We start from the raw sequence: 132,704 nt of genomic DNA, 5'->3' as shown, positions 1-132,704 counted from the left end.
CTGAAGCACAGTCCTTTGAAATTAGTGAAAATGACACAAAACGTTAGAAAGAGCGGGGAAGGAGTTTAACCAACTTCGTCCAGAGCCTTGAAGAACGTCAAAACCACAGCGAGCTCATCGTCTTATTCAGCCTGGAGACAATCATGCAGGAGATTCATGCAGGTGTATAGGATGATGAGAGGCATTGGTCGTGTGGATCGCCAGAGGCTTTTTCCAGGACTGAAACGGCTAACACGGGGGGGGGGGGGGGGCATATATTTAAGCTGCTTGAAAGTAGGCACAGAGGAGATGTCAGAGCTAAGTTTTTTTTTTAAATAAGGAGTAGTGTGTGTGTGGAATGCACTGCCATCGACGGTGGTAGAGGCGGATACAACAGGGTTTTTTAAGAGACTCTTAGATAGGTACATGGAGATTAGGAAAATAGAGGGCTATGCAGTAGGGTAATTCTAGACAGTTTCTAAAGTAAGTTACATGGTCGACACGAGGCTGTGGGCCAAAGGGTCTGTAATGTGCTGTAGATTTCTATGATTCTATGAAATTCAAGGGAAATCTCTTCTCCCACCGAGTGGTGACTAGTTACAACCTGTCATCACAGGGAGAGTGAGAGGAGAACGGCAGAGATAGATATTGATATACTGATATGGAACGGAAATATGGGCAGGGACCAGATGGGCCGAGTGGCCTCCCTAGTTTACATTGTGAGTGTGGCAGAGACAGTAAGTACCTGAGACACGGGATTTGATACAGAACTGATTTATCTTTCACAGATCCAGAATATTAAACACTCGTCTAGTTTAAGGCTAACAGCGACAGAACGGACTCCTCCAATGCTCAGTGACCAGGGTTCAGTCCTGGGTGCGATGAGCAGCCGCAAGAACTGCAGAATCTGACAGTAACAGTCCCTCATGAACCTGCAGCTGCCTTCAGTCACCGTGATGGTTAAACATTTGACACAGAGCTGATTTGAACTTCCTCCCTGATGTGAAGTTGCTGGTGTTGCAGCAGCTGGGATGATTCAGTAAAACTCTTTGCTCACTCCGGACAGAAATGTGGTCTCTGCTTATAGTGAACTCACCGGAGCATCACAAGGTAGGTTAACTGAATGAGTCTCTTCGTTCACACGGATCAGGTGAATGGCCGCTTCCCAGTGCGAAGCTGTTGGTGTATCTGCAAACATGAAGAAATCTGAAGATGCTGGAATTTCAAGCAACACACATGAAAGTTGCTGGTGAACGCAGCAGGCCAGGTAACATCTCTGGGAAGAGGTACAGTCGACGTTTCAGGCCAAGACCCTTCATCATGACTAACTGAAAGAAAAGCTAATAAGAGATTTGGAAGTGGGAGGGGGAGGGGGAGATCACAAATGTTAGGAGAAGATAGGAGGGGGAGGGATGGAGCCAAGAGCTGGACAGGTGATTGGCAAAAGGGATATGAGAGGATCATGGTACAGGAGGCCCAGGGAGAAAGAAAGGGGGACGGGTGGGGGGGGGCGGGGAACCAGGAGGATGGGGAAGGAGTGTAGTTAGAGGAACAGAGGGAGAAAAAGGAGAGAGAGAAAAAGAATGTGAGTATTTAAATAAATAAATAACGGATGGGGTGCAGGGAGGGGAGGTGGGGTATTAGCGGAAGTTAGAGAAGTCAATGATCATGCCATCAGGTTGGAGGCTACCCAGACGGAATGAAAGGTGTTGTTCCTCCAACCTGAGTGTGGCTTCTTCTTGACAGTAGAGGAGATTGTGGATAGACAAATCAGAATGGGAATGGGACATGGAATTAAAATGTGTGGCCATTGGGAGATCCTGCTTTCTCTGGGGGACAGTGGGTAGGTGTTCATTGAAATGGTGTTCCAGTCTGCGTCGGGTCTCGCCAATATATAGAAGGCTGTATCGGGAGCACTGGACGCAGTATATCACCCCAGCCGACTCACAGGTGAAGTGTCGCCTCACCTGGAAGGAATGTCTGGGGCCCTGAATGGTAGTGAGGGAGGAAGTGTAAGGGCATGTGTAACACTTGTTCCGCTTACAAGGATAAGTGCCAGGAGGGAGATCGGTGGGGAGGGATGTGGGGACGAATGGAGAAGGAAGTCGCGTAGGGAGCGATCCCTGCGGAAAGCAGAGAGAGGGGGAAGGGGAGGATGTGTTTAGTGGAGGGATCCCGTTGGAGGTGGCGGAACTTAAGGAGAATTATATTTTGGACCCGGAGGCTGGTGGGGTGGTAAGTAAGGACAAGGGGAATCCTATTCCTAGTGGGGTGGCGGGAGGATGGATCTGCGATGTCCGACTGAATCCCTTCCAAAGTGAGTCAGTGAATGACATCACACTGCTATCAACGTCATGGCAATGTATCCAATCAGATCACGGACATGGACACGTGATCGGGGTCTCCTTGTAGCGAGTGGGGCGCTGTCTTCTCCAGCATCTCCGCGTCCACATTCAAGGATCGGCGGCATTCAAGCGCTGGTGAACTGACAGATACAGCGGAACTAACGGGCTGTTGTGTTTGTGATTCCCATGCACAAATCCTTTGACCCTTCTACACTGTTAAATGTTTACAAAACACGTCAGTGAGTTAAGGACAACATTTCAACTCAGATAATTTTAGTCTCCATGGTTTCTTGTGATAAAAACACTGTCACAGCTCAAAACAATTTTGAGGAACAAGACTTCATCTTCTAACTGGCTTCTGTTCTGGCATCGGCACAATATCAAACTCTCTGCTTCCCTCTCTATATCAAAATGGGTCATTCCTCCCCTTCATCAATCTGTTACTTGGCTCAGTTTGTCTGTCTCCTTCGCATTCTGAGCATACGCCACACACCAACTAAGATCACATTTTATTTACACGGCTGCGACTAGAGACTTTCTGATTATTATGTCCCTCCTGGCATTTGACGGTAGTGACGGGTTCCATTGCTGGAATCAGCATACCGTCACTGTGGTCTGTGAGGATTTTGTGAATAAAGCGCCATTCTCCAATTTAGAATCTCAAGCCGTGGCGAAAGCCTATCGTCTGCATATTTAAATTGTATTTATGGCATTGTGATAACCAGATTCTATCGCCCTCCACGACCTCTCTATCTAGTCCTTTCAATATTCGACTTCTAAGAAACGTTGCCAACACAGACCCCTAAGCAGCAGCCGGGATGTGGATTACAAATTTGGCAAGAGATAGAAAAGGCGTGTCAGAAAAGTAATGTCATGATAATCTTTGGGGATTTTAACAAGAAAGTGGATTGGGAAAACCAGGTCAGTTCTGGACCTGAAGAGAGAGGATTTCTTGACTGTCTAAAGGATGGTTTTTTAGCATTGCCTGCTGTTGAACCCACCAGGAGATCGGCTCTGTTGGATTGGGTGTTGTACAATGATCTGGAGGTGATGAGAGCGTAAGGTCAACGAACACTTGGGGAACAGTGATCACAATATGATCGAGTTCACATTGAAATTTAGAAAAATAAAATCCAATGTGTCGGTATTTCAGTGGAATAAAGGAAATTACAATGGCATGAGAGGGGAACTGGACGAAGTTGACTGGAAAGGGACATTTGCAGGAAGAACAACAGTGCAGCAATGGCTGGAGATTCTGCAAAAAATGAGTGAAGTGCAAGTCAGATTTTTTTTCCAAATAAGAAGAAATTTTCAAAGCGAAGAAGGACACTACCGTGGCTGACAAGTGAAGTCAGAGCCAAAGTAAAAGCAAAAGAGATGGCATACAAGGAAGCCAGAGCTAGTGGGAAGATAGAGGATTGGAGAGCTTTTAAAAACTTGCAGAAGAAATCTAGGAAGGTCATTTGGAAGGAAAAGAAGAATTGTGAGAGGTAACAAAGAATAATATCAAAGAAGATACTGAAATCTTTTTTAAGTATAGAAAGGGTAAAAAAAAATAGTCAAGGTTAGATATAGGACCAATACAAAATGACGCTGGAGATATTGTAATGAGAGATGCAGAGATGGCAGTGGAACTGAATGAGTTGTTTGCATCAGTCTTCACAGTGGAAGACATCTGCAGTATATCAGTCATTCAAGAGTGTCAGGGAAGTGAAGTTTGTGCAGTGAAAATTACGACTTAGAGGATGCTCAGGAAGCTTAATGGTCTGAGTGTGTATCAATCTCCTGGACCTGATGGAATGCACCCTCGGGTTCTGAAGGAAGTAACTGGGGAGATTGTGGAGGCATTAGTGATGATCTTTCAAGACACGATAGACTCCGGCATTGTACCGGATGACTGGTAAATTGCAAATGTTATCCGCAATTTAAGGAGGGTGGGAGGCAGAAGAAAGGAAGCTATAGCCCTGTTAGCTTGGCGTCAGTGGTTGGGAAGTTGTTGGAATCGATTGCTCGGGATGAGATTATGGAGTACCTGAGACACATGACAAGATATGTCAAAGCCAGCATGGATTCCTGAAAGGGAAGTCCTGCCTGAGAAATCTACTGCAATTTTTCGAGAAAATTACAAGCCGAGTAGACAAAAAGATGCAGTAGATATAATGTACTTAGATTTTCAGAAATCCTTTGACAAGGTGCCGCACATGAGGCTGCTTAGCAGGATAAGAGGCCGTGGAATTACAGGGAAGCTACTAGCGTGGGTGGAGCATTGCTAGTCGGCAGAAAACAGAGAGTGGGAATAAAGGGATCCTTTTCTGGCTGGCTGCCAGTTACCAGTGAAGTTCTATAGGCGGGACCGCTGCTTTTTACGATGCATGTCAATGATTTGGACTATGGAATTAATAGATTTGTGGCTAAATTTGCCGATGATACAAAGATAGCTGGAGGAGCGGGTAGTGTTAAGGAAACAGAGAGCCTGCAGAGAGACTTAGATAGTTTAGGAGAATGGACAAAGAAGTGGCGAATGAAATACAAAGTTGGAAAGTGTATGGTCATGCATTTTGATGGAAGAAATTAATGGGCAGACTACCATTTATATGAGGAGAAAATTCAAAATGCAGAGATGCAAATGGACTTGGGATTCCTTGTGCAGGATACCCTAAAGGTTAACTTCCAGGTTGAGTTGGTGGTGAAAAAGGCATATTTATTTCTAGAGGTATAGAATATAAGAGCAGGGATGTGATGGTGAGGCTCTATAAGGGACTCGTGAGATCACACAGACGATTGTGTGAAGTATTGGAATCCTTATTTTAGAAAAGTGTAAGGGGTTTCTTCTTTCATGTTATTTGCTAAGACTAATAAAATGGCCTTTCTGTAGTGTTATAATAAAATGGCTCCTCTGTCATGTTAACTGCTGAGGTAAGGGGTTCTCTGTAGCAGCATGTTTGGGTTATAATTAGTGATATCGGGACTTGTATTCATTTGCTATCCAATGGGAGAGATATTATTCTTTTTTGTGTATCTGAAGCTGTTGTTTGCGTGGGATTTGGCCAGAACACGCCATGGGAAAGAAGAGAGAAGACGCACCCGAAGAGATGTTGTGACCTGGCAATTGAAGCGAACCCTGAGCGGGGACTCAGCACCTGGCAGAGTTCAGAGGAGATCGAATGGTGGACCAAGGATACTGCATGAGCTCCAACGAGGTGCACGAACTGTATAAAGATATAGTGGCACCTTTTTATTTTATATTTTGGTTCTCTGCTAACCCCATAGTTCAAGTCAGAGTTATAAAGTCTTAATTGTTTAACCGCATACTGTGTACTGCTTGTTATTACGGGGTACTGATATGAAACAGGGGACACATCGCACAGCATCCACCCAAACGAGAGTTCTAAGGCTTGGCTGGACACGAGATATCACCCCTCGATCATACCACTAGGCTAAGCGCCCCTCTGACGGTGGTGTCTGAAAAGAGGATGCTGTCCAAGTTGCATGGCATCTTGGACAATGTCTCCCATCCACTACATAATGTACTGGGTGGGCACAGGAGTACATTCAGCCAGAGACTCATTCTACCGAGATGCAGCACAGAGCGTCATAGGAAGTCATTCCTGCCTGTGGCCACCAAACTTTACAACTCCTCCCTTGGAGGGTCAGAAACCCTGAGACAATAGGCTGGTCCTGGACTTATTTCCTGGCATAATTTACATATTACTATTTAATTATTTATGGTGCAACTGTAACGAAAACCAATTTCCTTCAGGATCAATACAGTATGACTATGACTATAACTATTACTATGACTAAGCGAGGTTATAAATAATATACTGACATTGGAGAGGGTTCAGAGAAGGTTCATGAGAATGATTCCAGGAATGAAAGGGTGACCATATGAGGGAAGTCTGGCAGTTCTTGGACTGTATTCCCTGAAATTTAGGAGAATGAGGAGGGATTTCATAGAAACATTCTGAATATTAAGAGGCCTGAACAGATTAGATATGGCAAAGTTATTTCCCGTTGTATAGGATTCTAGGACCAGAGGGCACGACTTCAGGATTTAAGGACGTCTATTTAGAACAGCGATGCGGAGAAATTACTTTTGGCAAAGGGTGGTATATTTGTGGGATTTGTTGCCATGAGCGGCTGTGGAGGCCAAGTCATTAGGTGTATTTAAGACAAAGATAGATAGGTTCTTGATTAGCCAGCACATCAAAGAGTATGGGGTGAAGGCAGGGGAGTGGGGATGACAGGAAGAATTGGATCAGCCCATGATTGAATGGTGGAGCAGACTTGATGGACCGAATGGCCTACTTCTGCTCCAATATTTTATGGTCTTATAGTCTATTCCACTGTCTTGACCTGTCAAAGTGCAGCCAATATTTTTGGGTATATGACCTATTCACATGAGAATTTAGCGTTTTCTATTTTTCTGAGCTTTTCATAAATGTGTACAGCTTAGTTAAGCTTTGCTCCAGAATTTCCACACAATTAAAAGAGTTTATTAGATTTTTTTGCACCACTTATATAATTGAACTACTTAATATGTATATTATTGTAATTCACAATTGTTAAAATCCTTATTATGAATTAGGTTCTACTGCTGCCGCAGAAACAACGAATTTCATGACATATGCCGGTGCTATCAAACCAGGTTCTGATCATTAGTATGGGAGACCCACCACGGGTCACCTGATCCCAGTTACCGCAGATCGTAATGTGAGATTGAAACCTTTTCCATTATTTGTGTTCCTCAGTTCAGTTAAGTTTCCCACTGACGTTGCAAAGAAGAAGCTCAGTCTGTCTAATATTTCCACACAATTAAAATGGGGAATTTGTTTCTTCTAATCACGTACTGAGCTACAATGAAAATCTTGCCTGATGTACCATCCACACAGATCAATACATTACAACAGTACATTGATCTGATATATGACAAAACAATAACTGTAACAAAGCATTATGGCTGCAGAGAAAGTGCAGTGCAGATAGACATATGGTGCAGGGTCACGTCGAGTTACATTGCGAGGTTGAGTCCATTTTATTGAACTGGAGACCATTCATTTGGCTTATAACCGCAGACAGGAAGCCGTCCTTGAGCCTGGTGGTACGCGCTTTAAGGCTTTTGTATCTCTTCCCCGATGGGGGAGCGGGTTTGCAGCAAGAATGTCCGGGTTGTGAGGATCTTTGAGTACACGGCCTGCTTTTCCGAGGCAGGGGAAGTGTAGGAAGAGTCCATGGAGGGGAGGCTTGTTTCTCTGATGTTCTCTGCTCTCCAAAGTTTTCTGCAGTTCCTGGCAGTCATGGGCAGAGCAGTAGCCATACGAGGGCGTGAAGTTTCGACAAGAAGCTCAGAGACCTCGGCCTTCACCCTGCCTTGTGTAGCTGGATCCTGGACATCCTGTCAGATCGCCGGCAGGTGGTAAGAGTGGGCTCCCTCACCTCTGTCTCTCTGACCCTCAGCAGTCATACCCCACAGGGTTGTCTCCTTGCCCCCTCCTCTACTCTCTGTATTCCCATGACTTGTGTCCCCACCCACAGCTCCAATCTGATGATTACATTTGCTGACGACACCACATTGATTGGCCTAATCTCAAATAATAATGAGGCAGCCAACGGAGAAGAAGTCATCACTCCGACACAATTGTGTCAAGAAAACAATCTCTCCCTCTTTGCGACAAAAACAGAGGAGCTGGTTGTGGACTGCAGGAGGAATGGAGACAAGGACCAAATTCAACATTTTCAAATCTGTTATTGACACAAAATGCACATTTCAATATTGATCATGACACAACAAATTTACAGGCTGTTACCGACAGAGAATCGTATAATCTGTGTTCCGTGTGTTATCTGAATGTACTTGCCTGTGATGTTGCCACAAGTCAGTGTTTCTCTGTACCTGCACTTGCCCGTACTTGTGCACTTGGCAATAAATTCAACAGGACCTGAGAAATCTCAGTGAGATTTGATTAGTGATGATCATCTTGGCAGCTCGGTAGGTCGAATGTAGAGAGACAGTGCACTGTGAAATGTAAAGAGACAGTATACTGTTAAATGCAAGACCCTGAACAGTGTCGATGAGCAGAGGGATATTGGATCCAAGTTCACAGCTCCCTGAAAGAGACTGCACAGATTGATCGGGTGGTTAAGAGAGCTATAACGAGAGGTTGGACAAACTTGTGTTGTTTTCTCCAGAGCGGCGCAGGCTGGGGTGAGACTGGATAGACCTTTATAAGATTATGAGAGGAATAGATAGAGCGGAGAGACGATGTATTTTTCCTGGGGGTTGAAATGTCTAATACATTTAAGGTGAGAGGAGATGTGAGCGGTAAGTGTTACGTGATGACAGGTTTCATTTTGCTGTGGGTGTTACATTAAGAGAGCCTGCAGGAGGCGGGAGTATGACGTCACTACACCGACTGCTGGAGCAGAGAGAGAGAGAGAGAGAGAGAGAGAGAGAGAGACTTTAAGTACTTGTTCCTAAACTTGACAGTGGGGGAGGCACAAACGCATAACAGTGTTAACTGTTTCGAAGAGTAGTTTGCTTAATTTTCTATATACTAATAAAGACAGTAGTTTACATTAAAACTGAGTTTGTGGTCTATTGCTGCTGGTACATAACACAAGTTTGTTTCTTTCCACAGAGTGGCGGGTAGCTGGAGTCTCTGCCCCCCACAGGTCACGTGATCCCGTTCGCCCCTCCCATTGAACCGCAGACGGGCAGCAGCTACGCGTCTGTTCCCGAAGCCCCGCCCTCCGGATGACGCAACAATCACTCCGCGCCTGCTCACAGTCTCCAGATGGAAGGTGTTTGCCTTTCCGCTCGGTGCTGAAGTGATTTTAAAATACTGATATGGAACATTGTGAGTGTGGTAGAGACAGTATGTACCTGAAACACGAGATTAATACAGAACTGATCTATCTTTCTCAGATCCACAATATTAAACATCAGTCTAGTTTAACGACTAGACTGCAGAACGGACTCCCCCAATGCTCAGTGACAAGGGTTCAGTCCTGGGTGCGATAAGCAGCCGCAAGAACTGCAGAATCTGACAGTAACAGTCCCTCATGAACCTGCAGCTGCCTTCAGTCACCGTGATGGTTAAACATTTAACACAGAGCTGATTTGATCTTCCTCCCTGATGTGAAGTTGCTGGTGTTGCAGCAGTTGGGCTGATTGAGTAAAACTCTTTGCTCACTCCGGACAGAAATGTGGCCTCTATTTATTGTGAACTCACCGGAGCATCACAAGGTGGGTTGACTGAATGAGACTCTTCGCACACACGGAGCAGGTGAACGGCCGCTTCCCAGTGCGAAGCTGTTGGTGTATCTGCGATGGCCGACTGAATCCCTTCCAAAATGAGAGCCAGTGCATGACGTCACACTGCTATCAACGTCATGGTAATGTATCCAATCAGATCACGGACATGGGCACGTGATCGGGCTCTCCTGGTAGCGAGTGGGGCGCTGTCTTCTCCAGCATCTCCGCCTGCACATTCAAGGATCGGCGGCATTCAAGCGCTGGTGAACTGACAGATACAGCGGAACTAACGGACTTGAGATTCGCGTACACAAATCCTTCACCTTTCCAGCCTGTTAAAAGTTTGCAAAGCATAGCCAGTTGGTCAAGGACAACACTTCAGCTGAGATAATTTTGGACTCCATGGTGATGTCTGATACAAACTCTGTCACAACTTCAAATAACTTGGAGGAACAACACCTCATCTTCTAACTGGCCATAGTTCAGGCATTCGGGCACAATATCAAACTCTCTGCAAAGCAAAGAAAAAAAGACAATCATACACCAAATTTGCAGAGAGAAAAATATCGTGCAAACAGCTACAGTGTACGAGCGTCCACAGCCACAAGGCAGTCATCACTGTTGTCTTAGTTCAGCGCAGAAACGAGGAAACTGGAGAGGGGTTCAGGGGAGCGAGAGAGTGATGAACGCACGAAGGCGTGCCAGGAGGGGAGGAGATGACGGAGAGTGGGAACTGTTTAGGGGAAGGAGAGAGTTCTCGGAGACGGTGTGGCGTAGGGGAGGATGAGGGTGACCGAGATGGGGAGGTTTGTGGAGGCGGGTAGAGGATATGGGAAGTCGAGTAGGGGTGGTAGAAATGGTGAGGACCGACGAAGGAATGCCCATCTCTCACCGACTCTCCTTCCCTCTCTGCTCCAGAGGTCGATATCACACACTGACACAAGTACTTCCAACTTGAAATGTTTGTTCCGCTTTGTGGAGACCCGCTGTTGATCGCATTGAAAGGAAACTACATGGGGAACGATTGTCTGGTTCCCCTCGTCTGGAGAGAGTGAGGACTCACCACACACTCCCCAACACTTCCGCCTCGCTCTGCTTCCACCCACCCAGTTCCCAACGAACCTTTGAACCTTTTTTGAACATTTGAACCGGTTTCCCAGGTACCTCGATTATTTAAAGGGGTCTCTGCATTGATTAATTGCGCTGCAGCGGGATCCTTGTATTTGGGAGAATTCCTTTCCTCGCGCTGCCGCTTAGTCCTGCCTCCGCTGTCTGCTTTTATTCCCTTGTCTGACCTCTGGTTTCTGTCTCTACAGAGGAATCTGCCATTACCCCGCTCCTGCGTTGAGTCGTTGTCCCCGCTCGCCGTGACAAAGTCTGTCATTTCTCCAATGTCCTGCCAGCGGCCACAGTGACGTTACCTGCCTTTCACCCTGAAGTCTTCAATTCCCCGCTATGCAGAAATCTGCCCGTGTCTAAAATACACACAGCCTTTGGTACACCTGTATACCTGTTCATTAATGCAAATATCGAATCAGTCAATCATCCGGCAGCACCTTAACACATTACAGTTATGCAGACATGATCAAGATGTTCCTGTTGGGACCAAACGTCAGACAAGGGAAGAAATGTGATTGAACTGACGTTGAGCATGGGATAGTTATTGCTGCCAGACGGAATGATTTGAGAATTTCTCAAGCGACTAATCTTCTGGGATTTTCACTCACATCAGTGAATCAAATAAACGCACGTTGCCACAGCGGCGTGCGGAAGAGCATCTCTGAACGCACAGCACGTCCAACCTTGTAGTGGCTGGGCTGCAGCGGCAAAAGGCCGCACGGGCTTCCACTCCTGTACCTGACCACCCGGCCACTGACTGCGTATTTACTGAAGTAGCCTCAACTACAGAGGAGTCAACAGGTTCATTTGTTACATTTCCGACCGATCCCCTCTCTTTCTTCTGGATTGCAGTCAGTTTACTCCCAGGAGATTCATAGGGTTAACCCCGTCATCTCCACAATCAATTCCTCGGCACTATCTCCAGAGCCAGTCCATTTCCCGTGACGTAACGCTGCAGGTCTACACAACAATTGTGAGAGAGCACACTTAGAGTACTGTGCTCAGTCCTGAACGTAGCACATTGAACATAAAACAATGCAGCAAAGCAACCGGCCACTCCAGTGGGGGCGAATTCACAGAGAATAATGATTATTAGGAATTTGATAGCAATCTCTATCCTCATTATTATAAAATGAATTCTTAAAAAGCACATTTTAGTGACGACGTTCAATGAATCGTAGAATTAGAGAATAAGACATATCGTGTTGCAACTGCGGGCGTTAATGTTACCAGCATGAAAAACTCTTATTCATAACCAACCCCGTGACTAATGTTGTTGGGGTGGCAAAGTTACAACAATGAAACAATTTATTCCATTTGCTTAGAGTGTTTTTTTTCCTTCAATACTGCGAATCCTCTCAATATACATTACTAGATTTATGGAATGCTGACGAAATTAATGAAGTCTTTGGGATATTTATTTGCAATTTCCACCATGTTCTAGTCGGATATTATTTCTGTTATTTACATAGCAACCCATTTAATGTCAACACATATTTCACTCCATTGCTCAGCTCCTCTCTGAACTTCCTCTGCGTCAGCCCATAGATGCAAGTGTTGGTGCAGGTACTGAGAGACGTTAGCATAATAGCACATGTTTCAAAGATGAAAATCGGAGTATTCAGATATTTGTCTGTGAAGGAATAATTCACCGCTTGCCAATTCATAGACTGTATTATGTGGGGCATCCACAGTAAAATGAAATTACCTGACAGAGCAAACAACAGGATAATAGACTTTCTCCGGTTCTCCACTTCTAGATCTTTTTGATTTTCACTGTTACTCCGGAGTCCCTTGCGGTCTCTATTTGCCGCTATAATGTGTCTCGCTGTTAAACCGTTACACAGAAGGATTCAACAAATTGGTAGTATCGGTGTGGTGATGCTGTCAAGCAATTCGTAGGCCTTCCACACTGCAGAAGTGAAGTATTCAGGTATGAAGATGCAACGCCACGGTACTTTATTAATTATTACATGAGGCTCCACTACAAAGTAAAACGGGATGCACCTCGCAAGGCCCACAAACGCTACTATTACTGTGACGATGGTCGCTACTCTCTCTGTACAGTATCTTTTCCGAAAACTTTGACAGCAGATCGCAACGAAACGATCGAATGTGAAAGCCACTGTGAGCCAAACGGAGAAATCCAAGCTTGCAACTGTAAGCACAAGCGTCAGAGCGCAAACCGGAGTGACCAGCAAGAATCTGGCGTACATGTAGAGATTATTGATATCCTGCCCAATAACTACAATGACAACGACAGTGAGATCTGCCGCAGCCATTCCCACCAGGTAGCGAGTGACACACCTAGAGAGTCCACATTTTCCACGGGACAGGATCACAATCGCAATTAAATTCACTGCAATATAAAGAGAAAGCAGAGGGTAACTTTAGAGAAGTTCAGACGAATCATTTCCCCCTCATTAATAAGTGAGAAAGATGCTGACTGAACTGAGCACACACCAATCATCTGCTTTATCGGCGTACTTGCGCTTAAGAATTCAGGATGCGAATATCAGACTTGACTAATGCTTCGTAAGGTGGAGGTGTAATGCACGTGGAGGAATATGCTGGGGTGCATCGGACTCTCGAAAATGTTGCAGATGTTCCAAAAGAAATATTGAAAAAAGAAGCAAAATGCTTAACTGGTCACGCGAAAGATGTGGAAATAAACGGTTGATGATGCAAGTCGATAAATCCTTCAGTAAAATTAGAAATGAAGGAAAACGCGCTGTTGTTGTGTTGTAACGGGAATGGGGTGAGAGAAAAAGAGGAAATGGGCCGTTTTCGACACTGCGACTCCTACGGTGCAGTAGCGATAAACAGCTTTGTCTGGGGGATTCAATGGACTGTCAATTGAATCCTAAAACATGTTGCTTTTATCCCAATGTGTTAAAATGCTGTGAATACAAGATTTTGACATGCAGACTGCCAGAGCTTCACGGCGTAGAGCTGACAAATCACCTGTTGCCGACTTTGTGCTGATAGATAAAGAAAAGAGAAACGGTTTCACTGTCGTAGTACGGGGTGGTGAGGTACAGTCGGAAGAGCGGAATACCGGAAATTGGAGACTGGATATTCATGATTGAAGTCTGCAGTGTGTCTCGTGCGGAGGAGTTGGTGTGGTTCAGGTTTGCGCTGAGCTTCGCTCAGAAGGGCCATGGCACCACAGACGGAGATTTTCAAAAATGGAATGAGACTGAACACAATACCGAAAAGGTTATGACTATCCAGCTTCTTCTCGAAACGCTCATCCAATTTTCTTTGGTTACTACTCTGCAGCGAGTTGTCTGATTCTCCATCTGATCGCACTGACAAGTCATCCATCTGTGACCCTGACCCAGTCCTCCGCTCCGGTCTGACAGGGGCATATGATGCAGCTCTGCATCTCACAATCTTTACATTCATCTAACAGTGCTCTCGCTCTCGAACTGTACAATGTGCTTGATGTTGTGTAATTAAATCAAAGTTACCCGCTCTCTCGAAGATTCGGTGAACACAGTCTCACTTACAGTCGCCCCGGTGTCTTTCTAGAGCGGATATACAGTTTGATATATCTTCATCTCCGGGAAACAAGTTTCTCGTTTGACCAGTGCCCATGACGAGTTTACGATCCCAAACGCTATGTCTGCTTTTGTTTTCACTGAATTCGTGAACTCTGCTTTCTCCTTCCTAAATCATTTGTTTCCTCAATTGCTCTCGTTCTTCATTGTGTTTGCATTCGCACTGTTCTGACTGTCATTTATAAAGCAACGGAGTGACTCTCATCGCTCTGATCACCCAAAATGAGAACCAAGTCAGATTGGTCGCATTGGTCACCTTCAGGCTTGTGGAAGACTGACACTTCGTGCAGGTGCAATCAATCTTTTACTGCGGCTTTTCAGGGAAGAGGAACATCCTGTTTTGTGTCCAGAGCAGTCCACATCTCAGTTGTTTCATCACGAACAGAGCGGAGAGCTCGGAATGTGTCAGATGGATGGGCACATGGACCATGGACCATTCTGAACCCACAATGGGGTAGCTTGGAATAAAAGTGCCAACCTAACAGAAATGTAATTCGCTCTTGCGTAGTTTTGTGATGGCGATGAAATTCGTTGTGTTGTGCATGATATATCCAGACCTCCGCAGTTCACGGCAAATCAGTTTGGAAGAGCTGCTGCGGCTCCAAATGAAGGATTTGTCCCGTTAAAAGAATTGTTTCGAAGTAAATATACGGACTTGGGCAGAAGGAATGCATTCCAAAAAATCTCCGATTTTCAAGCAGTGTTAGCAGTCGGAAAATAAACAGCATTACCACCAACTAAAATGGCGAAATTGGTGACTGGACAGCAGCCAGCTCAGTTTGCTGTAATTGCCACAAACAATAGGAAGACGAAGCCACTCAAATAACAACCGATGTGTGTCCTACCCGGAATTCCGGCCGCTGCAAGGATCGGATAACAGATGCGGGCTACGTGGTAAATAGTTACATATACCATCTTCAGTAACGCGCTGCGAGCAGTTGTTCAAAGTTGTTCCAAATGTCAGCGGGCTGGCAAAATTCTTATTCAGCTTCTATATAGTTGAAGGGAGATCCACTGGGAAAATCCCGGGAGCGACTCGTCACTCCAATCAGACACAACCCACTGAACAAACACAATTAACTTTGTTTTTGCTCGTTGAGTCATTGTTAAATACATATTATTCCTCAATGAGTATGGACACTTCTTTGTGAAACTTGTTCAATTTCGGGTTGCAAGGTTTGTCCTAGTCATGAGGTTTCTGTTGCTGGAATAAAGTTCTTCTGTTCATCAATGTTACTTGGAATTTGCCCCATGTGACCATAATCATTATAGCAGAGCAACACGTGGAATGGTAAAATGAGGGAACGGCTTTAATTTCGAATCCGGTCGATTCACGCCACGGACTCGCTTCACGGGTTATTTCAGTCCTGGATGTCATCACTGAGAATCTTGTTTTACATGGAAAAATTCTTAGGAACTTACCTGTCTCTTCTGGCATAAATCCACCAAAGTCATTAATTTGAATGACTTGCAAAGACACACACATGTGGAGTCATGTGTACATTTTGTTCAGATAAAATGCATTATATCCCAACGCACAAATAAATCACTCCCTCGGAACGAACGGAGATCTAACATTGAAATGACAGCTCGTCCGAGACTATTGTTGATGTTTCATATATTGGCTTGCTTTTTTAATTTACAAAATGTATCTGCATTGACGTTGTAGCAGTTACTCCTCTGGTGTCCCTGCAATACCTGACTGGTTCCTTCCTAAAATAACATCATCCCGTTCCCCTAAATCACGAAGTGTTTACCACATAGTACTGATATCATTATGTCTTGTTTTCCTATTGTCAAGTCATGTTTTCTTTAAAGGTACACAGCAATAATCGTTCAGAAACCTGACATTTAACAGATGCTTCCCAGACAATTACTACAACAGAACAACGCAACGGATGTGTGGATTGGTACAAAAACGATCACAGTGTACAAAAGGATCAGAGAAAAGTGATCGAAAGGGTCCGGGACAGGGCCAACGAATTGAATTGTTTTCTCAACAGGTTTGATGGGGAGGCTTCTGTTCACCCTCTACAACCAAACTAAATCCGCAGCTCATCCCTTTCCCTCCGTCTCTCTCCAAGGACACCGTAGAACCAATGATCACAGACGCGTGGACTGTCACTTCTAACAGGTAAAGAGAGAGAACAGCAGGCTTCATCCAATCCAGGCTGTTGGCCCGGATGATATCAGCCCAAGGGCACGCAATGTGTGTGCTACTCAGCTGGGTGCAGTCATTCGATACATCTCTGATCTGAGCCTCAGTTTGCAGAGGATTCCTTTGCTGTGGAAAACACTCTGACTAGTTCAAGAACTCGAAGAAGACATATCACACCACGCCCAGGGACTGCAGGCCACTGGCACTGATCTCACATGTTATAAAATCATTAGAATGGCTGCCTCTGACACACATCCAGACCATCGTAAATCCATCACTGGACGTCCCCAGCAGTTTGCTTACTAATCACATATTGGAGTCGAGTACACCATTTTTTCCTGCTTCAACGGGCATACACCGATCTAGGCGAGCCAGGCCACGCTGAGAATCACGCTTCTTGATTTCTCCAGTGTTTAAATACCACACGGCCTGCTTTACTAGGGTGTGAGTTTACGGAGATGCAGGTGGATGCTTCATGACTGTCCTGGATTACAGACTAGCTGTCCAGATGGCCACAGTATGCGAGACTGCAGAACTGTGTATCAGTTACTGTGGTTAGAGGCACAGGGGCACCTCAGCGGACTGTCCAGTCCTCCTTCCTGTTCACGGTCTGCCTCGGACATCCCGATACAACTCGGAGTCCTGCAACCTGCAGATTCTGCCATTGTGGGCTGTAACAGACGGGGTTAAGAGGCTGAATACAGATGAGAGGTGGACAACTTTGTCGAGTGCCGTGGGCTGAATCACCTGCTGCGCAACATCACTAAGACAAAGGAGTTGGTGTTGGACTTCAGGAAGGTGAAAACACCCGCATTCCCATCCCCATCAAGGGAACAGATGTGGAAATCGTTCGGGACTACTAGTACCAGAGAGCTCACATCGGCAATTAACGGGACTAAAAAGACAGAGCCTCTGTACCAGAACGGGTAGGGGCAGAGCCGGCTGTGCTTCCTGAGGAGGCTCCGGTCATTCACTGTCCGCGATACTATGCTGCAGATGTTCTGCGACTCAGTGGTGGCCAGCATTATATTGCACGCCGTCGTCTGCTGGGGCGACAGGGTGAGAACAGCTAACGCCAAGAAGATTAATAAGCTCGTAAGGAAGATACTTTCTGATAAGGGTATGGAATTGGATTCCCTGGTGGTTGTGTCTGAGCCGAGGATTCTGCAGAAGCTACGGAGCAATATGAACAATTATTCTCACCGCCTCCCTGACATGCTGGACCAACAGAGAAGCATAGTTGGTAGCGGACTGTTTCCACCGAGCTGCACCACTGAACGCCACACGAGATCCTTTTTCCTTGTGGCTATGCAAATCTACAATCCACCCCCCCCCCCACCCTTAAGTATATACTTCCTGGTTTCATTGCGCATCGGTAGTTTGCACTATTACTTTTTAATGTACATATTTTAAATTATATATCTCCGACTAAGCAACTTTGCAACAATATTTTCCATCGGGATAAATAAAGTGTAATAGTTATCTTGTCTTATTTAATCTTATGCTCATATTTTTTTGTATACTAACTAAGTGCTGAATAGAAATGTATTCGTGTCACTGCTGTCATCCTGACAGCATGTATTAGATAATCCTGGACACTCTATTGAAGAGATGGTCATGTATATTTTCAATCATCAGTCGATGTTTGAAAACTTTGGGAAAAATATGTATCGACGGTTTTACATATTCTACTGATATATACAAAATAAAATTACCCTTTATGCCTTTTTGTTCTCCTATTATTTCTCTCCGTTAGTAAACTAACCTGCATCAGAAAAGTGAAGTTCTTTCTACAGATGCTGCTGAATTGGGAACAATTTTTGGTTTAATCCGAGAGAGGATATTCTCTGAAAGTGTGTGGTTGAACAATTTTATTGAAGAGCGAGGATCATCAGGAGTGATCTCCAGCCAAGACAAAGTGGTAAACCACCACTGAACCGAGGCTCACCAGTCTATGACTTCCGGGATGTTGGGGCATGTGTGACCTGTACAAAAAGGATGAGTTGCATTTCCTTCTCGGGATCAATAAAGTATGACTATGACTATGACTAACCCAGGGGGACCAATATCCTAGCGGGGAGGTCTGCTAAGTCTACTGGGGAGTGTTGAATCCAGAATTGTTGGGGGGTGGGTACCGAACTGTAGAGACTGGGGAAGAGGAGGTTGGCTCACAAATACAGAAGCTTGGAAACAGTGTGTGAGGGAGGATAGGCAGGCGATAGAGAAGGAACATAATAAGACGGACAGTTTGCGATGTGTCTATTTTAACTCAAGGAGTATTGTGAACAAACCGGATGAGCTTCGAGCGTGGATCACTACTTGGAGCTATGATGTGGTGGCCATTGGAGAGACTTGGCTGGGTCAGGGACTGAAATAGTTACTTCAGGTGCCGGGTTTTAGATGTTTTAGAAAGAACAGTGAGGGAGACAAAGGAGGTGGGGGCGTGGCACTGTTGATCAGAGATAATGTCACGGCTGCAGAAAAGATGGACGTCATGGAGGGATTATCCACGGAGTCTTGTGGGTGGAGGTTAGGAACAGGAAGAGGTCAATAACTCTACCGGGTCTTTTATAGGCCAGCCAACAGTAACAGGGATCTCGAGGAGCAGATAGGAAATAGATCCCGGAAATGTGTAATAATAACAGAGTTGTCGTGATGGGAGTTTTTAATTTCCCAAATATCGATTGGCATCTCCCTAGGGCAAGGGGTTTAGATAGGGTGGAGTTTGTTAGGCGTATTCAGGAAGGTTTCTTTACACAATACGTAGATAAGCCTAGAGCAGGAGAGACTGTACTTGATTTGGTACTGGGAAATGAACCTGGTCAGGTGTCAGATTCCTTTGAGGAATCCATGCTGAGTTCTGCCTATCTTGTCTCATATGCCTCCAGGTACTCTGTAACCTCAGCCTTGACAATCGACTCCAACAACTTCCCAACCACCAATGTCAAGCTAACAGGTCTATAATTTCCTTTTTGCTTCCTTTCCCCCTTCTTAAATAGCAGAGTGACATTTGCAATCTTCCAGTCCTCTGGAACCATGCCAGAATCTATCGACCTTTGAAAGATCATCGCTAATGCTTCCGCAATCTCCACAGCTACTTCCTTCAGAACACGAGGGTGCATTCCATCTGGACCGGGAGATTTATCTACCTTTGGACTATTCAGCTTCCTGAGTACTTTCTCTGTCGTAATTGTGACTGCGCACACTTTTCTTCCCTCCCACCCTGGAGTGTCCGGTATACTGCTGATGTCTTCCTCAGTGAAAATACTCGTTCAGTTTCTCCGCCATCTCCTTATCTCCCATTACAATTTCTCCAGCATCATTTTCTATCGGTCCTATATCTACTCGCGCCTGTCTTTTATTCTTTATATACTTGAAAAACCCTTTAGTATTCTCTTTCATATTGTTTGCTAGCTTCCTTTCATAGTTAATCTCTTTCCCTCAATGACTTTCTTAGTTTCCTTTTGTAAGCTTTTAAAAACTTCCCAATCCTCTGTCTTCCCACTAATTTTTGCTTCCTTGTATGCTCTCTCCTTTGTTGTAACTTTGGCTTTGACTTCTCTTGTCAGCCACGGTTGCATCCTTTTTCCACTCGAACATTTCTTCTTTTTTGGGATATACCTGTCTTGCACCTTCCTCACTTCTCGCATAAACTCCAGCCACTGCTGCTCTGCTGTCTTTCCCGCCAGTGTCCCTTTCCAGTCAACTTATTTGACGTCTGACCATATCTGCCATAATACCCAAAATTTTATTTTGGATATCGTGATGGGTGTTTTCTTTTTTTTGCATTTCCAGGATTATTCTCTATTTTCTTTAGCTACAGTCTTATCAAACTGCCACATTGCACTGAGAAACACAACAAAGTTTTCCCTATTGCCACATCCATCATCCTCCCGGTGTCCTCGCTGGGCAATGCCTTGAAATGCAGTATAGCGTAGAGATTCAACTACTGCTCTCATATACTCACGATTTTCTCGGACAATCTTTGCATGTCCTTTATCAAGCATATTTCCCAATCTTGAACTGTCTAGTTTCCTCAATCTGAATTCGGCCCGCGCCTCCATAGCAAACTTATCAGCTGCAATTACATGGTGGGTTTTGAAAGCTGTTGTAGCTTTCCGCCAGTTGCGGTAACCAGTGACAGTGAAGGTGGACTCAGAATGGAACCCATGTCCTCCACACAGGAAATGCCTGCATGCAAAGCAGAACGTAGTGTCTTTCGTGATCAAATATTCCAGCCAGGAGTACTGGTCAAACCAGCCACGAATTAAACTCCTTTGCTAATTGCAAAACTGTTGTGAAGGGTAGTTTTTTTAATGCTGGCCGACGGGGTCCTTCCACAGGCTGCTGGCTAACATCACTAACAGTATCCCCAATAGCACTAACAGCAGCTTCATCCACGTTCTCTTCCGAATCCCGCTCTATTTCTTGTTCCTCTACTTCGCCCTCACACTCTTTCCATGAACTGCTGTTGTCCTCATTCCCACTTACCTCTTTCTGCATGTCGCTTTCAATTAAGACAGACTCAGGCTGAGACACCATTGATCACCACTGATTCATCTGGATGAAGTTGTTTTCTCACTAAAAATCGATCCATTTTGCACGCCGGCCAAAATAATGCACGTGCCAGGCCGACGCTAGATTGTAAAAGCACAATGTGTGTGTGTATACTATCAATCTCTCGCCTGAGTGAGAGTGAATGACATCACTACCTTAAGTGATCTTAGATCAGCTTAACTGATCTGAGGATGGCAACGGCAAGACATTGACAACGAACGAATACGCAGAAGTGCAGAATGGATCTGCCCTTAGCCCAGCACAGAGGCAGAGCTTGTAACTTTATTGCTACATGGGTGCTGTGGTAATTGGGGGCGCTATTTCACGAGATCAACTGGAGAAACAAGCAGTATTCAAAACTATACAAAGAAAGCAAAGCAGCAGCAACTTTTATGTCAAATTTCAATTAATTTCTTGGTGGTGCTATTGTAATTTCTTCTGGTGCTATAGCACCAGCTAGCACCACCTCAGCGCCGCCCCTTTGTGTGGACCATAGAACTCTGAACAGTAGACCGACACAGGATCGAAGATGCGCTGGCCTGTCTGAGTGGTTCGAAGTGGTTCAGTGTGCTGGACTTGAGGGGTGGGTATTACCAGATATCCATTAGACGGCATTTATATGTCCACTGGCATTCTTCCAGTTCGAAAGAATGCCATATGGCATACCGGGAGCCCCTGCCACTTCCCAGCCTGTCATGTAGAAAACGATGGGGGATATGATCTCATAGTGTTCGGGTCCACCTTGGAAGAACATGAAGCCAGGCTGCTAAAGTTGCTGGGCCGCCTGAAAGCTGAAAGGATAAAACCTTCCCTGGACAAGCTCCAAGACATCTGTTAAATATATTGGGAACATAGTCTCATGGAATAGAGTATATACGAATACGTCTAAGTTAGAGGTGGTGACATATGGCAAGGCATCTGACTGCGAGCGCTTTGCGCTCATTCCTTGGGTTCTGTGGATACTACAGGAATTTCGTGAAGGACTGCACGAAAGTGAGTCATCCTTTAAATCAGCTTCTGTCCGGTTACCCTCCCTGAAGGAAGAACAGGAGGAGGATAGAAGAAGAGGAGGATAAAGATTATCTTAGCACTTCGGAGCCTTTTGCAGCGAGATGGGATGCGAAATGTGAAGAAACCTTTCAATTGCTGAAGGAGTTGTTGACGCAAGCACCTGTGCTGGCTTTTGCAGACTCCCGATTGCTGTATGTACGGCATACGGATACCAGCAGAGAGGGCTTAAGGGCGTCCTGTATCAGGATCAGGGCACAGGGTTGAACCTGTTGTGTTCGTCAGCCGGAGTCTATCACCCACGCACAAGTTGGAGTTCCTGGCATTGAAATGGATTATGGTGGATAAGTAAAGCGACTACCTCTACGGTGCCAAGTTTGAGATGAGGACGGACAACAATCCTATAACTTATATCCTGGTCTCGGCGAACTTGAATACCACAGGCCATCGGTGGTTAGTGGCGTTGTCTGCCAATGATTTCAGCCTGACATACGGCCGGGAAGTAGAAACAGGGATGCCGATGTTTTGTCCCGACGTGCGCATGAAGGGCTGGACGGGGACGAAGAGTGGAAGAATGCTCCTGCCCCGGATGTGAAAGCCATGTGCCAGTTTGCCATCACGGTGAAGGCAGAGCAAAGGCAAGAGCAAATTCGAGCAGTAGATCAATTGGGAGCTTCTGACGGTTCTTTCCACAAGCTTACTGCTACCTGACTGCTCCGAAGAGAAAACAGTGGCCGGAATTGAGTCCTGAGGAAGTGGCAGCTGCTCAGCGAGATGACCCGGGCTCCGGTATCATTTGGTCAGCGGTTGAAAAAGGAGGCATTGCCCAAGCGGAGAGGACAAAACACGCTTCAGTGTCTCAATTACTGATTGGAGTTGAGGAACCAGATCCTATACTGGGTCACATAGCCTCCCGAGCGGCCTCGGCGTTCCGTACTGGGTGTGCCTGAGAAGTATCGGTGGATTCTATTGAAGGCACTTCATGATGATTCTGGCCATTTCGGGGCTGACAAGACCTATGGATTGCTCAGAGATCAGATCTACTGTCTCCGATTGAAGCTAAAGGATGAAGAGTACTGAAAATCCTGCGTTCGCTGTATGCGGAAGAGGACACTGCCGACGAGGTCCGCTCCATTGTCCCGCTTGTAGTGCGCGATCCGCTGACGTGGTGTGCCTAGATTTCCTCTCAATAGAGCCAGATGATAGCAACATGGCGAAAGTCTCGGTCATTACGGATCACTACAGCAGAGTGCGCAAGACTTCCCCACCAAGGATCAGAGGGCGTCCGATGTGGCTAAAGTGTTGTGGGAGCAGTATTTCATTTATTATGGCCTCCCCAGGCGGATACATAGTGATCAGGGACGGGATTTTCGAGAGTAGGCTCATACATGAGCTACTGAACATGCTTGGAGTCGAGAAGACGGGGACTACGCCTTATCACCAGCAGGGTGATCCCCAGCCCGAGAGGTTTAATCTGAACCTGTCAGATATTCAGCAAAAAGAACAAGTAATGTCAACATATTGCACATCTGGTCCACTACTACAACTATACACGATATGAAGCTACCAGGTACTTGTCATGTTATCCAATGTTTGGGTGCGAGGCGGGGTTGCCCATCGATCTCTGGTCTTGGACTGGAGAGGAAGATCCACCACGCAAGACGTTCGATATGAGAAGGGAGCTGAAAAAGAATGATGAATTAGCTAAGGTTGCAGCTGTTAAGCAGAATCAAGTAAATAAGAGGATGTATGATTAAAAGGTTAGGTTCTCTCAATTCATGCCTGGAGACCGAGTTCTCATAAAGAATTTGAGGCTACCTGGGAAGTATAAGTTGGCTGACGCAGGGCGGCTACGCTTTATGTAGTGGAGAGTCAGAAGCCAACTAACTGTACCAGTTTTCCTGGTGAGACTGTAGGATGGGAATGATCCTGTCAAGATTCTATATTGGAACCACCTTCTTTCTTTGGGACAAGAGGTACGTGTTGACCCAAAGCCTGATCTGGACCCTACACAGAGTAAGAGGACTCTGCGGCGACGTGGAGAGACTGAAGGACCAGCGGCAGGAAATATTACACCATCCCACGCCCCTGACTGGGATACGGACTCGCAGGATGAGGAGAAGGGGCTGTGGTATATGTTGCCTTTTGCGAACTCCCCACCAATTGAGGAGGAGATTCCCAGCCCTTTAGAAGCTGAGGCAGATGAAACTGGGGGGACTATCTGTGGACAGGCAGGTTTGCAGCTGGACCACGAAGAGGGGTTGGGCAGTAAAGTAACCGGGAATGAAGCTGAGCTCAGTCAAGTGGCAAGGGACCTGTATTGCCGGAAGGCACAAGAGATAAACAGATTAAGGCCTCGCCATGTAGACCAGAAGTATCCCAAAGGGTGTCTGAAACTGAAGGCGCAGATGATGGGATAACTAGGTCTTAAAAGGACAGAAGACCCCCAGATAGGCTCCCCTATATAGCACCGGGGGAACAGAGGGTTGTGACTATCTCCCTAGTGAGATATGTCATTACCATTTAGAAATGAATTGGAGGTTCTGACATCGCGAAATTCATTTGAAAACGTTGTTATTCATGAGGAGATGACAAATTATTTCTAGGTCATGAGGATATGACTATTTGTGGTGGGGGGAGAGTGTAATGCCCAGATTCATATTTTTACTGTTATGCAGCAGGTAATTTATTTAGCAGCTCTGTAAGAGCAGCCTGCTGTGTTTCCAGCCTTTTGGGGTTATTGTTGAAGAGATGATGTGGAATGTATGCCACCCAATCAGCAGGAGGTTTTCTGTGGTGACGGACAATAGCTTGGTCCTGGGCTTTTCTTGCGCGGGAGATGAAGAGAGAAGACGCTGGGAAGGACCGGTCGTAGCATACGATCCGGTGGGAGACCCCTTTGTTCGAGACGGATTCCGAGCGACGTTCGGAAGGCGGTGTAGGTGTTCACACTGATCGACAGCCCAGTTCCTGATTGACAGAGAGTTCAAGATGATCTCCAACCTGTACACATTTGATTGTTTAATTAGAATGGGCACTTTTCTTTTTGTTGTCATTTACTAACCCTTTAGTTAAGTTAAGATTCATAAATACAATTAATTTCATCGTATGCAATGTACCGTCTGTTATTTCATGGCACCAATTTGTAACAGGGTAGCAAATTACTTAGCATCCTTACAAACTGGGGATTGTGGTGGGAGAGCACCTCAATCTCACTAATTTGCCGGAGCTGAGGTTTGCCTTCCCCAGACGTACGTCGGCAAGGAAACCAGGGTGTTTCAATAATAATAAAAATATGAAAGTTGATATCGGGACCAGGAGTCGTGGAGTCCTGGAATGTGAGTTCCTTGTAGGAATGAGTGAAATTATCCCCTGTACTTAAGCAGCCTGATCATTTACTAGCAAAAGCTATTTCTAAACCTGGTGCTCTGGGACCTGATGCTCCTGTAACTCCTTCGTAATGGCAGCATTGAAAAGCGAACATCTCCTTGATGCTGGTGGTCCTTGGTGATGAATGCTGCTTTCCTGTGACAGCTCTCCTTGTAGATGTTCTCACTGGTGGGGATGGCTTTACCTGTGATGGGCTGGCTGCATCCACATTATTTCATTGGCTATTCCATTCATGGACATTAGTGTCACCACCCCAGACCATGATGCAACCAGTCAAGATATTCTCCTCTGTACGTCTGTACCAGTTTGTTTCAGATTGTTGCTAAATTAAACGTACAAGGTATATGCTGCAAATGCTTGTTACTCTTTTCAGAATGCCAACGATTACTGCTCCTGTAAGGTTCTACACTAAGAATCTCAGTCAATATTGGAGGAATTAGTCACACACTGATCTGTTGCTTTAACAATGTTCCACAACCTGCCTACATCTCAGCTACTCTTTCTGCTGGTGACATTTCAAGAACCTTTGGAAACTGAAGAGCCCAACATATCAAGGTTCTCCTATATCAGCAACCTGAAAGAAGCCCAGTGGGGGGGGGGGGGGGGCGGGGGGAGGCGTGGAGGTTATTGATAGTGTGAATTGCAGTCCATTGTCAGGGTTGTACAAATCTCTGGCTTTGAAGTGCTGGGGTTTACTGGTTTTTAATGTGGAGTACTGTGCTGGGTGTGCACTGGTCTGTGTGCTCACTACAGAGTTTTATAGTTCTGTGTCCTCGTAGTGAAGGTCTAGATATTGTAAAGATCATTGCCCCTGGGGCCATCTGCTGACTGTCCTTCTACTATATCAAATGCAGATCATGCTTATACCAGAGATGCACCCTCCACTGTCTCAGCATCAATGTGTGTCCCTGTAGTGCTCTGTTGAGTTTCCTGTTGTCTACCTCCCTGCTGTGCAGTCCTGGAGCTCTGCTGAACTGTGTGTAGTCTACGGCACTGCGTACACACAGTCCAGAGCTGTCTTTTACATGTCTCTGCTCTTCCAGTTTTGCTGATGGCTCGTATACTCTGCGGGCCGAGTATGGTCTGTGTTGGCATGTGTCCTCAGAACACAATGTGAGGTTGTTCATTACTTTCTCTGTAATGACTGGGGCTGGAAATCTGTGGCACCACAGAGCTGTCCTGCTTTGGCTGGGATTTGTATTCCTCCATTTTGTTGCAGTGTTAATTCAGTTCTGTGGGCTTGTCATGGTGTGCAGAATAGAGTGATGTTTGTATTACTGTTAAGTTTCCCCTCGTCGCAGACATCATACAGGTCTCTGTTCACACTGTGCAAAGTGTCTGTGTGTAATAAGAATCTCCGCTCTTCCGGTACTGTTCCATGGTTGTGCAGGTGTTTCTAAGACCAGCTGTTGAAGAGGCCTGTCTCCTTACAGTATGCTGCCAATAGTTGTGAAGATCACTGACCTTTGTCTGGAGGCAACTGCTGTAATAGTCTGCATCCACAGAGTACTGCATTCGGTGTTGTAAAGGCCGCTACCCTTTCAATGCAGTGCTAATGATGTTTAAAAGTCAGCATTACGATGCAGAACTGGGATGGTCCAGCACTGGTCATCAGTGCGATGTTTTGCTAAATCTCTGTCATGTATTAGAATCTTGTACTGGTCAGCGCCTTCACCGGCCAGTATTGTGCTCTGCCAGCTCAGTGTGGGTAAAATGCAGTTCCAGCATTTTTATGGAAGTGTGCCCATGTTACAGATTGGACCGAAGCTTCCTGAACACCATTTTTAGTTTTTGCTATTATTAACGGCCACGGGATTATTGTGGGGTAGACGATTCAAACCATCGTATCTAATCTAGCTCCTAGAATAAGATTCTCACTGTCCCGTTTTCTACTCTTTTCCCACAGCTCGGAAGATTAATTCTCCTGAATGACATGTCCATTTCCTCTTTGAACACTCTGACTGGTTGTTCACACCACCCCTGCAGGCAGCGTGTCTCAGATGAGAACCACAGTCAGTGTGCAGATAAGGAAATCGTCATGTGCCCCTGTGATCCTTTGCCCACTGGGCCTCAAATCACCGACCAGCAAACAGTGCAGAGCACAGCAGAGGAACAGCCCCCTCTCCTGTGTGTGTGTGTGTGTTGACCTTTAAGACAGTTTAGATTGCATGTTTGCCTGCATGTGGACTGTGTCTCCCAATCGACAAAATCCACCGACAGATTTACCCACCTTAATGCTCTTTGACTCCACACCATCTCCTCCTTAGTATTAACACAACTGTGAGTATCATCATACCCCCTTCCTGATCTCGCTGTACTCCATGACCTTCTCCTTAGTGAACACAACGAAAACAAAGTATTCATTTTGTACATCGTATGCTAACTCTGGCTCCAGGCATACATTCCCTTCTTTCTCCCTGAATTGTCCTGTGCTCTCCCCAGTATACTGTTCTTTTCAGTGTTTGCATCAAATTCTTTTGGATTCTCTCTCACTGAGGACACTTCCTGGTCACTCTGCTGATTCGCACTATGACTTGGCTCTTTATTTCTAAATGATCCTCCAAGACCCGGTGACATTTCAGCTCCCTGAACCTCACATTTGACTCTTCTTACTTTTTTAGAAAAAAATACGCTCTCTCTCATCATTGAAAGTCTATGAATGTTCTCAACCTTCTCCACCTTCCTCACAGGGACAGTGAAGCCCTGATTTATGACCAGCTGAATGTTAAGTGACACTCAGATGCCAGACATTGATTTAATCTGTACCATCGGCACCATGACTGCTATTTAAGATTTCTTGTCCAGTTTTACTGTAGTTAGCCTTCACCGAATTTACATTTATCCCCCTGCAGCTCCAGTCTTATCCTTATCAAAAACTGTTTGCGAAGCTCCAGAATTATACTACTGATACTACTAAGTCAAGCACGTCTCCCTCCCTGGTCGTCCATCTAAATACTCTTTCAGGAAGCATCCCAGGACCCATCTGAACCACAAAGCCCCATCCATCCTCAAGGTATAAGGGAATGCCAGTAATGTTGGAGTGATTATTTACCCGCAATAACTGCATGATTGCTTTTACATCAGCCCATAACCTCCCGACCTGTCTGTTGCTCTCTCTTACAGGCTGCAGGTAGAACACCATCAGAGCGATTGCACATTCCTTATTATTGAGCTCTACCTGCATCGTGTTACTGATGAAGCCTATGGGATGATCTCGGACCTGGGATATTCTGCCTGATCAGCAGTGCAGCTCCCCAACCTCTTTGACCCCCTCTGGAGGGATTGCCTGAATCATCTGAATTCTGGAATGGTTAGCGACCAGCTCTGACCTTCTCTCAACCAGAGCTCTGTAATAGCTGGCTCACTGCGTCACGTACTAATCCAGGTTCTAAACGCGTCTGTCTTAAGTGTTACACACTTTTACTGACATTACCTCACCTCAGCCCCTCGGAGACACCGGACTCATTAACGGGGTCAAGTCTGGGCTTATTTTGGCATTCCTTGACCTCGTCTCTACCTTTTACTCAATGCTGTTTGCATACCTGTAGTTCTAGTCCCCACTCTCTCGCCTACCCCTCAACACCCGGCTTGCAGATGCCACATTTTAATGTCAGGGCAGCTGCAGCACACTTCCCAGTTAGAACATGAACACCCCTTCAGCACAGGTGTAAAACCCATGCTTCTTACACCAGTTGCACCAAACCTGGAAGAGAGCCCGATAATATGTGTATACGATGCCCTTCCTCCTGCACAAATTGTTAGCCACACATTTACCTGTTCTTCCTTAGCATCTCTTCCCTCGTAAGCCCGTGACACTGGAAGTGATCGTGAGATCACTTTTCCGGAGTCGCCAGTTCTTGAGCCATAATTCTTCTTAACTATTCAATTAACTTGTTTGAACATTCTAAGGGATCTATAGACTTGCATAGCACGACTCCCCTGATCCTCCACACTGCGATAAAATCTGCCATTTGTACTCTGTAATCCAGTTTAAATTTTTATTGTGTATCAGCTCGTACTGTTACTCATGGAAGTCCATCTGCTATATCGTAGCCCAGCTCTACACCGTGTCGATGTCCCATTGTAACCTATGATGAAATTCTACGCTATCCACAGCTACAGCACATAGGTGGCCTTGATTCATTTAGAGATGAAGCGAAGAACAATGAGCCGCCGCGCCCAGCAACCTCAATGTTGCCCGAGCCTAATCACTAAGTTTTGCTTCCTTTTTTAACTTGGCAGAAAACCCATAAAAAACACGGGGATTTTGTACGAACTCCTTCCAGAAAAACACCGGCATTGAACTCCGATTTCCAGTGCCCCGAGCTGGAATAGTCGGATTCTAAGCGCTACGCTACGTGGAGGTTCAAACTGCAAGTTACTAACCTACATATCCACTTCCTCTTTCAAGTCATTTACAAATATGAGAAAAATCAGATCTCCTGGAAATTCCCCATCTACTGCCAGTCCCATACTCACTGGGCAAGATAAGTCGAAACCCAGGCAGCCGAGTTTCCATCAGTCCCATGCCTCCCGACGTTCTGGGTGAATCTATTGCAGGGGCTCTTGTCAAGCGCCTCACTCAATTCCATACACACAGCGTCCACCACTCTAGCCTTTGTTTTGTCAACCCCTCAGAAAGTCATTCAGGTGCGTAAGGCATGATCTTCCCCTCACAAAACCATTTGACTGTCTCTAATTATGCTTCTACAAATATTTGTCAAACCTATTGTGAAGAATTCCCTTCAAAGATTTAGCCTCCATTAATGCCAGGAGTCATGGTTATACAATTAACAGGATTATCCTCACTACCTATTACCCGTCTTAACCAAGCTTACATTTAGAGTTTATATTTAGATATCACCCCCTCACAATGAACATTAATTGACATCACGGACCAACCATTGAATGATTCAGATTGATTCCTCAATTCAGTTTCATCTGGAGTATGTAATATCTAAATACAAACTGCTGCTATTTTCACCACCTTTCTAATTGTATAAACAATAATATCCCCGATCGCGTTTGTTTAGAGAGATCCTCCAATTTTCCAGTTGCATGAGTTCAAAATTAACTGAGGCTTTGTTCCATTAATTATCAAGTGTCTGTTTCTGCAACGCTGTCCTTTTCAACCATTATACACCTGTTCTTTGTCCAGGGTCGGGTCTGTGTTGGCACAGCCAAACATCTCATTGACACTGACTAGGATTAGACCAAACATAAACAAAAGACATTCTGCGGATTCTACAAATCCAAAATGCCTGCAGAGTTCTGCAGACCAGGTAGCATCTATGGAAAAGAGTAAATTGTAGACTCTTCAGCAGAATTGGATTCTCTCTCTCTCTCTCTCCCTCTCCCTCTCCCTCTTCCTCTCCCCTCTCCCTCTCTCCCTCTCCCTCTCCCTCTCCCTCTCCCTTTCTCTCTCTCTCTCTCTCTCTCTCTCTCTCTCTCTCTCTCTCTCTCTCTCTCTCTCTCTCTCTCTCTCTCTCTCTCTCTCTCTCCAGTCCCGCTGCCTGAGCTTGCTGAAGCTTTTCTCCAGCACTTTGTGTAGGATTAGACCACATCAGTTCCCATTTCTCTTCACTGTGTCTTTTGTTCTTAGGTTCACAGCATCTCCTCTTCCACCCAACCACCACCTCCGCCCCCCCCATCCACCCCCCCCCCCCCCCGGCAACTCTTTCTCTGAAAGCTAAAATTCTGTTACTGGAAATTAGTTCAAACGGGAAAACAAAAGGAAAACTACACGTAGAGACAGAGGCGAAAAGGAGCGTGAAGGAAAGGAAAGGTAATGATGGGAACAGGAGAATTGATACTGACGAAATTATACTCCAAAAACAGACAGTTTTGTCCGAATTGGGAAGAAGGAGTGACAGGTTCGCCTCAACATTCAATTTCAGCATGGCGAGGGTGAGATGCAAAGGGGATTTTTCTGGGATGCTGAGGCTAGGGTACCGTCGGGATCGGCTGTAAATAGCCGTTTTGTATCTGTAAGGCAACACACACAAAATGCTGGAACAACTGAGCAGATAGGGAGCAACTTTGGAAAAGAGTGAACATCTAACTATTCAGGCAGACAACCTTCAGTAACTGTGTTCATCATACTGTTTCCGTTTGCTCACAAGTGGGAGTACAGAATAGGGACATGAAAGCAGCTGAATTGTACCACTGCACAGCATTTATTTATATCGTTTAATGAGTTTCAAAATCCAGTTCAGTGGGTATATCACCGCATTCTTGAGGTCCTCTCGGAATTTGCTCTGAGTCAGGGCGTAAATACACGTGTTGGTGCAGGAACTGAGAATTTCCAGCATTCCCGATGTCTCTTCTACAATGTAAACAGGATTCATGACAGAATAATAAACAAAACTCATTGAAATCCGTTGATAGATATAAAATACCAAACGTGTTCCCCACAACAGTATGAAACTACCGGTTATGCTGAAGAGCAAAACGATGGATTTGCGTCGGTTCTCCATCTCCCGGTCCTTGTCATTCTCTCCACTCTTTTGTCCCCGGAGTCCCCTGCGGGCTCGACTGGCCGCAAGAATCCGCCTGGCTGTCAGAATATTGAACAACAAAATCAGAAAGAATGGGACACAAGGGGTAAAAATGCGGTGAAACAACTCAAATACCGCCCAAGAAGGAGAGTATTTGTAGCTCGATGTAAGAACACAATACCAGGGAACACCATCAATTATTACAAGAGGTTCAGAAGTAAAGTCCCAGGGGATACTCCCCAAACAGGCCAACACACTCACTGACCCGATAACCACAGCCGCCGTTCTCTCGGTGCAGTATTTTGTTTTTAGCTTCTCACAGCAAATAGCCATAAATCGATCGACGGTGAAAGCGACCGTTAGCCAGACAGAGTTCGCAGCGCTCGCAAAAATCAACCATCTGGCGAGACTGCACACAGGAGTAATGAACAGGAATGATTGTGGAAAATAAATCCAAGCAGTCCACATCAGCAGCGGTTGCGAGATAACGACCAGGAGATCGGCCGCTGCCATTCCCACCAGGTAGCGAGTGACACATTTGGAGAGACCGCACTTTCCCCGGGACAGGATCGCAATCGCCACCAGGTTCGCTGGAAGAGAGACAGGAAACAGCAAATTGAGAAAAAACTGAGCAGAACCCAATGCAGCAGTTTTCGGGGATCATGTAATATTTGGACTTTAATGCTGCATTTAGCGGTAGAAGGGTGAAGAAATGTCGAAGAGCTGACTGAGTTTATGCATAAAAATAAAGCCAAATGATTTGAATTCAGATTCCTTTCTGATGACCAAAATGTGAAGAGGCAGCGGAAAGATAAAGCAAGGTAACCTCAGAGTCAGTACTGGTTGAAACATTTTCTATCGGCGTCATCCGCGTCTGATATGAATGAAATTAATAAATCTGGACGCTGATGGCGGGATTCTGGCATTAGACAATCATCAACTTCCATGCAACTCCCTGTCAGCGACAGAATAGCCGAAGGACGAAACAGAAACAGGAAATCCCGGAACCACTCATCCAGGCAAAATTGAATATGTGGGAAAGCAGTTAGCGTGTATTTTGTTTGAACTGTTTACAGAGAGCCCTTATGACACGACTTTCTCTTTCTATAGATGCTACTTTGTGCCTCCAGCATGCCCCGTGTTTGTTCCCTATTCCAGCATTTCTCACCTCGCTGATTTTACAACAGAACATTGTCCGAGGCAGCAGTCACAGCGTAGACTGATACAGTCTCACAGATATACTCGAAGCCTCCGACTGAATCCATCACAGGGAAGCCGGGGAGAGGGATTCAACGTCCAGTAGCAGACTCGGTGACGCAGTGCAATGTCTGTAGAGGGGTCAGATGTGGATATGATAGAATACACTTCACAGTATTGATCAGCAGCGACGTCATTGTGTTGTCCATCAACTGTTTTATTTTCTGTCACACCGCACACATTTACTAAAAATCCTCAAGTTCCATGCTGCAGCATAGAACTCATCACATTTCCTAAATCGTTATCACTAATCGATGGTTTGATCATTACACGTACCTCACACGACCGCTGACATACCAATGCAGACAATCAATTGTTATCATCTCCACAGCAGTATAAACACAATATTGGCAAATGCAGTGTAGCTGCTTCGAGACCAAAAGCACAGAGACCCGAGCATTACATCATTGAAACACAAACCGCTGGAAGAAATCCGCCTGCCCCACTGAGGTCCACCGATGATTTCTACAGCGTTTTATTTTTAGATCCAGACATCAGAATCCACAGTGGCTGGTTTCGATTCCATTCCGAGAATGCCGAACACTAGGACTGAACATGTGACCGTGGAAACCAGCGACAGAAACGATTACTACGTTGGCATTTAACTTCAATTCCCACCAACGGCAGCCGATTCTGCGGCTTACCGGGAATTCCAAAGGCTGAAATAAATGGATAGTAAACTTCTCCTATCCGTAAAAGGACTGGATACCCCATTTCAGTAATAATCTGCCAATTGTCTTGCTTCTGAACTCACAGCTCCTTCAGCAACTCTGAGCTAATGCATTCAAACCGGCTCTGATTTATACAAAGGATCAGTCTCCAGAGATACGGTTATGCCGCTGACGAACTGACAACAGTCACTTGAATAAACATGGTAATTCAACACCATTCATTGTCTCTGATGTCAATATTCAGCCGACTGAAGACAAGCACTTCTAAATTCCTAGGCATTACCTCAGCGGTACTCACCTCGGGAAAGGAAATCTGCGTGACCCACTGAGGTCTATCGATGAATCCGACAGCAGTTTATTTTTAGATCCAGATTTCAGAATCCACAGAGGCTGGTTTCGATTCCATTCCGAGAATGCTGAATACCAGGACTGGACATGTGGCAGTGGAAACAACCCTGCTGACTCTCACAGCTATCTGGACTATTCCTCTTCTCACCCTGTCTCTTCTCGCAATTCCTCCGTCTCCGCCGCATCTGCTCTCAGGATGAGGCTTTTCATTCCAGGATGAAGGAGATGTCCTCCTTTTTTAAAGAAAGGGGGTTCCCTTCCTCCACCATCAACTCTGCTCTCAAACGCATCTCCCCCATTTCACACACATCTGCTCTCACTCCATCTTCCCGCCACCCAACTAGGAATAGGGTTCCCCTCGTCCTCACCTACCACCCCACCAGCCTCCGGATCCAACATATAATTCTCCGTAACTTCCGCCACCTCCGACGGGATTCCACCACTAAGCACATCTTTCCCGCTCCCCCCGCCCTCCACTCTCTGCTTTCTGCAGGGATCGCTCCCTACACGACTCCCTTGTCCATTCGTCCCCCCCCCCCGGCCCCCATCCGTCCCCACGATCTCCCTCCTGGTACTTATCCTTGTAAGCAGAACAAGTGCTACACATGCTCTTACACTTCCTCCCTCACTACCATTCAGGACCCCAGACAGTCCTTCCAGGTGAGGCGACACTTCACCTGTCAGTCGGCTGGGGTGATATACTGCGTCCGGTGCTCCCGATGCGGCCATCTATATGTTGGTGAGACCCGACGCAGACTGGGAGATTATTTCGCTGAACACCTACGCTCTGTCCGCCAGAGAAAGCAGGAGCTCCCAGTGGCCACACATTTTAATTCCACGTCCCATTCCCATTCTGATTTGTCTATCCCCGGCCTCCTCTACTGTAAAGATGAAGCCACACTCAGGTTGGAGGAACAACACCTTATATTTCGTCTGGGTAGCCTCCAACCTGATGGCATGAACATTGACTTCTCAAACTTCCGCTAATCCCCTAGCTCTCCCTCGTACCCCGTCCGTTATTTATCTATTTATATACACACATTATTTTTCCCTCTCTACTTTTTCCCCCTCAGTCCCTCTCACTATACCCCTTGTCCATCCTCTGGGCTTCCCCCTCCCGCACTTCTTTCTCCCTAGGCCTCCTGTCCCATGATCCTCTCATATCCCCTTTGCCAATCACCTGTCCAGCTCTTGGCGCCATCCCTCCCCCTCCTGTCTTCTCCTATCATTTTGGATCTCCCCCTCCCCCTCCCACTTTCAAATCTCTTATTAGCTCTTCATTTAGTTAGTCATGACGAAGGGTCTCGGCCTGAAACATCGACTGTACCTCTTCCTAGAGATGCTGCCTGGCCAGCTGCATTCAACAGCAACATTTATGTGTGTTCTATTGAAAAGAATGTCGGAGTTCTATTGACAAAGACCCGAAGCAGCCACATTTACAGATTTCAATTTTGTCTTCGCTAATTATCCATTTGTAAACAGAGGTCAATGACACGTCCAACTCCCAACTTCTGTCCCTGCGGTTTTGCACTTTCAACATCATCCTGGCCAAACACACACACCACACACACACACACACACACACACAAGATGGCGGCGATCAGATGACCACAATGCTGATGTACAAAACATGAGATAATCTGCAGATGCTGGAAATTCAAGGCAACACATGCAAAGTGCTGGCAAAGCTCAAGAATGTTGACATGTTACTGATGTAATAGGCGTTTAAGAGCATCAAATGAAAATTACGAAGAAATGCTTCGATCGGCAAAGGAATGAGAAGACCACTTAAATATTAAAAACAGGACTCCAAATTCTGATTTGATGGAGACGGACGTGAAAGCACAGGGGAACATCTGGAGAAATTTCAGAAGCGCTCGCTCGCTGCTGTTGTTACGGCGCGGTCGGGAATCTTCCGGAGGGAAGACCTCAAAATCCCCGGCTTTGCCTGCTGTTGGCGACCGAGATTGAGGTCGAATCGTTCGTACAGAGATGGCGCTCAGTACTTGGTGTCGGAGAGCTGATTCGGAGGCTCGAAGCTTTCGGATGACTCAGAGACGGATTGTGATCGGGCATGGCAGGGAGAGTTTTTCTTCCTTCTCCCGTCTGCGTGAGATGAGGTACATTTGAGAGACGTTGAACTTTTACTGTGCACATGGGCTTCTTCATCAAGTTACAGTATTGTTGCACTGCTGTAACTATATGTTATAATTCTGCAGTTTTGTCAGTTTTTTCCAGTCTTGGCTTGTCCTGTGTTTTGTGATATCACACCGGAGGAAATATTGTATCCTTTCTTAATGCATGCATTACTAAATGACAGTAAAAGAGGACTGCATGTCTTCATAATCTAATAAATTGGGAGGTGAATCGACGCAGGATGGCTGAAAGTGAATGAAAGAAAGACAAGCATCAGATGCAATGTTATATATGTGTGAAAGAGAGAGAGAGAGTCAGACCGACAGACTGACAATGGCACAGGCTGCAATGGCCGCTTCACAGAACCACATGACATTTACCTCTCCCTCACTGACCGAGTTTCTTTCTCGTACCCACAGGAAAAAACAAACTGCAATCAACTATGATATTCCCTCCTGTCGAGGCACCAGATCAGCCGCTCTTGTCTGACACAGAAGGTACGTTACAGAGCACAGAGACACCAACAGCTCATCAGTTCCACAGTTTCAGACAGCAGAGATATTCAGATTCAGTCCCACACTGAACCCAAGACCCCGACACAGGTCACCAATACAACGGTTACACTGAACCACAGATGGGTAATATTCCCATTGTATTCTATACCAGTATCTTACAGGTAGAGACACAGACCAAATCCCCAAATACTCACTGGGGCTGGCAGAGTCAGTGTGGACTCAGGATTGGACAAACAGACGTTTAATTGAGAGCTGATGAATGTGGTATTAGAAGAACCTAAGAAAGGATCGGATAAGCACATGGGGTTCGGGACACTATGCCTGTGTGAGAATTAGTTAGCAGGTGAAGGTCAGATAGAGGAAGTAAATGGAACACGTTCAACATTTAGGTGACTCAGGGTTTGTGGCTGAGACCCCAGCTGTTCATAGTCTACATTGGCGATTTGGATGTGAGGACCAACTTTATTATATCCATGTTGGCTGTTGTACAGAGCTGAAAGGCAAGGTTTGAGAAGGACGCAGCGAGAGTTTGGGGATGCAGACAGAAGTGACGGAGTGAAGATGTGGCAGACAGACAGAATATGGGGGAATGCGAGGCCATTCATTCCCAGAGGAACAAACTAGAAAATCCACATTTACATGGGGACAGAGTGACCGGTTCATAGGGACCTGACAGTCCTTGTCAACAAATCACTAATAGTTAACGTTCACGTATCACAAATAATTAGGGAGCCAAATGATATTCTGTGCCGTGATACAGGAGGATTGGAGAAGAGGTATAGAGATGTCTGACTGGGAGGGGTCCTACAGGGTGTGGTGAGAATGTACGTTGAATATTAGTTCCAGGTTTTGTCACATTTCCTTGGGAAAGTTATCCCTATTGAAGAGAGGGTGTGGAGACTATTCCTCACGCTGACAGGTCTCGTTTCTGGGAGGACACACTTGCTGCGTGCGGGGAGACTGAGTCTGTATTCTCCGGAATTGTGAGCAGAATTGCTGGCTTATTTCAGATCATTCAGACCAATTGCAGGGAGAATGTTTCCCCTGAATGATAATTTTAATACCATGTGTCACAGTCCCAGAATGAAGGAACGGATATTCAGGAAGGAGTGGAAAGCAAATGTCCTTAATCAGTGATTCTTTCTCCAGTTAAAACATACAACAGTGCAGGAAAGGAGAAGGCTATTTGGTCTGTGATGTTGGGCTGATGTAATTAAGCCTCATTAAACTAATCCCTCTGCCTGAATGCACATTGAATATTATTTCCAGGACTAGTCACAGTTCCTCACACTGACTTGACTGCTTCAAGAGATAGCAAGCTGTCTGTGTGAGGGGAGAGTGAATGAGCTAGGCCTGTATTTTCTGGAATTTTGAGGAGAATTGATGGATTCTTCCAGATAATTCAGACCGATGGCTGGGAGGATGTTTCCCCTGAATGAGAATTCTATTACCATCGGTCACAGACTCAGAATGAAGGAACTGATATTCAACATGAAGTGGAAAATAAATTTCCCTCATCAGTGATTATTTCTCCAGTTAGACATTGTAGGACAGGAAGAGACAATTCAGTCTGTGATGTTGGGTTGATATGATTTAGCCGATGATGCCTAATTATACTAATCACCCTGCTTGCGTGTTGTCTATATCTGTCCTTTCTCTGTGTGTTTGTTTGTCTATCACAGAATCTGAAACACACCACTGCCTTCACTACCAAGCTAGAAATACATTCCAGAAACCGCAACTCTCGGCTTTGTTTTATATTAAACATTTCTCCGCAGACCTCCTTTGAACATTTTCCTCTCTCACCTTAACTGCGTGTCCTCTGTTATACGGTATTTTGATATTGTGAGAAAGATCACAGTTGCCTACCGCATTTATGACTCTTATAGGCCTCTCTATCTCCCCTTGGTAGCTGCCATTCTGGAAAGAATAACACAAGTTCTTGCAAATCCTCCTTATAGATCTCCTCCCTATAAACCTCTTCTTTCCCCTCTCCAAAGCCTTGGCCTCCTTCTTGTAATGGGGCGACTGCAAACTCCAGACGCAACCTAACCAGAGATTGATAAAGCTGTAACATCACTTCCTTTTATGACAATAATGATCCTCTCAGTTCTCCCCTTGGCTCCCACCACTCCGGAAAGAACAATCCAACTTTGTGCAACTCCACCTTCTAAATCCCCTCCTAAAGGTCCTCCTTACAACCTCTTCTATGCCTTTTCCAAATCCTCGGCATTCATCTGATATGGAGCGACCGAAACTAAATGCAATACCCCACGTGCAATCTGACCAGAGTTATATAGAAAACCAGAGTTTTCCAGTCAAGAGGAACCTACGGGTGGGCTGAGTCTGCGATGTCCCGACAAGCAATAGGTGGGAGAACTGCTGGAGGATGTTTGTTCTGCACCGGGACAGGTGGATACAGTGATCAGCCGAAGTGAACGGCCACAGCACTTCCTCCCTCGAACACAAGGAGCTGGACTCCCGTCGTGGACTGAGAGGTTCCCTCCCTAATTCATACACAGAGCCAGACGTAAGATCACCCACCTCTCCACCACAGGCCGTGGAGACATCTGTGGGACCACATCGCAATTTCCTCCCCCTATCCAGACAGGTAAATGTGGCAGCCCACGCCCCTGTAGCCACATCCACCTTGACCTTGGCGGAAAGCATCCTGATATCATGGCTTGGTACAGCAAAATACTCCTCCTGTGACTGTGAGAAACTGCAGAGGGTTACGAACACATCTCAGCATGTCACGGAAACCAACCTCCCCTCCGTGGACTCTGTCTTCACTTCCCACTGCCTTGTAGAGCAACTAGTATAATCACTCACCCCAGACATCCTGTCTCCCCTCTAACTGGACAGAAGATACTAAAGCCTGAAAGCTGACACTGCCAGGCTCATGGACAGTCTGTTATAAGGACAATGATTACGTTTTATAATATTCTTATGCGATAAGAATATCCCTACTATAACTAGATGGACTCGACCTCAATGTACTGGATTAGCATCTTGCACCTTATTGTCCATCTGGCCAGTGATGTAGTGGCATCCGCACTGGACTTCGGGGGAGGAATGATCTTGGATTAGAATCCAACCATCTTCTTCCAAAACAGACACAAATGCTGGAGAAACGCTCTCTCGGTCGACATCTCTCTAATAGGACACGAATATATATATTTTTTTTACTTCTTTTACGTCTGTTTTTTTATCTTTAATGTGTTTCTGGGTCAGGTAAAGGCTGCGATTTACAGCCTGGAGATGGTTTGAGTGATCCAGTGCTTTGCTGGCTCCGAGAAGATTCTGTGACAGGAGCGCACACTTGGACGACCTCGATGAGAAGAAACTTTGAGTCGTGGCGGGAACCGCTGTTCGACTCCGTATTGCCGTTTAACAAGTTGTCGTCCGGTGCGCCACAATATCGTTATTGTTTAACTGCACTGCACTTTATCTCTTTATCTGAGGCAGTTATACTCGATTCTGCGTTCTGTTATTGATTTACCTTGTTCTACCGCAGTGCACAGTGTAGTGTTCTGATTGTTGTGTACGGTATTCAAGACAAGACTGTCACTGTCCCTCGGTACAGGTGTCAACAATAAACCAATCTTGCAAGGTACATCAAGGCGCATTGATCTTCTTGTCTGCCATTGCTGGTTTATTCCAGATTATTTAGAAGCTCGGGATTAATAGACTGTTATCCGCTACCCTCCCAGGTGCTTAAGCACATGTATCCCACTGCCTCACTGCCAGGACTGTGAGTGGTGACAGGAGTGGCTGACGAAACAAAGATCCTTCCTACAACACCTGAGCCTGAACCCCTAAACTTGAACCCCACAAGGGTAGTACACACGCTTCTTCCTGATGTACTCCTTCCCTTCTCTCGTCTGCAGGTCACCCTTGGACAACGAGTAGCAGATGCTTAACCTACCCCACCCCTTCCACCATGGGAGCATATCCCCAAAAAAGGGAGACAGCATGGTCTCCGTCGTCCATCCATCCTGATTGGTTCATCCTCATTCAATCAGTTTTCTGGTGCCCCACCTTATTTACAATCAAATTCCAGACTTACTACCCCATTAAACATTTAATGACCATGCAGGAAGAGTTCAGATTGATTTTAGAATAGGTTAAAAGTGAACAAAGGTATGCAAGTCAACAAAATGGTGAAGGCCTGTTTTTATTGACACGCCTGTCATTATTGGTTGGAGAAGGTCAACAGCAGCTCCATGAAACATTCCGGTTTCCATTTGGAATACAGTTGTGCAATTCCGATCTTCCTAAGGTGACTTTCAAAATGTACAGGTAAGATTTACCAGGATGTTGCCTGTCCCAAGGTTTATAAACAGAGTTTAGAGTTTCAACAATCATGGGCTTTTATTGGAATGCTCGGGGCTGAGAGGAATCTTGATAGAACTTGATAAAATTATGGAGAAATTATCATGTAGACCGGGGTTGCCAACTTTTTTTTTTCTTAACAGCCAAAACCATTAACCAAGGAGTCCGTGATCATGCAGGGGATGGGAGGGAGAGTTCAAGAAGAGTGGGGCAAGTTTTTCTGTCGATTTTCCCCAGTAATCAATATCATCCTGTAACCCAAGACTATCCTACCGATGGACATGGCCACCATTTTTATGTTATCTGCAATCTGTTTAGATTGGTTCCCATTGTCATAAAGTTATCTGGAAACATTTGTGCATTGTGTCTTTAGTACATTGACTTTCACAACGTAGATAAATGAGCCTAATGTCACACTGAAGTAAAATGGGAACATATGCCTTGTATCAACAGATGCAGAAACAATTACTGAAACAGATAAGAATGTCATGAATGCATCTGTCCTTGCATTCCATCATTGACAACTTACTGGCCTTTGCAGAATGGAAGCACCTATGTACCTGAACAAAAAATCCTACAAAAAGTAAAGGATGCAGCCTAATCAGTCAGTGATAAAGGCCTCCCAGCTATTCTGCACATCTACATGAAGTGCTATGGCAGGAAAGCTGCCGCTGTCAACAGGAACACCTAACATCAAGGACAGGTTCAGAAACAGTTACCACCCTTCAACCATCAGGCTCTTGCACCAAAGGGGATAACTTTACTCAACTTCACCTCCTCCATCAGTGAAATGTTTCCTGAACCAATTGATACATTTTCAAGAGCTCTTCATCTCATGTTTTCAATATTCAGCACATTTTTATTTATTATGATCATCTCTTCATTTTGTATTTACACAGTTTGTTGTCTTCTGCACTCTGGTGAACACCTTAGTTGGGCTGTCTTTCATTGATTTGGTTATGATTGTTATTCTATTGATATGCAAGAAAGTAAATCTCAGGATTGTTTATGGTAACATATATGTGGTTTAATAATAGAATTTACTTTAAAATTGGAAAAAAAAATAACTTGTTTATCAAAAAGATGTAGGAAATGCAGAAGAAAGACTGCATGGATAATTATGCATTTTTTACTTAGATTACCCCACTGTCCCAGATTTCCCACCACCATCCCTACCCCATCAATACATTGAATGGAATAATACATTCATGACCATAATCCAGTATCTTCTGTATCAACTCTTTTCCATCTTCCTACTTTCTCTGTTCCGTTTATCTTCTGCACTTAGACAGGACGTACTTACAGGGTGTCTGCTCTATCAGCATCTCACGTATCTGTCTGTGGATCAGGGCAATTGATGATGAGAAATGGGTGAAGAAACATGGTTAATTTGTACTCATAGGCTCATGACCCCCAGCCAGACAGCAGAGAGCTTTCCTCCACTCACCATCATCCACAGAAATCCATCACTTAACACCAAGAGAATCCCCTTCCTTCACACCAAGACCCACATCCCCAAAACACTGCGAGACTTAATTGCTTCCAAATCAGATTATTCATGTTCCTCATTAATCACCAACCAACTTTTCCCTCACCAGAGCAAATCACCTTCCAAAACACTAGAGAACACTCCTCCCTCACGGTTCATGGAAATCTCCCTGTGTGTACACCAGGGGAATCAACTTCCACATCACACCAAGGAATCCTGTTTTCCAAACCTGTGAAGATCCCTCACTCTGCATACAAGACTATCTTTTCCTCTGTAATCAGACACAAATCTTTGTTGGAACAAACCAACTCACACAAATAGTACCTAAAATAATTCACTAAATTAATCACAATCTGTCAGTGCAGGGATTACACTCGTGTGACGTAATGGCTTGTTCAAAATCTTTATTTTTAAATCTGTTGAAATCTGTCACTTTGGAGTGGCTAAGTGGTATTTCAAATCACAGACTTAATATTTTGTTCATAGAGATCGTCTGTGGTGTCTGGGGTCAAATCACTGGATGGACAAAATGTCTGAAATGTGGGTTAGGTACGGCACTGTGCAGAAAATATTGTACACGGTCATTGCCGTCACTGGAGTTCCTGGTGAGTGAGCAGAGCAAGTCATGTTTGGGGTGTCCGTGTGTTAGATGGAGCAAACCTGTTTATAATAATTTTAAAAACTAGATGTAATTTAACTCCTTCTTACGGAATATGTATTCCAATTTCCCTTGACTCGGGAGAAAACAGATCTCCATCTCAAACCAATTATTCAGAAAAAAAAAACAAGTGAGTATTTCCTACTCCCTCAATATAGCATATTCCATAAACCCCCTCCCCAGAAAAAAAGGGAGTATTTCCTACTCCCTTAATATAGGATATTCCATAAGCCCCTCCAGACAGGTAAATTAATTTTCCTACATCAGACTGCCTTTCTCATTGCAATGTATTCTTGTCTCTCAAATAGAGCCACACTTGTCTTCCCCATACCTTCCTGCTTCCTTTATACTTCCAACAAAGGTTCTTTGAGATAAAGCATTAAGTCTGGTTGTCCTTCCCAGTGCTGCCTGTTCTGAAGGGTGTTTCCAGTTTTTTTTTTGTGTGCATTCTCACCCATCTTTCTACACCACAGGAAATCCAAAATTCAAAAGAGTTGGATTCCCATCAATAGCCCACCCATAACTGCATATTGCATTTGCAAATCCAGTAGAACTGTAATTTCCTTTACACAAATTGGGAGATAATTGTCCCTCCAAAATTGAAGGAAACACTTCAACAGGTACATGGATAACCTCCTACTCTGCAAATCAGAGGAACCTAATCTGCTCAAAGTGAAGGGAAAACCATGCCATCACAGATACACTAACAACGGGAAGCGGCCATTCACCTGCTCCATGTGTGTGAAGAGGCTCATTCAGTTAACCCACCTTGTGATGCTCCGGTGAATTCACAATAAATAGAGGCCACATTTCTGTTGGGAGTGAACAAAGAGTTTTACTCAATCATCCCAGCTGCTGCAACACCAGCAACTTCACATCAGGGAGGAAGTTCAGATCAGCTCTGTGTTAAATGTTTAACCATCATGGTGACTGAAGGCAGCTGCAGGTTCATGAGGGACTGTTACTGTCAGAATCTGCAGTTCTTGCAGCTGCTCATCACACCCAGGACTGAACCCTGGTCACTGAGCATTGAAGGAGTCTGTTCTGCTGATGTTAGCCTTAAACTAGACTGATGTTTAATATTGTGGATCTGTGAAAGATAAATCAGTTCTGTATCAAATCCCATGTTTCAGGTACTTACTCTCTCTACCACACTCACAATGTACACTAGAGAGGCCACTCGGCCCATCTGGTCCCTGCCCATGTTTCATGTTCCATATCAGTATATCAATATCTATCCCTGTCGTTCCCCTCTCACTCTCCCTGTGATGACAGGTTACAACTAGTCACCACCCCGTGGGATAGGAAATTTCCCTTGAATATTATGGAATCATGGAAATTTACAGCACATTACAGACCCTTTGGGTCCGTTATGCCGACCATGTAACTTACTCTAGAAACTGCCTGGAATTACCCTACCGCATAGGCCTCTATTTTCCTAATCTCCATGTACCTATCTAAGAGTCTCTTAAAAGACCCTATTGTATCCGCCTCGACCACCGTCACTGGCAGTGCATTCCACACACACACTACTCTTTGTTTAAAAAACTTAGCTCTGAAATCTCATCTGCACCTACTTCCAAGCAGCTTAAAACCATGTCCCTCGTGTTAGCCATTTCAGCACTGGGAAAAGCCTCTGGCTATCTACCTGACCAATGCTTCTCATCATCTTATACACCTGCATGAATTTCCTGCATGATTTTCTCCAGACTGAATAAGACAATGAGCTCACTGTGGTTTTGCCGTTCCCCAGGGCTCTGGACTAAGGTGGTTAAACTCCTTCTTTCCTGCTCTTTTTAACTTTTTGGGCCGTTTTCACTAATTTCAAACGACTGTGCCATCGACAGCTGGGTTGTTGCAATGCACTGCTGAAGTCTGACAGCAGACTAGAGAGTGAATCTTCGATGGACCAGAGTCAGACCCCAAGGGTTGCCAGCCTGAGTCAGGGGTTTGGGATTCCAGAAAGAGATGGGACCGAGAGTTTACAAGGAGGGGGATGAAGAGGAATCAGATCAGCTGGATGTGGCTACAAATGAAAGATCAAAAACATTTGGAAGCTGGTTGATCAAAAAAAAAGTGGTTAATTTCTGCAAAATACTGGTGGAAATCAACAGATCAGGCAGCCAATGTGGAGAGGAACAAATAAACAACGGTTAGGCCGAACCCCTTCAGCATGCATTGGCTGTGTACACCTCTGCTTAGTTGCTGCCTGAACTGCAGAGTTCCTCCAGCATTTTGTGTGAATGTGTCCACATCTCCTGTAACAGCAGAATCTCTTGTGTTTCATATCTGCAGTTGTAAGAACGTTCTACGTTGGCATTAAACATGCGGAACGTTTGCTGATGTTAAGTGTAATGTTTTATGGGAGCTGCATTCTGTGTTAAACGAGCTGCTGAGTTTTCTACACACAAAAACTGAGGTATGTACTTGAACTGGTGCTTGCAGAAACTTTCAATGGCTCTGTGATTAACTTGAAAGCTCTGCGCAACACTTTTCGCCGTCGCTGAAGCACCGATCGAATGCGCAGGCGTCAGGGTTGCAGCTGGTCCCGAATATCACGCATGCGCAGTACACAAAAGGCCTCGGATATCGCTGCCGGTAAGTGTTTCTCTGGGCGACCGTTTTCACTACCGACTGAGGGGCAATTGCTGTGACTGTGACATCCGGAAACTGTGCCCCGCAATCTCGGGACAGTCCTGCTCTCTTCTCTCTCTCTCATCCCCACGATTCCTGCACGGACCCCGGGGAGCTTCCGGCTGATGAGGGAATGGGAACCGATGGATCTCTCAGACAGAGCCGAGCTCCAGCTATCTAAATGCAAGGACTGGGAACTCGGAGAAAGGGAACAAAATCTTTTACATCAGCTGTTGAGAAAATCACCTTTGTTCTGCCTCCAGTCACAAACGAGAGGAAATCTGCAGAGAGGGCACAGTTTAAAGGTGCTTGGAAGCAGGTACGAAGGAGATGTCAGGGGTGTTGTGTTCTTTATACGTACCGTGGGTTACTAATAACAAACATATTCTGGCAGAATTGAACTTTTATTTGACAGCAACAAAACCACGTTTTACACTGCCATGGTTCTCGATCATTCTCTCATTTCTGCTCATGTTAGGAACTCTGTCCAGTCACGTCCTGACACGTGATATCACCTCAAGAGGTAAGTTTTTTACGCAGAGTGGTGAGTGCGTGGAGTGGGCTGCCGGCCACTGTGATGAAGCCGGATACAATAGGGTCTTTTAAGAGGCTCCTGGATAGGTACATGGCACATAGAAAAATAGAGGGCTATGGGGAACTCTTGGTAATTTCTAAAGTAAGTAATGTTCGGCACAACATTGTGGGCTGAAGGGCCTGTATTGTGCTGTATTGTATTGTGTTGTATAAATGGGGAAGTCACTTACCCATGACCTCTGGTTGTCGTCCCACCCAACATCAGTGGAAAAAACTGCTTGCATTTATCCTATCTATACCCTCCTATTTCTGTATACTTACAACAAATCCTCAAAGCAATGTATAATTTCCTTGTTTATGCTTAGAGCCTTTTTCAGGTGTGTAAGATGATGAGGGACATTGATCGTGTGGATAGCCAGAGGCTTTTTCCAGGGCTGAAATGGCTAACATGAGGGGCATAGTTTTGAGCTGCTTGGAAATAGGTACCGAAGGGATGGCAGGGGTAAGTTTTTTACACAGAGAGTGATGGGTGTGTGGAATGCACTGCCAGCAGTGGTGGTCGAGGCAGATACAATAGGGTCGTTTAACAGCCTGTTAGGTAGGTACATGGAGCTTAGAAAAATAGAGGTCTGTGTGCTAGGGAAATTCTAGGCAGTTTCTAGAGTAAGTTTCATGGTTGGCAAAACATTGGGCTGAATGGCCTGGAATATGCTGTAGATTTCTATGTTCTATGTTGAACAGCGAAATAACTGGCTATCCTACAATCCTCTGATAACTCTCCCGACACAAAGGATGATTTAATTATCTCTGCTAGGGCCCTGATGATTTCTGCACTTGCCTCCTGTAGGGTCCGAGGGAGCACCTTGTCATGCCCTGGAGATTTATCCACCCTAATCTGCCTCAGGATAGCAAACATCTCCTCTTCATTAATCTGTACAGGGTCCATGATTTTAATGCTGCTTTTCCACACTCTCATTGACACTGTGTCCATCTCCTGAGTAAATAAGATGAAAAAAATATTTAAGATCTCCCCCATCTGCTTTGGTTCCACACGTGGATTGCCATTCCAGTCTTCCAGAGGACCAACTTTGTGCCTTGCAATCCTTTTGCTCTCAATCTATCTCTAGAATCCCTGAGGCTTATCCTTCGTCTTTTCTGTGAGGGCAATCTCATGCTTTCTTTTAGCCATCCTGATTTATTTCTTCCTTGTTCTCTTGCATTTCTTATACTCCATAAGAATCTACCTGCCTATCCCTGTTATGCAACTCCATTTTGTGCTTCACCAGGTTCTCAATATCTCTTGAAAACCAAGAGATACAGTTTCTAACTTTACCTTTTATTCTGACAAGCACATAACCACCTTGTACTTTCAAAATTTTGCTTTGAAGGCCTCCCATTTACCAAGCACACCTTTGCCATAAAGCAGCCTGTCACAATCCACAGTTGCCAGATCCTAGTGTCATAATTCCAGTGTTGTTCCATGCCGTGAACACATCTGCCTTTCCTACGCTGCTCCCTGTATTGAAATATACAGGGCTCAGCATATTCACTGCGCCATGCTCAACGTTTTTCATTCCTGACTTTGTCTGAGGACTGAACAACATCTGTCTCCACAACCCCTCTACTATCTGTTCTGTTATTCAGGCTCCCATTCCCTTTGCAACTTTAATTTAAATAACCCCTTCCCCTAGCTCCCACCATGCAACTCCATCACCCCTTTGTGCTTCTTCTCCCAGGTCAATAAAAAGGAGGTGCACACCAGGTACAGGCAGATAGGAACAAATGGGGTACTTATGAAATACAGGAAATTCAAGTTAAAATAAAAGGAGGCATGAGGTTGCCCCAGCAGACAAGATTTAGGAGGCTCCTCAGGGATTCTGCAGACATGTTAAGAGCAAAATGATTGCAAGGGGAAAGTTAATCCACTGCAAGATCAGAATGATAATCCATATGAGGAGACCAAGTAGATGGGGGAGATATTTTTTTTGCATCCGTATTTGCACAGGAGTTGGACACAGTCTATAGAAGTGAGGCAAAGCAGCATCGACTTCATGGACCCTGTACAGATTACACAGGTGGAGGTGTTTCCTGTCTTAAGGCAAGTTACCGTGGATAAATCCCCAGGGCCTGACAGGTTGTTCCCTGGGACCGTGTGGAAGATAGGTGCAGAAATTGTCGGGGTCCAAGCACAGGTATATAAATCATCCTTAGTGACAGGTGAGGTACTGGAGGACTGGAGGACAGCCAATGTTGTTCCGCTGTTCAAGAAAGGCTCTAAAAATAAACCAAGAAATTGTACTTTGGTGAGCTTGACATCAGTAGGGGAAAGGTTATTGAAATGTATGTGCAGGAACCAGATATATAAGTATTTGGAGAGATGTGGACTGATTAAGGATAGACAGCATGGCGTTGTGCACGGTAGGTCATGTCTAACCAATCTTATAGAGTCTCTCGAGGAAGTTATCTGGAAAGTGGACGAAGGCAAGGCAGTGGATGTTGTCTACATGGACTTCAGCAAGGCACTTGACAGAGTCTCATATGGAAGGTTGGTCAAGAAGGTTCAGTCATTCAGCATTCAAGATGAGATGGTAAATTGAATGAGACACTGTCTTTGGGAGAAGCCAGACTGTGGTAGCAGATGGTTGCCTCTCTGACCGGAGGCCTGTGACTAGTGGTGTGCCTCAGGGATCAGTGCTGGATCTGTTGTTTGTCATCTATATCAGTAATCTGGATGATAACATGGTTAGCTGGATCAGCAAAGTTGTGGCTGACTCCGAGATTGGTGGTGCAGTGGACAGTGAGGAAGACTATCATGGCTTGCAGTGCGATCTGGACCAGCAGTGGACAGTGAGGAAGACTATCATGGCTTGCAGTGCGATCTGGACCAGCTGGGAAAATGGTTTGAGAAATGGAAAATGGAATTGAATGGAGACAAGTGTGAGGTGTTGCACTTTGGTTGGACCTACCAAGGGAGGACTTTCACAGTGACTGTTCAGGCATGGAGGAGTGTTGTAGAAGAAAGGGATCTGGGAATACACGTCCTTAATTCACTGAAAGTGGTGTCACAGTTAGATACGGACAGAAAGAAAGATTTCAGCCCATTGGCCTTCATGAACCAAAGTAGTGACAATGATAGATCTTTGTACTTTATACTTTATCCTTCATTGTTGCCAAACAATTGGAACTAGAACGTACAATCATCACAGCGATATTTGATTCTGCGCTTCACACTCCCTGGATTACACATATTAAATATTAAAAATAGTTAAAATTAGTAAATATTAAAAATTTAAATTATAAATCATAAATAGAAAATAGAAAAATGGGAAGTAAGGTAGTGCAAAAAAAACGAGAGACAGGTCCGGATATTTGGAGGGTACGGCCCAGATTCGGGTCAGGATCCGTTCAGCAGTCGTATCACAGTTGGAAAAGAGCTGTTCCCAAATCTGGCCGTACGAGTCTTCAAGCTCCTGAACCTTCTCCCGGAGGGAAGAGGGACGAAAAGTGTGTTGGCTGGGTGGGTCGTGTCCTTGATTATCCTGGCAGCACTGCTCCGGCAGTGTGCGGTGTAAAGTGAGTCCAAGGACGGAAGATTGGTTTGTGTGATGCGCTGCGCCGTGTTCACGATCTTCTGCAGCTTCTTTCGGTCTTATGGATGTTGACTTGTAGAAGATATTGGTGAGGCCTAATGTGGAGTCTTGTTTGCACTTGAGGTCACCTACCTACAGGAAAGATGTAAAAGAGGTTGAAAGAGTTCTGAGAAAATTCACAAGGATGCTGCCAGGTCTGGAGGACTTGGGTTATTGGGAAGGATTGAACAGATCAGGACTTTATTGCTTGGAATGTGGAAGATTGAGGGGAGATTTGATTGTGACAGAGGTGCACAGATAGGGTAAATGCAAGCTGGCTTTCTCCACTGGGATTGGGTGGGCTACAACCAGAAGCCATGGGTCAAGTGTGAAAGTTGAGATGGTAAGGGGAACATGAGGGGAAACTTCTTCACACAGACCGTCATCCAGGTGTGGAATGAGCAGCCAGCACACCTGGTGCCTGCAAGCTCAAGTTGAACATTTCAGAGGTTTGTACAGGTACCCGGATGGTAGGGGTATGGCAGTAGAAAGTTTAAGTAGCTCGGCACCAACCAGATGGGCCAAAGGGCCTGTTTCTGTATTGTATTATTCTATGACTGTGACAAGAACCTGAAATAATACAAAAACTCACTTTAAGTCCTTTTACCAGCTGTGCGGACCAACCATTCATCTCAGCAGGAATTGTTTATATGGTGTTAAAACTGTGGCACTTTAAGTTAGTAATACATGAAAGAAAATTCCAGCTGCACGTTAACAAAGGCTATTCGTGTGAGAGTGTTTCGGTTACTGTGGGGCCAGGCACCCATGTAGCTCAGTGGGAACAGGGAATAATACCAATGGAGAGAGTCAAACTGAGCCAGGTCACAGATTGGGGAGGGTAGAAACATAGAAAAAAAACTACCCCATAACACGGGCTCCCTGGCCCACAAAGCTGTGCCGAATATGGCCATACCTGAGAAATTACCTCTAATTTTCTGAGCTCCATATACCTGTCCAGGGGTCTCTTAAAAGGCCCTATTGTATCCACCTCTGCCACCGTTGCCGGCAGCCCATTCCACACACTCAGCACTCTCTGCGTAAAAAAACATACCCCTCACATCTCCTCTGAACCCATTCTCATAGAGACAGAAAGAACATCAGAGAATTTGATGATCATTCCAGATACCAGCACTGTGCCCAGTTAGAAGATGATTTCTCTCTCCAACTTGGGTTGAACCTCACTGTAACAGTGTGATGTCAGATCACACCTTGACAACCCAAGTGATCTCATCTGAACTGTTGTCCTACACCCACTGATAGATTTTGTAAATCTTTTTACAGGTTAAAAGTGACAAGGAATTTGTCTATGGGAATCTCGAACATAACACGCCTGATTTGCTGTCTTGGTCCAGATATTTAACAAGTGGAGCAAGGGATTCACTCAATCATCCTTCCTGCTCAGACTGTGGGGAGGGATTCACTCGATCATCTGACCGACTGGCACGCCCGTCATTTCACAGGGGGGAACCCGTTCATCTGCTCAGACAGTGGGAATGGATTCAGTTGGTCATTTCAACTGAAGGTACATCAGCAAGTTCACACTGGGACAAGGACATTCACCTGTTCTGTGTGTGAGAAGGGATTCAGTCGGTCTTCCCACCTGTGGACACACCAGTCAGTTCATACTGGGCAGAGGCTGGTCATCTGCTGAATTTGTGGGGAAAGATTCACTCGGTCATCTGACCTAATGGCTCACCAGCGAGTTCACACTGGAGAGCAGCTGTTCACCTGCTCAGACTGTGGGAAGGGATTCACTCGGTCATCCGCCCTACTGAGACACCAGTCAGTTCACACCGGGGAGCGGCCATTCACCTGCTCAGACTGTGGGAAGGGATTCACTTGCTCATCTAAACTGAAGGTACATCAGAGAGTTCACACTGGAGAGAGGCCATTCACCTGCTCAGACTGTGGGAAGGGATTCAGTTTGTCATCTCAACTGAAGATACATCAGCGATTTCACACTGGGGAGCGACCGTTCACCTGCTCGGACTGTGGGAAGGGATTCACTTCGTCATCTGAACTGAAGGGACATCAGCGATTTCACACCGGTGAGAAGCCGTTCACCTGCTCAGACTGTGGGAAGGGATTCACTCGATCATCTGACCTACTGGTACACACGTCAGTTCATACTGGGGAGAGGCCGTTCAAATGCTCAGACTGTGGGAAGGGATTCACTCAGTCATCTAAACTGAAGGTACATCAGAGAGTTCACACTGGGGAGAGGCCATTCACCTGCTCAGTGTGTGGGAAGGGATTTGCTCGGTCATGTCAACTGAAGGCACATCAGAGAGTTCACACCGGGGAGTGGCCGTTCACCTGCTCAGACTGTGGGAAGGGATTCACTTACTCATCTCATCTGAAGGAACATCAGCGAGTTCACACTGGGGAGAGGCCGTTCACCTGCTCATACTGTGGGAAGGGATTCAGTCGGTCATCCCACCTACTTGTACACAAGTCAGTTCACACTGGGGAGAGGCCGTTCACCTGCTCAGTGTGTGGGAAGGGATTCACTCAGTCATCTCAACTGAAGGGACACCAGTCAGTTCACACTGGGGAGAGGCCGTTTACCTGCTCAGACTGTGGGAAAGGATTCACTCGGTCATTCCACCTACTGAGACACCAGCGACTTCACACTGGGGAGAGGCTGTTCACCTGCTCAGACTTTGGGAAGAGATTCTCTCAGCCAAATCAACCAAATGTGCATGACTGCGTTCACACTGGGGAGAGGCCGTTCCCCTGCTGTGAATGTGGGAAAGGATTCACTCAGTCATCTAACTTTATGTAACTCTCCCTTCAGCTAGCAGCTTAATATAGGGGGTGATAGCCCCCCAGCCCAGCCAAACTTAAGAAATCTCGTTTGGGTGGATGCTGCGTGATGTCTCCTCTGTTACAAATCGGTACCATGAAATAACAAATGGTAAACAATATCTGATTAAATGATTGAACTTTATAATTCTTACTTTGACTGAGGCTGAGGAACTGGTGTAGGGGACAGGGTTTCAGATTTCAGGATCATTGGGATCTCTTCTGGGGCAGGTGGGACCTGTACAAGAGAGACGGGTTACACCTGAACTACAAGGGGACCGGTATCCTTGTGGGGAGGTTTGTTAGTGCTATTGGGGAGGGTTTAAGCTCGATTTGCAGGGGGATGGGAACCAGAGTGCCAGAGCAGATAGTGGAGCGGGGGTGAAAATAAATGATGTTAAAAGCTCATGCAAAGCCACAATTAGAAGGGTTGTGAATAGTGGAAATAATCTCCTGAGGTGTGTCTATTTCAATGCAAGGAGTATTGTGTGGAAGGCAGACAAGCTGAGGGCGTGGATTGACACATGGAATGACGACATTATAACCATTAGTGAAACTTGGCTGCAGGAGGGATAGGACTGGCAGCTTAATGTTCCAGGGTTCTGATGTTTCAGACGTGATAGAGGCAGAGGAATGAAAGGTGGTGGGAGGTGCAGGTGGTAGCATTGCTAGTCAGGAAAATGTTACAGCAGTGGTCAGGCAGGACAGATTAGAGGGCTTGTCTATTGAGGCCATATGGGTGGAGCTGGGAAACAAGAAAGGTATGGCCACATAAATGGGGTTGTATTATAGACCACCCAATAGTCAACGAGAATTGGAGGAGCATATCTGCAGAGAGATAGACAACTGCAGGAAGCAAAAATTAGTGATAGTAGGGGATTTTAATTTTCCACATACTGATTGGGTCTCCCATACTGTTAAAGGTCTAGACAGGTTAGAGCTTGTAATATGTGTTCTGGAAAGTTTTCTAAATCAATATATGGAGGTACCAACTAGAGAGGATGCAATATTAGATCTCCCATTCGGAAATGAGTTAGGACTGGTGACGGAAGTGTGTAGGGGAGCACTTTGGTTCCAGTGATCATAACACCATTAGTTTCAACTTGATCATTGATAAAGATAGATCTGGTACTCGGTTTGAGGTTCTAAACTGGAAAAAGGCGAAATTTGAAGAAATGAGAAAGGATCCAAAAAGCATGGATTGGGACAGTTTGTTCTCTGGCAAGGGTGTGATTGGTAAGTGGGAAGCCTTCAAAGGAGAAAGTTTTGAGAGTGCAGAGTTTGTATGATCCTGTCAGGATTAAAGTCAAAGTGAATAGGAATAAGGAACCTTGGTTCTCAAGGGATATTGGAGCTCTGATAAAGAAGAAGAGAGAGTTGTATGACATGTATAGGAAACAGGGAGCAAATAAGGTGCTAGAGGAGTATAAAAAGTGCGAAAAAAAACTTAAGAAAGAAATCAGGAGGGCTAAAAGAAGACATGAGGTTGCCTTGGCAGTCAAGGTGAAGGATAATCCAAAGAGCTTTTACAGGTATATTAAGAGTGAAAGGATTGTAAGGGATAAAATTGGTCCTCTTGAAGATCAGAGTGGTCGGCTATGTGTGAAGCCAAAAGAAATGGGGGAGATCTTAAATGGGTTTTTTGCGTCTGTATTTACTAAGGAAACTGGCATGAAGTCTATGGAATTAAGGGAACCAGGTAGTGAGATCATGGAAACTGTACAGATTGAAAAGGAGGGGGTGCTTGCTATCTTGAGGCAAATTAGAGTGGATAAATCCCCAGAACCTGACAGGGTATTCCCTCGGATCTTGAAGGAGACTAGTGTTGAAATTACAGGGGCCCTGGCAGATATATTTAAAATGTCGGTATCTACGGGTGAGGTGCTGGAGGATTGGAGGATGGCTCATGTTGTTCCGTTGTTTAAAAAAGGATCTAAAAGTAATCTGGAAAGTTATAGGCCGGTAAGTTTGACGTCGGTAGTAGGTAAGTTATTGGAAGGAGTACTAAAAGATAGGATCTACAAGTATTTGGATACACAGGGACATAATATGGAGAGTCAACATGGCTTTGTGCATGGTAGGTCATGTTTAACCAATCTGTTTTTCGAGGAGGTTACCAGGAAAGTGGATGAAGGGAAGGCAGTGGATATTGTCTACATGGACTTCAGTAAGGCCTTTGACGAGGTCCCACATGGGAGGTTAGTTAGGAAAATTCAGTCGCTAGGTATACATGGACAGGTGGTAAATTAGATTAAACATTGGCTCAATGGAAGAAGCCAGAGTGTGGTAGTAGAGGATTGCTTCTCTGAGTGGTGGCCTGTGACTAGTGGTGTGCCACAGGGATCAGTGCTGGGTCCATTGTTATTTGTCATCTATATCAATGATCTGGATGATAATGTGGTAAATTGGTCCGGGTGCAGGTCAGTGGGACTAGGCAGAAAAATGGTTCAGCAGAGCCAAGAAGGGCATTCTGTGTGGTAGTGTTCTATGGTTCTATATGGTTAGTGAAGTAAACAAAAAAAAAAGGGCCCACTCTCTCCATTCGCATCTTCTCATTTCTCCCCAACAAAAGAACACGAAAATCCCTCTTCCAGACTCACAAGAAAGAACATTTCTCTCACTGGATGACCCCGCACTCCAAAACCCTGTTATCTCCAGTCATAACCTAAACATTGCTGCTACAGAGAAACCATTACCTCAGCAGTGAAACACTGCACAGAGGCCGTTACATTAGCAGTGAAACCTGACAGCGTGTTACACTTGTGACACACTACCGTGTTCACACTGGGGAGAAAGTTTGATTAAGCTGCTTGCTGGATATTTGTCCATCCCCGTTGCTGAATGCAATTTCGAGAGTGACTGTCGGTGCTGAACTCTGCAATTATTGCTGGTGCTCACCACACCCAGTTCTGCACCCTGGTCACTGGGCACGGGAGGAGTTTCTTCTGCTGCATATTCACCTTTAATGGGGCTGGAGTTTAATATTCTGGATCTGAGACAAATAAATCAGTTCTATTTTAAACTCTGTCTCCAGTACTTAGTGAATTTATAACACACCTAGTGTACAGTAGAGAGTCAACTCAGGCCAGCTGGACCCTGCCAGTGATTCAGTTCCACAACAGTCCTTTGAAATCCTGCTCTGTTGTTCATCTCTCACTCTCCCTGTGGTGATGGGTTCCAAACAGTCACCACTCTGTGGGTGAAGAGGTTTTGCTTGAATTCTCTGCAGACTGAAGTCGTCGAGCTGACTGCAGTTCTGTCTGAGATGTTCTTTGCCCCTCTAATCTCTGGGCTGAGGAAGAATGACATTGGTAGTTAACCTCCTTATTCAGGGCTCATTTCCACATTATGGGTCACTTTCCCTGCTTGTATAGTGTTGTTAGAAAACACCACTGTCCTCTAAAGACTGAAAGCAGAATGGGAAACTGTCAGTTGGATGTTCAACGGAGCAGAGTCGGAAACCAGAGGCGGGTCTGCACAGGGCAGAGTTCGGGGCTCTGGACGATGGTCGGGGTAAGAACGTATGATGAGGAGAAGGGAATCAGCAGCGGGGCGTGGCAACGAATGACAGAGTAGCAACATTTGGAAGCTGATTGACAGGGAATATAATTCGGTTAATACCCGTGGTGAGGGTGTGTTGGGAATGGTTTTATCTATTGAGAGAGTTGTTCCTGCTTGTTTATCCTGTGATATTATATCCAGATGGTTATTTGAGATTGTCCTGTCTGTAATAATTTATTGATTATCATATGAAATGTGAGATTCTGTCCCGAACTGGATCAGGTTTGAATTTATGGTGCCTTAATGAAGTTATGGTGGTCATTCATGAGTTTGTATTTTAAAGCAAGATTTTGGTGACTGATATTTGCCATTTCATTGTGCCTTCATAAGTAATCAGATTGATTCAAACTGCTGGATCCTGGAATGTGTTGGATTGTGTCTGGTTTCTCGGCATTTGCTGGATTTATTGCCTTGTTTGTTTGTATTGTATGTATTTTTGATTTTTTTTTTCCTTTGTTTAAACACCTTGTCCTGTATTTCTGCAAGGAACCCCTCTGTTTCTGGGAAGAGGTCTCCAACTCTCAGTCAGGTGCTCGATGCTTCCTTGTCACCATCTCATCTGCTCAGATCATTGGGATGTCTCCCATGGAGGGTCATACTCATTCCACTGGTTAATGTTTTCTTCCATAGTGATGATTCATTTCTCTGAGTTGGCCTCTCATTGAAGTTTTCTGGCCTGTACTTCTTATCATGATTGCAGAAACACACATGGAGTGCTGAATCCTCTTCATTTTTGATGAAAATATATACTTAGATGTTTTATCTGACTGTTGTGTGATTTTTTTTCATGTGTGTTACTCCTCTTCCTCCTTCTGTCCAAGGTAGTGTTAATCTAAGTGGGTTTGAGTGTAAATAGTCTTTTCTAAAGTTCTCATTTCAGTTCTTATTGATCTTTGTAAATTTTACTGATTGAAGTGAGAGCAAGATATTTTCATTAAAAAAGTCAATGTTGGTACTGATGAAAGTATTTACTGCCTTTGTTGTATTTGTTAACTATTGAACTGTTTGGCAGGTTTTTTAAGCATGAACTAAATTTTGTCAAAGGTTTTCCCTATTTCACACTACTTTCTATTTTCTTTGCTTGTTGATATTCCAGATACGTGGCTATTAAGAGTCCCGATGAAGGGTCTTGGCCCAAAATGTTGATTCCCATCCGTAGATGCTGCCTGACATGCTGAGCTCCTCCTGCACTGTGTATAGTTCTCTAGATTTCTAGCATCTGCAGGTCCTCTTGTTTCCCAGATACTTGTATGTTTCTTGAAAGAACAAGCTAAGAACAAGCTAGTAGTGGGGTTGTGTGGCTCTGTTGGTAAAATATTAAATAAAATCATTAGAAAGAGGTGGCATAGGGTTGGAAGGTGTCGAATCTGTGGGTAGAATTAAGGGATAGCAAATGTTAAAAAAAATAAATCCCTTATGGGAATTGTAGAGAGACCTCCAAACAGTGGTAAATATGTGGTCGACAAATTACAATGGGAGATAGGAAATGCACGCCGAAAGGGCAATGCACAGGGGATATACAAGGATGTTGCCTGGATTGGGGAGCACTGCTTATGAGAATAGGTTGAGTGAACCCAGCCTTTTCTCCTTGGAGTGACGGAGGATGAAAGGTGATCTGATAGACGTGTATAAGATGAGGAGAGGCACTGATCATGTTGACAGACAGGTTTTTTTTTCCCAGGGTGAAATGGCTAACATGAGCCGGCACTGTTTTAAGGTGCGTGGATGTAGGAACAGAGGAGATATCGGGTGAATTTTTTACGCAGAGAGCAGTAAGTACGTGGAATGGGCTGCCAGTGGCGGTGTTGAGGTGGAAACGATGAGGTCTTTTAGGAGTCTCCTGGATAGGTACATGGAGCTTGGAAAAATAGAGGAGTATGGATAAGCCTAGGTAGTTCTATGGTAAAGACATGTTCAGCACAGCCTTGTGGGCCGAAGGGCCTGTACTGTGTTGTAGGTTTTCTATGTCTCTAAGGTGCTGCACGTGAGGTTGCTTAACAAGATCACAGCTCATGGATTTACAGGAAAGATGCTTGTATGGATGGAAGATTGGCTGACTGACAAGGGAGAAAGAGTCAGAATAATGTGGAGAATTCCGTTATGCTGTCAGTAACTAATGGTGTTCCGTGGGGGTCAGTATTGAGACTGCATCTTTTAATGTTAAATCGATACCTTGGTGACAAACTTTGCAGTTGATACAAAGATAGGTACGGGATAGGTAGTTTGGAGCAAAGCGGGAGTCTGCAGAAGGACTTTGATAGGTTTGGAGAACAGACAACGAAGTATCAGATGAAATACAGTGTCTGCAAGTGTACGGTCACGTACAATTGGTAGAAAGAATAATGGTGTAGAAAAAAAATTAAATGGGAGAAAATTCAAAAATCAGAGGCGTATGGGTACTTGTGAGTGCTTGAGCAGGAGGCCCTAAACATTTGCTTGCAGATTGAGTTGATTAAGGATAACAACTGTAACGTTAGCATATAAGAGCAAGGATGTGACACTGTAGCTTTATAACTCATTGGTCAGATCGCTCTTGCTGTATTGTGAGCAGTTTAACTGAGGAAAAAATGTGCTCGTATTGGAGCGGGTCGGGAGAAGGTTCACCAGAATGATTCCAGGAATGAAAGGGTTAACGTGTGAGGAGCGTTGAACAGCTTTGACCCTGTACTCGCTGGTCCAGAGGAAAGAGAGGGGATCTCATGGAAACCTATTAAATACTGAAAGGCCTGGACAGAGTGGCTATGAAGAAGATGCACCCTACGCTGTGTCAGTCTGGGAGCAGAGGCCACGGCCTCAACATACAGGGCATCCACTGAGAGCAGAGATGAGGAGCAATTCCTGTAGTCAGGGAGCGGTAAATCTGTGGAATTCATTGCCATGGACTGAGTAGATGCCAAGTCATTGAATGTATTTTAAATGATGTTGAAAGATTATGGGGAGAAGGCAGGAGAATGGGGTTGAGAGAGAGAATCAACTGGACACGAAGGAATGATGGAGCAGACTCGATTGGCTGAGCAGCCTGTGTTTCATATCTCATGGCTCAAGGCCTGAAGAAGAGGCCAGTGAGGTTGCATTAGTGTTTGTTAGGGTATCAGCACCTGGATTATTGTATTCAGTTTTGGTCGTTCTGTAGGGGAGAGGAATGAGTGCAGAGGAGATTTACGAGAATGGTGCTGGTACTCGAGGGACTGAGGTCTGGAGCGAGGCTGGGCAGGTTGGGACTTCACACCTTGAAGTGCAGGAGATTGAGGCTGACATGATGCAGGTGTTCCAAACCATGAATGTACAGTGTTATGAACCCCTAAGGTTATTTTTTGCTGTGGACTGTCACTTTAAGGAACAACAGAGAACTGAGACTAACTTTTGGATTTCTGTTGAGAGAGAGAGAGAGGGGCGGAACTGCCTTTAGCTCATGTTTACACTTTTACAAGGACACCGACTATTGCTGTCAGCTTGTGGGTTGCCATGGAAAGAGAAAGAGAGAGAGAGGTGGAGTTATTTGATGGACATTTGATGTTATGGTTTCTCTGCAGCGTGTTTACTTTCTACAAGAACAGTTACGGACACAGAGAAGCGCGTGCTCAGGGTCAAGATGGATTTGGTCAATGGAAGACACCAGTGAGTCGGTCAGTAGCCCAAAAGGGCTGAGTTGAGATGGATCCTGGTATTGATGAATGACTGACAAGTTTTCTGCAACTAGAACAAGTTTGCAGGAAGAGAAGAGGGGAGAGGAAGGTTTGAAACAGAAGAAACCGAGTGACAAAGAGGTCACTGTTTGGACTCTCTCCTCTGTAGCCCGTAAAGGGTGAGTTTGAGTTCCATTTGAATACGAAGGTGTGATTGTCACATAGTTAATCCACAAGAGAGGATTCTCTGGTGAGGGGGAAACCTTTGTGAATACCACTTGTGTGTTACCCTTGTCTGGGTGTGGTAGTTCACTGAAGAAAGACACCCCTGTGGCAAATCACCGTTGGAGTTATTTCGTATGTCGTGGAGCTGGATAAGTGGCTATCGCATTGTGTGTTTGGGGTAACCTTGTGGAATCTACTGGTGTGTCTACCCTTGCCTGGGTGGTGGTTCCCTTGAAGAGGGTTCCCTTTGTGATAAGCTACTGTGAAGATAATCCATACGCCGATTTGGTTTGAGTATCCTGTGGCCACCACTTTGGGATGACCCGTAGCTGAATTTGAGTGTGGTACCGCTTGTGTTGAAAGGATATTTGTTGAAGATCACTGTCGGTGATACTTCATGTGTGGAGTGGAACAACTTCGGAGATGAAACCTACTACTATTGTTATCTTGTATTGCTGTCATGGAATCTGTGGAATTTCGACATAATTGCCTTCTCACAGCATTCACCTTTTAGACTACAAACACCTTGCATTAATTAACATGAGCATTGAACTGAACAATCAGACTGTATCCCTCACCACCTAAACTTGAAGAAGTTTGGGTTCTGTATTTACACACCTGTATATGCATAGGTTCTGCTAACCTGTTTGATTTCTCTGGTTATATATTACTGTTTTGTGCAGTTACTCATAAAAATAGAAATAGTTAACAGCAAAACCAGACTCCAGGTGTGTTCCATTTCGGCTGGTTCTTTAATCCGTTACAGGGTATGTAACAACAGAAATGGGGAATGTGCGCAGTCCTTTCCCCTCCTTTGTGGAATCAACAACCTGACGGCACTGGTTTAAGGTGAGAGAGGATTGATTTAATAGGGATCCCAGGGGAAAACTATGAATCCACTCTCCCTTCCAGTTCATTGTTTAACTAACACGATGAGTTCACTCTCAGGTTGGAGGAACAACACATATTACATCCGGGTAGTTTACAACCCGATGGCATGAACACATATATCTTTAACCCTTCAATACTGTTCCTATTCTATACCTTCACAGTATGGTCTGGGTCAATTTTGACCCGGCCCAAGAATCCCCTCATAACAAGTGTCTTTACCAAAGTTTGAACGACAGATCTATTCAGAATGCTAAAACAGCCTATCTGACATTAATAAATGGGTGATTAATCCTTAATTAATGTTTCAGAGAGGAGGGAGAGTATTTTTTTAGGTTTTACACCACTCGTTCATGGAGAAAAAACATCTACTATCACACAATATCATGTCCTATTTTACCCTTGACATGCAGACATAACAGCCATAATGATTTAAATATATTTTATTGAAACTGAAAATGGCAAGAACATTCTGGAACCGTGGGGTTTATTATATAACCATTTATAACCATTACAACCATCAAACACTGTCCACAGAGTTAGGATGCGAGTGTGCGGGTAGTGGGCAAAATATCCCTCTAGTGTTTGTACATCTCGTACTGGAGATGAGTGTCACTTCACTTTGTTTTTGGCCCAGATTGTCATCATCTTGGTCCCGGACTTGCCTTTCTTGGGATCTCGCTCCTCGTTAACCTCCATTTTGAAGTTTGCTAAAATGGTGGAGTTATTGCTTATGGATAATGTTTTGGGGGTGGTGGGCTTTATAGGAACTGAGTGCTGTAATCTGGGGGTTGTGCAGTAGCTTATTGAGGGGTGCTGTGGGGAGGGACAGGCCTGGAGGTAGAGTTAGGTAATGGGGGTGGAGGATTCACAGCGAAAGGGGGTGGGGTGGGGTGGCAATTGGCATTGCTGGGGGTGGGGTTTCTGGAGGACCTTGCAGTAGGGGGGAGGGCTGAAACAGGAACTGAACTGCTGGTGATATTGGGTGAATTTGGCCCCTTGGTGGGCTGAGGTCTTGGGTTTGTGGGGGTGTGTAGGAGGGTTGGAGATGTTAGGTTTAGGGGCAGGGCAAAGGGCTGTTATGTAAGCCCTTTTATGGGATGTGGCTTGGATTATTTGGAGCACTGTCCAGTTTAGTTCGGGTGCACGGTCAGTTGGAAGTTAGGATTAGGGTGAAGGGTAGGGTTGGGAATGTTTGTGAGGTGAACTTGGCTCCCTGGTGGGGAGAAGGCACAGGTTTATGGGGGTGTGCAGGGGGGTTGGAAGTGTTAGACTCAGGTGTATGGCTGGGTGGTGGGGCCACGGGACCTTGCGGTGGTGGGAGGAGTTGAAAGAGCACCCAAACCAATGGTGAAGTGGGGTAAACCTGGCCTCCCGGTGGAGAGAGGGCTCAGGTCGATGGGGGTGTGTAGGATGGGTGAAGTTGTTATGTTTAGGGCTATGGCTGAGGAATGTGGATGCAGGCCTCCCCATGGGGTGGGGGGAAGAAAGGGGCATGGGTCCCAGCGTTAATTAAGCCCCTTTGTGGGGGTGTGGCCAGGGTTAACTGGGATGTTGTCCGGTTTAGTTAGGGTGTGTGGTCCTTTGGATGTTAGGATTAGGTTGGGGGGGGGGGGTAGGGTCGAGGGATGTCCGCTGGGTGGCGGGAGGTAGAATTAGTGGTGTGGGGTGAGTTAGGCACCCTGGTGAGAAGAGGACTTGTGTTTATGGGGGTTTGAAGATGTTAGGTTTCAGGGCAGGGCCATGTGATGGGTACGCATTCTTCCCCATGGGGGGGAAGCTGGGAGGTTAGAGTGAGTGCTGAGTCTGGATCAAACTGGTCGTTACGAGTCTATCCTTCCTAGTGGTTGTCCCTTGTAGAGTTATAATTTCTATCTTTATCTCTCTCTATTCTGTTTAGATGTTACTATTTGGGGAGTTAGGTTCTGTTCTGAGGCCTAGTTGTTAGGCTCTATTTCCAAAATAAGACATACTTTTCCTATTTAATGGTCACCTGTCTTAATTTTGTTTCTGGGTGGGTGACTGAAGGGAATCATCCTCTTCCTCCCTACTCTGGTTTTCTCAATAATTTCCTTAATTATTGGGTGTAGTTTTGGCCCTCCAGTAGGTATATTTTATTTTGCTGGCCGAGCTTTTTAGGCCTCGTTTGGGCCATTTGGGAAATACGTCTGTAGTCTTTCAATCCATATCCTCTCTGCTCTTTTTCTTCGGAGCTTTGACCAGTTTATGTGAGTTTCCAGGCCCAGGATTGCCAAGGAGTACATTCCGTGCTTCAGGAAGTGCCTACTAACTGGTCTGTTTTGGTTTCCTGTTGTGATATTACGGAGGTGCCCTGTGAGTCTGGTTCTCAAGCTGTTGCCTGCCTCCCCTATGTGTATAATATGGCATTGTTGACACTGGATTGCATATACTACATTCTTTTGTTCACAAGTTATCCTCTGCTCTATTGCAGCCCACTTTCCTGTAGCTCTGTTGTGTATGCTTTTTGAAATTCGCAGGTATGTGCATACTCTGCAGTTTCCCACCTCACAGTTTGGTGCTGCTCGTAATTTGGTTCTGACTAGTATGTCTTTCAAGTTTCTACCCCTTTTGAAGGCTGAAACTATAGTGTATTTTCCCAGTGGGACAATAATGAATAACTAACGAATCCCCTATCGCCCCTTTGACTTTCCTCTGCCAGGAAATCCCCCTCAACAGTTTCTAAAGTGGTCTACCTGTTGTTGAGTCCTGACGAAGGGTCTCGGCCTGAAACGTCGACTGCACCTCTTCCTAGAGATGCTGCCTGGCCTTTTGCGTTCACCAGCAACTTTGATGTGTGTTGCTTGAATTTCCAGCATCTGCAGAATTCCTGTTGTCTACCTGTTGTTGTGTGGGATAGCAACAAGAGTACTCTGCGATGGCTATTTAGCCTCATTCCTCTTCCTCTCACCCAGTTTCCTGTGTCCTGCACCTTGGGTGTAACTCACCTCTCTTCATGTCATATCCATCACCCCCTCCAACTCCTGGATAATCTGGAATTCATCCATTTCAAGTTCCAACTCCTTGAGTGCAGGGTTACAAGCTGCAGCTGGATGCACATCTTGTAGGTGAGGGCATCAGGGACACTGGAGGTCTCCCCACCTTCCCACCAATGTCCCCTCTAATTTGTAATGACTAGTGTGCACATAAATCTTGTACTGTACATCCTTTTACAGAGTGACAAAATGTGCACTGTGAATTTTATGTAGGGAGGTATTCATTTTAATTGCTAGCAAACACTGTCAATAAGAACTTTGATATCCTCTGGGTTTGATCAAGTTCATCTGCACTCTCACACAACCTCTGTAGCAGGCCTGTAATGGATAATGGAGGATTTTCTCGCCAGAGCTTTTTCACACCATCCATATGTGATTTACTTGCCAAATGACACTTAAAAAAGTCAGATTTCCAAGTGACACTTAAAAAAGTCAGATTTCCAAATATCACTCCACTTCTGCTCACTTGCAAATTCTCCAGCAACTTTTGCATCACCACATTACACACAGGTAAGACCAGTTTCTATATTGTACATAAATATTTCCCCTGAACCCTCCCCCAGGTGATTGACGGTGGTGAAGTCAGTGATGGCAATGCCAATGAATATGAAGGGAAGGGCAGTAGTCTGTCTCATTGGAATCCGGCACATTTGTGATGTGAAAGCTACTTGTTGCCCAGGACAAAGGTGTTTGATATCATTATGTACCCAGAGAGAATGGGTCAAAACATGTTCCCACGGGTAGAAAGGTCCAAAACAAGAGGAGGTAGAACAAGCAACACACACAAAATGCTGGAGGAACTCAGCAGGCCAGGCAGCATCTATGGAAAAAAGTACTAATGCTGAGTTCCTCCAGCATTTTGTGTGTGTTGCTTGGATTTCCAGCATCTGCAGATTTTCTCTTGTTTGCAATTGTGGTGATATGATGTGTAAGAACATGATTGGGGAGAGTTCTGAGCTTGTGCAGGAATGATAGAATGATCGTGAACGTGGCTTTGTAAAAGCGTGGTGCTTGTGAAATAAAAGTTCTATTTCTTTCAGAATATGGTTCTTTATTAATAACCCAGGATACGTACTGTATTAATATAAAGAACACAACATGGTCTCAGAAACAACAGGAATTCTGCAGATGCTGGAAATTCAAGCAACACACATAAAAGTTGCTGGTGAACGCAGCAGGCCAGGCAGCATCTCTAGGAAGAGGTGCAGTCGACATTTCAGGCCGAGACCCTTCGTCAGGACTAACTGAAGGAAGAGTGAGTAAGGAATTTGAAAGTTAGAGGGGGAGATCCAAAATGATAGGAGAAGACAGGAGGGGGAGGGATAGAGCCAAGAGCTGGACAGGTGATAGGCAAAAGGGATATGAGAGGATCATGGGACAGGAGGTCCGGGAAGAAAGACGGGGGGGGGAAGGACCCAGAGGATGGGCAAGAGGTATATTCAGAGGGACAGAGGGAGAAAAAGGAGAGTGAGAGAAAGAATGTGTGCATAAAAATAAGTAACAGATTGGGTATGAGGGGGAGGTGGGGCATCCCTTACTCTTCCTTCAGTTAGTCCTGACGAAGGGTCTCGGCCTGAAACGTCGACTGCACCTCTTCCTAGAGATGCTGCCTGGCCTGCTGCGTTCACCAGCAATTTTTATATTATGGTGTCAGAAGTCGCTCTTGAAGAATAATACATTTCCTAACATGGGAGAATCGAAGATAAAAAAAGAGTTTGGACTGTTTTGGTGTTTGCTAACAGTTTTACAAATGGAAGGTTGCAGCCCCCACCAACACTTCAATTGTCTGGGAACGTAGCTAACAACTGGAGAAGATTTAAACAATGTTTTGAACTGTTTTTATCGGCGATCGAAGCGGATAAAAAACAGGAAAAAACAAAAGCTGCCCTTCTACTCCATGTAATAGGCGATGATGCAACTGATGTATATAATCATTTTATTTTTGAAAATGGAGACAATTTAAAGTTAAATTGATAATGGACAAATTTGAAGCATTTAGTATACTGAAGCGTAATGTGACGTATGAGCGGTATAAACTTTTTACATGTAAACATATTGATCAATATGTTCCTGAGTTGAGGCACCGGGGTAAAACATGTGAGTTTGGAGAACTGACAGACTCTCTCATTAAAGACAGAATTGTTTGTGGCATTCTGGATAATGGTCTGAGAGAAAGACTGTTAAGAGAACAAGACATAGACTAGGAAAAAGCCTTGGTGCTCTGCAAAGCTTCCAAAACCGTGATGTCACATGCTAAAGAACTTTTCATTGAGAGCTCCAGCATAGACGCAGTGAGGAACAGTGAACAAATTAGAAAAAATAATAAAAGGACAACAAAACCGACAGAGAGCAAGATGTCATATGAGAGAAAAAAAGCTATGTGCTCGCTGTGGGCAGCGGCATAGGCCAAAACAGTGTCCAGCATCCGGGAAAATGTGCAACAGCTGCAGTAAGAGTAATCATTTTTCACACTGTTGCAGAAGTAGAAAGAAATTAAAACAAGTAAATGCAGTGCTTGAAAATGAACTTCAGTTTTATATAGATGTGCTTTGTGAAAACAATCAAAGTAAAAATGACTGGACTATTCCATTGCAAGTGAACCAAAACAATATTCTGTTTAAACTTGATACTGGAGCATAAGTAAATGTTCTTGCAGAATCTGAGTTTAATGCATGAAAGCCAAGACCAAAGTTACATAAGACAAATATAAAAGTGACTGGGTATTCAAGTGCCACAAAAGTATCACACAAAAATGTTGTGCACACGCTTCATTTATGGTGGTGCCAAAGAATGTACAGTCAATACTGGGGTTTATTTGCCAGTGAGAGACTGAATTTGGTGAAAAGAGAATTAGTCGTGGACAGTGGCACAGAGTCAGAATACAGTGACTTGATGAAAGAGTATGAGGACTTGTTCAAAGGGCTTATTTGTCTTCCAGGAGAGCACACAATTAAAATTGACAACACAGAGCCACCCGTAGTACATCCATGTAGAAGGGTACCTTTTGCATTACATCATCAACTGAAACAGAGGTTGACAGAATGGAACGGCTCGGAGTCATAACAAATATTGATGAACTGACTAAAAGGGTCAATTTGCTTGTCATGGTTGATAAGAAAAATAGAAAACTGAGGATTTGCTTAGACCAGAGAGACTTGAATTGGACCTTTGAAAGAGAGCATTTCAAATTGCCTACTCGTGAAGAAATTATGTCACAGCTTGCTAATGCAAAGTACTTTAGTAAATTAGATGCATCCTCTGGATTCTGGCAACTTAAATGAGATGAACCGAGTTCAAAGTTGTGTACCTTTAACACTCCTTTTGCCAGATACCATTTTCTTCGGCTTCCATTTGGAATAGCATCAGCTCCTGAAATGTACCATAAAACCATTCACATGTTATATGAGCACATTGAGGGTGTAGTTTAGTTGGCCATTTGGTTACTAATTTATTCAATCCAGCACAATATTTTGGCCTGTCCCTGTGCTGTACTGTCTATGTTCTGTAATATTGTGCAGTCTGCAATGTGTCAATGTGATTTTCAGTTCAGTGTCTTGTTTTAACATACCAACCTCCAGAACGTCTTTCAGCATTGTGTCCAACTTTGCCAACCCATTCCTCATTTCCACAAAGGATTCCCACATCACTCCCTGGGACTGGGAGCCTTTCCCCATCACCAGACAGAGGAAGAGCGGGGAACCCTCTGTCGGGGTTCCCTTCTCTGTGAGTTCTGTGATTTCCTGTGAACAGTGAACGTGTTGAATGACAGACTGAGTGAAAGAGAATGGAGATGACAATATCTGCTCAGTGATGGGATGTCCCAGTGACTTTGAGCACAGGAACAGTCACTGGGCAGCCTCTTCACCCACACTGTAAATTTCCAGGCTCAGTCATTAGCAGCAAAGCACTGACTGGAAATTGCAAATTACAATATTATTGAAGTCACAGAGCCCAGCAGCACTGAAACAGGCCCTTCGGCCCATCTAGTCAATGCTGACCTGTTTCTGTTTTCACTGCCCAGTTCCAACTACCTGCACCATAGCCTCCATACACCTCCCATCCATGTCGTCACCCTAATTTCTCTTTAGTGTCTAAATAGAACCCACATCTACAACTTCTGCTGGCATTCTCACCAAACTCTCATTCCACACTCTCACCAAACTCTGAGTGAAGAATTCCCCTTCAGATTCCCCTCAAATATTTCAGCTTTCACCCTGAACTTATGTCCAAAGTGGGGGTAAGAGAAAAGATGGGGTGGAGATGGAAGGCAGTAAGGAAGGGGAGAGGCTGATTGGGGACAAGGAAAGGGAGGGCAGTGTTTATACGTGCTGTTTTTCGAAAACATAGTAGTTTGAACTTACTTGCTGCAAACTTACTATCCATTGTACATTCTCAATCAAATTACTGATTACAGATGACAAGTAACACGAAGAGCAGAGTGAGCTGCTTTAATGACTATCATCCAGTGGCTCTCACACCTCTGGTGATGAGATGTTGAAGGGTTGGTCATGGTGAGAATGAACTCCTCCCTCACCACGATAGGTCTATGGCAGATGTGATCACAATGGCTCTCCACACGGCCTTAGATCACCTGGACAATACAAACACCAAACGAGTTCTGCTAAACAACTGATAATTGTACCTTCACCAACTGCTCACATGAGACTTCTGTCTCTACCCGTGACACAGGAAATCACATTACTGTCACTCTCCTGATACCGTGTGTGACCAGCTCACCTCCGGGTCTCCTCCCTCACAGAAAAATACGATTACGATTCAGATCCTTCTTCAGGACTGAGAAGGAACGGGGGAAATATCTGAATAAAAACGGAGCGGTGAGGAAAAGGCTCGCTCGAAGGTGATAGTTGAAGCCAGGTCGGTGGGAAACCTCAAAAGCAGGAGGGGAAAAATATCTAATAGCAGAGGAGATTAGACAGGAGGAGAAAGGGATGGAGGGTGGTCCCAGGGAGAAGTGAAAAGCAGGTCAGAGGAAGTAAATTGTGAATTGCTGCCTCAGCTGGAAAGACTGTTTGGACAAGGGAGAGAGTTCAGCCTTGCCGCCCTTTCACTGTGACACTCCCGAACTCCGCATCAAATTCATACACACGAATCTGGGTGAACTTTAATGACCAATAAATATAATTCCTCTCTTTGATCACTGTCTGAGTGATTCCCTGACCCTGAGAGGAAGGGGTGTCTATGGTCCACATTGTCGGGGTGTTGAGTTTACCAGGAGACAGAGACTGCAGGGACGAGAGGTTTTCTGGTCACTAATACACTGTGTGTGGACCCCGCTGGCAATTCTGGTGTTGTGACCCGAATCGAGACAAACACCAGGCTGCCCACTCCACCAACAACACGGCACAGCCGGACACATAACAGGGGACTTTACATCTCACAACACTGGATTCAGTGATGAAACCCGTGATTAATGTTGTTGTCCCACTGAAATCATCAGAAACGTCCATTAAGGTGCTTTTAAATACCAGCGTTCCCCCACAGGTGACGTCACACAGGCTCCCCCCCCCACGCGCCTGACGTCCCACATGGGTCCCCCACACCGGGATCTGCCCTCACGTGCGCGGTGTCTTACGTCACCCACGCGCTGGTGAGCTCGAGCTTTACCGGTTTAATGGCTGGGCTACTAATCACGTGACCAGCCCCTCCCCCACCGCTGTCCCCAGAGGATTCAGGAGCTGCACTATTCCCATTGGTGCGAAGCGATGTCAATCATTGGTTACAACCAGTCGCGGAGGCAGGCCGGACAAGAGGGCGTTACCCCCGCTGACTCCGTTTCCCGCTCGAGCTCCGAGATCCTCAAAGCGGCAAACTCCTCATCAGAGCGGAACAAATCCCAAAGTAAATGTCCGCTTTCTGATTTATTTCCATTTCCCTCCGAGGGAAGTTGGGGCGTTTGTGAAGCGTATCCTGCGGCCGGAGTCTGATGTATCGCTGAGAGGTAGGAGGAGACCGCTCGGCCCGTCGGTTTGATGCCGGTTCCCCGGGGAGGGAGAGGATGAAGACGGTGAGAGAGGGGGCGGACAGGATGTTTGTCCCGGTGGGGACAGGAGGGGCTCATCTGTGGAAATGTCTGAGCCCACGGTGGTGGCGATTCACCACATTGGGGGCAAACACCGGCAGACTGTTGCCCTGCGAGCGGGGCCAATGGTCCGGGCAAAGTGACAATTATTTGTGTTTTGTTGAGACTGTACCGGGAATATGGTGTAAAATCCCGCTCCCCACACTAACACGGGTTACACAGACCAAAGAACAAACTGCCGGAGGAACTCAGTGGGTCGGGCAGCATCTGTGGAGGGAAATGGACCGTCAACATTTCGGGCCGAGACCCTCCCTCTGGACTGAGAGTGGACGGGAAATAGTCAGAGAAAAGAGGTGAGGGGTGGGGATGGGGCAAGAGCTGGGGAGTGAGAGGTGGGTCCAGGTGAGGGGGAGGTGGGAAGGTGGAAATGGTGACAGGGGTGGGAGGTGAGTGGTTGGGGCAACACGGGGCTGCAGAAGATGGAAATTAATTCCATAGAGGGTTAACAAAGAGGTTAGAGAGTATTTGTTATAGAGAGTGCAATGAAGATTCACCAGACTGATCCCTGGACGGTGGGGTCATCATATGAAGAAAGATCAAATGCGCTAACACTTTCATTTAGAGCATTGAGGACTGAGAGGTGAACACATTGAAATGCACAACATCATTACCGGTTGAACCAGGGATCCCAGTCTCTGAAAAAGGGGGTGGACTGTCCGGGACTGAGATGAGGGGAAATGTCTCCACTCCGAAGGTGGTGAATGTCTGTAAATCCCCACCCCAGAGGGCGGTGAAGACTCAGTGAACGTCCTCACATAAAACAGAGGCCGGCAGATGTGTGGAGACCAAAGTGATCGAGGAAATGAGGGTGGAGCAGAAACATGTGGCTGAGATGGGAGAGAAGCCGTCATCTTGTTGATGGTTAGAGGGGCTGAATGGCCACCTCCTGCTGTTTCAGTGTTGCTGTCCAGTGAGGCCGGAGCAATGTGAATAGAAATTAGTGCTTATATACATGGACTGATTTAAATAAAACCTGAACAATTCTGCTTTGGTCTGAATTGAGTGATTAGATCAGACTAGATGCAACTTTATTGTCATTGTGCCGACTACAGATACAAAGCCAATGAAACGCAGTTAGCATCTAACCAGAAATGCAAAGAATGGTGTTATTTACAAAATAATTGCGAATTAAAAAGTAAATGCCACAGCACACAAATATAAAAGTTCTGAGACAGAACAATATGGGTGCAATACTGCTTAGCGCTGTGATGTGAGGTTCAGCAGGGTCACAGGGGAGGAGAGTAAAAAGTCCATAGTTAGGGTGAGATGCATCCTTGATAATGCTTTTCACCCCTCCCCGGCAGCTTTTATGTTACCGTATTCCAGTTCAAGTTCCTTATTCCATGTTTTCTGGTTTCCCCCAGTTTCTGTTGAGGCAGCTGATTCTCGTTTGGGCTGGATTCATAAATAGCTTCAGGATTCAGCCGCTGGCCTCTGGATTGTTCCTGTTCAAACCCCCTGTCTGTATCCCTTCCCTTCACCTTCCTCCTGAAGCTTTGCCTCGCCTTGCCTCGTCTGAAGCCTTGCCTCGCCTGCACCGCTGTCAATTTCCTGTCTCTCCCTCGATCAAGTCAAAGCTTCGGGGTCTCGTCCAGTCCTAGCCACGTCCAAGTACCTTGTCCTGTCCAAGCCATGGCTTTGTGTTCTTGCCTTGTACATGTGTCTTGCCGAGCCCAGGAGTACCTTGCCCAGACCGATGCTGGTGTTCCCTTGCCCTGTCCAGGAGTCTGACGGCCAGTCCTATTACCACTCCTCGTCCTGTAGCCACGTCTTGTCCTCGCCTAGTTCTGGAGTCTGAGCCCGAGTCAAGTCCCAGGTTCTGGGTCCTTGCCCAGTCATTGGCTCTGTGTCCATACCCAAGCCTTGAAGTACCCTAGCCTCGAAGAACCCAAGCCTCGTCAGTCTTCGCCTCGATCCGGGGTCTGAGCCCAGGCTCCTAATTCCAAGCTCCATGTCTTGGTTCCGCTATCCTAGTCAAGTCCTAGCCCAGGTCCTGTATCCTTGTCTCATTCAGGGCCTGTGTCATGTCCAGCATCCTTTCTTCCCCACTTCCCTTGCTTTCTTGCCTAACCTAGTCCTGTTCCTAGTACGTCAGTGTCTGTGTCTTGCATTTGGGTCCGCTCCCAGCGACACCCTTTTGACAAGATGTTCTCAACCGGGATGGGAATGAAACCCGTACCTTTGTGACCCAGGGGTGTGAAGGGATGGGACGGGGAAGATACAGAGGGAAAAATTAAAAATGTTGCTGAAACTATGAGAAATCTGTGACCTGGGGGTGGAGGGAAAGGGACAGGGAAGGTATGGAGGGAGAAACTAAATATCTGGTAAAAGTATGGCAGTCTGTTTCATTAACCTCCAGGTTTGAGTCAGTGGTGAAGAAGGCGAATATAATGTTGGCTTTCATTTCTGGAGGTTTAGAATATAAGAGCAGGGATGTGATGTTGAGGCAATCGTGAGACTACACTTGGAGTATTGTGTGCAGTTTTGGGCTTATTTTAGGAAGGATATACTGACATAGTAGAGGGTTCAATGTTCCAGTATGAGGAACGACTGGCAGCTCTTGGGCTGTATTCCCTGGAGTTCAGGAGAATGAGGGGGGATCTCATAGAAACATTCCAAATTTTAAAAGGCCTGAACAGATTAGATATGGCAAAGTTATTTCCCATGGTAGGGGATTCTAGAACAAGGGGGCACGACTTCTGAATTGAAGGACGTCCTTTTAGAACTGAGACGTGGAGAAATCACTTTAGTCAGAGGGTGGTAAATTTGTGGAATTTGTTGCCATGAGCGGCTGTGGAGGCCAAGTCATTGGGTGTATTTAAGACAGAGATAGATAGGTTCTTGATTAGCCAGGGCATCAAAGGGTTTGGGGTGAAAGCAGGGGAGTGGGGATGACTAAATGAAGTGGATCAGCCCATGATTGAATGGTGGAGCAGACTCGATGGGCCGAATGGCCTACTTCTGCTCCTATATCTTATGGTCTTATAGTCTATTCCACTGTTTCGACCTGCCAAAGTACAACCAATGTTTCTGGGTATATGACCTATTCATATGAGAATTTAGCCTTCTCTATTTTTCTGAGCTTCTCATAGATGTGTACAGTTAGTTGAGCTTTGCTCCAGAATTTCCACACTATTAAAAGATTTTTTTTTACGTTTTTATTTTTATTTTTGCACTACTTATATAATTTATCTATTTAATACGTATATTATTTTAATTCATAGTTGTTTAAATGTATTGTTATGAAGTATGTCCTACTGCTGCCGCAGAGACAGCGAATTTCATGAGATATGCCTGTGCTATTAAACCTGAGTCTGATATTGATGTGGGAGACCCACCACCGGTCACCTGATCCCAGTTACCGCAGATCGTAATGCAAGATTGAAGCATTTTCTATTGATATGCATTCCCCAGAAATGACAACATTTCAATTAAGTTTCCTTCTGCGGTTCCATATCAGAAGCTCAGCCTGTCTAATATTTCCACACAATTAAAATGGGGAATTTGTTTATTCTTATCACATACTGAGCTACAGTGAAGATCTTGCCTGATGTACCATCCACACAGATCGATACATTACAACAGTACATTGAGAGATCTGACACGTCATTACATGTGTTATCACCGCCTCTTCCTTTCCTTCAAAATAAGAACAATTAGCAACATTAACCAGAACAAATGCGTAATTTAACATGTCTCTATCAGTCTCTCTGGGAGTTTATGAACAAATGCGTAATTTAACATGTCTCTGTCAGTCTCTCTGGGGTTTATGAACAAAGTCGTAATATAACATGTCTCTATCAGTCTCTCTGGGGATTCATGAACACGAATAGACCTTCTAAAGTGGTTCAAACAGTTCTTGTGTTTCACTGTTATTTCCATGTTTTGTCTGGTCTGCATCAGTTTACTGAAACTCTGAGGTTGGCTCTTTCTTAAGGCCTTTGCGATTTCTTCTTAACACTGATCCTTCTTCTGTTTGGACCATGTATGATCTGGGTTGTACTTCTTCAAGTACAGTAACTTTCAGTGTCCATGTGTTCATTTTGTCTTGCATCCTTACTTCATCGCCTTTTCCTTCAGACAAGCATTTCCTTAGATCAGTCAAATCACATTCCACTGCTTCCTTATACTGTGCCCACTGTGAGCGTTCTTGCTCTAGACGGTGATGAAACTGCATCTCATATTCTCTCAGTGTCCCTTTCATTGACCATAAATTATTATTAACAAAATTAGAAATGTATGGTATTAGAGGGGCGGCACATCACTGGTTAAGTAGTTATTTGGAAGATAGGTATCAGAATATACATACAAACAACTGTAATTCAAAACTTTTGAGGGTAACTTGTCAGGTTCCACAACGTTCAGTGCTTGATCAATTGCTGTTCATTTTGTATATAAACAATATATGTTTGGTTTCTCAGACATTAAAATGTATATTGTTTGCTGATGATACAATTATGTTTTGTAGTGGGGAACATCTGAAACAACTTTTGGATAAAGTGGAAAAAATAATTAAAAATGATAAAGAAATGGTTTGACACTATCAAATTATCACTGAATCAAGGTAAAACTACATTCACAATATTTGGAAACCGTGCACCAAATTCATACAGTAAACTTAGAATAAATGCTGTTGAAATTGATAAGGTATCTGACACAAATTTTTTAGGAGTGGTAATAGATCATAAATCATGCTGAAAACCACATATAAATTATGTCAAAAACTGTCAAAGCCTATTGCAATACTGTACAAATCGCAAGATTTCTTGCATTGAAGCAACTTCCTCCTGCCATTGCTTATTCACATCATCAATTGCCTCCTGTTTGGTCATCTCAGAAACTGCAGCTGCTGCTTTTATATTCTCCATGTCAGCATTTGCCTCCATGAGCTGGACCTGCAGTCGAGTTACATCACCTTCCGCCGACTGTAATTCAACATTTTGTCGCTTCAGCTCTGTTTTCAGTTGATCACGTAATGCAAAAGGCACTTTTCTACATGGATGTACTGCGGGTGGCTCTGTGTTGTCAGTTTTAATCGTGTGCTCTGCTGGAAGACAACAAAGCACTTGAACAAGTCCTGATACTCTTTCATCAGGTCCTGTATTCTGACTCTGTGTCACTGTCCAGGCTCTTTTCACCAAATTACGTCTCTCACAGCCAGATAGACCCAGTATTGACTGTACATCCTTTGACACCACCACAAATGAAAGCGTGTGCACAATAATTTTGAGCGATACTTTTGCCACACATCAAAGGAACACTCACAATGCGCTGGAGGAACTCAGTAGGTCAGTCAACATCAGTTGAAAAGATTAGTTGACGTTTCGGGCCGAAACCCTTGGTCAGGACTGAAGGAAGAACTTTGGGGAGGGTTTGAAGAATGCTGGTAGTTGAAAAAAACAGTAATTTGAAAGACAAAGGGGTGGGGGAGGGGAGGCAGGGAGGTGATTGGCAGGAGAACAATGCGCAGTAGTAGAAGGAGGCGGTACTATGAGGGAGGTGATGTGAAATAGGGATAGAGTAAGGGAGAGGGAGGGAATTACCGGAATTTGGAGAATTCTATGTTCATACCAAGGGGCTGGAGACTACCTAGACGGTATATGAGGTGTTGCTCCTCCAACCTAAGTTTAGCCTCATCATGGCCACACATGTTCCTTTAACTGGAATGTCTGCGGGTGTTTCTGAGGCCCCGCCCTCTGGATGTCGCAATTACCACCGGGCATGCTCACTATCTCCGGGTGGGCGGTGTTTTCCTTTCCGCTCAGTGATGAAGCGGATCGTCTGAGGGATCGGCAAAGTGCCTCACCTCTTGGGTCGGGATCACTGTCTGCGGGCCGAAGATATCACTTTTCCCATCGGTGAGTATTGAGACCGATCCCGAGCGGGGACATCCGATGTTGGCCGTGAGCTCCGAACTGAGGACCAATTACTCATTTATTTTCCAGTTATCTGGGCTCGTCAGAAACGTGTAGACTTCACTTAATCTGCATTGAACGATCCAAACCAGGAGCCCAGGCTGTCTATTTCCGCAGAATTGAAACGGAATCCCGCCAACAGGTCACGTGAGGCTGTTTACCGCAGATTTGCCCCGCCCTCCGCTTTGTGACGCAATATCACGTGGTGTGTGATCTTGTGGTGTGCTTACGGACCTGGATACATGGGGATGCTTCCTCCCTGTTGTATTGAGGAATTTGATGTTGGCCACTGAGTCTCGTTAACTTCCCCTACTCGTCTCGCTTCCTGAGGCTCCTCACATTTGTCCTTGAGCTTTATGGCTGTTGTGTCTTCTCCCCGACTGGGGTAGGTGAGAAAGGAGAATGTCCGAGGTTGTGGGGATCTTTGATCTCACTGCCTTCTTTACTGAGGGACTGGGAAGTCTCCGGGGGTGGGGGGGTGGGAGAATAGTTTCTGTGATATGCATGTGGCCAAGTGGTTGAGCTGTTGAACTGGCAATCTGAAATTCCTGAGTTCAAGCCTCAGATCAGGCAGCGTATCGTGTCCTTGAGCAAGGCACTTAACCACACATTGCTCCTGCACGTTTATAACCCAGCAACAGCTGTTAGTTCAGCATTGACAGGACAAGTTCTGTATCCAAAGGTCTCTGCAATTCCTTGCAGTTACAGGCAGAGTAGTTACCATACAAAAGCGTGAAGTGTCTGGATGGGAAACTTTCTATGGTGTGTTGATAAAAATTTGGTGAGGGTCAAAGTATATATGGCAAAGTTCCTGTTGTTTGTTCTAACTTTGTCATTTTATACAGTAGTATGTACTATTAATTCAGTATCTGTGTATTGCTGGAGGACCATCAGTGATTGTCCTTGCTCCCTTCTCTCACCTGGTTCCATCTGCTCATCCCTGCCCATCTTGTTCAACCTCTGTCCAGTCTCCTAACCACACTCCCCCCCCCCCACTTCAGTGATGTACATCAACCATCTGGGTCAAGCTCAGTCCACCCTGTATTCCACCTCCTCAATGTTATATATCAGCAATCTTTCTTCTGACCCTTGTTTTCATTGTGAAGTGTTCTTTTGCACCTTTGACCTTGCTGAGTTATTTCCAGAATCAGTTTTTGTTAGCTGGAATGCCAGAGGGTCATCAGGTACCAGTTCTGTTGTGCATTGATGTGGGAGAGCTGGTTTTTGAACTGTGACTGGCTGACACACTGCAGCATTTTACTGGCAGCAAAGAGTACTGGGAGAGCTGGTGCTTAGGTTATAATCCTATGATCTGCAGTCCAGGCATATGGAACTGTTGGTGTTTAGGCTTTGACTTTGGTTAGTGCTTCTACAGATGGGGCTGGATGGTCGTCCTTCTGCAGTGAAGCAGAAATTTCGAGCAGCTGGACATTTGTTTTGGAGAAATCCCGGATTGCACTACCCAGTGTGAGATGTGGGGACAATGTGTGAGACTCTCAGGGTTGGTGAGTGGCAGATTCAGCTGTGTGACTCTGTGAGGTTGGGTCCTGGGATATCACAGTTTTTGATCCAGGTCAAATGGACCCGGGGATCGAGCTGCTTGGGCTTATGAGGTGTTGAGCAAGTATTTCTGTCTGGGATCAGATATTTGTTTCTGGAGTTCCTTTGGAAGCACTGACTGCTAATCTGAAGAGAGAATGAATTCCCATCGGAAGGTGCAGAATCTTTATGGGTTGAGCTAAGAAAGGAACCCTTCAGAGGCAGTGATCATAACATGATTGAGTTCACTGCGAAATTTGAAAAAGAAAAGCCGAAATTTGATGTGTCGTTATTTCAGTGGAGTAAAGGAAATTACAGTAGCATGAGAGAGGAACTGGCCAAAGTTGACTGGAAAGGGACACTGGCGGGAAAGACAGCAGAGCAGCAGTGGCTGGAATTTATGCAAGAAGTGAGGAAGGTACAAGACAGGTATGTTCCAAAAAGGAAGAAATTTTCGAGTGGAAAAAGGATGCAATCGTGGTTGACAAGAGAAGTCAAAGCCAAAGTTAAAGCAAAGGAGAGGGCATGCAAGGAAGCAAAAATTAGTGGGAAGACAAAGGATTGGTAAGTTTTTAAAACCTTACAAAAGGAAACCAAGAAAGTCATTAAGAGGGAAAAGATTAACTATGAAAGGAAGCTAGCAAAGAATATCAAAGAGGATACTAAAAGCTTTTTCAAGTACATAAAGAGTAAAAGACAGGTGAGAGTAGATATAGGACCGATGGAAAATGATGCTGGAGAAATTGTAATGGGAGATAAGGAGATGGCAGAGGAACTGAACGAGTATTTTGCATCAGTCTTCACTGAGGAAGACATCAGCAGTATACCGGACACTCAAGGGTGGCAGGGAAGAGAAGTGTGCGCAGTCACAATTACGACAGAGAAAGTACTCAGAAAGTTGAATAGTCTAAAGGTAGATAAATCTCCCGGACCAGACGGAATGCACCCGTATGTTCTGAAGGAAGTAGCTATGGAGATTCCGGAGGCATTAGCAATGATCTTTCAAAAGTCGATAGAATCTGGCATAGTTCTGGAAGACTGGAAGATTGCAAATGTCACTCTGCTATTTAAGAAGGGGGCAAGAAAGCAAAAAGGAAATTATAGACCTGTTAGTTTGACATCGGTGGTTGGGAAGTGGTTGGAGTCGACTGTCAAGGATGAGGTTACAGAGTACCTGGAGGCATATGACAAGATAGGCAGAACTCAGTATGGGTTCCTTAAAGGAAAATCCTGCCTGACAAACCTATTACAATTTTTTGAGGAGATTACCAGTAGGCCAGACAAGGGAGATGCAGTGGATGTTGTATATTTGGATTTTCAGAAGGCCTTTGACAAGGTGCCACACATGAGGCTACTTAACAAGATAAGAGCCTATGGAATTACGGGAAAGTTACATACGTGGATAGAGCGTTGTCTGATTGGCAGGAAACCGAGAGTGGGGATAAAGGGATCCTATTCTGGTTGGTTGCCAGTTACCAGTAGTGTTCCACAGGGGTCCGTGTTGGGGCCGCTTCTTTTTACATTGTACAACAACGATTTGGATTATGGAATTGATGGCTTTGTGGCTAAGTTTGCTGATGATACGAAGATAGGTGGAGGAGCTGGTAGTGCTGAGGAAACGGAGAGTCTGCAGAGAGACTTGGATAGATTGGAAGAATGGGCAGAGAAGTGGCAAATGAAGTACAATGTTGGAAAGTGTATGGTTATGCACTTTGGTAGAAAAAATAAACGGGCAGATGATTATTTAAACGGGGATAGAATTCAAAGTTCTGAGATACAACGGGACTTGGGAGTCTTCGTACAGGCTACCCTTAAGGTTAACCTCCAGGTTGAGTCAGTTGTGAAGAAGGCGAATGCAATGTTGGCATTCATTTCTAGAGGAATAGAGTATAGGAGCAGAGATGTGATGTTGAGGCTCTATAAGGCGCTGGTGAGACCTCACTTGGAGTTCTGTGGGCAGTTTTGGTCTCCTTATTTAAGAAAAGATGTGCTGACGTTGGAGAGGGTACAGAGAAGATTCACCAGAATGATTCCGGGAATGAGAGGGTTAACATATGAGGAGCATTTGTCCGCTCTTGGACTGTATTCCTTGGAGTTTAGAAGAATGAGGGGAGACCTCATAGAAACATTTCGAATGTTGAAAGGCATGGACAGAGTGGATGTGGCAAAGTTGTTTCCCAATATCCTGGCAGGGAGATTAGTGAGGGCTACTGAGGTGACTTTAAACTAGAATGGTTGGGGGGTGGGAATCAAATTAAAGAGGCTAGGCAAGAGGAGGTTAGTTCACAACAGGGGTATGGGAACCAGTGCAGAGAGACAGAGGGGCGTAAAATGAGGGTAGAAGCAAAAAGTAGTAAGGTGAAAAGTAAATCTGGCAGGCCGACAAATCCAGCGCAAGCATCAAAAAGGGCCACTTTTCAACATAATTGTATAAGGGCTAAGAGAGTTGTAAAAGTGTGCCTGAAGGTTTTGTGTTTTAATGCAAGGAGCATTCGTAACAAGGTGGATGAATTAAAAGTGCAGATTGTTATTAATGAATATGATATAGTTGGGATCACAGAGACATGGCTCCAGGGTGACCAAGGATGGGAGCTCAACATTCAGGGATATTCAATATTCAGGAGGGATAGACATGAAAGAAAAGGAGGTGGGGTGGCGTTGCTGGTTAGAGAGAAGATTAACGCAATAGAAAGGAAGGACATAAGCTGGGAGGATGTGGAATCGATATGGGTAGAGCTGCATAACACTAAGGGGCAGAAAATGCTGGTGGGAGTTGTGTACAGGCCACCTAACAGTAGTAGTGAGGTTGGGGATGGTATTAAACAGGAAATTAGAAATGTGTGCAATAAAGGAACAGCAGTTATAATGGGTGACTTCAATCTACATGTAGATTGGGTGAACCAAATTGGTAAAGGTGCTGAGGAAGAGGATTTCTTGGAATGTATGCGGGATGGTTTTTTGAACCAACATGTCGAGGAACCAACTAGACAGCAGGCTATTCTAGACTGGGTTTTGAGCAATGAGGAACAGTTAATTAGCAATCTTGTCGTGAGAGGCCCCTTGGGTAAGAGTGACCATAATATGGTGGAATTCTTCATTAGGATGGAGAGTGACATAGTTAATTCATAAACAAAGGTTCTGAACTTAAAGAGGGGTAACTTTGAAGGTATGAGACGTGAAGTAGCTAAGATAGACTGGCAAATGACACTTAAAGGGTTGACGGTGGATATGCAATGGCAAGCATTTAAAGATCGCATGGATGAACTACAACAATTGTTCATCCCAGTTTGGCAAAAGAATAAATCAAGGAAGGTAGTGCACCCGTGGCTGACAAGGGAAATTAGGGATAGTATCAATTCCAAAGAAGAAGCATACAAATTAGCCAGAAAAAGTGGCTCACCTGAGGACTGGGAGAAATTCAGATTTCAGCAGAGGAGGACAAAGGGCTTAATTAGGAAGGGGAAAAAGATTATGAGAGAAAACTGGCAGGGAACATAAAAACTGACTGTAAAAGCTTTTATAGATATGTGAAAAGAAAAAAGATTGGCTAAGACAAATGTAGGTCCCCTACAGACAGAAACAGGTGAATTGATTATGGGGAGCAAGGACATGGCAGACCAATTGAGTAATTACTTTGGTTCTGTCTTCACTAAGGAGGACATAAATAATCTTCCGGAAATAGTAGGGGACAGAGGGTCCAGTGAGATGGAGGAACTGAGGGAAATACATGTTAGTAGGGAAGTGATGTTAGGTAAATTGAAGGGATTAAAGGCAGATAAATCCCCAGGGCCAGATGGTCTACATCCCAGAGCGCTTAAGGAAGTAGCCTAAGAAATAGTGGATACATTAGTGATAATTTTTCAAAACTCTTTAGATTCTGGACTAGTTCCTGAGGATTGGAGGGTGGCTAATGTAACCCCACTTTTTGAAAAAAGGAGGGAGAGAGAAACCAGGGAATTATAGACCATTTAGCCTAACATCGGTGGTGGGGAAACTGCTAGAGTCAGTTATCAAAGATGTGATAACAGCACATTTGGAAAGCGGTGAAATCATCGGACAAAGTCAGCATGGATTTGTGAAAGGAAAATCATGTCTGACGAATCTCATAGAATTTTTTGAGGATGTAACTAGTAGAGTGGATAGGGGAGAATCAGTAGATGTGGTATATTTGGATTTTCAAAAGACTTTTGACAAGGTCCCACGCAGGAGATTAGTGTGCAAACTTAAAGCACACGGTATTGGAGGTAAGGTATTGATGTGGATAGAGAATTGGTTGGCAGACAGGAAGCAAAGAGTGGGAATAAACGGGACTTTTTCAGAATGGCAGGCAGTGACTAGTGGGGTACCGCAAGGCTCAGTGCCGGGACCCCAGTTGTTTACAATGTATATCAATGACTTGGATAAGGGAATTAAATGCAGCATCTCCAAGTTTGCGGATGACATGAAGCTGGGTGGCAGTGTTAGCTGTGAGGAGGATGCTAAGAGGATGCAGGGCGACTTTGATAGGTTAGGTGAGTGGGCAAATTCATGGCAGATGCAATTTAATGTGGATAAATGTGAAGTTATCCACTTTGGTGGCAAAAACAGGAAAACAGATTATTATCTGAATGGTGGCCGATTAGGAAAAGGGGAGGTGCAACGAGACCTGGGTGTCATTATACACCAGTCATTGAAAGTGGGCATGCAGGTACAGCAGGTGGTGAAAAAGGCGAATGGTATGCTGGCATTCATAGCAAGAGAATTCGAGTACAGGAGCAGGGAGGTACTACTGCAGTTGTACAAGGCCTTGGTGAGACCATACCTGGAGTATTGTGTGCAGTTTTGGTCCCCTAATCTGAGGAAAGAGATCCTTGCCATAGAGGGAGTACAAAGAAGGTTCACCAGATTGATTCCTGGGATGGCAGGACTTTCATATGAAGAAAGACTGGATGAACTGGGCTTGTACTCGTTGGAATTTAGAAGATTGAGGGGGGATCTGATTCAAACGTATAAGATCCTAAAGGGATTGGACAGGCTAGATGCAGGAAGATTGTTCCTGATGTTGTTTAAGTCCAGAATGAGGGGTCACAGTTTGAGGATAAAGGGGATGCCTTTTAGGACCGAGATTAGGAAAAACTTCTTCACACAGAGAGTGGTGAATCTGTGGAATTCTCTGCCACAGGAAACAGTTGAGGCCAGTTCATTGGCTATATTTAAGAGGGAGTTAGATATGGCCCTTGTGGCTAAAGGGATCAATGGGTATGGAGGGAAGGCAGGTACAGGGTTCTGAGTTGGATGATCAGCCATGATCATACTGAATAGCGGTGCAGGCTCAAAGGGCCGAATGGCCTACTCCTGCACCTATTTTCTATGTTTCTATGATCGGGGAGTCTAGTACGTGAGGGCATGACTTAAGGATTGAAGGGCACCCATTCAGAACAGAAATGCAAAGACATTTTTTTGGTCAGAGCGTGGTGAATCTATGGAATTTGTTGCCACGGGCAGCAGTGCAGTCCAAGTCATTGGGTGTATTTAAGGCAGAGATTGATAGGTATCTGTGTAGCCAGGGCATCAAAGGTTATGGTGAGAAGGCGGGGGAGTGGGACTAAATGGGAGAATGGATCAGCTCATGATAAAATGGCGGAGCAGACTCGATGGGCCAAATGGCCGACTTCTGCTTCTTTGTCTTATGGTCTTATGGTCTTATATTGAGGCCCCTGATATTTTGTTTCTCTGAATGCCTCAGCCTGTTGGGTGCAACCAAGAATCATAGCGACTACAATAACATAATTCCACGCCCTGAGCTCATCTGACATTTCTTTTTAGTTATCTTCTGTTGGTTTCTGAAAGCTTCCCAAGTTTTTTTCTTATATTATTTGCCCTCTCTTTTGCTTCTACATTGGCTTTGGCTTCTCATTTCAGCCACGGTTGTGCTCTCCTGTCTTTACAATGCTTCCAGTTCTTTGGGATGTGTCTATCACTCAGCTCCCGAATTGCTCCCAGAAACTCCAGCCTTTGCTGCTCCATTGTCATTCCTACCAGTTTCCCCGACAATCAAATTTGCCCAGCTTCTCTGTCATAGAGACATGGAGAAGGTCAGTGCAGAAAAATGCCCACACTGGAAGATCAGAATGATAATCCATACGAGGAGACAAAATAGATGGGGGAGATTTTAAATATTTGTTTGCATCCGTATTTACACAGGAGATGGACACAGAGTCTATAGAAATGAGGGAAAGCAACATCAACTTCATGGACCCTGTACAGATTACAGAGGTGGGGGTGTTTGCTGTCGTAAGAAAAAATTACCATGGATAAATCCCCAGGGCCTGACAAGTTGTTCCCTGGGACCTTGAGGTAGACACGTGCAGAAATTGTCAGGACCTAAACACAGATATTTAAATCATCTGCGGTGACAAGTGAGGTACTGGAGGATTGGAGGACAGCCAATGTTGTTCTGTTGTTCAAGAAAGGCTCTAAAAAATAAAGTAAGATATTGTATGTTGGTGAGCTTGACATCGGTAGAGGGAAAGTTATTGGAACATACATGCAGGAAGCAGATATACAATTATTTAGATAGATGTGGACTGATTAAGGATAGGCAGCATGGGTTTGTACACGGTAGGTCATGTCCAACCAAACTTATAGAGTCTCTCGAAGATGTTATCAGGAAAGCAAGGCAGTGGATGTTGTCTACATGGACTTTAGCAAGGCACTTGACAAAGTCTCATATGGGAGGTTGGTCAAGAAGATTCAGTCACTCAGCATTCAAGATGAGATAGTAAACTGGATGAGACACTGTCTTTGGGAGAAGCCAGAGTGTGGTAGCAGATGGTTGCCTCTCTGACTGGAGGTCTGTGACTAGTGTTATGCCACAGGGATCAGTGCTGGATCTGTTGTTGCTTGTCATCTATATCAGTAATCTGGATGGTAACATGGTTAACTGGATCAGCAAATTTGTGGATGACACCAATATTTGTGGTGTAGTGGACAGTGAGAAATACTATCATGGTTTGCAGTGTGATCTGGACCTGCTGAAAAAATGGCTTGCAAAACGGAAAAAGGAATTTAATGCGGACAAGTGTGAAGTGTTGCATGTTGATAGGAACAAGGTCTTACACACTGCTCTGAGTAGGGCTCTGAGAAGTGTTGTAGAAGAAAGGAATCTGGGAATACAGGTCCATAATTCACTGAAAGTGGTGTCACAGTTTGATCAGGATGGAAAGAAAGATTTTGGCACATCGGCCTTCACAAATCAAAGTACTGAGTACAGGAGATGGATGTCATATTGACATTGTACAAGACATTGGTGAGGCCTGATTTGGAGTATTGTGTGCAGTTTTGGTCACCAACCTACAGGAAAATGTAAAATAAGTTGAAAGAGTTCAGAGAAAATTCACGAGGATGTTGTCACATCTGGAGGAATTGGGTTATAAGGAAAGAATGAACAGATCAGGACTATATTCCCTGGAATATAAAAGATTGACAGGAAATTTGATGGAGGTGTTCCAACATTATGAGGGTTATAGATGGAGTAAATGCAAGCAGGCTTTTTCCACTGAGATTGGATGAGAATACAATCAGAGGCCATGGATTAAGTGTGAAAGGTGAAACTTTAAGGGGAACATGATGGGAAACTTCTTCACACAGACGAACATCCACATGTGGAATGAACAGCGGAAGTGGTGCATGCGAGCTTAATTTCAACATTTAAGAGGTTTGTGTAGGTACCTGGATGGTAGGGATATGGGAGTAGAAAGTTTAAATAGTTCAGCACAAACTAGATAGGCCGAAGGGTCTCTTTCTGTGTTGTACTTCTCTATGACTGTGACAAGAACCTGAAATAACACTAATATTCACTCTAATTCCTTTTAACAGCTGTGCAGACCAACCATACATCTGAGCAGGAGATATTTACATGGTGTTAAAACTGTGGCACTTTAAATTAGCAGTACATAAAAGAAAATTCCAGCTGCACGTCAACAAAGGCTATTTGTGTGAGAGTGTTTCATTTACTGTGGGGCCAGGCACCCATGCAGCTCAGCAGGAACAGGGAATAATACCAATGGAGAGAGTCAAACTGAGCCAGGTGACAGATTGGAGATGGCAGAAATGCCCCATTCTTATAGAGACAGGAAGAGCATCAGAGAGTTTGATGGTCATTCCAGATACCAGCACTGTGCCCAGTTAGAAAATAATTTCTCTCTCCAACTTGGGTTGAAATTCTCTGTAACAGTTTGATGTCGAATTACACCTTGACAACTCAAGTGATCTCACCAGAAATGTTGTCCTTCACACATTGATGGATTTTGTAAATCTTTTTACAGGTTAAAAATGACAAGGAATTTGTCTACGGGAATCTTGAACACAACACGCCAGTTTTGCTGTCTCTGTCCAGATATTTAAGAAGTGGAGCAAAGGATTCAGTCGAACATCCTTCCTGCTCAGACTGTGGGGAGGGATTCACTCGATCATCTGACCAACTGGCACGTCCATCATTTTACACAGGGGAAAACCCATTCATCTCCTTAGACGGCAGGAATGGATTCACTCGGTCATCTCAACTGAAGGAACATCAGCAGGTTCACACTGGGCAAGGCCATTCACCTGTTCTGTGTGTGAGAAAGGATTCAGTCAGTCTTCCCACCTGTGGACGCACCAGTCAATTCACACTAGGCGGAGGCTGGTCATCTGCTGAATTTCTGGGGAAGGATTCACTCGGTCATCTGACCTAATGGCTCACCAGCGAGTTCACACCGGGGAGCAGCCGTTCACCTGCCCAGACTGCGGGAAGGGATTCACTTACTCATCTAAACTGAAGGTACATCAGCGAGTTCACACTGGAGAGAGGCCATTCACCTGCAAAGACTGTGGGAAAGGATTCACTTGCTCATCTAAACTGAAGGTACATCAGCGAGTTCACACTGGAGAGAGGCCGTTCACCTGCAAAGACTGTGGGAAAGGATTCACTTGCTCATCTAAACTGAAGGTACATCAGCGAGTTCACACCGGGGAGTGGCCAGTCACCTGCTCAGACTGTGGGATGGGATTCATTCGGTTATCTAATCTGAAAGTACATGAGAGAGTTCACACTGGAGAGAGGCCATTCACCTGCGCAGACTGTGGGAAGGGATTCATTCGGTCATGTCAGCTGAAGGTACATCAGCGAATCCACACTGGAGATTGGCCATTCACCTGCTCGGACTGTGGGAAGGGATTCATTTCAGCATCTAAACTGAAGGTACATCAGAGAGTTCACACTGGAGAGAGGCCATTCACCTGCTCAGACTGTGGGAAGGGATTCATCCGGTCATGTCAGCTGAAGGTACATCAGCGAGTTCACACTGGAGAAAGGCCATTCACCTGCTCAGACTGTGGGAAGGGATTCATTTCATCATCTAAGCTGAAGATACATCAGCGAGTTCACACTGGGGAGAAGCCTTTCAACTGCTCAGACTGTGGGAAGGGATTCACGCGGTCATCTAAACTAAAGGTACATCAGAGACTCCACACTGGGGAGAGGCCATTCACCTGCTCAGACTGTGGGAAAGGATTCACTTCGTCATCTCAACTGAAGGTACATCAGCATGTTCACACTGGGGAGCGGCCGTTCACCTGCTCAGACTGTGGGAAGGGATTCACTTTGTCACCTCACCTACTAAGACACCAGTTAGTTCATACCGGGGCGTGGCCATTCACCTGCTCAGTCTGTGGGAAGGGATTCACTGATTCAGCCTTCCTACAGAGACACCAGTCAGTTCACACTGGGAAGTGGCAGTTCTCCTGCTCAGTCTGTGGCAAGGGATTCAATCGGTCATCTCACCTCGTGACACACCAGTCAGCCCACACAGGGGAATGGCCATTCACCTGCTCAGACTGTGGGAAGGGATTCATTTCGTCATCTCAACTGAAGATACATCAGCGATTTCACACTGGGGAGAGGCCATTCACCTGCTCAGACTGTGGGAAGGGATTTACTATGTCATCTCATCTGAAGGTCCATCAGAGAGTTCACACTGGGGAGCGGCCATTCACCTGCTCAGACTGTGGGAAGGGATTTGCTTCATCATTTCAACTGGTGGCTCATCAGAGAGTTCACACAGGGGAGAGGCCTTTCACCTGCTCAGTCTGTGGGAAGGGATTCACTCGGTCATGTCAACTACAGAGACACCAGCGAGTTCACAGTGGAGAGAGGCCGTTCACCTGCTCTGACCGTGGGAAGCGATTCGCTTAGTCATCTAACCTTATATAACCCCCGCTTCGGCTAGCTGCTTAATATAGGGGGTGATAGCCCCTCAGCCTGGCCAAACTTAAGAAATCTCATTTGGGTGGATGCTTCGTGATGTGTCCCCTGTTACAAATCAGTACCCCAAAATAACAAACAGTACACAATATGTGATTAAGTGATTGAGCTTTATAATTCTTACTTTGACTATGTGGTTAGTGAAGTAAACAAAAAAAGATAAAAGGGCCCACTCTCTCCATTCGTGTCTTCTCATCTCTCTCCGACAAAAGACCATGAAAATCTCTCTTCCAGACTCACAAGGAAGAACATTTCTGTCAGTGGATAGCCCTGCACTCCAAAACCCTGTTATCTCTAGTCGTAACCTAAACATTGCTGCGACAGAGAAACCATTACCTCAGCAGTGAAACATTGCAGAGAGGCCATTACATGAGCAGTGAAACCTTACAGTATGTTACACTTGTGACACGCTACCGGGTTCACACTGGGGAGAAAGTTTCAATAAGCTGCATGCTGGATGTTTGGCCATCACGGTTGCTGAATGCAATTTCGAGAGTGACTGTCAGTGCTGAACTCTGCAATTATTGCTGCTGCTCACCACACCCGGTTCTGCACCCTGGTCACCGGGCATGGAAGGAGTTTCTTCTGCTGCATATTCACCTTTAATGGGACTGGAGTTTAATATTCTGGATCTGAGACAAGTAAATCAGTTCTATTTTAAACTCTGTCTATGGTACTTAGTGAATTCATAACATGACTAGTGTACAGTAGAGAGTCAACTCAGACCGGCAGGACTCTGCCAGTGATTCAGTTCCACAACAGTCCTTTTAAATCCTCCCCTGTTATTCACCTCTGGCTCTCCCTATGGGATAGGTTCCAGTCACCACTCTGTGGGTGAAGAGGTTTCCCTTGAACTTTCTGTAGACTGAATAAGTCGAGGAGAAGGGAATCAGCAGCGGGGCATGGCAACGAATGTCAGACTAGCAACATTTGGAAGCTGATTGATGGAGAAAATCTTTCGGTTGTCTGACTGATGACACAAACAATACCTGTGGTGAGGTGCTCCACTGGTCGAGGAACATGTGTGTTGGGAATGGTTTTATTTATTGAGGGATTTGTTCCTGCTTGTTTATCCTGTAATATTATATCCAGATGGTTATTATGGATTATCCTATCTGTAATAATGTATTGATTATCAAATAATTTGTAAGATTTTGACTATAAAACTGGATCAGGCTTGAATTTATGGTGCCTTTATGAAGTGATGGAGGGCATTCATGAGTTTGAATTTTAAAGCAAGATTTTGGTGAGTGATATTTGCCACTTGATTGTACCTCTGTAAGTTATCACATTGAGTTAAACTGCTGCAGGATTCTGAAATGTGTTGGATTGTTTCTGGTTTTTCTTGGCATTTTCTGCACTTACTGCCTTGTTTGTTTGTACTTCATTTACTTTTGATTTTTTTTTTCCTTTTGTTAACCATCCTGTCCTGTACAGGTGTACCCCACTTTTCAAACGTTCGCTTTATGAAACCTCACTGTTACAAAAGACCTACATTAGTTCCCTGTTTTCTCTAACAGAAGGTGTTTTCACTGTTACAGAAAAATCAGTGCACGAAAAAATCAGTGAGCCAAAAAAGGCAGCGCGCGCCCCGAGCAGCCGCTCTCCCTCCGGATTCGGAATGGCATTCTCGCTGGGATTGCTTAAACACATTGCATTAAGCAGCCGTTAGCGAGATGAGTTCTAAGGTATTGGAAAAGCCTGAAAGAGATCGTAAGGGTGTTACACAGCGTAAAATTAGACATAATTAAGCGTTTTGATCATCGTGAACGAAGTAAGGACAACATGAGTTTGGTTTGTGGAAGCTGACGAAGATGATGTTGAAGAGGTTTTGGCATCCCATGACCAAGAACTGATAGATGAAGAGCTGATGCAATTGGAAGAGGAAAGGATCACAATCAAAACCGAATTCATCAGTGAAATAAACGTGAAGCAACTGCGTGAGATTTTCGCTGCAATGATAAAGTACGACTTTAATTTTGAAAGGGTACGTCGGTTTAGGGGATATTTGCAGGATGATTTGAGTGCTTACAAAGAACTGTATGATCTAAAAAGGTGCGAGGCTCAGCAGTCAAGCAAGCCTTCCACATCAGCCACAGCAGACAACGAACCTCGACCTTCGACATCGAGGTGGGCAGACATAGGAGAAGATGAGCTGCCTGCCTGATGGAAACAGACGACACCCCAGTGTCCCACCACCCCAACCCCCAGATCACAGACAGATAGTGATTCGCGGAGAATGCAGCGGTAGCCGGGGGGGGGCACACAGCACATCTTTAAGAAAAAAGCGGAAATAAACATGCTAATTAATTAGGTGCTGCCCGACACATAATTGACGGCCCAGATCACGGAGGGTCATACTCATTCCACTGGTTAATGTTTTCTTTCATAGTGATGATTCATTTTTCTGAGTATCTCATTTAAGTTTTCTGGCCTGTCTTTCTTATCACGACTGCTGATCAGATACTTACATGCTTCTTGAAAGAACAAGCTGGTAGTGGAGTTGTGTGGCTCTGTTGGTAAAATATTAAATAAAATCATTAGAAAGAGGTGGCATAGGGTTGGAAGGTGTACAATCCATGGGTAGAATTAAGGAACAGCAAATGTAAAAAAAAATCCCTGATGGGAATTGTATAGAGACCTCCAAACAGTAGTGAGTATGTAGTCCACAAATTACAATGGGAGATAGAAAATGTGTGCCAAAAGGGCAATGTTACAATACTCATGGGGGATTGTCATGCAGGTGATTAGGAAAATTAGGATGGTGTTGGTCTCAGAGGAGGAATTCCTAGAATTCCTACAAGATGCGTTTTTAGAGCAGCTCGTGGTTGAACCCACTTGGGGATCAGCTATTCTGGACTGGGTGTTGTAATGATCCAGAATTCATTAGGTCACTTAAGTTCAAAGAACCCTTAAGGGCAAGTGATCTTAATATGATCAAATTCACCCTGACATTAGAGAAGGAGAATCTAAAGTCAGATGTGGAATAAAGAGAATTAGAGAGGGATGAGAGAAAAATTGGTCAAAATTGATTTGAAAAGAACATGGGCAGGATGAAAACATAGCAGCAATGGCAGGAATTTCTGGAAGCAGTTTGGAAGTCACAGGATATATGCAGTGGCATGCAAATGTTTGGGCGCCCCTGGTTAAATTTCCGTTACTGTGAATAGTTAAGCGAGTAAAAGATGACCTGATTTCCAAAAGGCACAAAGTCAAACATGGCACATTTCTTTAATATTTTAAGCAGGATTACATTTTTATTTCCATCTTTTACAGTTTCAAAATAGCAAAAAAGGAAAAGGGCCCGAAGTAAAAGTTTGGGCACCCTGCATGGTCAGTACTTAGTAACACCCCCTTTGGTAAGTATCACAGCTTGTAAACGCTTTTTGTCGCCAGCTAAGAGACTTTCAATTCTCGTTTGGGTAAATTTCTGGGTTCAGTGTTTAGTAGCAAAGCACTAACTGTGGAAATTACAAATCAGAATATTATTGGAGTCACATAGTCCAGCAGCACTGAAGCAGGCCCTTCGGCCCTTCTAGTCAATGCTGACCTGCTTTTGTTTTTACTGCCTATTTGCAAATACCTGCACATTGCCTTCATTAAAGTACATATATGTCACCACATATAACCGTGAGATTCTTTTTTTCTACAGGAACACTTAGCAAATCTATAGAATAGCAACAGGATCAATGAAAGATCAAGTGGAGCATATAATTCAACACTTCACCTGTGAGTCCTGAATGGTGGTAAGGGAGGAAGTGTAAGGGAATGTGTAGCACTTGTTCTGCTTACACGGATAAGTGCCAGGAGGGAGATCAGTGGGGAGGGATGGGGGGATGAATGGACAAGGGAGTCGTGTAGGGAGCGATCCCTGCAGAATGCAGAGAGAGGAGGGGAGGGAAAGATGTGCTTAGTGGTGGGATCCCGTTGGAGGTGGCGGAAGTTACGGAGAATAATATGTTGGACCCGGAGGCTGGTGGGGTGGTAGATGAGGACCAGGGGAACCCTATTCCTAGTGGGGTGGCAGGAGGATGGAGTGAGAGCAGATGTACGTGAAATGGGGGAGATGCGTTTAAGAGCAGAGTTGATAGTGGAGGAAGGGAATTCAGGGCCCCAAACAGTCCTTCCAGGTGAGGCAACACTTCACCTGTGAGTCGACTGGGGTGATATACTGCGTCCGGTGCTCCCGATGTGTCCTTTTATATATTGGTGAGACCCGACGCAGACTGGGAGACCGCTTTGCTGAACATCTGCGCTCTGTCCGCCAGAGAAAGCAGGATCTCCCAGTGGCCACACGTTTTAATTCCACATCCCATTCCCATTCTGACATGTCTATCCACGGCCTCCTCTACTGTAAAGATGAAGCCACACTCAGGTTGGAGGAACAACAACTTATATTCCGTCTGGGTAGCCTCTAACCTGATGGCATGAACATCGACTTCTCTAACTTCCGCTAATGCCCCACCTCCCCCTTGTACCCCATCTGTTACTTATTTATATACACACATTCTTTCTCTCACTCTCCTTTTTCTCCCTCTGTCCCTCTGAATATACCTCTTGCCCATCCTCAGGGTCCCCCCCCCCCGTCTTTCTTCCCGGACCTCCAGTCCCATGATCCTCTCGTATCCCCTTTTGCCTATCACCTGTCCAGCTCTTGGCTCCATCCCTCCCCCTCCTGTCTTCTCCTATAATTTTGGATCTCCCCCTCCCCCTCCAACTTTCAAATCCCTTACTCACTCTTCCTTCAGTTAGTCCTGACGAAGGGTCTCGGCCTGAAACGTTGACTGCACCTCTTCCTAGAGATGCTGCCTGGCCTGCTGCGTTCACCAGCAACTTTGATGTGTGTTGCTTGAATTTCCAGCATCTGCAGAATTCCTGTTGTTTGCATATAATTCAACAAACTGTGTAACTGCAAATATAATTAAATGTCAATAAATAACGAGAGCAATGGTTGTAACCTTGGGGAACCCTACTGGGCCGGGCCTTGAGTCCAATAAACAGCCTCCCACCATCACTCTCTGCTTCCTACCATCAAGACAACTGTGCATCCAGTTAGCCAGCTCTCCCTGGATCCCATGTGATCTAACTTTCCACAGCATCTTACCATGCTGAACCTTGTCAAAGACCTCACTGATGCCCATGTCGGCCACGATCCTGGGACAGAGGTGTCACTGATCAGAGGGCACAGATTTAAACAGAGGACGAAGAGGTTTACAGGGATCTGAGGAAGAGATTTTTCACTCAGAGGGTAGCTGAAATCTGGAACACACTGTCCGAGGTAGTGGTGAAGGCAGGTCCCTTCACAACATTACGAAGTGGATGAGCATTGAAACTGCCGAGATACAGTCGGCTATGAACCGAGTGCTGATAAATGGGACCAGTGTGGACAGTGAGTGGATGGTCAGAACAGGTATGGCCGGCCAAAGGCCTGTTTCCGTGCTGTGTGATCCACCACTCCGGACATGACAAATTAACGATGGTGGCACCGCAAGGCATTGATTTCAAAACTCCACACCCCTCTCCAACCTGAAATAAACCAGACTGAACCCCTTTGTCACCACTGTGAATATCTGTTTCTGTCAAGGTAACGTACAAATTGGTCACTTCTGCTAAACAACTGGCAATTGATGAAGTCCCTGTGTCGTCTTCCATTAATGTTGTTTCCTTACAGCAGAACTAACCCTTTCACTGTCAGAATCAGTGATTAAATCCGGCCCCAAACATTGTGCTTTCATCCCTGCACATTGTAACTTGAACCATCTCACTGAGGGTCTGATGGAGACACAACTCCTGCCCTCTGCACATGTGATCACATCTCCCCTGCTTCTGACATTTCAAATACCCTCAGAATGGTTTTCTGATTCAGTCTGAAGGTTATGGTACATTCAGCTGTTCGTCAGACCTGACAAACCATGTCTTCCCACAGCTGGTTCCACCTGTTGGTGTGTCCTCTTTCCTCCACCTCCAGGAAAGCTGCATCTCCACACAAACTCCTCACTTGAGACGACTGTCTGTACCCGTGACACAGGAAATCACATCACTGTCACTCTCCTGATACCATCCGGGAAGCGGTACCGCAACATAAAAGCCAGGACCAACAGGCTCCGGGACAGCTTCTTCCACCAGGCCGTCAGACTGATGAACTCACGGGGACTTGAGTGTGCTCTATATTACATTGTCTGTTTTATTTATTATAAACTATTATAAATTACTATGATTCCACGTTGCACATTTAGATGGAGACATAACGTAAAGATTTTTACTCCTGATGGATGTAAGAAATAAAGTCAATTCAATTCAATTCCTGATTCCGGGTCTGAGCCGCTCGCCTCCGGGTATCTTCCGTCAACAAGCTTCTTCCTCAGTCACCATCTGTCAGATTATAAAAACAATTAAAAACGATCTATCAGACAGCTCCTGTACCCCTCCACCCCTGAACAGGTTCCCCTGTTAAAACTCTCTGCTCAGCCCCTTCCCTATTCCCTTTCCCTTTCAGACTCCCGATGTGCCAGCAGATCCGAATTCACCGTGTGGACATTTCTACCCCACAGGAGGCTGTACAAACCCGTGTCCTTCTCTGATGCACAGCTCAGTCACCCCAATCCCTGTCTGCACTCGCAGCCCATGACGGTGACAGCTGTCCTAGACTCTGTAACTCACAATCTTGTAACACAGAATCTTGTTCACAGCAAGTTTAGACAGTCATTAATATGAAGAGAGAATTGTTGTTTCCTGAAAGGACAGGCGAGCGAAGCTGTCTGATCCAATTCACCAGATGGTCCGGTGTTTACAAGTTAATGTGTCCCGGGACCCACTCATAACCCCGACCCACACAGACAGACAGACAGACAGACAGACTGTCCCTTCGCCCCAAACCCCCTGCAGAACCACAAGGAATTGACCCACGGCCCGGGCTCGGTCGCAAAGTGAAAACCGGGGCTGAAGAGAGCCCGGAGACAAACACCCCGCTGCCCACTCCACCAACAACACGGCACAGCCGGACACATCTCACAACACCGGATCCGGTCCCGATGAAACCCGAATTTAATTTTGTTGTTCCAGATCAGACCCAACAAAAGGTGTTTTAAAATTGAAGCCCTCCCCCTCACGTGACGTCACACAACAGCCCCTCCCACACGCCTGACGTCACCCATGGTCTCCCCGTATCTGCATCTGCTGTTACGATCGCGGTGCCTTACGTCACACACGCGCTGCTGTGCTCGAGCTTTTTCGGTTTAACGGCTGAGCTGCTGAGCACGAGCAACGCCCCTGCCCCCCCCCCCGAGCAGTCAACAGAGGAATTGAATTGATTACAGAGCTGCGCTATTCCCATTGGTGCGAAGCGTTGTCAATCACTGGTTACACCCAATAGTGGAGGCGGACCAGCCGAGAGGGCGTTACCCCGTCTCCAGCTGCAAATCCCAAAGTAAATGTCCGCTTTCTGATTTATTTCCATGTCCCTCCGAGGGAAGTTGGGGCGTTTGTGAAGCGTCTCCTGCGGCCGGAGTCTGATGTATCGCTGAGAGGTAGGAGGAGACCGCTCGGCCCGTCGGTTTGATGCCGGTTCCCCGGGGAGGGAGAGGATGAAGACGGTGAGAGAGGGGGCGGACAGGATGTTTGTCCCGGTGGGGACAGGAGGGGCTCATCTGTGGAAATGTCTGAGCCCACGGTGGTGGCGATTCACCACATTGGGGGCAAACACCGGCAGACTGTTGCCCTGCAAGCGGGGCCAATGGTCCGGGCAAAGTGACAATTATTTGTGTTTTGTTGAGATTGTACCGGGAATATGGTGTAAAATCCCGCTCCCCACACTAACACGGGTCACACAGACCAAAGAACAAACTGCCGGAGGAACTCAGTGGGTCGGGCAGCATCTGTGGAGGGGAATGGACCGTCAACATTTCGGGCCGAGACCCTCCCTCTGGACTGAGAGTGGACGGGAAATAGTCAGAGAAAAGAGGTGAGGGGTGGGGATGGGGCAAGAGCTGGGGAGTGAGAGGTGGGTCCAGGTGAGGGGGAGGTGGGAAGGTGGAAATAGTGACAGGGGTGGGAGGTGAGTGGTTGGGGCAACACGGGGCTGCAGAAGATGGAAGTTAATTCCATAGAGGATTAACAAAGAGGTTAGAGAGTATTTGTTATAGAGAGTGCAATGAAGATTCACCTGGAGTGGTGGGGTCATCATATGAAGAAAGATCAAATGCGCTAACACTTTCATTTCGAGAATCGAGGACTGAGAGGTGAACACATTGAAATGCATAACATCATTACCAGTTGAACCAGGGATCCCAGTCTCTGAAAAAGGGGGTGGACTGTCTGGGACTGAGATGAGGGGAAATGTCTCCACTCCAAGGGTGGTGAATGTCTGTAAATCCCCACCACAGAGGGTGGTGAAGACTCAGTGATCGTCCTGACATAAAACAGAGGCCAGCAGATGTGTGGAGACCGGAGGGATCGAGGAAATGAGGATCGGGCAGAAACACGTGACTGAGATGGGAGAGCAGCCGCCATCTTGTTGATGGTTAGAGGGGGTGAATGGCCACCATCTGCTGTTTCAGTGTTACTGTCCAGTGAGGCCGGAGGAATGTGAATGGAAATTAGTGTTTATGAACATAAGACTGATTTAAATGAAACCTACACATTTCCAGTTTGCATCTGAATTGTGTGTCGGACCGGGATGGGAATCGAGCCCGTGACTCTGTGACCTGGAGGTGGATGGAAAGGGACAGGGAAGATATGGAGTGAAAAACTAAATATGTATCTAGTGTAAATATGGAATAATATGGGAAATGCGGCGGATGGGTTGGGCAGCGTGTGAGGGGCGAGGACCAGAGTCACCGGTTCAGGTGGGAGACCCTCCACCTGTCACCTGATCCCGTTTCCTGTTCACATTTTCCCCGCAGATCTGCAGCATCTTCCGGTCACTGCTCTACGTGTCCGTGTAGCTTCATCTTCTGCCCATTCAAACAAGGCAGTGAGATCCGGATCTGTCACGTCCTCTCGTTGTGGGTGGACAATATGTTTTTGTCTGCAATATTTTCAGCATGTTTCATTCCACTGTTTTTACCTGCTGAAGTGCAGCCAATGTTTCTGGGTGTATGACCCATTTATGTGAGAATTTAGCCTTTTCTATTTATCTGAGCTTCTCAGAAATGTGTGCAGTTTAGTTAAGCTTCACTCCAGAATTTCCAAAGCAACAACTCAGTCAGTCAAATACTTCCACACAATTAAAATAGTTTATTTCATTTTCTTTTTAATGTTGTACTACTTACATAATTTAACTATTTAATATATATATATTCTTATTTTAAATCACAATTGTTAAAATCTATTGCTATAAATTCGGTTCTATTGCTGCCGCAGAGACAACGAATTTCATGACATTTGCCGGTGCTATTAAACCTGATTCTGATATTGATATGGCAGACCCACCACCGGTCACCTGATCCCAGTTACCGCAGATCATAATGCGAGATTGAAGCCTTTTCCATTTATTTGCATTCTTCAGAAATGACAACAGTTAAGTTTCCTTCTGTGGCTCCAAAGCAGCTCAGTCTGTCTAATATTTCCACATGATTAAAATAGGGAATTTGTTTATTATCATCACGTACAGTGAAAATCTTGCCTGACCTACGTTCCACACAGATTGATACATTACTACAGTACATTGAGCTGATATACGACAAAACAATAACTGTAACAAAGCATTATGGCTGTAGAGAAAGTGCAGTGCAGATAGACATATGGTGCAGGGTCACATCGAGTTACATTGTGAGGTCGAGTCCATTTTATCGGACTGGAGACCATTCATTTGGCTTATAACCGCAGACAGGAAGCCGTCCTTGAGCCTGGTGGTACGCGCTTTAAGGCTTTTGAATCTCTTCCCCGATGGGGGAGCGGGTTTGCAGCAAGAATGTCCGGGTTGTGAGGGTCTTTGAGTACAATGTCTGCTTTTCCGACACAGGGGAAGTGTAGGAAGAGTCCATGGAGGGGAGGCTTGTTTCTCTGATGTTCTCTGCTCTCCAAAGTTCTCTGCAGTTCCTTGCAGTCACGGGCAGAGCCGTAGCCATATGAAGGCGTGAAGTATCGACAAGAAGCTCAGAGACCTCGGCCTTCACCCTGCCCTTGTGTAGCTGGATCCTGGACTTCCTGTCAGATCGCCGGCAGGTGGTAAGAGTGGACTCCCTCACCTCTGTCTCTCTGACCCTCAGCACACAAACCCCACAGGGTTGTCTCCTTGGCCCTCTCCTTTACTCTCTGTGCACCCATGACTTGTGTCATCACCCACAGCTCCAATCTGCTAATTACATTTGTTGATGACACTACATTGATTGACCTAATCTCAAACAATAACTTTCAATCAATCAAATGCCTCCTGACAAGGCTCGGTCCAAACAAACTTTTCACCCTTCTTCAGGAGATTAGTCAGAGGAAGAGCGATATCTGCAAAGTTCTTACAGAACTTATGATAATATCCAACCATTCCCAGAAATCTTCTAAGAGGCTTCTTACTAGTTGGAATAGGAACTTCAGAAATTGCCTGAACAGGAGCCAACTTGTCTCGACCTACTACATAGCCAAGATAGGTCACAGTGGCAGGGCCAAATTCACTCTCAGCTAAGTTAACTGTAAGGTTGGCCTGGGAAAGCCTGTCAAACAGCTTTTCTACTGCAGAGATATGCTCTTCCCAAGTGTCACTCCCTGTGACTAAGTCACCAATATAGGCAATTGCGTGTTCTAACCCTCGAATTACAGAATCAATCATTCTCTGGAATGTTCCTGGAGCATTTTTCATTCCAAATGGCAAAACATTGTATTCATACAACCCAGAAGCTGTCACAAATGCAGAAATTTCTCTACCTCTGTCTGTCAATGGAACATACCAATACCCTTTCAACAGATCAACCTTTATAATAACTTTAGCTTTTCCAACTTTATCGATGCAATCATCCACCCTAGGGATAGAATAGGCATCTGTTTTTGTTACTGCATTTACCTTCCTATAATCAGTGCAAAATCTAACAGTACCATCAGGTTTGGGCACTATAACACACGGTGAGCTCCAATCTGATTTTGAAGGCCTAAAAATACCATTTTTCAGCATATATTCAATTTGTTGCTCAGCCAATTTACACTTTTCTACGTTCATGTGATATGGGTGTTGTTTAATCGGTTTGGCTTGACCAATATCTACGTCATGTACTGCGACCGTCGTTTGCTTGGGAACACCGGGAAATAAATCTTTAAACTTCAGAATTAATTCCTTCAGCTGTTGTTCTTGCTTTGGCTGCAGATGATCCAACTTGTTATCAATGTTTTCTAGAACAACCAAGTTCATTAGCCTAACTGGGACCATGTTTGGCTTGTAAAAAGTCTCAGGCTACGTCCACACTAGACCGGATAATTTTGAAAACGTCGGTTTGGCATAAAAACAATAGACGTCCACACCAGGTGATTTTCAAAATACCTCCGTCCACATTAGAATGGATATTTGGGTGAATCTCCTCCTACTGGGCATGCACAAGACACACGGAAAACAAGCGAAGAAGAAAAGGTGTACTTGGTGCGTGTTTGTCCAGAAACATTTTCTGCAGCCATAGTCTCTTCACCGATGTAAGGGACGACAGCTACAACTAAATGGAATGAGGCTTGTTACTGGGCAAAAGTGACATTTGCTGTTACCTCATTTGTTTGCCTTTACCTTGGCCATGTCTTTGTGTATTATTTTTTCTGTGTTTAACATGTGCAATAGAATGAGTTACTGGGCAAAGGTGATAATTGCATCTATTGACTGTTTGCACAAGCAATACATTAATCACATTGCACGAGTGTTGTGGTGGACGAACCCAAGTGCAGAACCCGGGCGCGGGGACAGAGTCAGAAGGCATTATCGCCGTAGCAAGCATGGAATCGGTTTCCAGGAGAGTCTTTAGCTGAAGTCTTGGGTTTGGAGAGAATCCAGGAGTGATGCTAGACTTAGAACTAATGGCCCTAAGAACCATGAAATGAGGTTACTCACACCAGAGTCGACCAATGAACTGGCAGCTCCTTGTTGTGATCACAGCGTCTTTAGAACATAGAACATTTTAATAGTACAGCACAGCACAGGCCCTTCGGCCCACAATGTTGTGCCGACCCTCAAACCCTGCCTCCCATATAAGCCCCCACCTTAGATTCCTCCATATACCTGTCTAGTAGTCTCTTAAACTTCACTAGTGTATCTGCCTCCACCACTGACTCAGGCAGTGCATTCCACGCACCAACCACTCTCTGAGTAAAAATACTTCCTCTAATATCCCCCTTGAACTTCCCACCCCCTACCTTAAAGCCATGTCCTCTTGTATTGAGCAGTGGTGCCCTGGGGAAGAGGCGCTGGCTATCCACTTTATCTATTCCTCTTATTATCTTGTACACCTCTATCATGTCTCCTCTCATCCTCCTTCTCTCCAAAGAGTAAAGCCCTAGCTCCCCTAATCTCTGACCATAATGCATACTTTCTAAACCAGGCAGCATCCTGGTAAATCTCCTCTGTACCCTTTCCAATGCTTCCACATCCTTCCTTTATCCTGCATTTTCTGATGGAAAACAGGTGTGTGTAGGTAGTGGAACCTGGGAATGATTGGAAATTAAATGAGGGGATTGAAGCCCAATTCCTGAGGTAAATAGTAAGGTGGTGGATTGCCAGAAGAGTCCGTGACAAATAAAGTGCCTTGTTAAATGTATAAAACATGTCTGCATCAGTGTTATCTTGTATTTCCATACAATGTTACATTAGGCTGTTACACATCTATTGTCAAAGAAGTACTTGCATAAATAGGTAAACTACCTTCACACAAGCAAGGACAGAAAACAGGGCAAAGTTAGTATACTTATTTATTCAGTAAGCTATGGGTCAAAGTATTAGGTAAGTATATTTCTAACTTTTCTGGCTTCAGTATTGTTGCCGTCTGTTCTGAAATTGTTAGGTTGTGTGGAGGGTTGCATTCAAGAAAACAATTAAATGCCATGCTTCCGCCATCTGTTCCAGCACGTCATGACAGCGTTTTTAAAAATATCTGTTTAGCCCGTCCACGCTGCACTACACAATCAGCATTTTCAAATTTACACGCTCAGGAGGGCGTTGTACAAAATCTCTGTTTTCGAGGGGGGAAAACACAGTTTCAGTGTGGACAGAGGGTCAAAACGAAGAGAAAAAGCTTTGGTCTATCCGGTCTAATGTGGACGTAGCCTTAGACGAGTCAATTGTTTCATTCTCAGGGTTGCCAGATTCATATATTTTCACAACACTCACAGATGGTGCCTGCTTGACAAAATAAGGCTTTATCTTTTTATGTGTACCACCTGTGTTAGTTTACGTTGGTTGGGTGTTTTAATTACATAATTCATATCATTACTTTGAAAAACTATTCCATACAGTCCATTGAATATCGCCTGAAGTGGATTTGTCAACATTGGAAATAAGGCAAGCACCTTATCCCCCACCTGGTATTTTCTTTCGCAAGCCCACTTATCAAATCAACACTTCATTTTGTTTTGAGAAATCTTTAAGTTTTGTCTCGCTAGACTACTGGCTTGGTGTACTTTATTTTTGAACTTCAAAACATTGTCTAACAAGTTAACAAGTACATCCCCATCAATCCACTGTTCCTTTAACAAAGCCAAAGTTCCCCTCACTCTATGACCAAATACAAGTCCAAAAGGGCTAAAGCCCAGTAATTCCTATCCCGACTCTCATACTGCAAACAAAAGCAAATGTATTCCTTCATCCCAGTCTTTTCCATTTTCAACACGGTATGTCTTAATCATTGTTTAGAGGGTAGAATGAAATCTTTCTAAAGCCCCTTGCGATTCCAGATGGTACTCAGACGCTGTAATTTGTTTAGCTCCCAGTTCATAATCTACCTGCTGGAACAATCCAGATGTAAAATTACTTCCTTGATCAGACTGGATTTCTTTAGGTAAACCAAATAAAGTAAAAAAACTTGGTACGAGCCTTCGCCACAGTTTTAGCTTTAATATTTCTGAGAGGTATTGCCTCCAGGAATCTGGATGCAGTACACATAATAGTTAGCAAACACTGATGGCCAGATTCAGTCTTTGGCAATGGGCTAACACAATCCACTATAACTTTGGAAAAGGGTTCACCGAACGCAGGTATGAGCCGGAGTGGGGCCACTGGGGTGACCTGATTAGGTTTACATCCAACTTGACCAGTGTGACAAGTTCTGCAAAAGAACACAACATCTTTCCTCAAATTAGGCCAGTAAAATTCTTTCATAATCCTGTTTACAGTTTTATTCACTCTGAAATGGCCACCTCAGGGCATACTGTGGGCCAAAGTTAAAATGTTAGTCCTATAAACTTTAGGGACTACAACGTGGTGAACAACTGCCCATTCCTCACTCACAGGTATAGCAGGCGACCTCCACTTCCTCATTAACACTCCATCCTTGAGATAATAGCCAACTGGTACTTTCTCAATCTCATTATCTGACAGAGCTGTTTCTTTTAAAGCTTCAATATCAGGGTCTCGGTTCTGTTCTGCTATAAACTCCTTCCTAGACAGAGATAAAACGTTCTCATCAGACTTACTACCTGAATCTTGTTGAAACAATGAAGGCAGAAAAGTGCCTGACAGGTCATCATAACCTGAATCCCAATTTTTGGCTGACATGGGTATCGGAATCGTGCTGCACAGAACCGTCTGCGTTGGCAGACTTTTTAGCCATACTTCAAGTTACTGCGCAGGAAGGATAAATGTTAAAGTCCATCTGTGGGTCGTCAGTGGTTGGCTTAGTTGTCAACTGCACTGCAGGAATAACTTTACCATCTGCCAGGTCATTCCCTAACAACAAAGTAACATCTTCCACCAGTAAACTGGAGCATAATCTGATCTTAACAGGTCCTGAAACCAACCCTGACTGTAAAGTTACCCTGTGCAATGGCACAGAAACCATGCCACCCCCAATGCCTTTAATAAGATTTACCTCACCAATGTCAGTCTCATCACCAAACTTTAGAACACTGTCTAATATAAGTGACTGAGGAGCCCCAGTATCTCGAAGAATTTTCACTGGTACCGGGGTTGACCCTTCCTTTACTAATACAAACCCATCTGACACAAAATGATCAAATCCCTTCTTAACTCGGTCAGACCTCTCAGTCCTTAACTGAGCCTCAACAGAATGTTCAGAACCCTGTGGGTTTATCAGTGCTTCAACATATTGATCACAGGCATTTGGGACTGTCTCCTTTTCCTTTTCCTTCTTCAGGATGGAACAATTAGCCATAACATGACCAGTTTTCTTACAATAGTAACAAGTAAGAACAAAATATTTCTACTTCAACTGCTTCCCTCCATCCTTACTCTTGTCACTCATCCCAGCTTAAATTTCTGGTTTACCCTGGTTATCCCTGTTACTCTTTTGGAAGCTCTTATTCGGGTAAACTTGTGAGTTAAAGCAAACTCATCTGCTGATCAAGCAGACTCCTGCAAACTGGCAGAATCGTTTTCATCTAAATATGTATTTATGTCATCAGGGACGCACCTTTCAAATTCTTCAATTAAGACCAACTCTTTCAAGCTGTTAAAATGATCATTTACATTCTTAGATGTGTACCAGTGGTCAAAACACACAAACTTCTCATGAGCAAATTCCATATAATTCTGATTCACAGATTTCCTCAAATTTCTAAACTTTTGCCTGTATGCTTCTGGGACCAACTCGTAAGCTTTGAGCACAGCCTGTTTCACTGTGTCATAATCAGCTGCTTCATCAACTGTCAAAGCAGAATAGGGTTGCTGAGCCTTCCCCTTAATTACACTTTGTAAGAGAATAGGCCAACCCTCTTTTGGCCACTTTACACTCTGAGCAAACTTCTCAAATGCAAAGTATTTATCAGCTTCTGCCTCGTGAAATGGAGGTACCAATTTAACTTCCTGACTGGCTTCAAACTTATCACCAAAGTCTAAAGCTAGACCCCTTTTCTGTGATCTCTCTATCTTTTCTAACTCGAACAGCCTCTGTCTTTCTGCTTCTTCTCTCTGCTTTTCTGCCTCTTCAGCCTCAAACTGCCTTCGTCTATCCTCAAACTGCCTTTGTCTTTCCACATCCTCCATCTTTAATTTTTCTAACTTGTACTGGAGCTCAAGCTCACTAGGTTTACTTTCAGGAAACAGCTCCAACCCTTTCACTTTAAACACATCCACAGATACAAAATACTCAGCTATTATCCTCTGCCTCTGTGACCTCCTCATTGTCGATTTCACCTTAGGAAGTTTTAACTTTTTAGCAATTCTCAACAAGTCAATCCTTCTGGCGTCCTCTAATGCCTCAGAGGTTGGCGCTTGCAGAAATCTATCGACATCCATTGCTGCTGATTTTCCACACACAAGTAAATCAAAAAGGATTTCCCCAATGAAATCGATAATTAATCAATGCATTCCCAATTTTGTTCCTATCCTGGACGCAGACCCCAATTTTGTTACGAACCGTAACATTTTAGAAATGAACCAGCAGCAGTAGACTACACCTGGAATTTGGTTTTGATGTTAAAACCACTATCTTTATTAGTATCTACTTATAATACAGTAACTTCAGAAAGATAAACAAAAGTTAACAGTGTTATGTGTATATATGTGTGTAAATATAACTCCCAGACTATTGAGCTCGGGGGAAACAAGCCTTAGAGTCTTGTGATGGTAAAGTACGAAAGTTCAGTTCATCCACGGAATAGGTGATGAGAGAGAGATATTTGTAATCCCGGGTAAATGTCGAGAGAAGGCAATTATGTCGAATTCCACAGGTACCACGGTGGTAAAATGAGATAACAGTCGCCGTAGATTTTATCCGGCTTTGTTCCAAATCCACTTACAAATTATCACCTAAAGTGACTTGTCACAAGGGGTATCGTCTTCCAGTGAATTACCAGACCACACCCAGGCAAGGGATAACACGTAAGTGGTCTTCACAGGGTACCCCAAATCCGATCCACTCCTATGGATCAAACGAGGTGATAAACACACATTCGATGTTCGCTGAATCGATAATTAACCCACCCTTGTGGGCATAGAAGAGTTCTAAACAGTGACCCTTGGCCACTATTTCCCTTTTTTCAATCCTTCCATTTTTCCTCTGTCTCCGTCTGACTTTGAGTGTCTGCGTCCTTGGTTAAAACCAAACAAGCTGCAAGTCAGACTGATTCACCTTCTTAATCTCGCTCTCTCTCTTAAAATGACAGTCCACAGCAAATGAAACCTCGGGATTCATAACAACGGCCTCTTCCCATTGTGAACTGACTGGTGTGCCAGTAGTTGGGATGATTCAGTGAATCCCTTCCCACATTCTAAGCAGGTGAACAGTTTCTCCCCAGTGTGAACTTGCTGATGTCTCTGTAGGTTGGATGACTGAGTGAATCTCTTCCCACATTCTGAGCAGGTGAATGGCTTCTCCCCATTGTGAACTCGCTGGTGTTTCAAGAGACCAGATGACCAAGTAAATCCCTTCCCACATTCTGAGCAGGTGAACGACCACTCCCCAGTGTGAACTGACTGGTGTGCCAGTAGGTGGGATGACCGAGCGAATCCTTTCCCACAGTCTGAGCAGGTGAACAGCCTCTCCCCTGTGTGAACTCGCTGATGACTCTGTAGGGTGGATGACAGTACAAATCCCTTCCCACAGACTGAGCAGGTGAACAGCTTCTCTCCAGTGTGAACTCGCTGGTGACTCTGTAGGGTGGATGACCGAGTGAATCCCTTCCCACAGAATGAGCAGGTAAACGGCTTCTCCCCAGTGTGAACTCGCTGATGATTCTGTAGGTCGGATGACCGAGTGAATCCCTTCCCACAGACTGAGCAGGTGAATGGCTTCTCCCCAGTGTGAACTCGCTGATGACTCTGTAGGGTGGATGACCGAGTGAATCCATTCCCACATTCTGAGCAGGTGAATGGCTTCTCCCCAGTGTGAACTCGCTGATGACTCTGTAGGATGGATGACAGTGTAAATCCCTTCCCACAGACTGAGCAGGTGAACGGCTTCTTCCCAGTGTGAATTTGCTGGTGACTCTGTAGGGTGGATGACCAAGTGAATCCCTTCCCACAGACTGAGCAGGTGAATGGCTTCTCCCCAGTGTGAACTCGCTGGTGTCTCTGTAGGATGGATGACCGAGTGAATCCCTTCCCACAGTCCGAGCAGGTGAACGGCTTCTCCCCAGTGTGACCTCGCTGATGAATCTGTAGGTGGGATAACCGAGTGAATCCCTTCCCACATTCTGGACAGGTGAATGGCCACTCCCCGGTGTGAACTGACTGGTGTGCCAGTAAGTGGGATGACTGAGTGAATCCTCTCCCACAGACTGAGCAGGTGAACAGCTTCTCCCCAGTGTGAACTCGCTGGTGTGTCAGTAAGTGAGATGACAAAGTGAATCCCCTCCCACAGTCCAAGCAGGTGAATGGCCGCTCCCTAGTATGAACTCGCTGGTGTGCCATTAGGTAGACGAGCAAGTGAATCCCTTCCCACAGTCTGAGCAGGTGAATGGCCGCTCCCCAGTGTGAACTGACTGGTGTGTCCACAGGTGGGATGACCAAATGAATCCTTTCTCACACACAGTACAGGTGAATAGCCTTGCCCAGTGTGAACTTGCTGATGGACCTTGAATTGAGATGACCGAGTGAATCCATTCCCACTGTCTGAGCAGGAAGGATGGTTGATTGAATCCCTTGCTCCACTTAAACAGCTAGACAGAGACAGCAAAACTGGTGTGCCATGTTTGAGATCCCTGGAGACAAATTCCTTCTTGTTTTTAACCTGTAAAAAGATTTTAAAAATCCATTAATGGATGTAGGACAACGTTTCAGATGAGGGTACTTGACTTGCCAAGGTTTGATCTGGTATCACACTGTTACAGTGAGGTTGAACCCAAGTTGGAGAGAGAAATCATCTTCTGACTGGCACTGTGCTGGTATCTGGAATGACCATCAATTCCTTGATGCTCTTCCTGTCTCACTGGATTGCAGTGCTTTAAAAGCGATAGAGAGGGGGCAGAAAGGGGAGGAGGGGTGGCATTACAGGTCTGGGATACTATTACAGCTACGGAAAGTGTAGGTAATGTAGCAGGATCCTCTTTTGAGTCAGTATGGGTTCAAGTCAGGAACAGGAAGGGAGCAGTTACTCTACTGGGGGTATTCTATACGCCCCCTGGTAGCAGCAGAGATACAGAGGAACAGATTGGGAAGCAGATTTTGGGAAGGTGCAAAAATAACAGGGTTGTTATCACGGGTGACTTTAACTTCCCTAATATTGATTGGCACCTGATTAGTTCCAAGGGTTTAGATGGGGCAGAGTTTGATAAGTGTGTCCAGGACGGATTCCTGTCACAGCATGTGGACAGGCCAACTAAGGGGAATGCCATACTAGATCTAAACCTAGGTAATGAACTGGGTCAGATCAGAAATCTCTCAGTGGGTGAACATCTGGGGTTCAGTGACCACCACTCCCTGGCATTTAGCATTATTATGGAAAAGGATAGAATCAGAGAGGACAGGAAAATTTTTAATTTGGGGATGGGCAAATTATGAGACTATAAGGCTGGAACTTGTGGGTGTGAATTGGGATGATGTTTTTGCAGGGAAATATACAATGGACATGTGGTCAACGTTTAGAGATCTCTTGCAGGATGTTAGGGATAAATTTGTCCCAGTGAGGAAGATAAAGAATGGTAGGATGAAAGAACCATGGCTGACAAGTGAGGTGGAAAATCTAGTCAGGTGGAAGAAGGCAGCATACATGAGGTTTAGGAAGCAAGGATCAGATGGGTCTATTGAGGAATATAGGGAAGCAAGAAAGGAGCTTAAGAAGGGGCTGAGAAGAGCAAGAAGGGGGCATGAGAAGGCTTTGGCGAGCAGGGTAAAGGAAAACCCCAAAGCATTCTTCAATTATGTGAAGAACAAAAGGATGACAGGAGTGAAGGTAGGACCGATTAGAGATAAAGGTGGGAAGATGTGCCTGGAGGCTGTGGAAGTGAGCAAGGTCCTCAATGAATACTTCTCTTCGGTATTCAACAATGAGAGGGAACTTGATGATGGTGAGGACAATATGTGTGAGGTTGATATTCTGGAGCATGTTGATATTAAGGGAGAGGAGGTGTTGGAGTTGTTAAAATACTTTAGGATGGATAAGTCCCCGGGGCTTGACGGAATATTCCCCAGGCTGCTCCATGAGGCAAGGGAAGAGATTTCTGAGCCTCTGGCTAGCATCTTTATGTTTTCGTTGTCCATGGGAATGGTACCAGAGGATTGGAGGGAGGCGAATGTTGTCCCTTGTTCAAAAGAGGTAGTAGGGGTACTCCGGGTAATTATTGACCAGTGAGCCTTACGTTTGTGGTGGGAAAGCTGTTGGAAAAGATTCTTAGAGATAGGATCTATGGGCATTGAGAGAATCATGGTCTGATCAGGGACAGTCAGCATGGCTTTGTGAAGGGCAGATCATGTCTAACAAGCCTGATAGAGTTCTTTGAGCAGGTGACCAGGCATATAGATGAGGCTATTGCAGTGGATGTGATCTATATGGATTTTAGTAAGGCATTTGACAAGGTTCCACATGGTAGGCTTATTCAGAAAGTCAGAAGGCATGGGATCCAGGGAAGTTTGGCCAGGTGGATTCAGAATTGGCTCGCTTGCAGAAAGCAGAAGGTCGTGGTGGAGGGAGTACATTCAGATTGGAGGATTGTGACTAGTGGTGTCCCACAAGGATCTGTTCTGGGACCTCTACTTTTCGTGATTTTTATTAACGACCTGGATGTGGGGGTAGAGGGGTGGATAGGCAAGTTTGCAGACCACACAAAGGTTGGTGGTGTTATAGGTAGTGTAGAGGATTATCGAAGATTGCACAGAGACATTGATAGGATGCAGAAGTGGGCTGAGAAGTGGCAGATGGACTTCAACCCGGAGAAGTGTGAGGTGGTACACTTTGGAAGGAGAAACTCCAAGGCAGAGTACAAAGTAAATGGCAGGATACTTGGTAGTGTGGAGGAGCAGAGGGATCTAGGGGTACATGTCCACAGATCCCTGAAAGTTGCTTCACAGGTAGATAGGTCAGTTAAGAAAACTTATGGGGCGTTAGCTTTCATAAGTCGAGGGATAGAGTTTAAGAGTCGCGGTGTAATGATGCAGCTCTATAAAACTCTGGTTTGGCCACAAGTGGAGCACTGTGTCCAATTCTGGTCACCTCACTATAGGAAGGATGTGGAAGCATTGGAAAGGATACAGAGGAGATTTACCAGGATGCTGCCTGGTTTAGAGAGTATGCATCATGATCAGAGATTAAGGGAGCTAGTGCTTTACTCTTTGAAGAGAAGGAGGGTGAGAGGAGACATGATAGATGCATACAAGATAATAAGAGGAATAGATAGGGTGGATAGCCAGCGCCTCTTCCCCAGGGCACCACTGCTCAATACAAGAGGACATGGCTTTAAGGTAAGGGGTGGGAAGTTCACGGGGGATATTAGAGGAAGGTTTTTTACTCAGAGAGTGGTTGGTGCGTGGAATGCACTGCCTGAGTCAGTGGTGGAGGCAGATACACTCGTGAAGTTTAAGAGATGACTAGACAGGTATATGGAGGAATTTAAGGTGTGGGGTTATATGGGAGGCTGGGTTCGAGGGTTGGCATAACTTTGTGGGCCGAAGGGCCTGTAATGTGCTGTACTATTCTATGTCAATATCTATGTCTCTATAAGAATGGGGCATTTCTGCCGTCTCCAATTTGTGACCTGGCTCAGTTTGACTCTCTCCATTGGTATTATTCCCTGTTCCCACTGAGCTGCATGGGTGCCTGGCCCCACAGTAAATGAAACACTCTCACACAAATAGCCTTTGTTGACGTGCAGCTGGGATTTTCTTTTATGTACTGTTAATTTAAAGTGCCACAGTTTTAACACCATGTAAAAAATTCCTGCTGAGATGAATGGTTGGTCCGCACAGCTGTTAAAAGGACTTAATGTGAATTTTTGTATTATTTCAGGTTCTTCTCACAGTCATGGAAAATTAAAACACAAAAACAGGCCCTTTGAGGCATCTGGTTTGTGCTGAACTATTTAAACCAGCGGTCCCCAACCACCGGGCCGTGGACCGGAACCAGGCTGCGGAGCATGCTGTACCGGGCTGCAAGGAAACGATATGATTTGGCGATAGGAGTCAGCTGCACCTTTCCTCATTCCCCATCACATCCACTGTTGAGCCATTATGCACGTGAGGTCATTACCCACGCGTCACCCATGTCAGCGCGGGAAGGAGATCAACTCCTCGAGCTTGCAAATGACAGCGGGCTGATGTTTGATGTAACATCTCTGCTGGCATTCTGGATCAAAGTCAAGGCTGAATATCCTGAGATGGCCACGAAAGCACTGAAAACGTTGCTTCCATTTCCAATGTATCTCTGCAATGAATGCAATGAAAACTAAACTGCGGAATATACTGGACATTAGGAATCTCCTTCGAGTATTGCTGTCTCCCATCACCCCTCGATAGGACCATCTTGTTGCAGGAAAACAAGCCCAGGGGTCCCACTGATTCAGTGATATTGGTGTGTTGCAATGATTTTATATGTTCATACGGGGAAAATATGTGCTGCGTGTTTAATATCCAAACAATACTTAAAATGTTATGATGCTATTGACTTATACAACTATATAACAATTACAGCACAGAAACAGGCCATCTCTGCCCTTCTAGTCCGTGCTGAACGCTTACTCTCACCTAATCCCACCGACCTGCACTCAGCCCATAACCCTCCACTCCTTTCCTGTCCATATACCTATCCAATTCTTTCTTTAAATGATAATATCGAACCTGCCTCTACCACTTCTACTGGAAGTTCGTTCAACATTCACTTCAAGCTCCCCTGTCCTCCCCTGATAATTGACTTATCACTATATTCATGCGAGGAAAATATGCGCTGTGTGTTTAAAATTAAAATCGTTAGATAAACCCTTTTAGAAACAAAATTGAGTGTATTAGCTAATTATCATCTATATTCTGGTCGTGATTAACACCCCCCCACCCCCGAGCAGAATCACCAAAAACGATTTGTAGAAAGAAATCGTACACGCGTGCGCAAGTTATGCATACACACTGGTGCCCGCGCAAGGCTTCATGGTCATTGTAGTCTTTTCAGGGAAAACCCAGCGTATTTGACTGCTACTCGTCTGTTGACAACCCTACCCGCCCCCCCCCACCCCCCCACTGGTCAGCCGATCCGCAAGAATATTGTCAATATGAAACTGGTCCGCAATGCACAAAAGATTGGGGACCCCTGATTTAAGCTTTCTATTCCCTTATCCCTACCATCCAGGTACCTACACAAACCTCTTAAATGTTGAAAACAAACTTGCATGCACCACTTGTGCTGGCTGCTCATTCCACACTCAGATGACCATCTGTGTGAAGAAGTTTCCCCTCAAGTTCCCGTTAACGTTTAACCTTTCACCCTTAACCCATGGCCTCTGGTTGTAGTCCCACCCAATCTCAGTGGAGAAAGCCAGCTTGCATTTACCCTATCTATAACCCACCATCACAATCAAATCTCCCCTCAATCTTCTGCATTCCAAGGAATAAAGTCCTGACCTGTTCAATGTTTCCTTTTAACCCAAGTCCTCCAGACCTGGCAACATCCTTGTGAATTTTCTCTGAACCTCTTTCACATCTTTCCTGTAGGTTGGTGACCAAAACTGCAAAGAATACTCCAAATTAGGCCTCAACAATGTCTTATACAAGTCAACATAACATCCATCTTTTGTTGTCAGTACTTTGGTTCATGAAGGTCAATGGGCTGAAATCTTTCTTTTCGCCTCTATCTAACTGTGATACCACTTTCTGTCAATTAAGGACTTGTACTCCCAGGTCCCTTTCTTCTACAACACTGCTCCGTACCTGACCAGTCACTGTGAAAGTCCTCCCTTGGTCGGTCATACCAAAGTGCAACTATTCACACTTGTCTGCTTTAAATTCCATTTTCCAGTTCTCAAACCATTTTCCCAGCTGGTCCAGATCTCACTTCGCCATGATAGTCTTCCTTGCTGTCCGCTACACCACCAATCTTGTTGTCATCCACAAATTTGTTTATTCCAGCTAACCATGTTATCTTCCAGATATCTGAGATAGATGACAAACAGCAACAGATCCAGCACTGATCCCTGTGGCACACCACTAGTCACAGGCCTCCAGTCAGAGAGGCAACCATCTGCTACCACAGTCTGGCTTCTCCCAAAGACAGTGTCTCATTCAATCTACTCTCTCATCTTGAATGCTGAGTGACTGAACCTTCTTGACCCACCTCCCACATTAGACTTTGTCAAGTGCTTTGCTAAAGACAACGTAGACAAAATCCACTGCATTGCCTTCATCCATTTTACTAATAACTTCCTCGAGAGACTCTATAAGATTGGTTAGACATGACCTACCATGCACAAAGCCATGCTGCCGATCCTTAATCAGTCCACATCTATCCAAATACTTATATATCTGGTTCCTGCACATATGTTCCAATAACTTTACCCCTACTGATGTCAAGCTCACCGACATACAATATCTTACTTTATTTTTAGAGCCTTTCTTGAAAAGTGGAAAAACATTGGCTGTCTTCCAATCCTCCAGCACCTCCCTTGTCACTTGGAATGATTTAAATATCTGTGCTTGTGCCCCGACAATTTCTGCACTTGTCTTCCCCGGGGTCTTAGGGAACAACTTGTCAGGCCCTGGGAATTTATCCACGCTAATTTGCCTAAAGACAGCAAACACCTCCACCTCTGTAATCTGTACAGGGTCCATGAAGTTGATGCTGCTTTGCCTCACTTCTATAGACTGTGTCCGTCTCCCATGTAATTATGGATGCAAACAAAAATCTCCCCCATCTATTTTGTCTCCTCATATGGATTACCATTCTGATCTTCCAGAGGTTTAACTTTTTCCCTTGCAATCTTTTCGCTCTTAACAAATCTGCAGAATCCCTGAGGATTCTCCTCCACCTTGTCTGCTGAGACAATCTCATGCCTTCTTTATTTCTTTCATAAGTGTTCACTTCAATTTCCTGTATTTCATAACCACACCTGGAGTACTGTGTGCAGTTTTGGTCTCCAAATTTGAGAAAGGACATTCTTCCTATTGAGGGAGTGCAGCGTAGGTTCACAAGGTTAATTCCCGGGATGGTGGGACTGTCATATGTCGAAAGATTGGAGCAACTGGGCTTGTATACTCTGGAACTTAGAGGATCTTATTGAAACATATAAGATTATTAAGGGATTAGGCACGCTCGAGGCAGGAAGCATGTTCCCACTGATGGGTGAGTCGACAACTAGAGGCCATAGTTTAAGAATAAGGGGTAGGCCATTTAGAATGGAGTTCAGGAAAAGCTTTTTCACCCAGAGAGTGGTGGATATATGGAATGCTCTGCCCCAGAAGGCTGTGGAGGCCAAGTCTCTGGATGCTTTCAAGAAAGAGATGGATAGAGCTCTTAAAGATAGCGGAATCAAAGGTTATGGGGACAAGGCAGGTACTGGATACTGATAGTGGATGATCAGCCATGATCACAGTGAATGGTGGTGCTGGCTCAAAGGGCCAAATGGCCTACTCCTGCACCTATTGTCTATAAATACCTCATTTGTTCCTGTCTGCCTGTACCTGGTATGCGCTTCCTTTTTATTGATCTGGGAGACGAAAGTCAAAGGGGTGATGGAGCTGCATGGTGGGAGGTGTCAAAATAAATTTGCAGGGCGAATGGGAGCCTGAATAACAGAACAGAGAGTGGAGGGGTTTTGAGACAGATGTTGTTCAGACCTCAGGAAACATTTGGAAAATTTGGACCATTTGGAAAAGCTCTTTACTGAAATGGTTGTGAGAGTGTAGAATTAGACGTCAGCACAAGTGGTGAATATGAGCTCAATTTCACAATTAAGAGAAGTTTGATAGGTACCTTGATGGCAGCGGTATGGAGGGTGATGGTCCTGGTGCAGGTAGTGGCATTAGACAGCTTAAATGTTTTTTCAGCATTGACTAGATGGGCCAAATAGCCTGTTTCCGTACTGAACTTTTCCATGTTTCTCTGACAGAGAAGCCAGCCAGACTTGTTTGGAAGAGAAAGGTAAGAGTGATGACGGAGCAGCAATGGCTGGAGATTCTGGGAGCAATTCGGAAGCTGAGTGATCGATACTTCCGAATGAAATGGAAGCATTGGAAAGGCAGGAGGACACAACCGTGGCTAAACTGAGAAGCCAAAGCCGACATAAAAGTCAAAGAGAGGGCAAACAAAGCAGCAAAAAGTATTGGGAAGTTTTTAGAATCCAACAGAAGACGACTAAAAATAAAGTCAGACGAGCTCAGTGTGTGGAATTTTGATATTGCAGTCATTAATGTGTTTTGGTAGCACCCAAAAGTCTGAGGCATTTGCAGGTACAAAATATCTGAGGCCTCAATATCTCTTCAAAACCAAGGTTCCCTGCACCAGTTACCTTTCAACTTTTATTTTGGCAGGCACATACAAACTCTACATCCTCAAAATTTCACTTCTGTAGCCTCCCACCTACAAGTACTACTTTGCCAGAAAACAGCCTGTCCCAAATCACACTTGTCAGATCCTTTCTGATACCATCAAAATTGACCTTTCTCCAATTTAAAATCTCAACCCATGGTCCAGACCTCTCTTTTTCCATATTTACTTGGAATCTCATGGCATTGTGATCACTGATTTCTGTCTCCAGCCCTGGATCATTTCCTAACAGCTTATTGCACACTTCTACATCGGGAATTCTATATACTGATTAAGGGCACATTTGACAAACTCTACCCCATCTAGTCCTTTTACAGTATGGAAGTCCCAGTCAATATATGGAAAGTTAAAATCACTTACTGAATCAACCTTTGTTTCTGGCATAGTCTGCGATCTCTCTACAAATTTGGTTTCTCTAAATCCCTCAGACTGTTGGGTGCAACCAAGTCCCGATAATAGCTACAATATGATAATTCCCTGTCCTGAGCTCACCTGGTTTCCTACGATGCTTCTTGCATTGTGATATACACAGCTCAACACATTCATCACATCATGCTCAAACATTTGATTGCTGACTCTATCTGATGTCTGAACAACATCTGACTGGTGTCAAGAAAACAAACTCTCCCTCATTGTCACAAAAACAAAGGAGCTGATTGTGGACGACAGGAGGAATGGAGACAGGCTGATCCCTATTGGCATCAATGGATCTGGGGTTGAGAGGGTGAACAGCTTAAAGTTCCTCGGCATAAACATCACCAAGGATCTCACAAGGTCTCTACATACCGTCTGTGTTGTGAAAAGAGCACAACAGCTCCTCTTTCACCTCAGATGGTTGAAGAAGTCTGGGATGGGGCCTGAAATTCTAAGGACTTTCTACAGGAACACAATTGAGAGCATCCTGACGGGCTGCATCACTGCCTGATATGGGAACTGTACTTCCCTTAATCGCAGGAACCTGCAGAGAGTGGTGCGGACAGCTGAGCACACCTATAGATGTGAACTTCCCACTATTCAGGACATTTACAGATACAGGTGTGTAAAAAGGGCCCAAAGGATATTGGGGACACAATTCATCACGACCACAAACTGTTCCTGCTGCTACCATCCAGGAAACAGTACCACAGCAAAAGGACCAACAGGCTCCGGGACATCACCAAGCCATCAGACTGATTAATTCATGCTGATACAAATGCACTTCTGTGTTATATTGACTGCCCTATGTCAAACTATTTATTATAAATTACTATAAATTACATATTGAACATTTAGATGGAGACGTAAAGATTTCTACTCCTCATATATATGAAGGATGCATGTAATAAAGTCAACTGAATTCAATTCACCATCGACACGATCTGTTTTGTCATGCTGGCTCCCATTTCCCCTTCAACTTATTTTAACTTCATCACCATCTCCCCACACACTAGCACTAGCGAGCCTTACCACTAGGATATTAGTCCCTTCTTGTTCTGTTCCCCGAACTAATGAATCCCCTATCACCCCTTTGACCTTTCTCTGCCAGGCAATTCCTCCCCCAGCATTTTCTAAAGTGGTCCACCTGTTGTTGTGCGGGATAGCATCAAGAGTACTCTGCGATGCTATTTAACGTCATTCCCCTTCCTGACTCTCACCCAGTTTCCTGTGTCCTGCACCTTGGGTGTAACTCACCTCTCTTCATGTCATATCTATCACACCCTCCAACTCCTGGATGATCCGGAATTCCTCCACTTCAAGTTCCAACTCCTTAAAGTGCAGGGTTACAAGCTGCAGCTGAATGCACATCTTGTAGGTGAGGGCATCAGGGATACCGGGTTCAAGCCAAAGAGCCTAGGGAAGAGCCTGGGTTCCTTGCCTACACCTTGACAAAACAAGCATCCAGCACCAAGGGAGACTGGCAAGACTTGGCCGTGGGCCAACTGCAATACTGGAAGGAGTCTGAGGTGAAGACGTGACATCTGGTAAGGCACACTTTTAATATTGACCGAACCCAAGACGTTGTACCCCATCTCTGGGCAATTTCACCCCCCCCTATCCAGATCACCTTGAGAGAAGGACAGACTCTCCCACCCATTCCGCAATAGCCTCTCAATCCCGAGGCAATATTTTATGAGGATGCAAGCTGTTTGTGAATCCAGCAGGATATTCTGGCTATGCGATAGTGACGGACAGTGAGATAGTTGAGCAGGCCTCTTTTGAAGCAGCTGTCTTCATCCAGAAGGCTGAGCTGTTTGCTCTGACTCGTGCCTGTATCCCATCAACAGACAAAAGTGTGAACATTTACACAGACTCCCGTTATGCATTTGGAGTTGTACATGACTACGGGCCAACTAACCAAAAATGTCCAAGCATTACATTCACAGGTATGGCAGGCTTACAAGGAAGAGAACTACCCTACAGAGAGAAGGGACTATCCCACCATAGAATCTGGGAATTTTGTCCTGATCAAGAACTGGGATTGAGGGAAACTCGGACCTCGGTGGAGAGGACCATATCTGGAGTTACTGACCACTCCCATGGCTGTGAAACTGAAGGGGCAATCTCAGTGGATAGATCGAAGAGGCTGCAAACGTGTTACTGAAGGAACTGAGTCGAAGGACTCTCTCGGACTAAAGGAAAATGTATTAGTTGATAGTGGTGTTTGTGTTTATGTCTTTGAGAGGGCTCACCCCAGCATCCAGGGGCTCCCATGTTAATAACTTTCTGTCGCTCTGTCACACCTATGCCAAACAGATAGAACTAGGGGCCTGCTAGGTTTGTGCCGAAATTCCCCAGCATGGTAAAACTATGATTCCAATGTTAGTAATCCCGCTCAACCAGAGTGAGGAACTCTCAGCCTGGGCTTTCTCAAATATCACCCGGGGAAGTGAGGTGAGGAACTGTGGTTCAGTCAGAGATGACTGTGGCTGCCAGTGTTTTGAGGGATGGTGTCTCAGGCCCCCACCAAACAGAACTTCCTATGCTGGGAAACATGCATCCTGGCCATACTTGCAGGTGCCCAGCAGCGGAGAGGAATAACTGAGACTGAGCGATTTTGGATTATCGGTTTTCTCTCTTATGGAGTAGCCAAGAATTCAAGAGAGATAATCAATTTGGCTACAGCACTTGAGGAACTGGCCACAATACTGCAGGGGCCCTGACAGAAACACAGGCCCAAGTAACAGAAATATCCACTGAAATGATTGCAATCTGGCAAATAGTCCCACAGAATCATATGGCTTTAGATCTTATCCTGGCTGATAAAGGGGGAACCTGTGCTATTATTGACACAGAATGCTGCACCTATATCCCTGATGACTCTACTAACATTACATCCCTCTCCGAGCACACTGCCAAGGAGACTGACAGCATCAAGGAAGTAGGGCAGGATTTACACGGGTTCACCGAAGGGTCGAAATGGTGGTCTTCGAAGGCCTGTTCAGTAATATGTGGGGCATGATATTGCATTATGGCTTAATAGTTGTCGATATCATTGTTATAATTACCGTTGTATGCTGTTTTTACCCACTGATAAGTCAATGCTGTACTCAGTTGCTTTCTCTGTAAAAAAATTACTGCTTTGTTGATCATGTAATGATCGAAATGAGGGAATGGTAAAGTATGTAAAAGGGTTAACGCTTTGCTAAACAATCACCTGTTCTTCTGAAAGAAACTGCTGATGACAAACAGATGTGCTAAGCCATGCTGAGTCATATTTCCTCTTGAGGGTAGCTAGCTAGGGTTTCAGGATGCTTATCTCCTTGTGCAGTCATGCATAGAGATAGGACAGCTTCAGTCTGTTCTGTATGTGTAAGCCATTATGACAATTTGTAATTTGCCTTTAGGGGCTGTCCTGTAGTAAATAACTTTGGCTCCAGCCTGTCTTGTGTTTGGGGTGTCTGGACAGATATTCCTGTGGTGTAAGGGGAATTGTTAGTCAGTTAGTTGATAGGGCAAGAAAAGTCATACACTGTTCCTGTTTGAGCGACTAACTGAGTAAGCCCCGAGTGCGTGGAATAAACAGTTGGTACTTATGCGGTCTCTGAGTGACTTTATCTGGATTCCACTTCCACAGAATGGGAGTGGTTTTAAAGGGCTGGGCTGCTGGAAGCACATTACCAGACCTGGAGTGATTGCAACTGGGTCGACAGAGGCATAACTGGTTCTTCTGGGCACATTCAGTCTCACTCCAACTATTTCCTACCATCCTTTGTACAGATATGTAATGTCTAAAGGACCAGTGTTTGAGCAAATGAGACTCACCAAACTTTCTCCTGACCGAATCACTGGATTCTCCAAGTCAGAAGGGTTCTCTCCAGTTGATGCTCTCAATCCTCGGGCTGGTTCACTTGTTGCTGTTCCCTCGTCTTCAGTCGTGGTTTGCTTCCAGTTGGGGTTTTTCTTCCAATGAATCTCTCACTGCAGGTCTATCTTTAACATGAAAGATAATGAAGCACATTAACAATACAAAGAAGCAAACATTTCTGCTTAATGTTACTAAGAACAAAACTCACTGAAAATGAAACGTTGAAGGCAAATATAATCATCTCAGTGAACAATCTTTTATTGTCCCTCACATGTCACAAAACGATATGGGATAAGAAGAAGCCATCATTCAGTCATGGTAAGACATAAGACACAGGAACAGAATTAGGTGATTGGATCCATCTGGTCTGCCCCACCACTCAACCATGGCTGATTTTTTTTCCAACACTATATTCATGCCTTCCATCTGTAACCCTGAAGCTACTTCGTAATCATGAATACATTAATCTCTGTCATAAATATACACAAATGGCAGCCTCAACCAACCTCTGCGGCAACAAATTCCACAGATCAGACATCTTTTGGTCAAATTTTTTTCTCATCTCCGTTTTAAAGGGAAGCATCTTTATTCTGAGACTGCTGTCAGACCACAGACGCTCCATCAAATGGAAATATCCTCTCCATGTCCACTGTATCCAGGCTTTTCAGCATTTAGTAGGTTTACTTAACCATATGTTCCTCCACCGCCCCCCCCACCCCCCGTCCCTCTGAACTCCATTGAGCACAGGTCCAGAACCATCAAATGCTCCTCATACATAAAGCTGATCATTCCTGAGATTATTCTTGTAAACCTCGTTAGCAACAACTGTACTGAACACATTACCAGGAAGAACAGACAGATTGGTACGAGGATAATTTACAGGGAAAAGTTGTGCTTTCTTTACTGTTCTACTGTCACAGAACGAGCCAGTTCCATTTCCAGGTTAAAACAGGTTCATTTCAGGAATTATAAACCATTCCAGGGTGAATGTAATAGAAAGACACTGGAATTTCCAGAAACACACAGCTGGTGAGGAACAACCGTGGGGAGAGGAACAAACTTTACAATTCAGGTTAATAACGTTTTATCAGAATGACTTCAAACATTTTCTGCTTTTAGTGCAGATCTTCAGCAACTTGAGATTCTGCTTGATTTCCACCGAGTCACAGAGAGGTGACAGTGAGTTGTGGGGGGGGCGGTGTGGGTGGGATTTCCAAACACAGTTTGAACACCAAATTCACGGGTCTATCTCTACTGTTGTAAACATGGAATAGCCCATTTACCCATGGACTCTCCCTTTGAGGATGGAATGGGAGCTCATCCTCTCCTCAGATTAGCAGTCATTGCTTCCAAAGGAACTCCAGAAACAAGCATCTGATCCCAGACCAGAAATACTCACTCAACACCTCATAAGCCCAAGCAGCTCGATCCCCAGGTCCATTTTACCTGGATCAAAAACTGTGATATCCCAGGACCCAACCTCACAGAGTCACACAGCTGAACCTGCCACTCACTGACCCTGAGAGTCTCACACATCATCCCCACATTTCACACTGGGTAGTGCAATCCAGGATTTCCCCACAACCAATGTCCAGCTGCTCGAAATTTCTGCTTCACTGCAGAAGGATGACCATCCAGCCCCACCTGTAGAAGCACTAACCAAAGTCAAAACCAAAACACCGACAGTTCCATATGCCTGGAAAGCTGATCACAGGATTATAGCCCAAGCACCAACTCTCCCAGTACTCTTTGCTGCCAGTAAAATACTGCAGTGTGTCAGCCAGTCACAGTTCAAACACTAGCAATCCCACACCAATGCACAACAGAACTGGAACCTGATGACCCTCTGGCATTCCAGCTAACAAAAACTGATTCTGGGAGTAACTCATCAAGCCCTAATGTGCAAAGGAACACTTCACAATCAAGACAAAGGTTAGAAGAAAGATTGCTGATATATAACACTGAGGAGGTGGGACACAGGGTGGACTGAGGTTGACCCAGATGGTTGATGCATATCACTGAACCAGGGCAGGTGGGGTTAGCAGACTGGACAGAGGTTGAACAAGATGGGCAGGAATGTGCAGGTGGAACCAGGTGGGAGAAGGGATCAAGGACAATCAATGATGGTCCTCCAGCAATACACAGATACTGAATGAATAGTACAAAAGATTCTAAAATAACAAAGCTGGAACAAACAACAGGAACTTTGCCATATATACTTTGACCCTCATCAAATTTTTATCAACACACCATAGAAAATTTCCCATCCGGACACTTCTCCCTTTTGCATGGTAACTACTCTGCCCGTGTCTACGAGGAACTGCAGAGACCTTTGGATACAGATCTTGTCTTGTGCATACTGCACCAACCACCGTCGCTGGGCTCCTAACGTGGAGGAGCAATGTGTGGTTAAGTGCCTTGCTCACGGACACAACATGCTGCCTGAACTGAGGCTCAAACTCACGACCTTCAGATTGCTAATTCAACAGCTTAACCACTTGGTCGTGTGCACATCACAGAAACCATTCTCCCCCCTGGACTTCCCAGTCCCTTGGTAAACCAGGCAGTGAAATCAAAGATCCCCATAACCTGGGACATACTCCTTTCTCACCCACCCCATTCAGAGAGAAGACACAACAGCCAGAAAGCTCAAGAACAAATGCGAGGAGCCTCAGGAAGCGAGGTGAGTTGGGGAAAGTTAACGGGACTCAGTGGCCAACATCATATTTCCCAACACAATATGGAGGAAGCATCATCACCCATCCGGGGATACTATAATAGATAGATAGATATACTTTATTGATCCCGAGGGAAATTGGGTTTCGTTACAGCCACACCAACCAAGAATAGACTATAGGTATAGCAATACAAAAACCACAAACAAACAAACAACAAAATGCAAACTATGCCAGGTAGAAAATAAGTCCAGGACCAGCCTATTGGCTCAGGGTGTCTGAGTACACACCACGTGATCTTGCGTCACAAAGCGGAGGGCGGGGCAGATCTGCGGCACACAGCCTCACGTGACTTGTTGGCGGGACTTCCATTTCAATTCTGTGGAAATAGACAGCTTGGGATCCTGGTTTGGATTGTTCAATGAAGATTAAGTGAAGTCTACGCATTTCTGACGAGCCCAGATAACTCGAAAATAAACGAGTAATTGGCCCTCAGTTCGGGACTCACGGCCAGCATCAGATCTCCCCGCTCGGGATCGGTCTCAATACTCACCGATGGGAAAGTGATATCTTCGGTCCGCAGAAGTGATCCCCACTCAGGTTGCAAGGACACCCTACCCGATCCCGCAGACGATCGGCTTCAGCACTGAGCGGAAAGGAAAACACCGCCCACCCGGACACTGTGAGCATGCGCGAAGTGAGTGTTACATCATCCGGAGGACGGGGCCTTGGAAAAGACGCGCAGATGCTGCCCAGCTGTGGTTAAGGGGCAAACGCGATCACGTGATCAATGGGGTCTACCACCCAGGCGGGGACTCCAGCTACCAACTACTCACCTTAAATATATTCGACACTTTAACCCCAGGGAAAATATATCATCTGTCAACTCTGCCTATTCCTCTCGTAATCTTATAAACGTCTACACGAGGAATTCTGCAGATGCTGAAATTCAAGCAACACACATTCCAAGTTGCTGGTGAACGCAGCAGGCCAGGCAGCATCTCTAGGAAAACGTACAGTCGAAGTTTCAGGCCAAGACCCTTCGTCAGGACTAACTGAAGGAAGAGCGAGTAAGGGATTTGAAAGTTGGAGGGGGGGGGGGAGATCCAAAATGATAGGAGAAGACAGGAGGGGGAGGGATGGAGCCAAGAGCTGGACAGGTGATTGGCAAAAGGCATACGAGAGGATCATGGGACAGGTCACACCAGCCTGCGCCGCTCTGGAGAAAACAACCTCTCGTTATGGCTCATGCCCTCTAATCCAGGCAGTATCCTGGTAAACCTCCTCTGTGCCCTCTCCAAAGCCCCGACGTCCTTCCGAGAGTGGGGGCGACCAGAACTGTGTGAAATACTCCAGATGTGGTCTAACTAGTTTTATAAAGCTGTGTTACAAACTGTAACGTTTTAGAAACGATCCAGCAGCTGGAGTCTGGTTTTGATGTTAAAACCACTATCTTTATTAGTATCTACTTATTATATAGTAACTGAACGAACTAAAGGAAAGTTAACAGTGTTATGTGTGTATATATGTGTAAATATAACAGCCAAACTTGCCGCTCACATCTCCTCTCACCTTAACTGTATGAAACATTTCAACCCCCAGTAAAATATATATCGTCTATCCACTCTATCTATACATCTCGTAATCTTATAAACGGCAAGTTTATTTCTTTGCACAGAGTGGTGGGTAGCTGGAGTCCCTGCCTCGGGTGGGAGACTGAGGGAACAAAGCTTTGAGTCTTGAGATAATAAAGTAGGAAAATTCAGTAATCCACGGAATAAATGATGGGGGAGAGATATTTGTAATCCAGGGTGAAACGTAAAGAAAAGGCCGTTACATCAAAATAACTGTCGTCGAAGTTCTTATCCGTTGAATCCGTCCACATACGAGTTATCAGCGAAAGTGACGAGTCACAGGAATACCGTCTTCCAGGGGTTACTATACAACACACCCAGGCAAGGGTTAACACAAGCGGTCCCCCAAGATATTCCAAAATTCAGTCCTATGGATTATACAAAGTGATAGCCACATACATTCGTTGTGGTTCCGTGTACCGATGATCAACCCACTCTTGTGGGCATAGGAGACCTCCAAGCCTCAGCTGCGACAAACTGAAGCTATCAGCTTTTCCAGTCTCAGTCTCACTCTCTCTCTCTCTCTCTCTCTCTCTCTCTCTCTCTCTATATATATATATATATATATATATAGATAGATAGATAGATAGATAGATAGATAGATAGACAGATAGACTGGCCGACTGCCTGTCTGCAGATCGCTCTCTCTCTCTTATGGTTAAATCCACAGTTAGCGCTGTCAGCCTGTGACTGACGTCATAGCCCCGCCTCCTCACTCCGGCGCTCTTAAAGACACAGTCACAGTCCGACCGCAGGCTCGCAACAGCCGCAACACAACTTCCCGACTTTTCAACTCAGTGCTTCAACTAATAAAGACAACTACGCCATTTGCCTTCTTAACCACCCGATCAATCTGTGCAGTCTCTTTCAGGGAGCGGTGAACTTGGAGTCTAAGATCCCTCTGATCATCAACACTGTTCAGGGTTTTACATTTAACAGTGTACTGTCTCATACATTCGACCAACCGAGCTGCCAAGATGATCATCACTAATCAAATCTCATTGAGATTTCTCATGTCCTGTTGAATTTATTGCCAAGTGCACAAGTACGGGAAGGTGCAGGTACAGAGAAACACTGACTTGTGGCAGCATCACAGACAAGTACACTCAGATAACACACGGAACACAAATTATACGATTCTCTGTCAGTAACAATCTATAAATACGTTTTATGTCATTAACAATATATAAAATACATTGTGTCCTGATCAATATTAAAATATGCATTTTAGATAGATATATAGATAGACATACTTTATTGATCCCGAGGGAAATTGGGTTTCGTTACAGTTGCACCGACCAAGAATAGAGTATAAATATAGCCATATGAAAACATAAATAATTAAATAAAAATATGTAAATTATGCCAGATGGAAATAAATCCAGGACCAGCCTATTGGCTCAGGGTGTCTGACACTCCATGGGAGGAGTTGTAAAGTTTGACGGCCACAGGCAGGAATGACTTCCTATGACGCTCTGTGTTGCATCTCGGTGGAATGAGTCTCTGACTGAATGTACTCCTGTGCCCAACCAGTACATTATGTAGTGGATGGGAGACTTTGTCCAAGATAGCATGCAATTTGGACAGCATTCTCTTTTGCATGTGAGATTTCCCTTGGCAAATCATATGGCCGGAGTCCAACAGCAAAAAAAAACCTGTTTTATTCTAAGTCTTCTCTGAATTGCAATTGGAGTGGGTTTTATCTACACAGATGGCCATTTAACGTAAACACATACTTCATTCCATTCCTCAGCTCTTGTCTGAATTTCCTCCGGGTCAGTGTATAGATACAAGTATTGGTGCACACACTGAGAGTCTGCAACATGAACCCAAACTGCTGTAGTATATATACCGGTGAACTCAAATATCTGTCCAAGTAATAGTAATCTTCCTTTAGCCATTTCAGGGAATTAGCTGCATAGGGAATCCAAAATGATATGAAATTAGCTGAAATTGCAAACAAAGTGTGCCACCTCACCTTTCTCCGGGTTGAACTCCATCTGCCACTTCTCAGACCACTTCTGCATCCTATCAATGTCTATCTGCAATCTTCTACAATCCTCTACACTATCTGAAACAACACCAACCTTCGTGTCGTCTGCAAAATTGCCAACCCACCCCTCCATCCCCACATCCAGGTCGTTAATAAAAGTCACGAAAGTTGGAGGTCCCAGAACAGATCCTTGTGGGACACCACTAGTCACAATTCTCCAATCTGAATGTACTCCCTCCACCACGACCCTCTGCCTTCTGCAGGCAAGCCAATTCTGAATCCACCTGGCCAAACTTCCCTGGATCCCATGACTTCTGACTTTCTGAATAAGCCTACCGTATGGAACCTTGTCAAATGCCTTAGTAAAATCCATGTGGATCACATCCACTGCACTACCCTCATCTATATGCCTGGTCCCCTCCTCAAAGAACTCTATCAGACTTGTTAGACACGACCAGCCCTTCACAAACCTATGCTGACTGTCCCTGATCAGACCATGATTCTTTAAATGCCCATAGATCCTACCTCTAATAATCTTTTCCAACAGCTTTCCCACCACAGACGTAAGGCTCACTGGTCTATAATTACCCGGACTATCCCTGCAACCCTTCTTTGAACAAGGGGACAACATTCGCCTCCCTCCAGTCCTCTGGTATCATTCCCGTGGGCAACGAGGACATAAAGATCCCAGCCAGAGGCTCAGCAATCTCTTCCCTCGCCTCATGGAGCAGCCTGGGAAATATTCCGTCAGGCCCCGGAGACTTATCCATCCTAATGTATTTTAACAACACCAACACCTTCTCTCCCTGATTATCAACATGCTCCAGAACATCAACCTCACTCATATTGTCCTCACCATCATCAAGTTCCCTCTCATTGGTGAATACCGAAGAGAAGTATTCATTGAAGACCTCGCTCACTTCCACAGCCTCCAGGCACATCTTCCCACCTTTATCTCTAATCGGTCCTACCTTTACTCCTGTAATCCTTTTGTTCTTTTCATAATTGAAGAATGGCTTGGGGTTTTCCTTTACCCTACTCACCAAGGCCTTCTCATGCCCCCTTCTTGCTCTCCTCAGCCCTTCTTAAGCTCCTTTCTTGCTACCCTATATTCCTCAATAGACCCATCTGATCCTTGCTTCCAAAACCTCATGTATGCTTTCTTCTTCCACCTGACTAGATTTTCCACCTCACTTGTCACCCATGGTTCCTTCACCCTACCAATCTTTATCTTCCTCACCGGGATAAATTTATCTCTAACATCCTGCAAGAGATCTCTAAACATCGACCACTGGGGTCTTGAGGCTTGAGTTTGAGACAGACTGGGGACTTGAGGTTTGAGCTTGGAGACAGGCTGGCGTCTTGAGGCTTGAGTTTGAGACAGGCTGGGGTCTTGAGGCTTGAGTTTGAGACAGGCTGGGGTCTTGAGGCTTGAGTTTGAGACAGGCTGGGGTCTTGAGGCTTGAGTTTGAGACAGGCTGGGGTCTTGAGGCTTGAGTTTGAGACAGGCTGGGGTCTTGAGGCTTGAGTTTGAGACAGGCTGGGGTCTTGAGGCTTGAGTTTGAGACAGGCTGGGGTCTTGAGGCTTGAGTTTGAGACAGGCTGGGGTCTTGAGGCTTGAGTTTGAGACAGGCTGGGGTCTTGAGGCTTGAGTTTGAGACAGGCTGGGGTCTTGAGGCTTGAGTTTGAGACAGGCTGGGGTCTTGAGGCTTGAGCTGGGAGACAGGCTGGGTACTGGGCTCTTGAGGCTTGAGGCTAAGGACTTGGCTTTTGAGGCTTGAGGCTGGGGTCTTCGCTCTTGAGGCTTGAGGCTGGCGTCTTGGCTCTTGAGATGCGTAGGCTGATAACTCGGACACAGGTACTCGGAAACAAACTGGGAACTGTACATCAACACAGCGCAGGGACTAACCTTCGAAAAGCTGGGACTCATCGTTAACACGACACCAACATGAGACAGGACAGTACATAGACACAGAGCTGGAACTTAGACAAGCCGGGACTCAACTTCATCTCCACACGAAAACTGCCGGACTTACCCAACAGAGGCAAAGACAAAACAGATACCCCGCAGGGCAACGGCTGAACGGCCTGACTTACCTCACGGAGGCAAGGACAAGAAGAGTCAAACACCAAAGAACGGCAGACAGTTCCATCTCTGCATCGGGGTTGCTCCGAGTAGTAGTTACGGCCAGCAACCTTGGCTAGCTATGGAAACAGCCGGATCCGTACCTAGCTTGCAGTGACTGACGGCCACTCAGCTGGCCCAGGGAACAGCCGAATCCATCCCGCAAAGACAGCTCCGACTACTGACAGCAAGGCTCCATGAGGGGATGATTCCCCAAAGCGACCTAAAGACGGCAAATAGCCGCTCTAGCCTTCCACCGACAGATTGCTCCCAGGGGATCTTGACAAGACAAACCAGCAACCCACAGTCGTCCCCAAGGCTACTTATATTCCAAGCCTCAAGATGCGAAACTGGTGCCTATGATTAACTCAAATAAAACGGGACAGCTGGAAGACCCGGAGTCCTGACTCCACGGACCGTACCGTGACACCCACACTCTCACACTGTAGCAGAGACTGACAGATACAGAATGAAGCCCACACTCTCATACTGTAACAGAGACTGACAGATACAAATTGAAGCCCACACTCTCACACTGTAACAGAGACTGACAAATACAGAATGAAACCCACACTCTCACACTGTAACAGAGACTGACAGATACAAATTGAAGCCCACACTCTCACACTGTAACGGAGACTGACAGATACAGAATGAAACCCACACTCTCATACTGTAACAGAGACTGACAGATACAAATTGAAACCCACACTCTCACACTGTAGCAGAGACTGACAAATACAGAATGAAACCCACACTCTCACACTGTAACAGAGACTGACAGATACAAATTGAAGCCCACACTCTCACACTGTAGCAGAGACTGGTATGTATGTACAGTATGAAATGCACACTCTCACAATGAACCAGAGAGTGGGAACTAAAGTACGCCACGCTCTCATTCTGTTCCAGGGACTGATATCCATAAAATTATCCCCACACCGTCACATTCTACCGGAGACAGGTGGGTACAGAATTAACCACCACTCCACACTCTACCGGCGACAGGCAGGTGGAGAATGAAACCCAGACTCTTATATTATCCGACTGAATGTCTCCGGTTTGTCGATTGTCTCTCATTGCTGTCGTTCTCTCTCACTAATTCCGCATTTTATGTTAACTGCATATTAACCTCCTCTTCATTTTCACCTTGAAACCGACTGCATGCTCAGTCCTTTCCTCTCTCTGGCAAACTGGCCTGTGACTCTGTTCTCCCAATTTTCTGTTCTTCTTCTTTCATTCTGCTGTGAATAATTCTTGTTTCTACAACATGGTCTTGCAGCTGTTTCAATGTCGCTTCTGTTTCTTCGATCGCTTCATCGATGTGCTGACTCCTCCTGACGGAGAAGAGAAAGTCATGAACTGGGAGATCGACAAAGAATTTAATAAATGTACTGACGTTCATTTGCCTGTGTGTGTGTGTGTGTGTGTGTGTGGTGTGCATCTGTCTGTCTGTGTGTGAGGGAAAGAGAGTATGTATGTATTTGTGCGTGCGTGTGTGTGTGTGTGTGTGTTATGTGCATCTGTCTGTCTGTGTGAGGGAAAGAGAATATGTGTGTATTTGTGTGTGCGTGCGTGCGTGCGTGTGTGTTGTATGTGTGTGTGTGCATTTGTCTGTCTGTGTGTGAGGGAGAGAGAGTATGTGTGTATATGTGCGTGTGTGTGTGTGTGTGTGTGTGTGTGTGTGTGTGTGTTTCTGTGTGTATCTGCTAATAGCGGTTTTTCATATGGCTTTATGTGATGGTATAGCCCTATTTGTCGGTCCTGCATTCATTTCTGCAGGGCACTGCGAAGGTAATGTCAAGGACACGGACATTTTTTATGTTTAACCATGAGAAGAATCGGAATGGAATCTATAGTTGGCAGAAAGTATTTTATTAAATTATGCCCGTATTCACACCTGGGAGAAACGTGTTGATGGTTGTGCTCTTAACCCCCAGGACAGTGAATGGCAGTCGTATCAGCCCATTGTATTTCTACAGCTAATTGACAATATTTCAGAATCTAACTGTTCCTCAGGTGGATTCAACGTCGGCTTTGTCCGTCACTTTACCGTTTCAAAATCCACAGAACGAGTAGGAAATTTTATACATATTCGTTATAAGATATATAAGAGGTTCACACTTACAAACGTAACTGTAACTGCTTAAGAAGCACTCTTTCCCTGAATCAATTTCTTTCTGAAATCTAACTTCGAAAATCACCTGGTGACTCTGTAATATCCTTACTGGTACTTATTTGCATTAAACCCAGTGTTGATACAATGCTTTCTATTTGTCTCTGACTCTGCTACTGCAGCGGATAATGTCTGTAATGCTGTGGTCATTGTTTTTCATTTCGCACCGCATACTTGCCAACATCTGTGTTTGCGACTGAATCGGTAACAGTGCAAACAGTGAGGGTTTGCGCCAAAAAATACCCATTAGCGTTAATGTATCATGACCAGAAAAAAAATCACCGGAGCAAAGTAAGTGAATCATACTAAAGGTGCGTCATCACAGAGAAATAACAAGGCAGAGACTTCATGTCAGAGTGGAATCAGCGCTGATGAGGTGGACTCACCAAAAGGATTACAGACTATTGTCGCCACCAGCGATGCTCAGATAATGTCCTATCATTACACAGAGTAGTTTGACAACAATCAGGTGTTGCAGTCCCAGCGTCAGCTGTCTCTTGGGGCGTCAAGACTGGTGTTGAGTTCAGTTCAATGAAATAAGGCGTGTTCTTTCCCCATTGGCATTCCGCTTCGCTAAAGTAGGGAAATAATTGCTAATTAGCAGTAATTAGCACCAGTCAATGTACAAGTTGTTTTCATCATTGGTAACCGATTATTCTATAAAAGTTCGCCATTATGTACTTCAGCTACAGTTAGGACAGAAACATTTAGACGCGGAGGATTCGCAACAACGTGTGACCGGTGAAGAATTTTACGCATTAGGCGCAAAATAAGTTTGCTATCTGGGCTTTGTTATAACTGTTTGACTTTATTGACTGGTTATTTACAACTTTTATGACATTTAGAAATTGGGAACATTCCGAACAGAATTGTAAATACTAACAGCCTTGGATTAGCAATGCTTCCAGAGAGCACCATCTGTTACACAATGATTATAATTGTCGGTATCCCGGGTAAGTACCTTTCGATTACTTTATACTGAAGCAGAGACCTCACGCTGCTCTCAGCTGCTGCTCATGTGATTTTAATCGTATTTATTAAAAATCCCTGTAATGCCGTCTCGTTCCTCTCAGCCTCCTGCCCTGTTAATATTTTAACCTGGGTCATAGAGACTTGTCACTGGAACTGATGTAATCCTCTCATTTGTGGCGTTGAGACGTCGAACTGTACAGACACAACACACATAATCCGTGTCTATCAAAACCTCCTGTCATTAGCGAACCTCATTCCTTCCAACCCTATCTCGTGAGCAGTAGATTAACGCTTAAACTCACAGTAAATAGCTTTGATTTCAATATGCGAAATTATATTCCCTCTTCTTGTTCGGGTTCACGGGAAGTGAGCATCACAAGCAATTCTGATATTATTAGCGCTTCTCTAATTTTCCCGACCAGAGGATTAATGTAACAATCCGCAGGATTCCTGTGTCTACAGCCACATAAAATCCAGATAAAGGCCAATATTCTCCTTCCCTAAAGGACATTTGTGAAACAAATGAGGCTTTACAGCAACTTAGTCGTGTGGAGTGCTTCGTCACCGAGGCCGGCTTGTCATGGAAGGGCGAAAGAGACTCGTCTAAAGACAGCAAATCCAATGACGCAGCCGGGCGGTAGGGTTCCATTTCAGCGTAAACGATGCGCCGCCACAGCTGTGATCCAGAGACACTTGTCGCTCCACAAACACACGCGCAACTTCCAGCGGTTGAGCGCCCAGTTGGAAATTTACCAATTTCCACTAAAAATTTCTCTTCCCTCTTTCTGAAAGGTAAACTCATCTTTTCCCCTTCTATTTTCCCCTTCCAACACTGCTCGATTAAAGGACGCTCGATGTTCCATCCTTTTCTTTGACAATTCCCAAGTTTTTTCCAGTCACCGAATTCTTATCTATGTTTCTTGGTGTCAGCACTGTTCCCTCATGCTCGTGTACGCAGCTGCGCCATAACTGAAATAGGTCACTCTGTAAATATATTTTTAAAAATCTTTGTTAGTATAATTATGAAATACTGGGAAATTAACTATTATTGAATATAATCCATAAATGTGCTAAATACTAAACGTACCACATTTACGTTAGAACATTTTAGAGCTTCAACGTATTTGCATTGTCATTGTTTCAAGTTACAACACTGTCAAAAATGGTCACAATAGAGACAGAAACCACCAACGCCGTTCAGTCAAAACAGTTTACTTTGGCACACCCCTGTCAGAGGTGACTGTCTAACAGCGTTACTTGTGTGGTGTATTATGTTTTGTCATTGTTCGACATGCATATTGAAGCGCCGTGCACTTTTCAAACCGTGCAAAACTATTCTACTCAGTGCAATGGTTTGCCCATGAATCAGTAAAAGCAAATAGACGGAAGGTTGCTGGGGTGCAAGATCCTGGTTTCAGAATCTGACCTTGCAATCGAATAATAACTAAACCCTTCATAAAGGAAGTGAGATGAGCACTTCAATCACACTACCTCTCTGCTTGGAGTTGTGTGAACAGTTTTGGTCGCCCTGTTATCGGAAAGGCAGGAGTGCGCTGAAAGGACAGCAGACAGTATTTACAAACAAGCTGCAGGAATCCAGGGCATGAGTTACAGGGAGAGGTTTGGCCGAGTGGCATTTTATTCCTTAAGGCAGGTGATTGGTGGAGGTGCATAAAACCGTGATAATGTACGGATACAGTCATTCATCTCCGTGGGGTTGGGTAATCGTGAGTAAAAGGGGGTATATTTAAAATCAGAGCAGAAATACAGTTGGATTCCGAGCGACGTTTTCCCACACAAGGGTTGCTCAGTGTATTGAAGAGCCTGACAAAGGAAATGAGCGATACAGGGTCATTAACAATATTTAAAATACACCTGGATAGTTTGACAAATGTGAACGGCTTAGAGAGATGTGATCTAAACGCGAACATACGGTACCAGCTCAGATGGCCATGTCAGTCGGTATGGAGATATTGAGCCGAACGACGCGTTTCTGTGCTCTAACATTCCTGGACTCTACTCATCGCTGCTGCATCCGTGATCGTGAGGAGATAATGTAGCATGTACTACGGTAAAGCGCTTTATTCTGCGGTCAGGTTTTCAAACACACCGCATCAACACAGGCATCCTTCACTTACACTGATAATGTCCGGAAGAGATGGTATTACTTCAAGCGAACAAATTATGGCTGTATTTCTATGCAAAATGCGTTTGATTTTATTTTTATTTTTGGTCCTTTTCTTTTTGTTTCGCTGTAGTTAACCTTGTTGCAATCATCATT

At 45.1% G+C, this 132,704-nt stretch overlaps 2 protein-coding genes and 2 long non-coding RNA genes across 5 annotated transcripts; 1 reads left to right on the top strand and 3 right to left on the bottom strand.

Moving 5' to 3' along the window:
- Nucleotides 1–7,558: 7,558 nt before the first annotated feature.
- Nucleotides 7,559–9,664, bottom strand: LOC140206885 (uncharacterized). The gene is made up of 3 exons (XR_011888415.1): nucleotides 9,557–9,664; nucleotides 8,183–8,340; nucleotides 7,559–8,021 (listed from the first exon to the last, which is right to left on the bottom strand). It is a non-coding gene; the product is annotated as an uncharacterized lncRNA (long non-coding RNA).
- A 21,880-nt stretch (nucleotides 9,665–31,544) lies between these two features.
- On the bottom strand, nucleotides 31,545–34,128 carry LOC140206884 (uncharacterized). The gene is made up of 3 exons (XR_011888414.1): nucleotides 33,405–34,128; nucleotides 32,137–32,461; nucleotides 31,545–31,930 (listed from the first exon to the last, which is right to left on the bottom strand). It is a non-coding gene; the product is annotated as an uncharacterized lncRNA (long non-coding RNA).
- Nucleotides 34,129–45,865: 11,737 nt separating this feature from the next.
- Nucleotides 45,866–91,676, top strand: LOC140206882 (uncharacterized). The gene is made up of 3 exons (XM_072275153.1): nucleotides 45,866–46,233; nucleotides 51,359–52,271; nucleotides 86,551–91,676. The coding sequence occupies exons 2-3, from the start codon at nucleotides 51,765–51,767 to the stop codon at nucleotides 87,961–87,963; spliced, it is 1,920 nt and encodes a 639-aa protein (XP_072131254.1). The 5' UTR covers nucleotides 45,866–46,233; nucleotides 51,359–51,764; the 3' UTR covers nucleotides 87,964–91,676.
- A 10,587-nt stretch (nucleotides 91,677–102,263) lies between these two features.
- Nucleotides 102,264–122,207, bottom strand: LOC140206877 (uncharacterized). Of its 2 annotated transcripts, none has more exons than XM_072275141.1 (3): nucleotides 122,077–122,207; nucleotides 118,806–118,973; nucleotides 102,264–106,835 (listed from the first exon to the last, which is right to left on the bottom strand). In XM_072275141.1, exon 3 carries the CDS (start codon nucleotides 106,514–106,516, stop codon nucleotides 105,296–105,298), a length of 1,221 nt encoding a protein of 406 aa, XP_072131242.1. In that variant the 5' UTR covers nucleotides 106,517–106,835; nucleotides 118,806–118,973; nucleotides 122,077–122,207; the 3' UTR covers nucleotides 102,264–105,295. The 2 variants fall into 2 exon arrangements, with proteins under 2 accessions (XP_072131242.1, XP_072131243.1); XM_072275142.1 differs by having other exon boundaries at nucleotides 118,806–118,969.
- Nucleotides 122,208–132,704: the final 10,497 nt, after the last annotated feature.

Source organism: Mobula birostris, chromosome 13 (assembly GCF_030028105.1).
Source record: "Mobula birostris isolate sMobBir1 chromosome 13, sMobBir1.hap1, whole genome shotgun sequence".
Classification (NCBI taxonomy): Eukaryota; Metazoa; Chordata; class Chondrichthyes; order Myliobatiformes; family Myliobatidae; genus Mobula; species Mobula birostris.
The sequence above is the reverse complement of the archived record's forward strand: the minus strand, read 5'-3'. Positions and strand labels throughout refer to the sequence as shown.

Bases quoted from the DNA above. Each gene is read 5' to 3' on its own strand.
- LOC140206877 (XM_072275141.1), bottom strand. From the start codon at position 106,516: ATGGCACACCAGCGAGTTCATACTAGGGAGCGGCCATTCACCTGCTTG.
- LOC140206882 (XM_072275153.1), top strand. From the start codon at position 51,765: ATGGCTCACCAGCGAGTTCACACTGGAGAGCAGCTGTTCACCTGCTCA. The intron at 52,272-86,550 runs GTACATCAGAGA...TCTAAACTGAAG, and splicing joins CTCAGTCATCTAAACTGAAG to GTACATCAGCGAGTTCACAC.